Genomic DNA, 121,896 nt, shown 5'->3' on the forward strand with positions numbered 1-121,896 from the left:
CAGGATTGATTTCCTGAAACATACAGACAGCAAATTGATATGTGTGTCTCCTCAGTGCATGCCATGAGTCTAGATCAATTTCAGTGAGAGGAGTTATTGACAAAGGAAGTGGAGTCGCTCCACGTTCAGTGGTGTGGACTGCTGTGAATTCCCCGTCAAACCAGACCATAATGCTGTCATAAATGGTCAATACGTAAATATGCAATAGACTTACAATCTCGTTTTCCCTAATTCTGGGTAAAGAAATATATATATATATTAATTGAATATAATTTGCCATTCAGCAGATCCGTTTATGTATAATCTCATTCTGTTTATCTAAGATTCTCTTGTTGCGGTTACCCTATCCATCCACCTTTACCATCCCCTCACTCTGTTGCCCACCCCTCTAGCCCCAAAACGACTAGATTATCTATTGATCGGAGGCAGCCTCCATGTAACCTGTAGAATTGCTTCATCACTTTGCCATTATCAGCCCATGATGAGCTGATGAAAGCTGCAAAGGTGTCTCCCAAAGGAAATCTTATTCAACGGTGAGCCCTGGACAAATCTGCTTCTTCAAATGGCAAATTCCTCTGAGGTTGGAGAAGGTTGGAGGTTTGCTTATACTGTTAGCGACGCAGCAGACATTTTGAAACTGGGCATGTAAACTCAGCAAAAAAAGAAACATCCTCTCACTGTCAAATGCATTCATTTTCAGTAAACTTAACGTGTAAATATTTGTATGAACATAACAAAATTCAACAACTGAGATAAAAACTGAACAAGTTCAACAGACATGTGACTAACAAATGGAATAATCTGTCCCTGATCAAAACAAAGGGGGGGGGGGGGGTCAAAATCAAAAGTAACAGTCAGTATCTGGTGTGGCCACCAGCTGCATTAAGTACTGCAGTACATCTTCTCCTCATGGACTGCACCAGATTTGCCAGTTCTTGCTGTGAGATGTTACCCCACTCTTCCACCAAGGAACCTGCAAGTTCACGGACAATTCTGGGGGGGAATGGCCCTAGCCCTCACCCTCCGATCCAACAGGTCCCAGACGTGCACAATGGGATTGAGATCCGTGCTCTTCGCTTGCCATGGCAGAACACTGGCAGTACTGTCTTGCAGAAAATCACGCACAGAACGAGCAGTATGGCTGGTGGCATTGTCATGCTGGAGGGTCATGTCAGGATGAGCCTGCAGGAAGGGTACCACATGAGGGAGGAGGATGTCTTCCCTGTAACGCACAGCGTTGAGATTGCCTGCAATGACAACAGGCTCAGCCCGATGATGCTGTGACACACCACCCCAGACCATGACGGACCCTCCACCTCCAAATCGATCCCGATCCAGAGTACAGGCCTCAGTGTAAGGCTCATTCCTTCAATGGTAATGCAAATCCGACCATCAACCCTGGTGAGAAAAATCGTGACTCGTCAGTGAAGAGCACTTTTTGCCAGTCCTGTCTGGTCCAGTGACGGTGAGTTTGTGCCCATAGGTGACATTTTTGCCGGTGATGTCTGGTGAGGACCTGCATTAGAACAGGCCAACAAGCCCTCAGTCCAGCCTCTCTCAGCCTATTGCGGACAGTCTGAGCACTGATGGAAAGATTGTGCGTTCCTGGTGTAACTCGGGAAGTTGTTGTTGCCATCCTGTACCTGTCCCGCAGGTGTGATGTTCGGATGTACTGGTCCTGTGCAGGTGTTGTTACACGTGGTCTGCCACTGAGAAGACAATCAGCTGTCCGTCCTGTCTCCCTGTAGCACTGTCTTAGCCGTCCCACAGACCTCGCAATTTATTGCCCTGGCCACATCTGCAGTTCTCATGCCTCCTTGCAGCATGCCTAAGGCACGTTCACGCAGATGAGCAGGGACCCTGGGCATCTTTCTTTTGGTGTTTATCAGAGACAGTGGAAAGGCCTCTTTAGTGTCCTAAGTTTTAAATACTGTGACCTTAATTGCCTACTATCTGTAAACTATCTAAACTATCTGTTAGTGTCTTAACGACCGTTCCACAGGTGCATGTTCATTAATTGTTTATGGTTCATTGAACAAGCATGAGAAACACGGTTTAAAACTTCTTCAGGATCGGTGTCCCTTCCATGAGATGGTTGAGCTAACATAGGCTAATGTGATTAGCATGAGGTTGTAAGTAACAAGAACTTTTCCCAGGACGTAGACATATCTGATATTGGCAGGAAGCTTAAATTCTTAATAATCTAACTGCACTGTCCAATTTACAGTAGCTATTACAGTGAAAGAGTACCATGCTTTTGTTTGAGGAGAGTGCACAATTTTAAACATGAAAAGTTATTAATAAACAAATTAGGCACATTTGGACAGTCTTGATACAAAATGTTGAACAGAAATGCAATGGTTCATTGGATTAGTCTAAAACTTTGCACATACACTGCTGCCATCTAGTGCCATCCAAAATCTAAATTGCAACTGGGCTGGAATAATACATTATGAGCTCTCTTGCATTTCAAAGATGATGGTACAACAAAATACAAAAGAACAATTGTTTTTTCTTGGTATTATCTTTTACCAGATCTATTGTGTTATATTCTCCTACATTCCTTTCACATTTCCACAAAATTCAAAGTGTTTACTTTCAAATGGTACCAATAATATGCATGTCCCTGAGCTACAGGCAGTTAGATTTGGGTATGTCATTTTAGGTCCCATTTTTTTTTAAAGGGGTGGCTCCTTAAGATGTTTTAAACACTTTACAATGAAGATCTGTGAAGTTATTTGGATTTTTACTAATTATCTTTGAAAGACAGGGTCCTGAAAAAGTGCCACCAAGTAAACATAACAAGACCAAAACAATGAACAACACACAGTTTAAAAAATTCTAACAAATTAAAGATGATCATTGTACATTTTAATCATATTAATTAACACAATCCAGGCTATGCATTGAAGACAAAGGAAATAAAGAAGTGGTCAGATGACGCAGATGCTAAGCTACAGGACTGTTTTGTTAGCACAGACTGGAATATGTTCCGGGATTCTTCCGATCGCATTGAGGAGTACACCACATCAGTCACTGGCTTCATCAATAAGTGCATTGATGATGTCGTGCCCACAGTGACTGTACGTACATACCCCAACCAGAAGCCATGGATTACAGGTAACATTCGCACTGAGCTAAAGGGCAGAGCTGCCAATTTCAAGGAGCGGGACTCTAAGCCGGAAAATTATAACAAATCCCTCTTTGCCCTGGACGTGTACTCCGAGCATGTGCTGACCAACTGGCAAGTGTCTTCACTGACATTTTCAACCTGCCCCTGACTGAAGCTGTAAGACCACCATAGAACCCTATGCCCAATAACACTTAGGTAACCTGCCTAAATTACTACAGACCCTTAACACTCACGTCTGTAGCCATAAAGTGCTTTGAAAGAATGGTCATAGCTCACATCAACACCATTATCCCAGAAACCCTAGACCCACTCCAATTTGCCTACCGCCCCAACAGATCCAAAGATGATGCAATCTCTATTGCACTCCACAATGCCCTTTCCCACCTGGACAAAAGGAACACCTATGTGAGAATGCTTTTCATTGACTACAGATCAGCATTCGACACCATAGTCCCCTCAAAGCTCATCACTAAACTAAAGACCCTGGAACTGAACACCTCCCTCTGCAACCAAATCCTGGAATTCCTGACGGGCCGCCCTCAGGTGGTAAGGGTAGGTAACAACACATCTGCCACGCTGTTCCTCAACACATTACATTACATTTAAGTCATTTAGCAGACGCTCTTATCCAGAGCGACTTACAAATTGGTGCTTTCACCTTATGACATCCAGTGGAACAGCCACTTTACAATAGTGCATCTAGGTCTTTTAAGGGGGGGGGGGGGAGAAGGATTACTTTATCCTATCCTAGGTATTCCTTAAAGAGGTGGGGTTTCAGGTGTCTCCGGAAGGTGGTGATTGACTCCGCTGTCCTGGCGTCGTGAGGGAGTTTGTTCCACCATTGGGGGGCCAGAGCAGCGAACAGTTTTGACTGGGCTGAGCGGGAACTGTACTTCCTCAGTGGTAGGGAGGCGAGCAGGCCAGAGGTGGATGAACGCAGTGCCCTTGTTTGGGTGTAGGGCCTGATCAGAGCCTGGAGGTAGTGAGGTGCCGTTCCCCTCACAGCTCCGTAGGCAAGCACCATGGTCTTGTAGCGGATGCGAGCTTCAACTGGAAGCCAGTGGCGAGAGCGGAGGAGCGGGGTGACGTGAGAGAACTTGGGAAGGTTGAACACCAGACGGGCTGCGGCGTTCTGGATGAGTTGTAGGGGTTTAATGGCACAGGCAGGGAGCCCAGCCAACAGCGAGTTGCAGTAATCCAGACGGGAGATGACAAGTGCCTGGATTAGGACCTGCGCCGCTTCCTGTGTGAGGCAGGGTCGTACTCTGCGGATGTTGTAGAGCATGAACCTACAGGAACGGGCCACCGCCTTGATGTTATTTGAGAACGACAGGGTGCTGTCCAGGATCACGCCAAGGTTCTTAGCGCTCTGGGACGAGGACACAATGGAGTTGTCAACCGTGATGGCGAGATCATGGAACGGGCAGTCCTTCCCCGGGAGGAAGAGCAGCTCCGTCTTGCCGAGGTTCAGCTTGAGGTGATGATCCGTCATCCACACTGATATGTCTGCCAGACATGCAGAGATGCGATTCGCCACCTGGTCGTCAGAAGGGGGAAAGGAGAAGATTAATTGTGTGTCGTCTGCATAGCAATGATAGGAGAGACCATGTGAGGTTATGACAGAGCCAAGTGACTTGGTGTATAGCGAGAATAGGAGAGGGCCTAGAACAGAGCCCTGGGGACACCAGTGGTGAGAGCACGTGGTGAGGAGACGGATTCTCGCCACGCCACCTGGTAGGAGCGACCTGTCAGGTAGGACGCAATCCAAGCGTGGGCCGCGCCGAGAGATGCCCAACTCGGAGAGGGTGGAGAGGAGGATCTGATGGTTCACAGTATCGAAGGCAGCCGATAGGTCTAGAAGGATGAGAGCAGAGGAGAGATAGTTAGCTTTAGCAGTGCGGAGCGCCTCCGTGATACAGAGAAGAGCAGTCTCAGTTGAATGACTAGTCTTGAAACCTGACTGATTTGGATCAAGAAGGTCATTCTGAGAGAGATAGCGGGAGAGCTGGCCAAGGACGGCACGTTCAAGAGTTTTGGAGAGAAAAGAAAGAAGGGATACTGGTCTGTAGTTGTTGACATCGGAGGGATCGAGTGTAGGTTTTTTCAGGAGGGGTGCAACTCTCGCTCTCTTGAAGACGGGAGGGACGTAGCCAGCGGTCAGGGATGAGTTGATGAGCGAGGTGAGGTAAGGGAGAAGGTCACCGGAGATGGTCTGGAGAAGAGAGGAGGGGATAGGGTCAAGCGGGCAGGTTGTTGGGCGGCCGGCCGTCACAAGACGCGAGATGTCATCTGGAGAGAGAGGGGAGAAAGAGGTCAGAGCACAGGGTAGGGCAGTGTGAGCAGAACCAGCGGTGTCGTTTGACTTAGCAAACGAGGATCGGATGTCGTCGACCTTCTTTTCAAAATGGTTGACGAAGTCATCTGCAGAGAGGGAGGAGGGGGAGGGGGAGGAGGATTCAAGAGGGAGGAGAAGGTGGCAAAGAGCTTCCTAGGGTTAGAGGCAGATGCTTGGAATTTAGAGTGGTAGAAAGTGGCTTTAGCAGCAGAGACAGAGGAGGAAAATGTAGAGAGGAGGGAGTGAAAGGATGCCAGGTCTGCAGGGAGGCGAGTTTTCCTCCATTTCCGCTCGGCTGCCCGGAGCCCTGTTCTGTGAGCTCGCAATGAGTCGTCGAGCCACGGAGCGGGAGGGAGGACCGAGCCGGCCTGGAGGATAGGGGACATAGAGAGTCAAAGGATGCAGAAAGGGAGGAGAGGAGGGTTGAGGAGGCAGAATCAGGAGATAGGTTGGAGAAGGTTTGAGCAGAGGGAAGAGATGATAGGATGGAAGAGGAGAGAGTAGCGGGGAGAGAGAGCGAAGGTTGGGACGGCGCGATACCATCCGAGTAGGGGCAGTGTGGGAAGTGTTGGATGAGAGCGAGAGGGAAAAGGATACAAGGTAGTGGTCGGAGACTTGGAGGGGAGTTGCAATGAGGTTAGTGGAGGAACAGCATCTAGTAAAGATGAGGTTGAGCGTATTGCCTGCCTTGTGAGTAGGGGGGAAGGTGAGAGGGTGAGGTCAAAAGAGGAGAGGAGTGGAAAGAAGGAGGCAGAGAGGAATGAGTCAAAGGTAGACGTGGGGAGGTTAAAGTCGCCCAGAACTGTGAGAGGTGAGCCGTCCTCAGGAAAGGAGCTTATCAAGGCATCAAGCTCATTGATGAACTCTCCGAGGGAACCTGGAGGGCGATAAATGATAAGGATGTTAAGCTTGAAAGGGCTGGTAACTGTGACAGCATGGAATTCAAAGGAGGAGCGATAGACAGATGGGTAAGGGAGAAAGAGAGAATGACCACTTGGGAGAGATGAGGATCCCGGTGCCACCACCCCGCTGACCAGAAGCTCTCGGGGTGTGCGAGAGCACGTGGGCGGACGAAGAGAGAGCAGTAGGAGTAGCGGTGTTGTCTGTGGTGATCCATGTTTCCGTCAGAGCCAAGAAGTCGAGGGACTGGAGGGAGACATAGGCTGAGATGAACTCTGCCTTGTTGGCCGCAGATCGGCAGTTCCAGAGGCTACCGGAGACCTGGAACTCCACGTGGGTCGTGCGCGCTGGGACCACCAGATTAGGGTGGCTGCGGCCATGCGGTGTGGAGCGTTTGTATGGTCTGTGCAGAGAGGAGAGAACAGGGATAGACAGACACATAGTTGACAGGCTAGAGAAGAGGCTACGCTAATGCAGAGGAGAATGGAATGACAAGTGGACTACACGTCTCGAATGTTCAGAAAGTTAAGCTTACGTAGCAAGAATCTAATTGACTAAAATGATTAAAATGATAGAGTACTGCTGGGGTAGGCTAGCTGCGTTGTTGACACTACCCTAATCAAGTCAGTTTCTACAATGCTGCTTATCGGGAGCTAGCTGGCTAGCTAGCAGTGTTGGTTACGTTACGTTGCGTAGGAGAACGACAATAGCTGGCTAGCTAACCGGGCCACTCAGGGGTGCGTGCTCAGTCCCCTCCTGTACTCCCTGTTCACTCATGACTGCATGACCAGGCATGACTCCAACACTATCATTAAGTTTGCTGACGACACAACAGTGGTAGGCCTGATCACCTACAGCGATGCGAGCCTCTACGGAGGAGGTCAGAGAGGTGGCTGTGTGGTGCCAGGATAACAACTTCTCCCTCAACATGATCAAGACAAAGGAGATGATTGTGGACTACAGGAAAAGGAGGACCGAGCATGCTCCCATTCTCATCGACGGGACTGTAGTGGAGCAGGTTGAGAGCTTCAAGTTCCTTGGTGTCCACATCACCAACAAACTAACATGGTTCAAACACCCCAAGATAGTTGTGAAGAGGAGGTCACGACAAAGCCTATTCCCTCTCAGGAGACTGAAAATACTTGGCATGGGTCCTCAGATCCTCAAAAGGTTCTACAGTTGCACCATTGAGAGCATCCTGACTGGTTGCATCACTGCCTGGTAGGGCTCTGCACTTCCTCCAACCGCAAGGCACTACAGAGTGTAGTGCCATCCAGGACTACAGGATACCAGGCGGTGTCAGAGGAAGGCCCTAAAAATTGTCAAAGACTCTAGCCAGCCTAGTCATAGACTGTTATTTCTGCTATACAACCATGTCTGTAGGCATTTTCAACAAAGGTGGTGGTGGTCCTTGAAATGCAGAATTAGGATATACACTGAGTATACAAAACATGGATCGCAGTGTACTTCCGGGCAATCTCCACCAACTCCTTCCATGACATAGACTGACCAGGTGAAAACTATGATCCCTTATTCATGTCACTTGTTAAATCCACTATAACCAGTGTAGATGAAGTAGAGGAGACAGGTTAAAGAAGGATTTTTAAGCCTTGAGAAAATTGAGACATGGATTGTGTATGTGTGCCATTCAGAGGGTGAATGGGCAAGACACAAAATGTACGTGCCTTTAAACGGGGTATGGTAGTAGGGGCCAGGTGCACCATTTGTGTCAAAACCTGCAATGCTGCTGGGTCTTTCAAGCTCCACAGTTTCCTGTGTGTGCCAAGAATGATTTGCCACCCAAAGGACATCCAGACAACTTGACACGACTGTGGGAAGCATTGGAGTCAACATGGGCTAGCATCAATGTGGAACGCTTTCGACACCTTGAGAGTCCATTACATGATGATTTGAGGCTGTTCTGAGGGCAAAAGGGTTCAACTCAATATTAGGAAGGTGTCACACCCTGATCTGTTTCACCTGTCTTTGTGCTTGTTTCCACCCCCCTCCAGGTGTCGCCCATCTTTCTCATTATCCCCAGTGTATTTATACCTGTGTTCTCTGTTTGTCTGTTGCCAGTTTGTCTTGTCTTACCAGCGTGTTATCCTATCTCCCTGCCTTCTCAAGTTCTGTTTCTTAGTCCCCCGGTTCTGACCATTCTGCCTGTCCTGACCAACGAGCATGCCTGCTGTTCTGTACCTTATTGACTCTGCCATGGATTACGGACCACTGCCTGCCTTTGACCTGTTTTCTGCCTGCCCTCTGTTTGGGTCAATACACATCTGTGAGTCTAACTGTCTGCATCTGGGTCTTATCCTGAGTTCTGATAGGTGTTCCTAATGTTTGGTATACTTAGTGTACATAACTTATAAACAGTTCAGCAAGATACTAAAAGACAAAATGCTCAAAACAAATAGACATCAAAATATTAGGTCCAAAGATGTCCTTATGTCATTGAAACAAACTCACCTACACTGAAACTCAAGTTTCTGTAGCTTTACTGATTTGCATTTTGTCTTTTGACAAATTTGCAACAAAGGACACAAAATAGTAGCCTAGGTACCCGTCTGTTTCTTCTTAGCCAAGAATTTTGAAAACAGTTCAGTAGGCCTAAAACACACTTAATTACACAGTAACTTTTTGTGGTTGTGTGTAGAAAGAAAAATGTTCAGCATGATTAAGGCTAAGAAAAAAAACTATGACATTTATTGACATCATATACTGAGAATATAAAAAGGACAACTACAAATCCATCCTCCTACAGGAAACTGATTTGGGTGTCACACAAATCTGTAAGAACAAAAAAGAATCCCATATAGAAAGTAGAGAAACTTTCCTAATCCATTCTTGGTGGCCATGAATCATACATTGATAGCTTTCAGTGTCTACACTCCATAGAATAACCCTTTTTTGGGTTCCATGTAGAACCCTCTGTGGAATGAGCTCCACGTGGAACCCAAAATAGTTCTACAAAGGGTTCTTCTATGGGGACAGATGAAGAACCCTTTTAGGTTCTAGATAGAAACTTTAATTAGAGTACCTTTCTCATTGTTATTTAAACTAGCTTTGCCATAGTTCACATGATCTCACTGAGAAGAACAATGTGATCCAATCAAATACTAGCAAATCAGACTACATGATTCTCTCCCACCCTCTGGCATATGTGCTTGTGTGTATTATGCATTTCACTAGAAGAATCTCATACATGAACTCCATATGAAAACGAACCAAAGCAGTGGTTTCATTTGCAATGACAGTTCCTGCAAACTATTTTGCTATTACATTACATGCTCTCCTGAAAGCATTTAGTGTTAGAGCAGTTGACTCATTCAAAAAACATCAAGATGCTGACAGAGACTTTCCTTTGAATTTCAGAGTACACTTCTTTACCCAGACATGAGATTTTGTATGCGAGCCAAAAACATGCTACTCTTGTAAGGGAATAGTGCTAGACATAAATAAACAATGACTGTCTAAACATGGTGAATCACCACAGGAGGTTGGAAGCACATTAATTGTGGAAGACTGTCTTGTGGTAATGGCTGTATACAACCTCAGTCATCGGCTTCATCAATAAGTGCATCGACGACATCGTCGCCACAGTGACCGTATGTACATATCCCAACCAGAAGCCACGGATTACAAGTAACATCCGCATCAAGCTAAAGGCTAGAGCTGCCACTTTCAAGGAGCGGGATACTAATCTGGACGCATGTAAGAAATTCCGCTACACCCTCAGACGAACTATTAAACAGGCAAAGCGTCAATACGGGATTAAGATTGAATCCTACTATACTGGCTCTGATGCTCGTCGGATGTGGCAGGGCTTGAAAACTATTATGGACTACAAAAGGAAACCCAACCATGAGCTGCCCAGTGACGTGAGCCTACCAGACAAGCTAAATGCCTTTTATGCTCGCTTCAAGCCAAGCAACACTGAAGCATGCATGAGAGCACCCGCTGTTCCAGATGACTGTGTGATCACGCTCTCCACAGCCAATGTGAGCAAGACCTTTAAACAGGTTAACATTCACCAAGCTGCGAGGCAAGATGGATTACTAGGACATGTACGCAAAGCATGCACAACTCTCCCGGATTGAGTCTGTTTCAAGCTGTCCAAATATTAAACCATCTAGTGTTCAGCGAAATAACAACACAATTGTCAAATACAGGTAGCCTAGTCAAATAATTAACATCCAATCACATAACCGTTACTCTCTTGCGGGAATTCCACTAACGGTCGATATGCAGCCAAACGTAGCTGATGCTTATGTTGGTATCTGTACTGATGCTCAAAAGCCATGACAGGGAAGCATAGTGGATAGGTAACGCGTGTGCAAGCAGTTGCTCCCGGCGACACTTGGGTACACTGCAGCATCCATCTAGAAGCTCTTGCTGCCAAGGGAATGCCTGACAGCTTGAAAGACGTTTTGGACACTACAGTGAAAATGGTTAACTTTGTTAAAGCAAGGCCCCTGAACTCTCGTGTATTTTCTGCACTATGCAATGATATGGGCAGAGACTATGTAACGGTTTAACAAGGGGCAAAGTATTGACACGTTTTTTTAAATAGAGGAATGAGCTTAAAGTTTTTTTTACTGACCATCATTTTCACTTGTCTGACCGCTTGCATGATGATGCGTTTCTCACACGACTGGCTTATCCGGGTGATGTTTTTTCTTGCCTGAATGATCTGAATCATAGAATTACAGGGACTTTTCGCAACTATATTCAATGGGTGTGACAGAATTGAGGCTATGTTTAAGAAGTTGCAGCTCTTTTCTGCCTGCATTAACAAGGACAACATACAGGTCTTTCCATCATTGTTTGATTTTTTTGTGTGCAAATTAACTCAAGCTTACGGACAATGTCAAATGTGATATAGCGAAGCACCTGAGTGAGTTAGGTGCACAATTACGTGTAACTGGTGTGAAATGGCTAGCTAGTTAACGTTGTGCACGCTAATAGCTTTTCAATCAGTGACGTCACTCTTTCTGAGACTTTGAAGTAGTTGTTTCCCTTGCGCTCCCTTGTGGAGCGATGGGTAACTATGCTTCATGGGTGTCAGTTGTTGATGTGTGCAGAGGATCCCTGGTTTGAGCCCAGGTAGGGGACGAGGAGAGGCGGGAGCAATACTTTTTCATAGATGCTGTTGACCCGGATCACTGGTTGCTGCGGAAAAGGGGGAGGTCAAAAGGGTGAGTGTAACTGGTGTGAAATGGCTAGCTAGTTAGCGGGTGCGTGCTAATAGTGTTTCAATCGGTGATGTCACTCACTCTGAGACCTAGCGGGGAGAGGAGAGGGATGGAGGGAAAACTTACATACGAAGGTACTTTCCCGAAGCGAATGACACAAACAACTGGATTCGTTATCCCTTTCATGCCCTGCCTCCAGTCCACTTATCGATATCTGAACAAGAGAGCCTCATCTAAATTGCAACAAGAGGTTCTGTGAAATTTTTATTTAGTCAGATGCCACATTTCTGGATTGGGCTGCACTCAGAGTATCCGCCCTTTGCAAATCGCGCTGTTAAGACACTGATGCCCTTTGCAACCATGTACCTATGTGAGAGTGGATTCTCGGCCCTCACTAGCATAAAAAATAAATACAGGCACAGACTGTGTGGAAAATGATTTAAGACTGAGACTCTCTCCAATAGAACCCAACATTGCAGAGTTATGTGCATCCTTTGAAGCATACCCTTCTCATTAACCTGTGGTGAGTTATTCACATTTTTCGATTAACAAATCATGTTTAAAAAGTAAGATGGTTAAATAAAAAGCAAAATGATTGATTACTATTACATTATTATTTATGTCCCGGTCTTATAAGAGCTCTTTGTTTACAACCCGGCTCACGGGAAATGACAAACCAACACTCATTCTTATGTTTAATAAATGTATTGTACAATGTGTGTGTGTGTGGCAGAATTACAATGAGGCAAAAAACATTTGAGAATGCGCTGACGCTGGTGCTAGAGGGGGTACGTTGCTGGAGTTTGAATGTTTGAAGGGGTACGGGACTATAAAAAGTTTGGGAACCACTGCCCTAGAACCACTCCAATTTGCATACCGCCCCAACAGATCCACAGATGACACAATCTCAATCGCACTCCACACTGCCCTTTCCCACCTGGACAAAAGGAACACCTACAGTTGAAGTCGGAAATTTACATACACCTGAACCAAATACATTTAAACTCAGTTTTTCACAATTCCTGACATTTAATCATAGTTACAATTCCCTATCTTAGGTCAGTTAGGATCACCACTTTATTTTAAGAATGTGAAATGTCAGAATAATAGGAGAGAGAATTATTTATTTCAGGTTTATTTCTATCATCACATTCCCAGTGGGTCAGAAGTTTACATACACTCAATTAGTATTTGGTAGCATTGCCATTAAATTGTTTAACTTGAGTCAAATGTTTCGGGTAGCCTTCCACAAGCTTCCCACAATAAGTTGGGTGAATTTTGGCCCATTCCTCCTGACAGAGCTCGTGTAACTGAGTCAGGTTTGTAGGCCTCCTTGCTCCCACACGCTTTTTCAGTTCTGCCCACAAATCGTCTATAGGATTGAAGTCAGGGCTTTGTGATGGCCACTCCAATACCTTGACTTTGTTGTCCTTAAGCCATTTTGCCACAACTTTGGAAGGATGCTTCGGGTCATTGTCCATTTAGAAGACCCACTTGCGACCAAGCTTAACCTTCTTGACTGATGTCTTGAGATGTTGCTTCAATATATCCACATAAATTTCCTTCCTCATGAAGCCATCTATTTTGTGAAGTGCACCAGTCAATCCTGCAGCAAAGCACCCCCACAATATGATGCTGCCACCCCCATGCTTCACGGTTGGGATGGTGTTCTTCAGCTTGCAAGCGTCCCCTTTTTTCTTCCAAACATAACGATGGTCATTATGGCCAAACAGTTCTATTTTTGTTTCATCAGACCAGAGGACATTTCTCCAAAAGGTACGATCTTTGTCCAATTGTGCAGTTGCAAACCGTAGTCTGGCTTTTTTATGCGGTTTTGAAGAAGTGGCCTTTCAGGTTATGTCCATATAGAACTCGTTTTACTGTGGATATAGATACTTTTGTACCTGTTTCCTCCAGCATCTTCACAAGGTCCTTGGCTGTTGTTCTGGGATTGATTTGCACTTTTCGCACCAAAGTACATTAATCTCTAGGAGACAGAACGCGTCTCCTTCCTGAGCGGTATGACGGCTGCGTGTTCCCATGGTGTTTATACTTGCGTACTATTGTTTGTACAGATGAACATGGTACCTTCAGGCAGTTGGAAATTGTTCCCAAGGATGAACCAGACTTGTGGAGGTCTACAATTATTTTTCTGAAGGCCAATTTCTTTTGATTTTCCCATGATGTCAAGGAAAGAGGCACTGAGTTTGAAGGTAGGCCTTGAAATACATCCACAGGTACACCTCCAATTGACTCAAATTATGTCAATTAGCCTATCAGAAGCTTCTAAAGCCATGACATAATTTTCTGGAATTTTCCAAGCTGTTTAAAGGCACATTCAACTTAGTGTATGTAAACCTCTGACCCACTAGAATTGTGATACAGTGAATTACACTTGAAATAATCTGTCTGTAAACAATTGTTGGGAAAATGACTTGTGTCATGCACAAAGTAGATGTCCTGACCGACTTGCCAAATCTATAGTTTGTTAACAAGAAATGTGTGGAGTGTTTGAAAAACGAGTTTTAATGACTCCAACCTAAGTGTATGCAAAATTCTGACTTCAACTGTATGTGAGAAAGTTGTTCATTGACTACAGCTCAGCATTCAACAGCAGAGTGCCCACGAAGCTCATCACTAAGCTAAGAACCCTGGGACTGAACACCTCCCTCTGCAACTAGATCCTGGACTTCCTGACGGGCCTCCCTCAGGTGGTAAGGGTAGGCATCACTATGTTTGCTGATGACACAACATTGACAATGATGAGACAGCCTATAGGGAGGAGGTCAGAGACCTGACAGTGTGGTGCCAGGACAACAACCTCTCCCTCAACGTGAGCAAGACAAAGGAAAATATCATGGACTACAGGAAAAGGCGAGCCGAACAGGCCCCCATTAGCATTGACAGTGCTAGAGGCCCCCATTAGCATTGACCCGTAGAGCGGGTCGAGAGTTTCAAGTTCCTTGGTGACCACATCACCAACGAACTATCATGGTCCAAACACACCAAGACAGTCGTGAAGAGGGCAGGACAACACCTTTTCCCCCTCAGGAGACTGAAAAGATTTGGTATGGGTCCTCAGATCCTCAAAAAGTTCTACAGCTGCACCATCGAGAGAACACCGTCTGGTATGGCAACTCCTCGGCATCTGACCGCAAGGCGTTACTGCGTACGGCCCAGTACATCACTGTGGCCAAGCTTCCTGCTATCCAGGACCTATATACTAGGCGGTGTCAGACGAAAGCCCAAGAAATTGTAAAAGACTCCAGTCACCCAAGTCATAGACTGTTCTCTCTGCTACCGCAAGGCAAGCGGTACCGGAGCACCAAGTCTAGGACCAAAAGGCTCCTTAACAGCTTCCACCCCCAAGCAATAAGACTGCTGAACAATTCATCAAATGGCCACGGGACTTTTTTACATTGATCCCCTCCCCCATTTGTTTTTTACACTGCTGCTTCTCGTTGTTTACTATCTATGCATAGTCACTTCACCCCTAACTACATGTACAAATTACGTCGACTAACCTGTACCCCCTGTATATAGCCTCTTTATTGTTATTTTATTGTGTTGCTTTTTTATACTTTTTTACTTTAGTATTTTCTTAACCAACAGTGCAGTTCAAGGAATTGTTAAGGGCTTGTAAGTAAGCATTTCACGCTAAGGTGTATTTGGCGCATGTGACAAATAAAGTTAGATTTTAAATATCTGTCAGAAATGGTATGTTTTTCTCTAACACATGCTGAAAATGGTGTTGCTTATTAGGATAAAAACAAAACAAATGTGGCGGTATAGTATTTCTTAAATGGAATTTGGAACAGTCTGGAAGGATCTTTTGGCATATATTGTTACACACAGTGGTATGTCACAGTCAAGTTCACTCCATCTTCATAGCATCTTAAATTATGGATTATTTCATTATTTCCTGCACAAACATTAATTGAATACCTATTTTCTCAAGACCTTTCTAGGATGCCTGAAATATAAAGACATCATATTTAGTTATGGGTATGATATTACAAGAGAGACACGAAATTAAATGGATAGTTTGTTAATTGAAACTTAGTAATTAAGCTTCAAGCACTCAAAAATACATGTCTAATAACCTACTTCCATGTCAAGGGGTGCATCCCAAATGTCATCCATGATGTCATACTCCAGAGGATGTTGAGCAGGCCAATCAGACGTCTACTGTTTCCTATCAGTGGTGTGCTAACAGGTCAGTATCTCCCCCTCCTTAGATCATGAGTCTAAGTCCAGAGTGCCAGACCTGTCATTCAATATTTAAAGAAGAATGATCAATTACATACTGTATCACATTTCTTTGCATTCAAATCTCAGGCTATATTTATGTTAGAGCAGTTAACTAATGATTAGAGATTCTCTGGTACTTTGGAATACTTTTTAGCCAGTAGTTCCGGATGAGCTCATGAGCCAAAATTGCTCCCCCAAAAATTGCGTACTACGTCATATGTGCACCACTTCATTGCTCCCCCTCGCACTCTGCTGTGTGTACATGATATGCCTCTTGCTAACTCTCACTAAAATGGTGAGGGGCTGAAGCTCATTAGTTAAAACTCAGTTTGCTAGGAGGCTGGCCCACATGGGGGAAAATGTAGGGGAAATTACTTGATCAGGCAAATATTGTTTGCCTGATCAATAGACCCCGCCTGGTTGCGAATGATGTAGCCATCCTTGTTGAGGTCCAGAAGTTCTGTCTTGAGTAGTTCAGCCTTGCGCAGAGAACCAATGTAATAGCACCATGTGGTTACTGCAGAAATCTCCAGCACCAAGCCTAGGATGCTTACTACAACTAAGGGCCGAGCGTCCCTTTTCAGTTTCTGCTTGATGGGTTTAGCATTTGTAAATGTGCCCCCTGCACAGTATATATGTATATATATATATATAAGATGAGTAATGTAGGGTATGTAAACATTATATAAAGTGGAATTGTTCAAAGTGACTAGTGATACATTTATTACATCCAATTTTTTATGATTAAAGACCCACTCCAATTAGCTTACCGCCCCAATAGGTCCTGACTTGCCTAGTTAAATAAAGGTACAATTTAAAAATGTTAAATGATGACGGAAGTGAGAGCTACGGGGCGATAGTCGTTTAGCTCACTTACCTTAGTTTCTTTGGGAACAGAAACAATGGTGGCCCTCTTGAAGCATGTGGGAACATCAGACTGGGATAGGGATTGATTGTATATGGCCGTAAACAAACCAGCCAGCTGGTCTGCGCATGCTCTAAGGACGCGGCTAGGGATGCCGTCTGGGCCGGCAGCCTTGTGAGGGTTAACACATTTAAATGTTTTACTCACGTTGGCTGCGGTGAAGGAGAGCACGCAGGTTTTGGTAGCGGGCCGTCTCAGTGGCACTGTATTGTCCTTAAAGTGAGCAAATAAGTTGTTTAGTTTGTCTGGGAGCAAGACATCGGTGTCCGCGATGGGGCTAGTTTTCCTTTTGTAATCCGTGATTGACTGTAGACCCTGCCACATATGTCTCCTGTCTGAGCCGTTGAATTGCAACTCTACTTTGTCTCTATACTGACGCTTAGCTTCCTTGATTGCCTTGCAGAGGGAATAGCTACACTGTTTTGTATTCGGTAATGTTTCCGGTCGCCTTGCCAAGATTAAAAGCAGTGGTTCACGCTTTCAGTTTTGCGTGAATGCTGCCATCAATCCATGGTTTCTGGTTGGGGAAGGTTTTAATAGTCACGGTGGGTACAACATCACCGATGCACTTGCTAATTAACTCGCTCTCCGAATCAGCGTATACATCAATGTTGTTGTCTGAGGCTATCCAGAACATATCCCAGTTCACGTGATTGAAGCAATCTTGAAGTGTGGAATCAGATTGATTGGACCAGCGTTGAACAGACCTGAGCATGGGCGTTTCCTGTTTTAGTTTCTGTCCATAGGCTGGGAGCAACAAAATGGAGTCGTGGACAGATTTGCCGAAAGGAGGGCGAGGGAGGTCTTTGTATGCGTCGCAGAAGTTAGAGTAGCAATGATCCAGAATTTTGCCAGCCCGGGTCGTGCATTTGATATGCTGATAATATTTAGGGAGCCTAGTTTTCAGATTAGCCTTGTTAAAATCCCCAGCTACAATAAATGTAGCCTCAGGATATGTGGTTTCCAGTTTACATAGAGTCCAATGAAATTCTTTCAGGGCCGTCGAGGTGTCTGCAAGTGGGGAATATACACGGCTGTGATTATAATCGAAGAGAATTCTCTTGGTGGATAATACGGTCAGCATTTGATTGTAAGGAATTCTAGGTCAGGTGAACAAAAGGACTTGAGTTCCTGTATGCTGTTATGATCACACCACGACTCATACGATACACCCCCGCCCTTCTTCTTACCAGAGAGATGTTTGTTTCTGTCGGCGCGATGCGTGAAGAAACCAGGTGGCTGTACCGACTCTGATAACGTATCCCGAGTGAGCCATGTTTCCGTGAAACAGAGAATGTTACAACCTCTGATGTCTCTAAACCTCTGTCTACCTTGTTGTCAAGAGGCTGGACATTCGCGAGTAGTATACTCGGGAGCGGTGAGCGATGTGCCTGTCTACAGAGTGTGACCAGAAGGCCGCTCCATCTGCCCCATCTGCAGCGCCGAGGTTTTGGGTTGCCTACAGAGATCCCTTCCATTGTCCTACAAGCCAGCCTGTAACGTAACACCCTACACAAAGAACAATTCCACACACAGACATGGGTGAAACCGAGGGTAATATACATTTAGTCTGATGAGGGAATGTGAACCAAGTGCGCGGGAAAACAAGACAAAACAAATGGAAAATGAAAGATGGAGCGGCGATGGCTAGAAGACCGGTGAGGTCGACCGCCGAATGCCGCCGAACAAGGAGAGGGACCGACTTCGGCGGAAGTCGTGACACCTACAGCAATACCAACGTGTTTGTTTTGTTCATACATACCTGCTTTTTATGCAAGAAAGGAAATGGCTACACAGACTATTTGTATTGATCCCCCCTTTTTTTTACACTGCTGCTACGCGCTATTTATCGTCTATGTATAGTCACTTTACCCCTACCTACATGTACTGTACATATTACACAAATTGGCTCGGTACTGGTACTCCCTGTGTATAGCCTCGTTATTGTTCTTTTATTATGTTATTTTTCATTTAGTAAATACTTTCTTAACTCTTATTTTTCTTAACTGCATTGTTTGTTAAGGGCTTGTAAAGTAAGCATTTCATGGTAAGGTTGTATTCGGCACATGTGACAAATACATTTGATTTGAGGTAGATTTTGCATTAGAGCTGCAATATGAATTCAGGCCTACTCTGGGTGTTTTGTTTCAAAATTCAACAAAGCCAAAGAGTGGCACACATACAAAACTCTGTGTCCTTAAGTCCTTAAAGAGATGGGTGGGGCTAATGCTTAAGAGGGTGTGAATGATGCCGAATGTGTGTAGACAAAGAAGAGCACCCCATTAGGTTTGCCAAAACTATTCAAGGGCCATTTTCTCAAAAGTGGGGCTACAAGTTGATCAACTTTCAAAGCAGATTTATTTTCCCGTTGTTCCTCAACTGCAGTGTATGCTATACCGTTTTCTAGCTCTGAGTCTCTACTTTTATCCAAAGTAAAAAAAAACACAACTTCAAATTTTGCTGCATAAGACCAAATTGAGGCAGTCAGTCACATATAATGGCCATCATGGAACCTTTGCCCACATTAGTGCAACTTAAGGGAAAGGTGTAACCAAAGCAACAACTCCAATCAGCAATGGGGCTATGGTGGGAGGAATGATCAAACCAGGAGACTGGGAGCATGGCAATGTGCCAACTCATCTGTAAACACACAGAAGCTTCAAACAGACACACACCTATACACACTCACTTACACTAGAAACCGCAAGGGTCTACTGAGCTAGGCCAATACAAAGCAAGGTGGTTCTGGGTAATTACATGGCTGATGTTAGTTATCAGGGCAAATCAGGAGAGAAATTCAATTTAAGATGCACCAGGCCCAGGGATTTCTGTTCCCTGCCTCTCTCTGAAACCTCTTGCGTGCTGACTTTTATTCCTAACTGCTCTGGGCCTTCATAGCCTGCCTTGGCTGCTGTAGGGTCGATAATGAAGGATGCTTGTAGTTAATTAGCAATCTAATGGTCTAATTCTGTGTTCAACCAGCCTTGCTATAGATTTTTCCCTCAACGGCAACGCTAACCAATCTTGAAGGGTAAGTAGTGGATTTTACATCAACAGGCTGTGGCTCCCAGACACAACATAGCACAATTATTAGCATACAATTAGGCCTACATGTGATACCAAAGGTTATAACAAAAAAAAATGCATGAAGTCATGTTTTTTAGTCAATGGCCTGTGAAGGTTCTGCATATTAGTTATTTCAGCTGATTTACTATCAGCTAGGCTTGTGCAAATGTCTGCGTGAAATAAAGAAAAAAGTCCTGACACGAAACCTGAATGTTTCACTAGATATACAGTGCCTTCAGAAAGTATTCATACCCTTTGACTTTTTCAGAATTCTGTTGTGTTACAGCCTGAATTTAAAATGGATTAAATTTAGATTTTTTTTTGTCACTACATACAATATCCCATAATGTCAAAGTGGAATTATGTTTTTTATATAGTTTACTTATTGATGAAAAGTGAAAAGCTGAAATGTCTTGAGTCAATAAAGTATTCAACCTATTTGTTATGGCAAGCCTAAATAAGTTCAGGAGTAAAAATGTGCTTAACCAGGCATATAATTATACAGTGGGCTCCAAAATTACTGGCATCCCTGACTGGCAATGCACAAACAATACTTTAAAAATATAAACAATATAATTCTAGAAACTCAAACTACCAACGTGAGAAATACTGTACTTTAATGTTTCAATGGAACCCACCAAAATCATACAATTATTTAATACAAAATACATTTCACCAAAATCAAGGTTTAATAATTATTGGCACTCGTCATATAGTGCAACCACCTCTGGCAAGGATAACAGCGTGGAGTCTATTCCTGTAATGTTTTACAAGGTTAAGGAACACATTTGGAGGGATTTTCGACCATTCCTCTATGCAGATCCTTTCAAGATCCTTCACTTTCTTGGGTTTGTGCTTATCAGCTGCCCTTTTCAACTCAGCTAACAGGTTTTCGATTGGATTGAGGTCCGGCGACTGAGATGGCTATGGCAGAACATTGATTTTGTTGTCACAGAACCATTTCTGTGTGGAACTTGAGGAATGTTTTGGGGCATTGTCTTGTTGGAAAGTCCACCTATGGCCAAATCCCAGCCTTCTGGCAGAGGTAACCAGATTGTCAGCCAAAATTGCCTGATACGTGGGGGAATTCATTATGCCATCAATCTTAACCAGTGCCCCTGGACCTCTGGAATTAAAACAGCCCCAAAACATCACTGATCCACCAACATATTTCACTGTGGGTATGAGGTGCCTCTCCTTGAATGCATCTCTGTTGACGCCAAAGATGCCGAATCTGACCAAAACGTTCAATTTTGGTCTCATCTAACCAGAGCACCTTCTTACAGTCATAATTTAAATTACGTCTGGCAAACTCCAAGCGCTTGCGTCTGTGTCTTGGGGTCAGAAAGGGCTTTCTTCTGGCAACTCTTCCAAAAAGCCTGTGGTTGTGGAGGTGGCGTCTGATGATGCTTTTTGAAACCTGGTGACCCCAATACGCCACCAAGGACTGCAATAATTTCACAGTGATTCTTGGGGATTTTGTTGCTTCTCTCACAAACCTCCTCCCTATCCTGGGGGGCAAAAGGCATTTGCGTCCTCTCCCCGTGAGGTTTTCAACTGTTCCATATCTTTTGAATCTTTTTATAATTGCCCTGACAGTGCTCAGTGGTATATTCAATCATTTGTGGATCTTCTTGTAGCCATTACCAGTTTTATTAAGGTCTACAAGCATCTGTCTCTTTTGAGCTACCAGTTCTTTTGTTTTCATCATGGTGGATATTGCAAGCGTGTTACCTCATTTTTATACCCTAGTGAAACAGGAAGTGATGTAATGGCTCAATATAGTTCCTTAAGATTTATATAAACTTAAATAAGTGACATTTAATTCCTGGTTTAATTTTGGAAGATGTAATTTACAATAATCTTTAAGGGTGACATTAATTGTGAAACCTTGATTTGGAGGACATTTATTTGTTAATTAAATCAATAAATTATTTTGGTGGGTCCCATTGAAACATTAAAGTATATTTGATACCAAATATTAAGTTCTGCTTTTCTGATGTATCAAATATTTATGTCATGCAATAAAATGCTAATTAATTACTGTATGATTAAAAATCATACAATGTGATTTTCTAGATTTGTCACAACTTCTACCGAAGGTAACTCCTCTCCCTGTTCGGGAGGCGCTCGGCGCTCTGCGTCGCCGGTCTACTAGCCACTACCGATCCCTTTTTCTTTTTCTGGTTGTTTTGTCTGTGTTCCTTTTCACACCTGGTTTTCAATTGCTTTGATTTCTGTGGGTATATAGGGCACCTGTCACATGCCGTAATTCGTGCAGGATTAGACTTGTGTGTATTGCGCTCGATTGTGTTTGTTGTTTTTTCGCTATTACGCACGTGTACGTAAAGTGTCGGAATTGTGTTTGTTCGCAGGAGTTTCTGATTATTTCGAGAGGGTAGTTTCGGGATTTTTTTCTTTGCCGTTTTGTATTGGTGGACTATATTATTAAACACGCTTCTCAGACATCCCTGCTCTCCTGCGCCTGACTCCTACACCTCTCACCAAGACGCATGTTATCACAAGATTTTTGTTTTAGATTGCGTCTCTCACAGTTGAAGTGTACCTATGATAAAAATTACAGACCTCTATAAGCAGGGAAACCTGCAAAATTGGCAGTGTATCAAATACTTGTTCTCCCAACTGTGTATATATATATGTATTTTTTTAATTGAATCTTTATTTAACTAGGCAAGTCAGTTAATAAGAACAAATTCTTATTTACAATGACGGCCTACACCGGCCAAACCTGTACTACGTTGGGCCAATTGTGCGCTGCCCTATGGAACTCCCAATCACAGCCGGTTGTGATAGAGCCTGGATTCGAACAAGAGTGTCTGTAGTGACACCTCTAGCACTGAGATGCAGTGCCTTAGACCGTGTGTTTAACAAGATTTTTTAACAACTACCTCATCTCTGTACCCCACACATACAATTCTCTATAAGGTCCCCCAGTAGAGCAATGAATTTCAAACACAGACTCAACCAGGGAGGTTTTCCAATGACTCGCAAAGAGACCCTATTGTTAGATGGGTATAAAAAAGGCAGACACTGAATATCCCTTTGAGCATGATGAAGTTATTCATTAAACTTTGGATGGTGTATCAATACACCTAGTTACTACAAGATAGAGGCGTCTTTCCTAACTCAGTTGCCGGAGAAGAAGGAAACAGCTCAGTAATTTCACCATGAGGTCAATGGGGACTTTAAAACAGTTACAGAGTTTAATGGCTGTGATAGGAGCAAACTGAGGCTGGATCACCAACATTGACAGAGTGAAAAGAAGTCTGTACATAATACAAATATTCTAAAACATGCATCCTGTTTGCAACAAGGCACTAAAGTAATACTACAAAGAATGTGACAAAGCAATTGTCATTTTGTTCTGAATAGAAAGTGATATGTTTCAGGAAAATCCAATACAACACATTACTGAGTACCACTCTCCATATTTTCAAGCATAGTAATGGCTGCATCATTTTATGGATATGCTTGTAATCGTAAAGGACTGGGGAGTTTTTCCGGATTAAAAATGAATGGAATGGAGCTAAGCACAGTCAAAATCCTAGAAGAAAGCCTGCTTCAATTTGCTTTCCACTAGACTCTGGGAGATGAATTCACATTTCAGCAGGACAATAACCAAATACACAAGGCCAAATCTACACTGTAGTTGCTTACCAAGAAGACAATGAATGTTCCTGAGTGGAAGAGTTACCGTTTAGACATAAAACTACTTGAAAATCCTGACAATGGTTGTTTAGCAATGATCAAAACCAATTTGACAGAGCTTGAAGCATTTTGAAAAGAATAATGGGCAAATGATGCACAATCCAGGTGTGGAAAGCTTATAGAGACCAGAAAGAGTAACAGCTGTAATCGCTGCCAACGTTCCTTCTACAAAGTATTGACTCAAGGGTGAGAATACTTACACTATCGTTCAAAAGTTTGGGGTCGCTTAGAAATATCCTTGTTTTTTAAAGATAAGCTCATTGTTTTGTCCATTAAAATAACATAAAATTGATCAGAAATAAAGTGTAGACATTGTTAATGTTGTAATAGACTATTGTAGCTGGAAACTGCAGATTCTTTATGGAATATCTACATAGGCGTACAGAGGCCCATTATCAGCAACCATAGGAACACATTTTTCTGTTGTGTTATCGACTGTACTTTTGTTTATTCCATGTGTAACTCCGTGTTGTTGTTTTTTTGTCACACTGCTTTGCTTTATCTTGCCCAGGTAGCAGTTGTAAAGGAGAACTTGTTCTCAACTGGCCTACCTGGTTAAATAAAGGTGAAATACATGTTTTTTTTTTAAACATCACTCCTATGTTCCAATGGCCCATTGTGTTAGCTAATCCAAGTGAATCATTTTAAATGGCTAATTGATCATTGGAAAACCTGTTTGCAAGTATGTTAGCACAACTGAAAACTGGTGTGCTAATTAAAGAAGCAATACAACTGGCCTTCTTTAGACTAGTTGAGGATCTGGAGCATCAACATGTCACGTATACTCCCTCTTCGGCCTCTAGGTCATCAGGCTGCTGATTATCCCGCACACCTGTCACCATTTTCTCGCTCACCTGCACCTGATGACACTCACCTGGACTCCATCACCTCCTTTATTATTTTACCTATATCTGTCACTCCCCTTGGTTCTTTCCTCAGGTGTTATTGACTCTGTTTTCATGTCGGTGCATTGTTTGTGGTTCGTGTTTGTAAGTCGCTCTGGATAAGAGCGTCTGCTAAATGACTTAAATGTAAATGTAAATGTGTTTATTGTTTATTTTTTTTACTAAAACGATCACTCCCTGAACATGATTCCCGACTCAGCGCACTCATTACAAAATAACACCTCACCTAAGGGAAGCATCAGGGAGTGTTTTTTTATTTAAAAATAATTGTGTCAGAGTAATGACGTTGGGTCTGGGAACTGCTACAGGCTCTCATGCCTCAACCAGATCGCCAGGCTCCCCTGCTTCTTCCGATATGTCAGGTTCCCGCGTGACAGGTTCTCGTGCATCAGCAGGGGTGACCGGTCCGCTCCTGATCCCTGGGTTCGTCCCCTTCGACGGCTTCCTGTGGCTGGAGCCGTGCGTCAGGGAGCGGGTACTGTCACGTATACTCCCTCTCCGGCCTCTAGTTCATCAGGCTGCTGATTATCCAGTAACCAGTAACCATCGTCTCCCACACCTGTGCCTGATGACACTCACATGGACTCTATCACCTCCTTGATTTTCATCCCTATATCTGTCACTCCCCTTGGTTCTTTCCTCAGGTGTTATTGACTCTGTTTTCATGTCAGTGCATTGTTTGTGTTTCATGTTTATTGTTTCTTTTATTTATTAAAGCAATCACTCGCTGAACTTGCTTCCCGACTCTCAGCGCACTCGTTACACAGCATTTGTCGGTTCGATTAGAGGCTCAAAATGGCCTGAAACAAATACTTTCTTCTGAAACTCGTCAGTCTATTCTTGTTCTGAGAAATGAAGGCTATTCCATGCAAGAAATTGCCAAGAAACTGAAGATCTCGTACAACGCTGTGTACTACTCCCTTCACAGAACAGAGTGAACTGGCTCTAACCAGAAGAGAGGACAAGTACATTAGAGTGTCTAGTTTGACAAGTACATTAGAGTGGCTAGTTTGAGAAACAGATGCCTCAAGTCCTCAACTGGCAGCATCATTAAATAGTACCCACAAAACACCAGTCTCAATGTCAACAGTGAAGAGGCGACTCCGGGATGCTGGCCTTCTAGCAGAGTTGCAAAGATAAAGCCATATCTCAGACTGGCCAATATATGATTAAGATTGGCAAAAGAACACAGACACTGGACAAAGGAACTCTGCCTAGAAGGCCAACATCCCAGAGTCGCCTCTTCACTGTTGATGTTGATACTGGTGTTTTGCGGGTACTATTTAATGAACCTGCCCTGCAAGTGTATACTTGCAGGGCAGTATACTCATGTATACTCATGATTGTCCACTTAATTTGAGGACTGATGGGATAGGGTGTCTGTTTTAAGTGTTTGGAATGCAGCCCTGATCGTGTCTGGTGTTGGTGGACAAAATCAACATGCGCACGTGAGCGGTCTGGTCAGCATGTTAGGTAATTCATGCGTATGAAATGGTTGGATGGAAACCTGGTTACGATTATCCAAATAACTATCCTTCCTCTGTTACTAAAATCAGACAATACTGTAATTGCCCCCCACCACAAAGTATCTTGCCCCAGAGGGAACAAACAAAGTCTCTGAACTGACCCAGAGGTCTCCTTTGCCTGTGTGGCCATGATGTTTTCAGAGTTTCCAGATGTGAAACAGGGGACTTAGTATGTGGCAGGGGGCTGCCCATCTGGGGCCCAGGGGATGAAGGCAGGGACATGGGGGACAAGGATGAGGGAACAGGGAATACAATCTGTAACTCCGGGGAATCATGCAGTGACACAGGGAGGGAGACTGGTGGAGTGGGCTGTCTGGAGCCTTGTCTGCAGCATCTGGGGAATGTCATTGCCAGAGAGGGGAATTGTGGGAATCCCTAGGGTTTGGGGAGAAGAAACCCCTCTGTATAGGTCTAAACTGTCCCAGTGTCTCCCCCTGGGAGAAAGCTGTACCCGGTAAAAAACCTCCCTTCCCCTCTCCAGGATTCTGCAGGGCCCCACCCAGTGGCTGTCCAACTTGGGGCATCTGCCTTTCTTTCTCAGAGGGCTGTAGACCCAGACCAGCTCCCCAGTCACAAAGTACCTTCCCCGGGTGTACACGTCATAGTTCCTCTTCTGCCTCACACCTGCAATCACCAGCTGCTCTCTGGTGAAGGTGTGGGCTGTCTCCAGGCGCTCCTGAATCTCCGGGAATACTCCGACCCCAGGGGAACACGAGGGCTATCCAGGGGCCTACCAAACGCCATCGCTGCAGGGGTGCGGATCTCTCTCCCCAGCATGAGAAGGGCAGGCATGTAGGAGGTGGAGTCTTGGACAGAGGAGCTGCATGCCATGAGGACCATAGGCAGGTGCTTGTCCCAGTCATGCTGGTGTTTGGTAGAGATGATGGCCAGCTACTGTCCAAGCGTTTTGTTGAAGCGCTCCACAAGGCCATCACTTTGAGGATAGAGAGAAGTAGTACAGGTGCATACCCAGCCTCTCCAACATGGTGGCGAACACACGGGACTCAAAGTTTCTGCCTTTGTCTCTGTGGGTGGACTCCGCAGCTCCAAATCTGCTGAACGTCCCTGCTGCCAGGGCGTCGTCGGTGGTCTTTGCCTCCTGTAGCATGCAATCAGCCAGCCGCAGTCTCTCAAACTTTGACCACAACTCTTTGGTCGCGAGTGAGAGCGCTGACACCTCTTCCCACAGTGGCCTCAGCTGCGCCTCTAAGCACTGTAGCACTGGCTGTAGGTCTGTGTCCCGTCCCTGCTTCTGCCCTCATTCATCCACGTCGACAGTCTGCTCACAGCAGACAGGCCCGCTCACCCGACACCCCCTCCTCCTCACACAGCTCTCTCTCACAGCCTTCTCTCGTCTCGCAGTGGCGGCAGCCATCTGAAGTACAGGGCCGACGGGACATGGCGTCGATGTTGGAGTGGCGTGCCGCTGCCCTTTGCACCACTGTGAAGTTGCACGACTGAAGCTCCTGCAACCAGCGTGCAACCTGCCCATCTGGCTCTCTGAAAGACATGAGCCAATGAAGAGCAGAGAGGTCAGTCCTTACAGTAAAGGGCAGGCCATCTAGGTAATACTTGAAGTGTTTGTTGGAAGCCACAACAGCAAGGAGCTCCCGCCAGGTGACACAGTAGCGGCGCTCATGTTTGTTGAATGTTTTGCTGAAGTACACCACCACTCTCTCCCCCTCTGGCCCCACCTGGGCCAGCACCCTACCCATGCCCACATTGTTAGCGTCTGTGTCCAGGATAAAGGGAAAGGTGAGGTCAAGGGGGGGGGGGGGGGAACGGGGGCCTCGATCAGTGCATGTTTGAGGGTGTTGAAGGCCTCCTCACACGCCACTGTCCAAGTGAAGGACTTGTCCTTCGGCAGCAGGCGGTTCAGTGGAGCAGCGATGCTTGAGAAGCCCCGTACAAACCTCCTGTAATACAAGGCCAGTTTCAGGAAGCTCTTCATCTGATGCTGGTTGTGGGGGTGGGCCAGTCTCGGACAGCCCCCACCTTGTCCATGGTGCTGATACCCTCCTTTCCCACTCGGTGGCCCAAGAAGGACACCTCTCTCCTCATGAATTGGCACTTCTCGGGGTGGAGCTTCAGGCCTGCGGCAGACACCCTCTCCAGCACACGCCGTAGCGCTCCCAGGGCTAACTGGAAGGAGCTGCTATGGGCCAGGATGACGTCGAGGTATACCAGACACTGCTGTCGGGGGATGCCATCCAGCACCCTGTCCATCAAACACTCAAAAGTAGCTTGTGCGTTGCACAGGCCAAAGCACAGGACCTTGAACTGACAGTGTTCTCTGTTAGTGGAGAACACAGTTTTGGCTCTGGGGAGAGGGGCACCTGCCAGTAGCCAATGCGGAGGTCTAGTGAGGAGGACCACCTAACCAGGTCCAGCGACTCATCGATACGTGGTATGGGGTATGAGTCCTTCCTGGTTACCTCATTCAGCCGCCTGTAGTCAGAACCCCATCTCGCTGCCCAGGGGCTGTCTGAGGGCTCGATGAAGTCTGCCCGCTGCATCTCTAACACAGCCTTGTCTGCCGCCTCCTGGCGTGCCAGCGGGATACGGCGGGGACGCATCTTGATGGGCCGAGCATCACCTGTGTCGATCTCATGCTGCACCAGATGAGTCTGACCCACCTCTTCCTCACTCAGCGCAAAGCTGTCTCTGAATTCAAACAGCAACTGCAACAACCGTTCCTGCTGCTCAGGGTGAAGACCAACACAGTTCTTCCCCCATATCTCCCTCATTGCAGACAGTGTCCTCTCTTCTCCCATCTGGGGTAGCTGGGCTGGGGGGGGGGCGTGGCCCGGGCTCACGGAGGGATGTGTCATGGTGGTAGCTGGGGGAATGTAACACACAGGCTTAGGTGACAAGAGGCTGGGGAAAAGTCAGGGGCAGCCATGAGTCTCTGCTGCTTTAACTGTTGGAGTAAAGGGGTTGTTGGGTTGTGTGAATGTGACATTAGGGGTGGCCATGGTGACAGCCAGCCCTCCCTGGAAGCTCAGTGTGACCCCTTTAGGTCTAACTGGCAGCCTGTGCTCCTAAGAAAGTCCAACCCCAGGATACAAGGGTCCTGCACAGCCGCCACCCACACAGTGACATGACAAAAGTCCCCAACACAGGTCCGGCCCACCACAACAACAGGCTCCATCCACTTGCCCCCTAAAGATGGTGGTAGTTGGGAAATAGAGCCAGTGTTCCGCACTGCTCCGTCTATGCGGACCCCGAGCCGTTTACCTGAGCTCTGGGGGACATGGGGCAATCCCGGCGCAGATGGCCTGGCTGGCCACACCCCCAGCAGACCCTGGGACCAGGGGGTGTGTTTCCTGCAGCCTGTAACGACTCAGCACAAATGAGTTCAGTCATTTCAGCCACCCATGCAGGCATTTCCGGCTCTGGGCTGCTCTGCCCCCCAGCCTGCGCAGTGGGTCAGTCTCCCTGAAGCCCCAGCTGAAGCCTCAGCCCACACCAGCTCCCTCTCCAAAGCCATCTCCAGGGCTATCTGCAATGACTCAGGATGAGCCAGCTGGGTCTGTATGCGCAGCTCCGTAGGAGAGAGCGCCTGTATGAACTAGTCACGTGCTAGCTCACTCTGCACAGATGGGGGCATGTGAGCATATGCCCGCCGAGAGAGGCTCTCAATGTTATTAGCTAGCACCCGTAGTGGCTCTCCAGGCTGTCACTCGGTTCAGAGTGCAGCAGCCCGGGGTGTACACACTGTCCAAAGCACCACCTCAATGCTCCCACTAAAGCCCCATAATGACGTCTGTCCCCGGGGCTAATCAATATCAAACACGACAAAGCATCATCTGTGAGGCACAAAGCCAACTGCAGTGCCCTTTCTTCATTCTACCACCTTGCAAAATGAGCTAACAGTTCAAACTGAGCATGAAAAGCTTCCCAATCCGCCTTACCGGAGTACTTCAGAGTCTTAGAAGATATGGACACAATCTGGAACTGGGCGCCGCCATGTTTGCTTACATCCTGAGCCCCAGATTCCGCGTCTACGTCACCCCTTCGGTCCGTTCATCAGAATCCGCGCAAAGCACAGTCGACGAAGCACTCATGCCCGCTTCAGCCTCCATCATTCTAGCGGTCTCCCTCAAGCATTCTTACTTCTGACACCAATGTAATGACCTGGCTAGATCATAAAGGAGCAATTGTTCCGACAGAGGCTTGAGGTTACGAATTCACGGTTTATCCACGCAGCCGACTGTTTGGCCGGAGCCCACGCCAAATAAATGAAAGATATCCATATAAAACAACAGTGACCTTCTCTTGTGAACACCAGACACAAGAAAGAGAACAATAGCTAAAAACCCGTCTGTATTCTCTTGGTATGAACTCACTCATGCAATACTATCTGTTTACCACTTGGTGGTGGAACAGCACAGCGGAATCAGACTAAGCTGTAACAAAGTTACAAGCGGACAGAGTTGATATATGCTTCCTTTATTTACATTTGAATGACTTGAATTTCAGGTAATATTACTTTACATTGTTACTTTACATTATAAATGAGTTATGAATAATGCATCAAATTAATCAGCTGTCAAGATCAAAACACTGCAGAAGATCTCTGATAAATCCAGTACAGTTTATTGAACATGTGGTTAAACTTTCAGCGTAGGCACTCAGACACAAATTCTGGATGAATGATGTAGTATCCAGCCTGGTAAGGTTTCACCACGTTGAAACAGCTGTATCCACCACTGTAACGTAAAAACAAACTATACATTTGATATACTATGTGTCGACTGTAGCTGCAATAGCATGCAGTGGTGGAAAAAGCACCCAAATGTCATACTTGAGTGAAAGTAAAGGTACTTTAATAGAAAATTACTCAAGTCACCTAGTAAAATACTACTTGAGTAAAAGTCTAAAAGTATTAGGATTTAAATATACTTAAGTATCAAAAGTAAAAGTATAAACAATGACAAATTCCTTATATTAAGCAAGCCAGATGGCACCATTTTCTTGTTTTTTTTATTTATGGATAGCCAGGGACTCAAGTTAAGCATGTGTGTTTAGTGATTTCTCTAGATCAGAGGCAGTAGGGATGACCAGGGATGTTATTTTGATAAGAGCATGAATTTAACAATTTTCCTGTCCTGCTAAGCTTTCAAAATGTAACAAATACTTTTGGGTGTCAGGGAAAATGTATGGAGTGAAAAGTACATTATTTTCTTTAGGAATGTAGTAAAGTAAAAGTAAAAGTTGTCAAAAATATAAATAGTAAAGTAAAGTACAGATACCAAAAAAAAGTACTTAAGTAGTACTTTCAAGTATTTTTTACTTTACACCACTGATGGCATGGAACTACATTCACTATATACCCCGACTGTAAATTTGGCTACAGTATTGTGTGTTGCACTTCACACTTGAAACTGTGGATAGTTCAATATCTTTATATAGTCTGTAGTGGGCTATTCAAAACAATGTGTTACTGAGAACATGTACTGAGATGTAAGAGCATGTACTGTACCATGAATCCAGTGTAGTATTAGAGCGAGACCTCCGGTAGTGGGCCTGTGGTAGGAGGTGCCTAACACCTGGTTGGCTGCCATTTTGAAGTCCATTCCGATGTTCAATGCCTGAGTTTCTCCTGTCAGAAACAAAAACAATTAGAATTTCCCAACAAACTAATGCATATAAATTGGATATGCCCTTTCAAATGAATTAAGTGTTTACAGTATGGTATTCAAATGGGTAACAGCTAAACAGATATTTTGTATCCATCAAAAATGGATTGAGACTATGGTTTTTCTATGGGGCTCATACGTTGAAATTCAATATTTGTCCATCTTTTTTTACATGTGTAAACATTTAAATGAGCTTGAACTTGCCTCAGGAGGTCAGGGTTCAAAGATCACTCTCACCTCAGTCCCTGTGATGAGTGTGGATGGTCACCCCGGTAACACTGGACATCAGTCAGGTAGCAAGCTGGCCTCTGTTGTAATGACTTGGAGGAATCCATGTTGCTGTAATCAACATCAAGTCGTATTAATCGCAATAATTATAATAATCTCCATTGGAATAAATCCCAGAAAAGAACAGAGAGATCACAATCTTGATTTCAATTTCAATCAGAGCAACATATTTCAGGTCTGTGGCAGTATACACTGCATCATTATAATAATGCATGCACTGGATGACTGAGTTGGATCAAAAAAACTAAAAGACATAAGGAGTGAAGACCTCATACTTTACCTTTGTATGTTTTTTAGGAGTGGTTGGAGTTGCATGTCTCTGATGGAGGGGTCAGTCATGTGTGGTTTGTGTAGCCAGCCTGCAAGTGGCAGCATGTGCTGTGTTGTTCTGGATGGGCTGAGGGGTGGCATGCGTGGCGGCTCTGTGTCCACAGCACTGAGAGAGCGTGCACGTTTGCCATCTTGTGGAAGAAGAGCCACATAAGATCATGCAAAACAAATGTACCACTATGTACACACGTGCAGGCACGCACGCACACACACACACACACACACACAACGAGGGGGAGATGAGATGATGATAAGTCAATGATTGGTTGAACAGTTGGAATGGAGCACAGAGTGTCATACCTGAGTTATGCTGAAAAGACAAGTGCCGGACAGGAGGGAAAAGGGGACGGCCGTTGTTTACAGGAGCAGTAGCAACCTGGAACACTGACCGGGAGGCCCTGTGGCTAGTCTGCAGTTTCCTGGGCAACAGGAAGTCCTGTATGGGAAAGAGAGGAAATAAGACACCCGTCCCTCGAATCTGAGCACTGAAGATAGATGGATGGTTGGCTCAGGTGACGCATTCTGGATAATTATGGGGATAGTAGTGTAAGAAGAGGATTTGGTAACACTTTACTTGAAGCCTGCGGGTATAATGCATAATAATGTAGTTATAGGGCATTGTAAGACTTGTCGAAAGCATGTATGCCCTCCTTTTCTCTGTCATAACGATACTGGCTAAATAACAGCCATTTTTGGGTCAGTTGAAGATGTCCTACTACATAGACAGACCTAACATAACATATTATAATAAGACATTCTAAAGGCTCATACATACCTATAACAAGTTATAATGCATTACAGAAAATTGTTACATTTGCTTTTTGTGTGTGCTCTGTGTGTCTCTACTGTCCCGGGCCAAAAACACATCCGGTACTATATCTAGTATACACACAATCATTAAGCATTATGTCATGGGTAGGAAAGGTAATGCTTCCTCGTGATTCTGTTTACATGCCACCTCACGAGGGGAGAGAGGGAAGCATTGAATAATAGATGACATGCAGCTTTCACCCTGTAGAGATGTATGTAGACAACGGCTCTCCAATTAGCGTAAGAGGATTTAGGCCTCATGAAGAGGGAAAGTGTATAGGGGACAAAGGAGGCAAGAGGAAAAAGTAGCAAACGCACAGGGGGATTTTTTGTCATCTGAAACATCATCCAATCAATTGTTAAACTACTGATACAATTCAGACATCGAGCATGTGCCATTCTCAGAGTGTTGACCAGGCAGATGTGTGTAGAATGTAGACAGCTGCTATTAAATATGGGTATCAGAGTATTTGAAGGAAACCTGTACAAGGACTTCATAACACAACATTCATAATATAAACCGAATGCATTCATAAGTAGAAGACATTACACAAAATATTGTGAAATATACCGGTATATGACCTTTCAATGCTTATGTCAACACTGCAAGTTGATATTTCTGTTATGTCAGAGTAATATCACTAATACTGCAATTAGCATCCACTTCAACTACACTACATTACTCTTAACCTGTCTATGTGGTTTGTCCTGACTGTTAACAGTATATTACTATATGTCCTGGTTCTTACCGGTCTGGGGTGGGGGTTATTTCTGCGGTGGGCTGAAGACGGTCTTGGTCGAGTTGGTTTCCCTTGTCCAGGTGAGCTGAACTCCTCTGTGTATGTGCTGATTTGGAGCTGGAGAGACATCTCCCCAGGAGCCCCAGGAGCCCCAGTCGCTATACAGTACCTCTCCTACAAAGAGCTATGTGAATCTCAACCTTTCCAACCCAAGCTGAATCCTCCCTCTCTCTGTCATCTGCTCACTCCTCCCTTACATTATTTCTTTCCGTTACCTTTATCCCTCTACCTCCCTCTCTAGTTCGCCCTCTTTTCATTTATCTTCAAGACATACTGTTGTAGTCTGTCTCTGTCATTGACAATCCTTTTAACTGCACTCAATTCTGAGATCATTTGCAACAGGACAATAGTTGGAAAGGATCAATACAAATGTAGGATCTTAATTTGAGCCAGTTTGCTGCAGCATGAAAATAATCCTGCAGCAACAGGAAATGTGAATTATTATGTGGATTATAATTCATGGACATTTTTGTAGGGGTTGAAAATCAAGTATGAAATCTCAGTGGAAATTACCATTTTTTAAACCGCAAATACACTACAAGTTTAAAATGTCCTGCGTTGCAGGAAAGTTATCCTACAACATGGTAGGAAAAGTACCCAATAGAAAATTACTTTGTGTTTAGTGAGTCCGTCAGATCAGAGGCAGAAGGCATGACCAGGGATGTTCTCTTGAGAAGTGCGTGAATTGGACGATGTGCCTGTCCTGCTAAGCATTCTAAAAGTAATGACTACTTTTGGGTGTCAGGGAAAATGTATGGAGTAAAAAGTACATTATTATTTTCAGGTTTGTAAGTGAAGTAAAAGTAAAAGCTGTCCAAAATCAAATAGTAAAGTAAAGACAGATACCCCCAAAAAACTACTTAAGTATTACTTGAAAGTAGTTTTACTTAAGTACTTCACACCACTGATGACATTAAGATCCTGCCTCTGTAGGCTAATGTGTTGGGTTAGCTATTCAGTTTTTAAAAAATCTAACACGCGGTCATGTGTTGAATCCTTTGAATCCTTTCAACTTTCTACTGCAAGCACATTGTAGAGTTGGTGCCTCAACCTCCCTTATACTGTATGTGGCAGTTGTGAGATGAGCAGCACCCAAGCCAGGAGGAACCAAAGCACTGCTCTCTCTCTCTTTCTCTCTCTCTGAAATCTGAGCAGCCTTCCTTCAACGGGTTCTAAGCTCTCACAGCTCACTGGCCTTGTCTGTCACCCAATGGTCTCTCACCCAATGGCCTGTCACTCAGTGGCCCCTGCTTAGATCTCAACCAAGGTTCACCTCTCTACAGTCACCGCTCTTCACATTCATCTATTATTCAGCCAGCGGCTGCAGGGTGTCTTTGTGTCCCACTGCACCCCCCTGACATGGTCTTTCCAGGTCATTTTCCCCAGAGTGACAGGATCGGGTTAGCCAATTACAATCCAGTCAAAGCAGACAGGTGCACAATGGTGCCAGAACCCGGAAGGCAGTCATGATGAATCTGTTGGACCCTTACAACCTAATTTCAGCTCAATGTACCCTAAAAGCATGAGGATCCACTCAGGTTATATCTAAAAATGTAGTGACCCAAGATTTTTCAGAGATATACGGCGACTTCAGAAATTATTCATACCCCTTTACTTATTGCACATTTTGCTGTATTCAAAATGGATAAATATACAGTACCAGTCAAACGTTTGGACACACCTATTCATTCAAGGATTTTTCTTAATTTTTACAATTTTATACATTGTAGAATAATAGAGAAGACATCAAAACTATGAAATAACAAAATACTTTATTTTATATTTGAGATTCTTCAAGGTTGCCATTGCCTTGATGACAGCTCTGCACATTCTTGGCATTCTCTCAACCAGCTTCACCTGGAATGCTTCTCCAACAGTCTTGAAGGAGTTCCCACATATGCTGAGCACTTGTTGGCTGCTTTTCCTTCACTCTGCAGTCTCCCATAGTACAAAAGTTTATGCTATTATATTCTGTGAGAGAAATAAATATTCCAAACATAGTCTGGGACAGTTGTGGGATGCGATAGACACCAAATGAATACAACCACTAGCATTAAAAAAAACTTTTTTACGCAATATGGCTGACACAACAGATCAGAATATTTAGCTTAAAATGTTGATAAACTATTAGGCTACATGAGGTGTGCGACAATGACTTGCAAAAGTTGCCAAAAAAAGGCATTGTTTCTTGTGCTGGGTATCATTCATGGGTAGCATGGGCAGCAGGTAACCTAGTGGTTAGAGCGTTGGACAAGCGATTGCAAGATCAAATCCCCGAGCTAACCAGGTGAAAATCTGTCGTTCTGCCGCTAAACAAGGCAGTTAACCCACTGTTCCTAGGCTGTCATTGAAAATAAGAATTTGCTCTTAACGGACTTGCCTAGTTTTAAAAAAGGTTAAAAAAAATACAAATTGGAGTCATTACAACTTGTTTTTCAACCACTCCACAAATTTCTTGTTAACAATTTATAGTTTTGGCAAGTCGGTTCGGACATCTACTTTGTGCATGACGCAAGTAATTTTTCCAACAATTATTTACAGACAGATGATTTCACTTATAATTCACTGTATCACAATTCCAGTTGGTCAGAAATGTACATACACTAAGTTGACTGTGCCTTTAAACAGCTTGGAAAATTCCAGAAAATTATGTCATGGCTTTAGAAGCTTCTGATAGGCTAATTGGCATAATTTGAGTCTATTGGAGGTGTACCTGTGGATGTATTTCAAGGCCTACCTTCAAACTCAGTGCCTCTTTGCTTGACATCATGGGAAAATCAAAAGAAATCAGCCAAGACCTCAGAAAAACAATTGTATACCTCCGCAAGTCTGGTTCGTCCTTGGGAGGAATTTCCAAACGCCTGAAGGTACCACGTTCATCTGTACAAACAATAGTATGCAAGTATAAACACCATGGGACCACGGAGCCGTCATACTGCTCAGGAAGGAGACGCGTTCTGTCTCCTAGAAATTAACGTACTTTGATGCTGTGTGTTTCGGGTCGTTGTCATGCTGGAAGATCCAGCCACGACCCATCTTCAATGCTCTTACTGAGGGAAGGAGGTTGTTGGCCAAGATCTCGCAATACATGGCCCCATCCATCCTCCCCTCAATACGGTTGTCCTGTCCCCTTTGCAGAAAAGCATCCCCAAAGAATTATGTTTTAAGGGCTTCTTAAAGAAAAACTAAGGTGATCAAATATTTGTCATGCAATAAAATGCAAATGAATTACTTAAATCATACAATGTGATGGATTTTTGTTATAGATTCTGTCTCTCACAGTTGAAGTGTACCTATGATAAAAATTACAGACCTCTACATGCTTTGTAAGTAGGAAAACCTGTAAAATCGGCAGTGTAAAAAAATACTATATATTATTGATTTTAACGGATCGGTTTCAACCTTTACCATTCCTGGTGGTGAAAATATTAAATCATCTTTGTCACGTTTTAGTTTGGAAATCGGTTTTCATAATATTTGTCGATACATTTCTCTCATCTTCAAATTTGTTTTGTGTTATTATCCAGATTGAAGGTTATCACCCACCAGATTGTGTAGTGCTAAAATTTTGTCTAACGTGCCGATATTGAATACTACGTTTTTATCTTGAGGTGCTCTACATAACTACGTTCAGCCCACCATTACCAGCACACAATTTTAGAGAAATAAGGTTTTTGTGCCTATGGAAAATATCAGGGATTTGTTTTTCTTCATGAAATATGGGACCGACACTTTACATGTTGCATTTATATTTTTTCTCAGTGTACTTTGCATTCCTCATTTACTCAAGTGTTTCCTTTATTTTGTCAGTTACCTGTACATTTTTGCAAAATAGATTTTAATATTATTCCAAAATTTCTGGCTCAGTTGACAGGCCCATTTATATATATTTCAGTAGTACTATTATTGGCCTTTTAAAACACTGCGAATGACCTAGGTCCTAGAGTAGACACACGTTAGCATATCAAAACAAAAAGATTGTGTGTGTGTGTGTGTGTGTCTGTTCCTATGTTTGTGTTGCTTCACAGTCCCCGCTGTTCCATAAGTTTTTTTTTTTTATCTGTTTAAAAAAAATCTAATTTCACTGCTTGCATCAGTTACTTGATGTGGAATAGAGTTCCATGGAGTCATTGCTCTATGTAGTACTGTGCGACTCCCATAGTCTGTTCTGGATTTGAGGACTGTGAAAAGACCTCTTGTGGCTTGTCTTGTGGGGTATGCATGGGTGTTCGAGCTGTGTGCCAGTAGTTTAGAAAGAGCTCGGTGCATTCAACATGTCAATACCTCTCATAAATACAAGTGGTGAAGTCAATCTCTGTTCCACATTGAGTCAGGAGAGATTGACATGCTCTCTATTAGCTCTCTATTAGCTCTCTGTGTACATCCAAGGGCCAGCCGTGCTGCCCTGTTCTGAGCCAATTGCAATTTACCTAAGTCCTTTTTTGTGGCACCTGACCACACGACTGAATAGCAGTCAAGGTGCGACAAAATTAGGGTCTGTAGGACCTGCCTTGTTAATAGTGCTGTTAAGAAGGCAGAGTGGCGCTTTATTATGGACATAATTCTCCTCCTCTTAGCTACTATTGTATCAATATGTTTTGACCATGACAGTTTATAATCCAGGGTTACTCCAAGCAGTTTAGCCATCTCAACTTTCTCAATTTCCACATTATTTATTACAAGATTTAGTTAAGGTTTAGGGTTTAGTGAATGTTTTGTCCCAAATACAATGCTTTTAGTTTTAGAAATAATTAGGGCTAAATTATTCCTTGCCACCCACTCTGAAACTAACTGCAACTCTTTAAGTGTTGCAGTCATTTCAGTCGCTGTAGTAGCTGACGTGTATATTGTTGAGTCATCTGCATAGATAGACACTCTGGCTTTACTCAAAGTCAGTGGCATGTCATTAGTACAAATTGAAAAAAGCAAGAGGCCTAAACAGCTACCCTGGGGAATTCCTGATTCTACCTGGATTATGTTTGAGAGGCTTCCATTAAAGAACACGCTCTGTGTTTTGTTAGACAAGTAACTATTTGTCCACATTATAGCAGGGGGGTGTAAAGCCAAAACACATATGTTTTTCCAGCATCAGATTATGATCGATAATGTCAAAAGCTGCACTTAAGTTACATCCCCAACAATCATTTTATCATAAATTTCTCTCTGGCCAATCATCAATAATTTGTGTAAGTGCTGTGCTTGTTGAGTGTCCTTCCCTATAAGCGTGCTGAAAGTCTGTTGTCAATTTGTTTACTGTGAAATAGCATTGTATCTGGTCAAACACCATTTTTTCCCCAGAAGTTTACTAAGGGTTGGTAACAGGCTGATTGGTCAGCTATTTGAGCCAGTAAAGGGGGCTTTACTATTCTTGGGTAGCGGAATGACTTTCGCTTCCCTCCAGGCCTCAGGAAACACACTTTCTAGTAGGCTTAAATTGAAGATGTGGAAATATTGTCTGCTATTATTATCTATCACTCCAATGTTAATGCGAAATTGTAATTATTTCACCTCCATAGCCTACTTATTGCCATACCTCCCTACTCTTCTACATTTGCACACACTGTACATAGATTTTTCCACTGTGTTATTTACTGTACATTTGTTTATGTGTAAATCTGTGTTTTTATCACACTGCTTTGCTTTATCTTGGCCAGGTCACAGTTGAAAATGAGAACTTGTTCTCAACTGGCCTACCTGGTTAAATAAAGGTGAAATAAAAAAAATTAAAAAATTGCTACCACTGTATCATCAAATGTATTACCTAAGTGAGTTTCAGAGATAGTCAGAATTATGAATGTCATCTGTTACAAGCAAGTTATTGACTTCATGGACCTTGTTTCTCGGGCTGCAAATGTTAATATGGGCTATTTTTAGCACTTTTCTGGGTTGCTTGATTGTTTTTCATGGGAAGCGTATCAGAAGTAGACTTACTCATGTTATTTATATTGGAGCTGATAGTGCAGGGTTGCACAAAGTGGTCTTCCTTCTAGGGAACACCACCTCAGTGCTAACAGTGTAACTCTGGTTCATAGGCTCATGATTACTGCATACAATAGTGTTTGCCAGAGTTACACTGTTAGCAGTCAGGAAGTGTGCCCTAGTAGGAATATCACTTTGTGCAGCTCACCCTGCACTATCAGCAGAAGTATTCAGTGCAATTAGGGGAACATAAATTAAGTTACTTACATTATGTTTGCCAATGCCCCTAGGATCATGTACATTTGATGCAGCATCATGACGACTCATTGTTACAATGGTAGGGATTAACTTCGTTGGTCTTTGATCATTGAACAGTCATTGTTTCAACTCAGCCTTGAAATACGTGGACAGAGTCCAAGAGCCAAGATGATTTGGATTGACCCTGTCATTCCTGTAGAGTATCTTCTGTTTCCAGGAGGTGTCAACGTCATCTATAAAAGTGTGTAGCTGGGTGAGAGAGAAACATTTTATTTAATCAATTTTGACTGTAACACAACAAAATGTGGAATAAATCAAGGGGTATGAATACTGTCTGAATGCACTGTGCTGTACATAGAGAGATAGTTACACACCCGGGTTAATTTGACCTCTTGTGTGGATAATTTGTCCTTGCATGCACAATCGTTCTCACAAACTCCCGATCTCTTGCACTCTAGCACCCATCTCATGCTGGAGCCTACAAGTCTGAAGTCATAACCTATGATATCTTGATCATCATCTCACCTAGGCGTTATTACCCTTAATTAGTTGCCAGCTGCCCAATTACAATGGTACAGGGCTCAGCTCAATAGTAGGTCCTTAGCCCAAGGTTTCACATTAAACAATCACCAAAACACACCTATCTGACTTTTCCAAAGAACACTGACACATTTCCCAAAAACTAGCCAGAGGCAGGAATGACAGTCAATAATTAAGTCAGTATCTTTCCACCTCTCCCTCACTCTCCCTCTCTCTGTATATATTTGCATCTGACAAACAAAGCACAAACCACAATGATGGTTTCTAATATCTTATCTGCATACTTTGCTATGTTTTGACAAACAGGGCAGACTGAACAGAGAGAGGCGGGTCGGTAAGTTGGTACTCAGCCCAGTAGTTTGGTTCCATGGAAGTCAAGCAAAAACAAAGAATCACTTGAAGTGTGCATGAACAGTGCACAAACTATTTAGACCCAAACTTACACAACCGCCAACGTGTCCAGTGAGAGGAGAGGAAAGAGAATTTTAATGGTGACATCATTTCTACTAGTGGACTCCGAAGACTCCAAACGTGTGCAGTGAGAGGAAAGGAAGGGACTTCTAACATTAATCTACAAGTACTGTAAGATCTGAAAACACAGCAAAGATCAACATAACTTTTTTCTGATGTCCCGCGGAGGGTGTACAGCAGAATCCAGCAGCGTGCGATACTGACAGAATGACAGGTGAGTGAGTGAAACTCTTTCACACAGAACTATTTAAAAACAGTAGCCACAGGGAATCAGGGGCTAGAGTGCAGACCTGACCTGACAAGCCCATACCTGCTTTTGCATCAATGGAAGCTGGGTGCATTTTTATCCAATTATGGATCAGTTAGGGAATTTTGACTGATTGTGAAATGTTCAATGTGCTTCCCGGCAAGAGCTGTGTCAGTCAAATCAAAGTTTATTTGTCACGTGCGCCAAATACAACAGGTGTAGAACTTACAGTGAAATGTGTACTTACAGGCTCTAACCAATAGGTCAAAAAAGGTATTAGGTGAACAATAGGTAGGTAAAGAAATAAAACAACAGTAAAAATACAGGCTATATACAGTAGCGAGGCTATAAAAGTAGCGAGGCTACAAACAGACACCGGTTAGTCAGGCTGATTGAGGTAGTATGTACATGTAGATATGGTTAAAGTGCATATATCATGAACAGAGAGTAGCAGTAGCGTAAAAGAAGTGTTGGCTGGTGGCGGGTGACGGGAGACAATGCAGATAGCCCAATGCAGATAGTGTGGGAGCACTGGTTGGTCGGCCCAATTGAGGGAGTATGTACATGAATGTATAGTTAAAGTGACTATGCATGTATGATAAACAGAGAGTAGCAGCAACGTAAAAAAGAGGGGTTGGAGGAGCACATAATGCAAATAGTCCGGGTAGCCATTTGATTACCTGTTCAGGAGTCTTATGGCTTGGGGGAAAAGTTCAACCCTATGCAACCTGGCCTCAGGACGATTTGTACGTTTTGGAACGTAAATGTGAGTCCCTTCAATTCGTATGATGTATTATGTTACCAGACGGAGGTACACAAATTTACACTCCAAAGTTGACTTCTGTTTAAAACTTGTCAGGTTCGGTGTCCCGTCCACGGGACGGTTGAGCTAACGTAGGCTAATGCGATCAGCATGAGGTGGTAAGTAAACAAGAACATTTCCCAGGACATAGACATATCTCATATTCGCAGAAAGCTTAAATTATTGTTAATCTAACTGCACTTTCCAATTTACAGTAGCAGTGAAATGACACCATGCTATTGTTTGAGGAGAGTGGACAGTTTTGAGCTTGAAAAGTTATTAAAAATGAATTCGTTAGGCACATTAGGGCAGTCTTGACACAACATTTTGAACACAAATGCAATGGTTAATTGGATCAGTCTAAGATTTTGCACATTCGTTGCTGCTATCTAGTTGCAACTGGCCTGGAATAATACATTATGGCCTATCTCTTGCATGTCATTTTAGGCGAAAATTGGAAAAACGGGGTTAATCCTTAATGTGGCCAGGTTGGCCTATGGCAAGGGTCCCAACCTACAGTACATCCAGCCACAGGACAATTTTTTTCTGGTGCGTATGGTCGGTGCCGGAACATAATAAATCATATGTGCACTGAAATTGATCGCAAAAAGTCCAAACAGTCAAAAACATTGAAACATAATTTCAAACCTTGATTAAATTACATCTCTTTTTAGGAGTGGGAATACTGGGATCACTTTAAGCTGATTTCCTGGAGAAGTATTTATTTTTGCTCACATTTTTTTTGTTAACCTTTATTTAACTAGGCAAGTCAGTTAAGAACAAATTCTTATTTACAATGACAGCCTAGGAACAATGGGTTAACTGCCTTGTTCAGGGGCAGAAATACAGATTTTTACCTTGTCAGCTCGGAATTCGATCTAGCAAACTTTCGGTTACTGACCAAACACTCTAACCACTAGGCTACCTACCTCCCCGACTTGGGGGACCATATCAAATCTCCCACGGTCCGCCTGTTGAAAACCCCTGCCCTATGAGCTGGTACTACAATGAATTCACCCTTGTGAAATTTAGGGACAGTTTCCATGACACAGATTAAAGGGGAGTGTCACGCCCTGATCTGTTTCACGTCTTGTGCTCGTCTCCAACCCCCACCAGGTGTCTCCCATTTGTCCCCTGTGTATTTATACCGGTGTTTTCTGTTTGTCTGTTGCCAGTTCGTCTTGTCCCATCAAGTCCTACCAGAGTGTTCCCGTGTTTCCTCTGCTCTAGTCTTTGCTTTTTCTAGTCTTCCCAGTTCTGTAGCAGTTTGGGTCTAGAGTGTCACCCCCTTTGAAGATGGGGATGACCGCGGCAGCTTTCCAATATTTGGGAATCTCAGATGATACGAAAGAGAGGTTGAACAGGCTAGTAATAGGGGTTGCAACAATTTCGGCATAGAATTTTAGAAAGAGAGGGTCCAGATTGTCTAGCCCGGCTGATTTGTAGGGGTCCAGATTTTGCAGCTCTTTCAGAACATCGGCTATCTGGATTTGGGTAAAGGAGAATTGGCGGGGGCTTTGGCAGGTTGCTGTGGAGGGTGCCGGGCAGTTGACCGGGGTAGGGGTATGACTGGCATCATGACTGGTTGCATCACTGCCTGGTATGGCAACTGCTCGGCCTCCGACCGCAAGGCACTACAGTACCGGTGCGCCAAGTCTAGGTTCAAAATGGCTTCTTAACAGCTTCAAATGGCTACCCAGAACATTTGCATTGCCCTCTTACCCCCTCTTTTGCTGCTGCTACTCTCTGTTTATTATCTATGCATAGTCACTTTAACAACTCTACCTACCTATAACTCTATGCACATATTACCTCGACTAACCGGTGCCTCCGCACATTTACTCTGTACCGGTACTCCTGTATATAGCCTCTACTGTTATTTTACTGCTGCTCATTAATTATTTGCAACTTTTTCACTTATCTATTTTTAACTTAACACTTATTTTTCTTAAAACTGCATTGTTGTTTAAGGGCTTGTAAGTAAGCATTTCACTGTCAGCTCTACTACACCTGTTGTATTCGACACGTGATAAATACAATTTGATTTGAAAAGATGTAATGAGTCATGTTACACTACTTTGAATTACAGGAAATTCTCTTCAAAACAAAGAATTTCTACATATTTCTACAATAATTAAAGTAGGCCCAAATACAGGCTCCGGTCAGCATTCTTGCCTCCAACCTTGACCATGCAACAGCATTCTTGCGCCCACCCTCGACTTCACACACATCTTTATCTTATTTGGTCTTTCACGCTATCTAGTGTAAGTCAGTGGAACAATTCATATTCCATACAATGGGCTAAATATAGAGTAATTAGTGTGTTTGTGTACTGGAAGAACACTACTGTTATTTTCCATACTTCTTTTATTCCACTTCTTCCCAGTTTTGCCGGTGCAACTAGGCCTACTTATTTGAAGTCTGATATTGTAACGGATTTCCTCCTCTTGTCTGAGGAGGAATAAGAATTGGACCAAAGCGCAGCGTGGTTAGTGTTCATCTTATTTAATAATAATCAAAACTGAACAACAACACAAAAAAACAACCGAAACAGTTCTGTCTGGTGCAGACACACAAAGACTGAAAATAACCACCCACAAAACACAAAGGAAAACAGGCTACCTAAATATGGGTCTCAATCAGGGACAACGATAGACAGCTGCCTCTGATTGAGAACTATATCAGGCCAAACACAGAAAAAGAAAATCTAGAAAAAATAACATAGACTGCCCACCCCAACTCACGCCCTGACCATACTAAAACAAATAATAAAATAACAGAACTATGGTCAGAACGTGACAGATATGGTTATAGTTCTCTTTGAAAAAACATTTAATTGACGGCATGCATTTTTGTAGGCATTTCATATCAGCTGTGTCCTGGACATTGTCATAAAACATTTGAAAATAACATATTGAAATGCCCCTTGCCTCAAGTATCTTGTTTAGTCCTTTTAGTACTTCAAACCAATTTGTCAAGTTTTAAATGTTCATTCAACGTTCAAAGCATCCTGAATACACCGGACTTGTGATTGTATTTTCATTCCATTCTGGTCAACATCGTATATGTTCGCTTTGCTATTTTCTAATACTGAACATAGCATAGCCCTTCTTAACATTTAACAAGTTGACCCCTGGTTATGATAGTGATAATAATGTGTCTGTGTCTCTCCCCAGCTCCGTGGCTTGAAACTTCCCACTGGCTTGACTCCACCCTTCCACCAGTGACCCTTCCCCTTAGCAACCACACGGTGAAGACATTGACTAGCAACCAGTCCTGTAGCGGTGAGGATGAGGTCTTTAAATACAGAGCCTACACCGTCACCTATCTACTTGTGTTCCCTATAGCATTGCTTTTCAACAGCGGAGCACTGTTCGTGTTCCTGCGACTGAAGTCCAAACGCTCTCCCTCTTCCATTCTCATGACCAACCTTGCCCTATCAGACGCATGCTTCTCCCTTACCCTGCCGTTTCGATTGGCCTACTACTTCAGGGGCGCTCACTGGGACCTCCCTGATTGGCTGTGCCGACTCTGTGTGTTCTGCTTCTACCTCAACCTCTACACCAGGTACGCATGTGCACACACACTGCAAAACAGCTGTTCACTAAAAAACACACATACACACACACAGTTATTATAATGTAAGGTGACCCTGCTTGCCCAGAAAGGCACCTAACTAATAAGCTATATTATTATTCCCTTTCCCTATAGCATTCTCTTCCTGACTGGACTGAGCGTGCTCCGTTGGCTGGCCGTGCTGAAGCCTCTTCATCATCGAGCCTTGGCCACGCCCCACCGAGCTTCATTGGCCTGTTTGGGCATCTGGTTGTTTGTGGGTGGAACTTCGGTACCCTTCCTATTTTCGGGGACCAGGGTGAGGGCGGGACTAACACGCTGCTTCGAGCCCCGTAACTCCGCCTCCTGGAAGAGGATCTTCATTCTCAACTACGTGGGCGTGACATTCGGCTTCCTGATCCCATTCGTCACCATCCTTGGTTGCTACGGCAGCATCATCCGCCGACTGACAGCTACAGCCATAAGCCAGAAGCTACAGACAGGAAGCCTGAAGAGTAGCCATGGGAGACGTCATCGCCAGTCTCTGTGTCTAGTCGCCATGGTGATCTGCACATTTCTACTGTGCTTCCTGCCCTATCACGTGGCTCGCTCGATGCACCTGCACGCGGTGGTGGGCGGGTGGGGCTGCGTTGTTACTGCAACACAGCAGCGGGTGTTGGTGGTGACGCTATGTCTGGCGGCGGCCAACAGCGTGCTGAACCCTCTGTTGTATTACTGTGCCGGGGAGTCCTTCAGAACGACCATACGCAATGCCTCGTCACGACGACGGTCCCTCTCCTCCCTCACTCAGGGCAGCTTGCTGTACTCTCACAGGAAGAGGAGTATTCCAACAAAACCCACAATGCTAGACACACCCCTCGCTCAACCCCTATCCCTTCCTGAGTCCATACCAGACACACTCAGCCCTGTGACCAACAGTCCATAAAGGATTCAAAACCTCTCCAGAATCAGAGACACTTTTCTGCATGTGTAAAATGGAGCCCTGAGGCCTGAACCAGAAACACACACACACACACCGAGGCCTGAACCCTAACATCCTCTGGGAACATAAGACACTAAATCAAATCAAATCAAAACAAATTTATTTATATAGCCCTTCGTACATCAGCTGATATCTCAAAGTGCTGTACAGAAACCCAGCCTAAAACCCCAAACAGCAAGCAATGCAGGTGTAGAAGCACGGTGGCTAGGAAAAACTCCCTAGAAAGGCCAAAACCTAGGAAGAAACCTAGAGAGGAACCAGGCTATGTGGGGTGGCCAGTCCTCTTCTGGCTGTGCCGGGTGGAGATTATAACAGAACATGGTTACTACTGTACAAGCTCCACTCTGTTGATCTACGTGCGTGCATGCAGGTGGGTGGAGTTGGATTCTTGGAGTGACAGAAACATTTTGGTAACAAGATATCCCAATTCCATTCACAAGGGGACGATAGAAATGTTTTTTTATTTGTGTATTTTAATTTGGTAAACAACAAGGAAGAGTCACTTTCCCTTGCTAATAGTAGCCAGCCATTACCTAGCTGGCAGCCTGGCTAGCTGGCTTTAGCCTGGCTAAAAACATAGCAAGCTAGCCTTTTTAGCTTTCTCATCTTCATGTGATATAAATCAGAAAAAGTCACATGGCTAGCTAGTTGGCTACTGTCATGACTGTCCTGTGAGGATCTCAAAGGGTCAGATCAGCTTGGCAATGGTTGACAATAACCAGACCTTATCTCACCCACAGAAGAGGTGAGGAGGGAACTGGGCCGGTTTGACAGTTCACACCCTGTTGTAAATTGTAAGGAAGTGCTATTTCTTATGCAGGTGACCAGCCTACTGCTATTACATTGCTATAACTGAGACCACGTATTTTCACAGTAAAACATGTTAGGTCCCATACAGGATAGCTCCCACACCCACACACACAGCACACACACATTACACACACTAACTGCCGAGGACACACAGATAAGACATACACCCACACATTGGGAGGAAGAGACAGCCTTGACTTGCAGAAACCAGCGCACACACCTAATCTCCTTTCTAGCCGAACATTGTGTGACTGAGGACGAGACCCGTAGGAACGACGGACGGCTCAACAGGACCAATCCAAGAAGACAACACCTCAACTGTGGCCAATCAAAAGCCAGAGACTTTCAGACTCAACCCACTTTTTGTACTGTACTTAACATGCTTACAATCTGTTATCGGCGCTCTTTCTGATGGTTTTCCAAATTAATGAGCCCGTATACGTTGTACCAGATATCTTTACTCTGAATAAACTGTCGCTTGTCATATAATTGACCACCTTGTCCGAATCGATCCTTGACCGACTCGCCCTATCTACATATCCCATCATCAACAAAATTACAAGAGGGGGGGGGGGGCTCGTTCTCCCCTCCAGTAAAATCCACGAGAGGAATGTCTTTGTTAACAGGCTTTTCCTGACGAAACTCTAACAGGGTCATAAGTGGACACTTGAAAAATAATTCTAACATAAGAATGTGGGGAATGGTCAGTGGGGAGCTAATGAAAACTAATGTCATAATGGTTTTGATTTTGTGATGTCGTTAAAAATCATATGGACGAAATACTGTAACTTGGAAAGTATATCCCCTTTATCTGTCAAGTTTCCATCCAATACCTTGTGCATATAATATGAAAATATGAAAATATTTTTTGTTAAGATAGGGACATGATTTTAAGAGCCATAATAGAAAATAGTTTTACATAACTTTGTGCATAGTAAGTAGCCACGCCCCAAGTGAGGTCAGAGAGCATGTCAGACTGACAGAACTGTCCCCTTTGGCCAGAGGGCATAAAAGCACTGCTAACAGAGATTAACATAAGACCAGGAAAGACAGGGAGTTGCAGCCCACATCTAAAGTGGTTTAAACGCTGAATCTCAGAGACCAGGAAATGTGAGGCGGGAGCTACATGTTTGAAATGGTTGCAACATTGAACCTGAATACGGGGTGAAGAAATAAACTCACCTTCCTTTAGACCAGAGAGAAGGCGAGCTGCAGGTCATTTCCATTGTGGTGCGAATCCTGAATAACAACATGAGGGGGAAAACAAACTCCCCTCTCAGACAATCACTGAGACAGCTGATTAGCTATCTTGAGTCAAATATCTAGAAAAACAAAGTGAGACTATCCTACTACACTCATCACCAATGGGAACTGTCGACATGTCTGGCTAGCTATCTTCCAGAGTGAACAACAGTAGAAGAGGGGGAAAGGGAAGATCCCTTTCGGACAATCAGAGCCATACAGCTTGCCAATGAAAAGCCAACAATCTTCCCAAGGAGGGATGGTTCCGACCGATGAAAGGCTCTCACATGTAAATACATTCATGATTTCTTGTTCAAAATGGGCAGCGGTTCGTGTGCAAACTATATGATTACTGTGAGAATAGTTCTGAAATGTATTGATGATATGTGTCTTTTTCTCTCCCTCTCTCTCCCTCTCCATGTCGTTGTGTAAAAAGCCACCATATTGTAAAAGTCCGCTAGGGACCTTTGTCTCATGTATTAAGTGTGTATGTTAGCCTGTTATTTAGTTAGCTAGTAAATAAATAATTAAACCAATTTGTGTAGTACTGAATCATGAGTGCGGCTGGGTTTTTTGCAGATGCATGAGCTTCCGAATTAGGATATGATAAGATGCCCTGATCTGTTTCACCTGTCTTTGTGATTGTCTCCCCCCCTCCAGGTGTTGGCCATCTTCCCCATTATCCCCTGTGTTCGTCTTGTTTATTCAAGCCTACCAGCGTTTTGTGTCTCAGCTCCTGCTTTTTCCAGTTTCTCTTTTTCTCGTCCTCCTGGTTTTTGCCCTTGCTTGTCCTGACCCTGTACCCGCCCGTCTGACCACTCTGCCTGCCCCTGAGCCTGCCTGCCATCCTGTACCTTGGCCTCTACTCTGGATTATCAAACCCCTGCCTGCCTTGACCTGTCGTTTGCCTGCCCGTTACAATAAACATTGTTACTTCACACAGTCTGCACTTGGGTCTTACCTCGGTACCTGATATATACCTTAGAGTTTAATTTTTGAGATGGTAACTGTTTAAACAACCTCTTCCGTGGTGCCCCAAATCCTAATGAGTTAATTGTTACATGATTCATTTCATTGGGTAACAATTAAACATAGTTAGTGGATTAAATAAATAAGTCATCAGATTAATGAACATAAAGTTCACGACACTACAGCAGGTTCTACCATTTCACAATAGCCTGTAATCACCAGTTATTACATTTATTATTATTATTAAACAAAATACATTTTGGGGTGTATTCTTGTTATCTTCTCATTTGTGGTGAAAGCAAAAGAATGGTCTCTTGTACTCCATTGCTTACAAGTTTGCTAAACACTGCAAGCTAGCTAACCTTTTAGCTTCCCATATCGCCATGTGAAATAAACAGATTTATAATGAAACATACAGTATGCCCTGGCAAATATTCTTATACAATGAGTGTACAAAATACCTGCTCTTTCCATGACATAGACTGACCCGGGGAATCCAGGTGAAACTATGATCCCTTATTAATGTCACTTGTTAAATCCACTTCAATCAGTGTAGATGAAGGGGAGGAGACAAGGATTTTTAGGCCTTGAAACAATTGAGACATGGATTGTGTATGTGTGCCATTCAGGGGATGAATGTGCAAGACCAAATATTTAAGTGCCTTTGAACGGGGTATGGTAGCAGGTGCCAGGTGCACCGGTTTGTGTCAAGAAATGCAATGCAGGGGCCTCTCGAGTGGCACAGTTGTCTAAGGTACTGCATCGCAGTGCTAGAGGTGTCACTACAGACCCGGGTTCAATCCCAGGCTGTGTCACAACCGGACGTGATCGGGAGTCCCATAGGGCGACACACAATTGGCCGAGTGTCGTCCTGGTTAGGGGAGGGTTTGGCCAGGGGGGGCCTTACCTGGCTCATCACGCTCTAGCGACTCCTTGTGGCGTGATTTCGGTTATTAGTTGAATGGTATTTCCTCCGACATATTGGTGCGTCTGGCTTCTGGGTTAAGCAGGCGGTTGTTTAGAAGCGCAGTTTGGCGGGTCATGTTTCATGGGACTAATGACTCAACCTTTGCCTCCCGAGCCTGTTGGGGAGTTGCAGAGATGAGACAAGATCGAAAAAAGGGCAAAAAAAAATGTTTGTATTCACGCTCAACAGTTTCCTGTGTGTATCAAGAATAGATATTCTTAAATCTGCTTAAAACAATATGAGCATTTTCCCACCTGAGACGTGTTTCCATCAAACTGACTTTTTGTGGATAAAAGGCTGTGTGTGCGTGATGGTAGTGCAGATAAAAATAACTTTTGCTGTTAAATTCCCATGTACAGAATGAAAAATACACGTTAAATGGGTTTCCATTGCATTTTCAACTATAATGATGGTAACAAAAACTGTTGCGTTATATTGCGAATGTCTTGAATGTCTTTGGTCTTGGAACATGCGCTTTACAACCAACAGCTCGCAGATACAGTGTAGGTAGACTACCTACATGCTGAGGTTATTATGGATTAGAGCGATATTATTTTCATTTGTCAAACTTCAGCCAAGCATCAATCATCATGACACCAGAATAGGAGCATCAAGCTCATCACCTTGCACATTCACTACCCTCTGAAGTTCATCACAACTTATTTAATCTGTAACCTAATAAACTGCATAGTTTCCAGAGTCGTAGAGGGAGGACAACATAACATATCATCACGTGACTCCAAGTTTACTTTCGATATGAAGGTAATTAGATCAATATTTGCGCGTAAAGGTGTTTCCACCACAATTTCTCACATAATTAATTTTACCAACACAAATAGAGAATAGATCCTTGCGACATGGGGCCGTGCATTATCATGCTGAAACATGAGGTGATGAAGGCGGATGAATGGTACAACAATGGGCCTCAGGATCTCGTCACGGTATCCCTGTGCATTCAAATAGCCATCGATCAGCAAACTGCTCGCCCACACAAACATTGGCACAGACACATGCATACACACACACACACACACACACACACACACGATAACATACGCACTGTACATACACATGGATTTAGTACTGTAGATACAGTGCCTTGCGAAAGTATTCGGCCCCCTTGAACTTTGCGACCTTTTGCCACATTTCAGGCTTCAAACATAAAGATATAAAACTGTCTTTTTTATGAAGAATCAACAACAAGTGGGACACAATCATGAAGTGGAACGACATTTATTGGATATTTCAAACTTTTTTAACAAATCAAAAACTGAAAAATTGGCAGCGCAAAATTATTCAGCCCCCAAAGTTAATACTTTGTCGCTTGGGGTATGTCTCTATCAGTTTTGCACATCGAGAGACTGAAATTTTTTCACATTCCTCCTTGCAAAACAGCTCGAGCTCAGTGAGGTTGGATGGAAAGCATTTGTGAACAGCAGTTTTCAGTTCTTTCCACAGATTCTCGATTGGATTCAGGTCTGGACTTTGACTTGGCCATTCTAACACCTGGATATGTTTATTTTTTAACCATTCCAGTGTAGATTTTGCTTTATGTTTTGGATCATTGTCTTGTTGGAAGACAAATCTCCGTCCCAGTCTCAGGTCTTTTGCAGACTCCATCAGGTTTTCTTCCAGAATGGTCCTGTATTTGGCTCCATCCATCTTCCCATCAATTTGAACCATCTTCCCTGTCCCTGCTGAAGAAAAGCAGGACCAAACCATGATGCTGCCACCACCATGTTTGACAGTGGGGATGGTGTGTTCAGGGTGATGAGCTGTGTTGCTTTTACGCCAAACATAACGTTTTGCATTGTTGCCAAAAAGTTCAATTTTGGTTTCATCTGACCAGAGCACCTTCTTCCACATGTTTGGTGTGTCTCCCAGGTGGCTTGTGGCAAACTTTAAACTACACTTTTTATGGATATCTTTAAGAAATGGCTTTCTTCTTGCCATTCTTCCATAAAGGCCAGATTTGTGCAATATACGACTGATTGTTGTCCTATGGACAGAGTCTCCCACCTCAGCTGTAGATCTCTGCAGTTCATCCAGAGTGATCATGGGCCTCTTGGCTGCATCTCTGATCAGTCTTCTCCTTGTATGAGCTGAAAGTTTAGAGGGACGGCCAGGTCTTGGTAGATTTGCAGTGGTCTGATACTCCTTCCATTTCAATATTATCGCTTGCACAGTGCTCCTTGGGATGTTTAAAGCTTGGGAAATCTTTTTGTATCCAAATCCGGCTTTAAACTTCTTCACAACAGTATCTCGGACCTGCCTGGTGTGTTCCTTGTTCTTCATGATGCTCTCTGCGCTTTTAACGGAACTCTGAGACTATCACAGTGCAGGTGCATTTATACGGAGACTTGATTACACACAGGTGGATTGTATTTATCATCATTAGTCATTTAGGTCAACATTGGATCATTCAGAGATCCTCACTGAACTTCTGGAGAGATTTTGCTGCACTGAAAGTAAAGGGGCTGAATAATTTTGCACGCCCAATTTTTCAGTTTTTGATTTGTTAAAAAAGTTTGAAATATCCAATAAATGTCAACTCATGAAACATGGAACCAACACTTTACATGGTGCGTTTATATTTTGGTTAGTATTTTTTACAATGGTGGGGGAGTGCCAAAAAAATGGAGTCATTTTTACAATTTGTATTTCAAATGTAACCTTTATTTAACGAGGCAAGTCAGAAAAACCCGGACGACGCTGGGCCAATTGTGTGCCGCCCTATGGGACTCCCAATCACAGCCGGTTGTGAGATGCAGTGCCCAAAAGCCATGGTGGTGACACGCGGCTCCCGCAGCGTGTCGACGCCAGCCTCGAGGCGCAGGTCGATCCGGATGGAGGCTGTGGAACTCACTCAGCAGAAATTAGTCCAAGATGTCCCCCACCGGCACCCAGCACCTCTCCTCCGGACCCCTCCCAATCCACGAGGTACTGCAGGGCCCCCACCCGACGCCTAGAGTCCAGGATGGAACGCACCGTGTACGCCGGGGCCTCCTCGATGTCCAGGAGGGGAGGAGGGACCTCCCGCACCTCAACGTCCTGCACTGGACCAGCTACCACCGGCCTGAGGAGAGACACATGAAACGAGGGGTTAATATGATAGTAAGGGGGAGCTGTAACCTATAACACACCTCGTTTATTCCCCTCTGGACTTTAAATGGCCCCACAAACCGCGGGCCCAGCTTCCGGCAGGGCAGGCGGAGGGGCAGGTTTCGGGTCGAGAGCCAGACCCGGGCCCCCAGTGCGAACACGGGGGCCTCACTGCGGTGGCAGTCAGCTCTCTCCTTCTGCCGCCCATCAGCCTGTTTCAGGGATTCCTCCACCGCAGTAGCCTCGGTCTGACTGATGCCACGGTACCAGGACCGGCAGATAGCCCAAGTGAATTTTGGGCCATCTCGGCCCATGGGACGAACCTCGCCCACTCTCCTGGCCGGTCCTGGCAAAACGACCGCAGAAACCTACCCACATCCTGGTTAACTCTCTCCACCTGCCAATTACTCTCGGGGTGAAATCCCGAGGTCAGGCTGATCGAGACCCCCAGACGCTCCATGAACGCCCTCCAAACCCGGGACGTGAACTGGGGACCCCGATCAGAAACTATGTCCTCAGGCACCCAGTAGTGCCGGAAGACGTGTGTAAACAGGGCCTCCGCAGTCTGTAGGGCCGTAGGGAGATCGGGCAAAGGGAGGAGATGGCAGGACATAGAAAACCGATCCACAATGACCAGGATCGTGGTGTTCCCCTGTGACGGAGGAAGATTGGTGAGGAAGTCAACCGACAGGTGTGACCAAGGCCGCTGTGGAACGGGGAGGGGCTGCAACTTCCCTCTAGGCAGGTGTCTAGGAGCCTTACACTCGGCGCACACCGAACAGGAGGAGACATAAAACCCTCAAGTCCTTGGGCAAGGTGGGCCACCATTACTTCCCCCTAAGATCCCGCACCGTCCTTTGTGGGCCCACCTGATCAATCTGTCGCGAACACCAAGCGGGACGTACCTCCGACCAGCTGGACACTGTGGTGGAGTAGGTTCTAACCGTGACTCCCGCTCAATGTCCGCGTCCACCTCCCATGCCACGAAACAAGAGGCCGGAAGTATGGGGGTGGGCTCGATGGACCAGTCGTCGGTATCATAGAGACAGGACAGTGCGTCGGCCTTAGCATTACGGGAACCTGGTCTATATGAGATGGTGAAACAAAATCTTGTGAAAAACATCACCCACCTTGCCTGGTGAGGATTCAGTCTCCTCGCCGCCCGGATGTACTCCAGATTACGGTGGTCAGTCCAGATGAGAAAAGAGTGTTGCGCCCCCTCAAGCCAATGTCTCCACACCTTCAGAGCCTTTACCATAGCCAGCAACTCCCGGTCCCCACATCATAGCTTCGCTCCGCCGGACTGAGCTTCCTAGAAAAGAAAGCGCAGTGTCGAAGCTTCAGTGGCGTGCCCAAGCGCTGTGATAGCACGGCTCCAACACCAGCCTCGGACACGTCCACCTCCACTCTGAATGCCAAAGAGGGGTCCGGATGAGCCAATACGGGAGCATCGGTAAACAAAGCCTTCAGACAACCAAAAGCTCTGCCCGCCTCCGCCGACCACCGCAAACACACCGGCTCCCCCTTCAGCAGTGAGGTAATGGGAGCAGACACCTGCCCAAAACCCCGGATAAACGTCTGGTAGTAATTGGCAAACCCTAAAAACCACTGCACCTCCTTTACTGTACCGCAATGCTGTCACACTCCATCACCACCCCAGATGTGGAAATGCGATACCACAGGAAAGAGACGGCTTGTTTGGAGAACACACATTTCTCGGCCTTGACATACAGGTCATGCTCCAACAGTTGCCCAAGTACCCTGCACACCAGAGACACATGTGTGGCGTGTGTGGCGGAATAGATCAGAATTTCATCTATATAAACTATCACACCGTGCCCGTGCAGGTCCCGGAGAATATCGTCTACAAAGGATTGGAAGACGGCTGGAGCATTTGTCAACCCATATGGCATGACTAGGTACTCATAAGGTCTGCGTCCGTGCAAATGATTTATTAAAAATAACTCGAGGAGGCGGTTGACATGGAGGGCCGAATGTACCCATGTCACAGAGATTCGGTGATATATGTCTCCATAGTCGCCGTCTCCTCCTGTGACAGGGGATACACATGACTCCTGGGAAGTGCGGCGTTTACCTAGAGGTTTATTGCACAATCCCCTCGTCGATGAGGTGGTAATTGGGTCACCCTCTTTTTACAGAAAGCGATACCCAATGCTGGATGATTCTCTTCTCGTCAATCCGTCATTAATAACACAATGAAAATTTCGAATGATTTATTAAATTGGTAAAAATGTAAGGCCATGTGGCAAACAATAATGCAGGCACTAGGGATGAGGGTGTGAGCATGTGGGTCTGGGCAGATGAGATGTAATAGTTGTTTCTGTGCGTCTGTAAATTCAATTGTTGTTCGTATGTGTGTGTAATGTTTGTATCTGGTGTGGGGGCAATTAAAAAAAAAATGAAGACAAAAAATGAATGACAACACCTTGTCTTGAATGCAACCATCTAATCCAGGCCTACAAAAAGGGGAGACACGAATTGTAAAATATGATGTCCATCTAGTCTGAAGGAGGAAATTATTGTCCCCCAAAAAACCTTCCAGTGGATCTGGTTTCAAATGTACTTAAGTAGGCTACTGTGGGAAAAATACTACATTTTCATACTTAATTAAAAGTAAATGCTATACATCAAATTCCAGTTAAAGGAAACCAGACGGCATGATTTTCTTTACAGAAAGAGAGGAGAATACTAGTCTTTCGAACACCAGCCACTGTGTAGTCAAGTGTGTCGCGCGTCAGCCAAGTATGGAGGGCGGGACTAGACGTCCTTGATCCAATGAACGAGCACTGTGAGAGCGCGATGCGATGACGTAATGAGGCGAACAGAGAACGCGCAAAATTCGAAAGTGGACCGGAAGTAAAATCAACCGCAGGTCCGCAGACAGCAGGAGGATCCTAATGTTTTCTTCTTTTTTTTAAAAGTATATTGTCCGTTGGCAAAATTTTTAGATAGGCTACATTACGTTTTTATTATATGTACGTACTAGGTTGGAAAGTTCATTCGTATTCTATCTCTGTTGGTTTGCTTACAATGAATGTGTTGAATTATCCAGGGCAAGATAGCTAGTTGGCTAGCTGTTATTGCTGTTCATAGCTAACGTACCAGCTGGTTTTGTGATTCTAAAACTGATCCTGCTGTGTCAATCTCAGTTGGATTAGGAAAGAGTCAAGGCGTCGGTATGTTTAAATTCAAATATCAAGGGAGCGTGAAAGATCTGGCGTCTCTCGATCCAATGACCAGTCGCTGCTCCCGCCTCAACCACCTACTGCAGGTGAATATTACTGTCTGGTGTAGCTACTTGATGTACTGCCTTTATATATGGGCTAGTAAGAGAGAATAATCAAAACAACAGTAGAAATACATACTCCTAATCATTTGGTTATAAACTTGCTAGCGACTAATATAGCTAATTAGCTCAACAGTTCAATGCAGATAAAGGTTCAGCAAGGTCTGAGATGGTCGTTGGCAAGCCTCGTTTAATTGACAAGAATGATTAAAGTATGCCCCTGTTGCTTTAACACTCCAGGGAAAGATATCCAACCATGGCCTACAGGGTGGGGTGAATGTGACGAGGGAGGAGCTGTTGGACGCTCTGCTCCTTCTCTACCAGGAGTGCTCTTCCCCAGACCTGATGAAGATAGAATATGTGGCCAACTTTGTCAACAAGTGTAAGCATTTGATTTGCATCTCATTTACTACTGAAGTGTTTTAGTAGTAAAGGATATCAACTTATTATACTCCTATGTTTAATAGGGATGGGTATTTTACATGTTTTGACTGTTGGAGTACTTGCATGTAAAACAAATATGTGTGCATTTGTCTATAGGCCTATGCCAACAGTGTTTTTTTATTTGACCTTTTATTTAACTAGGCAAGTCAGTTAAGAACAAATTCTTATTTTCAATGACGGCCTAGGAACTGTGGGTTAACTGCCTGTTCAAGGGCAGAACGACAGATTTGTACCTTGTCAGCTCGTGGTTTGAACTTGCAACCTTCCAGTTACTAGTCCAACGCTCTAACCACTAGGCTGCCCCAACAATGCCTAATTTTTCAGAACCATCATTTATTCATTCATTTATTGAAACCGTAATATCAACTGGTTATATCATATTGTGGAACACAATCTACAGAACCTCAGCAGTGGCGCTTGCTTGTCGAAGCCTATTGCTGTGTAATAGCATAGCCTTGCTTTGTTAATTTAGCAGACAAAAGACTCTTATTTCCTTTAGCCCTTTATCACAGTCAATTTTATAGAAGCAGAAAAATATTGTGTAATATAACAGAATAAAATAGAACCTCATATTTTTCCCAAGTGAAACAATTAGACAGAACAGTTAGACCGTGCAAAGGGATGTGCATCTCACGTCTGGAACAGTTATTCTCAAAGAGTGATCATTTGAAACAGGGCTCAATTTGGCAAGTTGAAATACTTTTTTTCAGGGTTACAAACCAAGATCTGTTTTTTTCGAAATACAGGCATTCAATTTAGTTTGTCCTACCTGTTCTTTGGAATTTTCTAAATTGGATTAACAATTCCACATTGAGCTCTGCATGGTGGTGAATTATGGCCATGACATCAGTTTGGTGAGTTGGCCTATGCTTAATGATTGTGATGAAAATGTAGTTTTTGTTTTAATCAAACAAATGTTTTTGCGTATTTTCAGTTTCGAACTTGTCTATGTTTAGGGTGGTTATAGGCTAAGCTAACCAATTCTTAATGGCACTAGCCGTTCGCAAAGGAGCCTAAGCGGATAATAGATAGGAAGCAATTAGTCCAAAACTGCAGCTCGTGGTTGGAACACATATTTTCCTACTTCATTCAACAAGTCCATTTTGAATTTGTGAACTGTCATCATTTGGCAAGGAATGTAGCTTGTGTATCCCATTAGTTAGATAATGTTTTTATAGGCATTGATTTCTGGAGGCCTAATGGGAGCTTGTATGCTCACTCGGCACATGGGCGGTCAGAACGCAGTTGAGTGAATGAGACACTGAGAGGAAAGGGAATTTAGGGAGAAGAACTTGCGATGCTTGGCTTGGTTTCTTTTTAGTTGTGCCCCCGCAAATGTACATGTACAAATGGAACACTAGAGTCAAAGCAAGTTTATGTTGTCTTCTAGGTGAAATTACACTTGCCTGTTTGGGAAACCACAAAGCGCATTGCACAAAATAGTTTGACAGTATTTGTTGAAAAAAATTATCTGGTTAAAGATTGAGCTTTGACGTCTGTTCGAATACTCAATTACTAATGTTTAACTGTGTATGTGTGTGTGACTCTCAGACTCTGAGGTGGTGTCAGAGTTACATGAGTTGCAGCCTGGGTTGCGGGACTTTGAGAAGTGCGGGGTGGTTGGACGAGGCCGCTTTGCTGAAGTACAGGTGGTCCGAGAGAGATCCACAGGAGATGTGTGTGCCTTGAAGGTCATGGAGAAGGCAGGCCTGCGCTCCAAAGAAAATGTAAGCTACACAATTTTTTTCATTCTGCTCCAAAAATAGTTATTTGTTGTGGGGGCGGGTCCTCACTTCCATGTAAATCATAGAATTTTCACTTAGTCGTGCGTCAATGTCGAAGAGAGACTTTGAAAGTCAACTTAAATGGAAGTAAGTATTCACCTTTGACTGAGGAGTCAATCTGTGAAAACTGTACCATGTTTGGAAAATATCCGTTGTTTGTGGTTTCCTGAAATGTAGTTGACAGGCAGGTGCATTCCCTTCCTCTGTAACTCACGTTCTGTTCCTCCCTCAGGTGTTCTATGAGGAGGAGAGGAAGATACTGGCACTGAGCTGCAGCCCCTGGATCCCACAGCTCCTGTATGCCTTCCAGGACCAAGACAATGTCTACCTGGTAACAGTATTGAAATACATAGGTTATGGCCTATGAATTATTTGAGGTGTGATTGACACCACAATGCAATATCAATATTCAACACAATTTGTCAAAATCTATAGATATTACTAGCGAGAATGCCCCTAAGACAACGCTGAAAATGATGGCCATGGCCACTCGTCTGTCTCGCTCGAAAACATTCCGTCGACCTTGCTTTCACAGAAATGTCTCGTTAAAAACAAGGCAATTTGGCTGGGAACAAATCATATTCCAAATTGGTTAGGGGTCAGTACAGCGGTGGGCAATCTATGGCCCTAGGGCTGAACGTGGCCTGTTTTGTACTTCAATATGGCCTGGGGCCCTATATTTACATCCGTAGTTAAATGAATTGATCATGGCATTGCGCTCTGTCAATCCAAATGGAACCCAGGTTGCTTTTCAATTTTCTTACATAGTCTTATACCTCTCCACTGCTATCCATCAGATGTCCAATAGATGGCGTCATGTACCATATTTTGTATTGGGCTGATAAACAGTACTATAGATTTTCAAAACATGTTATCGATGCATAGTGTTTGCGGGGTATGGATACTGCCATGTCTTCCTTTTCATAACAACAACAAGAATATAAACCGAATGCATGCATAAATAGCATCTATAGGCCTATAGTAAATAAGAATTTGTTCTTAACTGACTTGCGTAGCTAAATAAAAATCAATAATCAAATTGGTTTCGTTCCTTTGCAGCCTTCTTTGAGCCGCTATTACAATTTTGTGGCCTGTAATTCAATTTCGAAATCCCAAATGTGTCCCTTCAGCCAAAAAGTTGGCATTTTAGATGTTTTTCCCACTTTACCTAATCAGTACAATTGTGTGTTTCCCTCACTGTACTCCGTTTGCTGTTGGAACGCTCTGTCCAATTCTTCCTGTGAATTTAGTGGGATTAGAATATCCAAAACAAATGCCAAGTGAGCAATGCATTGCTGCCCGGAAAGCGAACTGAGTGGCTTAAATTAGAAATGAGTTATTTTCCCATGTCTGCTTCAGCTCAGTCAGCCCCCACTCCCAGCTCTGATCTCTGCCCACACTTCCATACTGAGCCCAGAGAAAATACAAAGAATCCATCTCTACCCAAGTGTTAGACTGCTCCAAAGTGTCTCTCCGTACCCTGTTGCTAGGTAACCTCTTTAGAATGCTGCTGTTCATTCAGACTCCCCGACCATTCATGCTCTGCGGTATGCTCCTCGTTGCTGAACTTTTAACACCCCTACTGATAGCTGCTGCCTTTATTGCTTCCTGTTTATATTTAGAATGCATGGAACAACGGCAGCACTGGTAGAATTAATTAGAAACGGTTGCTTTGTTATTTTCTACTCCCTATGTATAGCCATGTTATTTTTACTTATTATTTATAGTTGTTATTCACAGTGTATTTATTCCTCACTATTTATATTTTTTATAAAAATGTTATCTTATCTTTAACTCTGTGTTGTTGGAAATGGACCTGTAAGTAAGCACTTTCACTTTTAGTCTACAGCTGTTGTCTACAAAGCATGTGACAAGTATTTCAATTTCATTTACACACACATTTTGGAGCTCTTGGTGGTTTATTAATATGGGACCAGTGACCATAGAAACTGTGTTGTCTGCAATATGGCGTGGTGATACTGGTCTTTTTTCGCAGGGTTTCAAATAAACACAAAATGAATGAAGCTGTTTGGCCAGGCTGTTGCAAGACAGTTTCCTGTTTGTCTGAAAACATGATTGTCACGTTACTGTGCACATGTCCGTGTTTGTGTTTAATTTCCGTGTGTGTGTGTTGATAGGCGATGGATTACCTCCCGGGTGGGGATCTGATGGCCCTGATGAACAGATATGAGGAGCAATTTGATGAGGCCATGGCCCAGTTTTACCTGGCCGAACTAGTCGAGGCCATCCACGCTGTGCATCAGATGGGTTTTGTCCACAGGTGACTTCCAAATTCCACATTTATAATACACTCAAATGGGCTGCACACCTCTACCGCTAATGTGAATCCCCAGAATAACAACGTGACTACTAGTGTCAATGTTCATATAGGGTTAATACACCACAGGTATAAGAGAGAAATCCTTCTCGCTCTTTGTAAGATCTCTCACCTGCATTTAGGTCAAATTGTTTTGTCTGGTCTCGCTCCTCCTTGTCCTTCTGTTCCCATTCGCTTTCTCCTGCATTCTCTCACATCCTCCTCGCATCTTTCCTGTTGCAGAGATGTCAAACCAGAGAATGTGCTCATTGACCGCACTGGGCACATCAAGCTGGCAGACTTTGGTTCAGCTGCCAAGCTCACTGCTAATAAAAAGGTAAAAGCTCACACATCAGAATGAATATACTGAAGAGGATTTCTTATTTTTCCTGTTGAATGTGTGAGAAGGTTGTGCCGCAAAAACAAAACCAAAAAGCTCATGTAACTACCAAGTTGCTGGCTCCATTGAAACAACATGTGAAACCTGTGCAAGGGATGGATTACTACTCAAACATTGGGTTATAACATAATGCAATAGCAGTTACAACTTCCACATAATAACATTAATTTAGAGGTTATTCATGAGGTGAGAGTAACTGAGATGGCTGTTTTGCAGGTGTTTACCCCCAGGGCACCTGTCGGGACGCAGGACTACCTGTCCCCTGAGGTGTTGGGGGCTATGAACGGGGGGTCCCAGTGTAGCTACGGCCTGGAGTGTGACTGGTGGTCACTAGGGATCATCGCCTACGAGATGATCTACATGAAGTCTCCGTTCACCGATGGCACCGCCACCAAGACCGCCCACAATATCATGAACTTCCAGGTAGGGTCCCATTATTATATCTAATACGTACTGTCTGATACTTCTTGCACTGGTCTGGAAGTCTGTAAAAAGGTATGGAATGATACTGGTATCCTGGAAAAGTAGGTAATTTTTATTTTGAATCTGTAAAATGGATGGCTATGAAAAAAGTGATTGGGGGGGGTTACCTGACAAATGATGTATGAGGCTGTCCGCTATCTCTTCAGGCAGTCTAAAGGGAAAATAGGCGTAGCAATTTTACACCAACTACAGTAGTCATATCAAAACATTTTGTGATTCTTGACAACCTTAGCTGCCACAGAGTTATCTGAATTCTATGTTTAAGAACGTTGTGACTGCATTCTGTCCCTATCGTTTTCCTCCCAGCGTTTTTTGAGGTACCCCCAGGATCCAAAGGCCAGTAAGCACTTTGTAGACCTGGTTCAGAGTCTACTTTGTGGAGCGCAGGAGCGGCTAGGCTTTGAGGAGCTCCGTTGTCACCCCTTCTTCTCCACTGTGGACTGGAACAAGCTGAGACAAGGTGAGCCCTGGTCCCCTCCTAACCGACCAGGGTCGTATTCATTAGCCACCAAATGGAAAACAAGTGAACTTGTCCAATAAGAAACAATTATTTTCATTTTCCGTTTGCGAAACGTTTTCAAACTTATCCGTTGAGTGCCCTGATGACCCTGGTTATAAGCTGATCATGGTGCTCTCACCTCAGCCTTGTTTATGAATGTGTCTTACATCTGTTAAGTGTTGCAAGGTAGAGAAGAACCATTTGAAGATAAACTAGGGTTTGATTCGGTTTAAAGGGATAGTTCACTCAAACTTAAAGCTGGCATGGTTTTCCACTTATCTTGGTTGTTGATTCACTAAGACAGTTTTTGGATATACAGTATATTTAGCTTACTTCAGTAAATGGTTTGTAGAGCTCTTTCTTATTGATCGATGGAATGCACACACTTGAAATACAGCACTCAAGCGCTTTCCATGCTTCACTATACTACTAAAGGAAACAAATATTGTACACAGTACACTACGTACAGCGTAATGTGTACACACACACACACAGCTGCTGATCTCTCTTCAACATCCCCCCTCTGGACTAAGCTGGCCTCCTGCCAGACCGTAGCGAATCTCATTATCTCACAACTACTGATGCCACTACTACTGTGTGTGTGTGTGTCTGTGTGTATGATCCCCAGGAGAGCAGGGAAAAGGCTGGACATAAAGCCTGACACTACGATGAGGGAATATATTAATGACATAAACGCTTGTGTGTTACAGCTCAGAATCACTCAGCATTGACACGTGGTGAGAATGTCATGAGAAGAATGCCAGAGCCTTTGATTGACCAGATATGTGAAATTGCCTCATTGATGCTCACAATATCATATTGTTGTCAGGGTAAATAGATGAAAGTCTGGAATTAGAATTACTGTGGACTATTCTATTTCTGGAAGAGGATTTACTGGAATATCTTTCCTTTCATGGAAGAGCTGTGATTTGTGGACCCTGATTGAAAGAAAATTGTTGCTGAATTCAGTAAGAAATGGAGTCCCGTGTCCAAGTACTTGATCATAGAGCTCCTTTGTTTCATTGACATTAAAACACAGCATCAGGATGTTTTGGCGCAGCGGTCTAAGGCACTGCATCTCAGTGCTAGAGGCGTCACTACAGACACCCTGGTTCGAAACCCAGTCTGTATCACAACCGGCCCGTAATTGGGAGTCCCATAGGGCTGCGCACAATTGGCCCAGCGTCGTTCGGGTTTGGCCGGTGTAGGTCGTCATTGTAAATAAGAATTTGTTCATATGTGTGCCTAGTTAAATAAAGGTACAATAAATAAATAAAAAAGTGCCCTGGGTGGCTATTCACCCACCTAGCTTAATGAGCTATTTGTCAAATATGTTGATCAAAGGAACATTCGTGAATCCAAATACTGCCTCTGCTTTAAAATGTTCTTAAAGACTACCATAAGATGGTGTGATTGGTGTGCGTCTTAAATGTGTGTGTGTGTTGTGCAAATGTATGAGGCTGGGCTTGTTAATGGTTGAGTGAGTGCAGATAGAGCGCTAGACTTATAGGGCTGTGCTTTGGCGGCTATGGCTCCAGCTGATTAGACCGAGCTGCTGCAGTGAGAGAGAGGGAGACGCTACAACGTATGTATGGGAGGGGGGGAGAGCAATTTATGAGTGTGTGTGTGAGAGTGCGCGAATTGCTGCGCTACAGCCACATCGCATGTTTCTTCTCCTCACTTCCCCCGTTTTTTGTATCTGTTGACTCTTTCCCGGCGTATCTCTCTCGCTCATTCACTCTCTCCCTCGTTCGTTCTTTTCTCCCTCCTCCCGCAGCCCTCCCTCCCTTCGTGCCGACACTCCGCGCCGAAGATGATACCTCCAATTTTGAGGAGCCTCCGGAGAAGCCTCGGCCCCGGCGAGCGGATGCCCAGCGAGACCCCCTGCGGCCGGGCTTCCAGGGCCAGGACCTGCCCTTTCTAGGCTGGTTCTTCAGCAGGGCGTTGACAGCGCTGGCCAAGTCTGAGTAAGTACTGTACCTTGACCTGCGTCTGTCAGCCGAACCCCTCTGCTTGATAGGCGCCATTCACAGGTGGTGGCAGGTCTGATCTGCCTTGAGTAACGCCACGGCAACGCTCTCCAGGTATCATCCAACCATGTCTTTCTATAGGCTGTTTTTTTCCTGCAGTGGCAGTGCTTGGCTGGTGGCTCTATTATGGGCTTGGTGGCTATGTGCTGTGTCAGACAGAATGAGGGGAACTCCTCTCTCTCCTTTCTCGTTGGAGACAAGCCCCTCTTTCATGCGTTCATCCAGTCATAAACACAGACCGGATTCTGACTGTTTTCACCATTTGAAAACAGAGCTCTCTGATTGAGAAAGGTTGGGATAAAGAATGAGACTAGAGGTTTGTCGTCTACCTCTGACTGCTGTGGAGATCAGACACACCAGAGCTGAATGGTAGGAGAACGTAGCTTGCTGATGTTATTGGACTATCAGAGCTGGTTGGTATTCCGGTGAGTGTGTCGATGGCGTGCGCTGCTGTGAGGTGGAGGAGACCCTCCCCTCTCTCCCCTCAGTTGTGTGCATGTTATGGTGCTCTGCCTTTGTTATTGCCGCGCAGTGTATAATGGCTTTGCCAAATTAACAGCGGTGGGGTTTGGTTGGTAATTGACTCAACTAGTCAGTGGCTTGCTGATTCCCTAATAATGTTGCCCCTGGTTGATTTCTAGCACTGACTGTTCCCTGTGGCAGGTTAATTGCAGAATCTGTGGGTGATGATGCAGAAAGGGAACAGAAAGAAGAAAAGGAGCACAAAAAATATGAAACAAAGGGAAGATTAGATTAGTCAGAGAAAGGAGGGATGCAGATTGGTGGAGAGAATGTATTTCTATGGAAACGAGGATGTTTTTTTGACCCCTCTGTATGTCTCTCTTTTTCTCTCTTTCTCGCGCTCTCCTTCTCTCTCTCCTCCCTATTTTACATTCATATATTTTATTTTCTCTCCCACGATGCTGCATCTCCCTAAGACACGGTGATCTGTTTTTGGTTTCATTTTTTGCACTGCTTTTAATGGTACCAAACAAGCAGCGCAAACAAGACACAGAAGCTGATTGTGTTAACATATGAGGGCTTGTTGTATATTAAACTGCTCATTAAGCCCAATTAGGGAAAAATGCAGAACAATCCAGGCAAATGGTCATTTGTTTAGCATAGTGGAAGCAGATGGGAGCTCCTGTAGCTGACAAGTGCTAACATGTAACCACACACAGCCTGCCCAGCCATCCATCCTGGCTATCTATGAAAATGCAGCCAGCGCTGGCTGTTGATCTATGATCTCTGCACAGTGTGATGGAGGCAGTGATGCCCATCCTGTGTGTTTTGCTGTTCGCCAGCCACCGTCTCTCCCAGGGGCATTGTGATGATGAGGGAAGTATGTTGCTCAGTACGCATTCAAGGAAAACTGGTGCTGATTTTTGTGGATGCGTGTTATGTCATGTACCTGTGTTTTTGGCATTTCAATGTATCCGTCCGTTTCAATCTGTACTCATGTAATGGTGGTCCTGAGTGCTCTAGGAAATGTGCTGTTGTGTTTACATTGCAATTTTTCTCATGGTTTGTTTGTCGGACTATATGTCGTTATGTAAACAAGATTCTGTGATTGCTAGACATTGACTTGTTGCGGATAAAAGGCTGTGCGTGATGATGTAGTGGACATGAAAATAACTTTTGCGGCAAAATTCCTATGTACCGACTACAAGTTAAATGGGTTTCCATCGGATTTTCAATTCAGATGGTTTTGTCACGCAGAAAGTGTTCAGACCCCTTGACTTTTCACAAAACAATTACGTTATAGCCTTATTTTAAAATGGATTACATAGTTTTTCCCCTCATCAATCTACACACAATACCCCATAATGACAAAGCAAAAAAACATATTTTTGCAAATTATTTAATTTTTAAAAAAGTTGTAAAAAAATGAAATATGACATTTACATAAGTATTCAGACTTTTTACTCAGTACTTTGTTGAAGCACCTTTGGCAGTGGTTACATCCTTGAGAGTTCTTGGGTATGATGCTACAAGCTTGACATCTATATTTGGCGAGTTTCTCCCATTCTTCTCTGCAGATCCTCTCAAGCTCTGTCAGGTTGGATGGGCAGGGTCGCTGCACAGCTATTTTCAGGTCTCTCCAGAGACGGGTTCAAGTCTGGGCTCTGGTTGGGCCACTTAAGGACATTCAAAGACTTGTCCCAAAACCACTCCTGCGTTGTCCTGGCTGTATGCTTAGGGTTGTTGTCCTGTTGGAAGGTGAACCTTCGCCCCAGTCTGTGGTCCTGAGCGCTCTGGAGCAGGTTTTCATCAAGGATCTCTCTGTGCTTTGCTTTGTTCATCTTTCCCTCGCTCCGGACTAGTCTCCCCGTTCCTTCCGTTGAAGAACATCCCCACAGCACAATACTGTAACCATCATGCTTCACCGTAGGGATCGTGCCAGGTTTCCTCCAGACGTGACGCTTGGCATTCAAGCCAAAGAGTTCAATCTTGGTTTCTTCAGAACAGAGAATCTTGTTTCTTATGGTCTGAGAGTCCTCCAAGCGGTCTGTCATGTGCTTTTTACTGATGAGTGGCTTTAGTCTGGCCGGTCTACAATAAAGGTCTGATTGGTGGAGTGCTGCAGAGATGGTTGTCCTTCTGGAAGGTTCTCCCATCTCGACAGGAACTCTGGAGCCCTGTCAGAGTGACCATCGGGTCAACTCCCTGACCAAGGCTCTTTTCCCCCCCATTGCTCAGTTTTGCCGGGCGGCCAGCTCTAGGAACAGTTCTGGTGGCTCCAAACTTCTTCCATTTAAGAATGATGGAGGCCACTGTGTTCTTTGGGACCTTTTTTTTGGTACCCATATCTGTGCCTGTACACATTTCTATCTCGGGACGATACGGACAATTCCTTCTACTTGGTCTTGGCACGTGTGCTCTAGCCAACAGCTTGCAGATACAGTGCAGGTAGCCTATAGCCTACATGATGATATTTTTATGAACACAAAGGTTTGACAAACTGCAGCCAAGGATCTGTCATCAGAATAAGACCCTCGATTTTTATTGGAAAGGAGAATCAAGTTCATCACCTTGTACTTTCACCACTCTGAAAAGTGTAGCCTCATAAACTGCATGGACCACACAACATCCAGTGGTTTCAGAAAGTATTCACACAACTTTTTCCACATTTTGTTCTTACAAAGTGGGGTTAACATTTTTATTCTGTACAGGCTTCCTTTGTTTCACTTAGGTTTAGGTTAGTGTTGTGGAGTAACTACAATGTTGTTGATCCATCCTCAGTTTTCTTGTATCACAGCCATTAACTGTTTTTAAAGTCACCATTGGCCTCATGGTAAAATCTATGAGCGATGTCCTTCCTCTCCGGCAACTAAGTTAAGGACGCCTGTATTTGTAGTGACTGGGTGATTTGATACACCATCCAAAGTGTATTTAATAACTTCACCAATAGGTGCCCTTCTTTGAGGCATTGGAAAACCTCCTTTGTCTTTGTGGTGTAATCTCTGTTTGAAATACACTGCTCAACTGAGAGACCGTACAGATATTTGTGTGTGGGGAGGGGTACAGAGATGAGGTATTCATTCAAAAATCATGTTAAACACTGTTCTTGCACAGAGTCCATGCAAATTGTTAATTAAAAAAACTCCTACATTTATTTAGGCTTGCCATAACAAAGGGGTTGAATACTTTTTGACTGAAGACATTTTAGCTTTTCCTCATTCTTTTTTAAATTACAATAAATAAATAAAACAATTCCACTTTGACATTATGGGGTATTGTGTGTAGGCCAGTGACAAAGTCTCAAGTAATGTTTAATTCAGGCTGGAACACAGCAAATTGTGGAAAAGGTCACACAGTACCAGTCAAAGTTTTTAGAACACCTCTCATTTAAGGATTTTTCTTTATTTTTCTTATTTTCTACATTGTATAATAATAGTTAAAACGTCAACACTATGAAATCACACACATGGAATCATGAGGTAACCAAAAAAGTGTTAAACAAATCAAAATATATTTTATATTTGAGTTTCTTCAAATAGTCACCTTTTGCCTTGATGACAGCTTAGCACACTCTTGGCATTCTCTCAACCAGCTTCATGAGGTAGTCACCAGGAATGCATTTCAATTAACAGATGTGCCTTCTTAGAAGTTAATTTGTGGAATTTCTTTCCTTCTTCATTCGTTTGAGCCAATCAGTTGTTGTGATAAGGTAGGAGGGTATACAGAAGATGGCCCTAATTGGTAAAAGACCAAATCCAGATTATGGCAAGAACAGCTCAAATAAGCAAAGATAAATGACAGTCCATCATTACTTTAAGACATGAAGCTCAGTCAATACGGAAAAAGTGCAGTTGCAAAAACCATCAAGTACTATGATTTAAATTGGCTCTCATGAGGACCGCCACAGGAATGGAAGACCCAGAGTTACCTCTGCTGCAGAGGATAAGTTCGTTAGAGTTACCAGCCTCAGAAATTGCAGCCCATATAAATGCTTCACAGAGTTCAAGTAACATACACATCTTAACCTCATCTGTTCAGAGGAGACTGTGTGAATCAGGCCTTCATGTTCGAATTGCTGCAAAGAAACCACTACTAAAGGACACCATTAAGAAGAGGAGACTTGCTTGGGCCAAGAAACACGAGCATTGGACATTAGACCGGTGGAAATTTGTCCTTTGGTCTCGAGTCCAAATTAGTTTTTTGGTTCCAACCACCGTGTCATTTGTGAGGCGCGGTGTGGGTGAACGGATGATCTCCTTATGTGTTTTTCCCACCATAAAGCATGGAGGAAGGGTTTTGGTGTGGGGGTGCTTTTCTGGTAACACTGTCTATGATTTATTTAGAATTCAAGGCGCACTTAACCAGCATGGCTACCACAGCATTCTGCAGCGATATGCCATCCCATCTGGTTTCGGCTTAGTGGGACTATCATTTGTTTTTCAACAGGACAATGACCCAACACAACTCCAGGCTGTGTACGGGCTATTTTTTACCAAATCAAATTTTATTTGTCACATACACATGGTTAGCAGATGTTAATGCGAGTGTAGCGAAATGCTTGTGCTTCTAGTTCCGACAATGCACTAATAACCAACAAGTAATCTAGCTAACAATTCCAAAACTACTGTCTTATACACAGTGTAAGGGGATAAAGAATATGTACATAAAGATATATGAATGAGTGATGGTACAGAGCAGCATAGGCAAGATACAGTAGATGGTATCGAGTACAGTATATACATATGAGATGAGTATGTAAACAAAGTGGCATAGTTAAAGTGGCTAGTGATACATGTATTACATAAGGATGCAGTAGATGATATAGAGTACAGTATATACGTATGCATATGAGATGAATAATGTAGGGTATGTAACATTATATAAGGTAGCATTGTTTAAAGTGGCTAGTGATATACTTTACATCATTTCCCATCAATTCCCATTATTAAAGTGGCTGGAGTTGAGTCAGTGTGTTGGCAGCAGCCACTCAATGTTAGTGGTGGCTGTTTAACAGTCTGATGGCCTTGAGATAGAAGCTGTTTTTCAGTCTCTCGGTCCCAGCTTTGATGCACCTGTACTGACCTCGCCTTCTGGATGATAGCGGGGTGAACAGGCAGTGGTTCGGGTGGTTGATGTCCTTGATGATCTTTATGGCCTTCCTGTAACATCGGGTGGTGTAGGTGTCCTGGAGGGCAGGTAGTTTGCCCCCGGTGATGCATTGTGCAGACCTCACTACCCTCTGGAGAGCCTTACGGTTGAGGGCGGAGCAGTTGCCGTACCAGGCGGTGATACAGCTTGTTGGTAATCAAGCCTACCACTCTTGTGTCGTCCGCAAACTTGATGATTGAGTTGGAGGCGTGCGTGGCCACGCAGTCGTGGGTGAACAGGGAGTACAGGAGAGGGCTCAGAACGCACCCTTGTGGGGCCCCCGTGTTGAGGATCAGCGGGGAGGAGATGTTGTTGCCTACCCTCACCACCTGGGGGCGGCCCGTCAGGAAGTCCAGTACCCAGTTGCACAGGGCGGGGTCGAGACCCAGGGTCTCGAGCTTGATGACGAGCTTGGAGGGTACTATGGTGTTGAATGCCAAGCTGTAGTCGATGAACAGCATTCTCACATAGGTATTCCTCTTGTCCAGGTGGGTTAGGGCAGTGTGCAGTGTGGTTGAGATTGCATCGTCTGTGGACCTATTTGGGCGGTAAGCAAATTGGAGTGGGTCTAGGGTGTCAGGTAGGGTGGAGGTGATATGGTCCTTGACTAGTCTCTCAAAGCACTTCATGATGACGGAAGTGAGTGCTACGGGCGGTAGTCGTTTAGCTCAGTTACCTTAGCTTTCTTGGGAACAGGAACAATGGTGGCCCTCTTGAAGCATGTGGGAACAGCAGACTGGTATAGGGATTGATTGAATATGTCCGTAAACACACCGGCCAGCTGGTCTGCGCATGCTCTGAGGGCGCGGCTGGGGATGCCGTCTGGGCCTGCAGCCTTGCGAGGGTTAACACGTTTAAATGTCTTACACACCTCGGCTGCAGTGAAGGAGAGTCCGCATGTTTTCGTTGCAGGCCGTGTCAGTGGCACTGTATTGTCCTCAAAGCGGGCAAAAAAGTTATTTAGTCTGCCTGGGAGCAAGACATCCTGGTCCGTGACTGGGCTGGTTTTCTTCTTGTAGTCCGTGATTGACTGTAGACCCTGCCACATGCCTCTTGTGTCTGAGCCGTTGAATTGAGATTCTACTTTGTCTCTGTACTGACGCTTAGCTTGTTTGATAGCCTTGCGGAGGGAATAGCTGCACTGTTTGTATTCGGTCATGTTACCAGTCACCTTGCCCTGATTAAAAGCAGTGGTTCGCACTTTCAATTTCACGCGAATGCTGCCGTCAATCCACGGTTTCTGGTTAGGGAATGTTTTAATCGTTGCTATGGGAACGACATCTTCAACGCACGTTCTAATGAACTCGCACACCGAATCAGCGTATTCGTCAATATTGTTATCTGACGCAATACGAAACATATCCCAGTCCACGTGATGAAAGCAGTCTTGGAGTGTGGAGTCAGCTTGGTCGGACCAGCGTTGGACAGACCTCAGCGTGGGAGCTTCTTTTTTTAGTTTCTGTCTGTAGGCAGGGATCAACAAAATGGAGTCGTGGTCAGCTTTTCCGAAAGGGGGGCGGGGCAGGGCCTTATATGCGTCGCGGAAGTTAGAGTAACAATGAGCCAAGGTTTTTCCACCCCTGGTTGCGCAATCGATATGCTGATAAAATTGAGGGAGTCTTGTTTTCAGATTAGCCTTGTTAAAATCCCCAGCTACAATGAATGCAGCCTCCGGATAAATGGATTCCAGTTTGCAAAGAGTCAAATAAAGTTTGTTCAGAGCCATCGATGTGTCTGCTCGGGGGGGGTATATACGGCTGTGATTATAATCGAAGAGAATTCTCTTGGTAGATAATGTGGTCGACATTTGATTGTGAGGAATTCTAAATCAGGTGAACAGAAGGATTTGAGTTTCTGTATGTTTCTTTCATCACACCATGTCTCGTTAGCCATAAGGCATACGCCCCCCTTCTTACCAGAAAGATGTTTGTTTCTGTCGCCGCGATGCGTGGAGAAACCCGCTGGCTGCACCGCCTCCGATAGCGTCTCTCCAGTGAGCCATGTTTCCGTGAAGCAAAGAACGTTACAGTCTCTGATGTCCCTCTGGAATGCTACCCTTGCTCGGATTTCATCAACCTTGTTGTCAAGAGACTGGACATTGGCGAGAAGAATGCTAGGGAGTGGTGCACGATGTGCCCGTCTCCGGAGTCTGACCAGAAGACCGCCTCGTTTCCCTCTTTTTCGGAGTCGTTTTTTTGGGTCGCTGCATGGGATCCATTCCGTTGTCCTGTTTGAAAGGCAGAACACAGGATCCGCGTCGCGAAAATCATATTCTTGGTCGTACTGATGGTGCGTTGACGCTGATCTTATATTCAGTAGTTCTTCTCGACTGTATGTAATGAAACCTAAGATGACCTGGGGTACTAATGTAAGAAATAACACGTAAAAAAAACAAAAAACTGCATAGTTTCCTAGGAACGCGAAGCGAGGCGGCCATCTCTGTCGGCGCCGGAAGGAGGGTGATGGTGTGCTGCATCAGATGACCTGGCCTCCACAATCCCCCGACCTCCTACAAATTGAGATGGTTTGGGATGAGTCGGACCGCGGAGTGAAGACTGTTGAAAAAGCATTCCAGTTGAAGCTGGCTGAGAGAATGCCAAGAGTGTGCAATGCGGTCATCAAGGCAAAGGGTGGCTATTTGAAGAAACTCAAATGTAAAATATTTTGGTTACTGCATAATTCCATATGTGTTCATAGTTTTGAGGTCTTCACTATTTCTACAATATAGTAAAAATAAAGAAAAACCCTTGAATGAGTAGGTGTTCTAAAACTTTTGACCGGTAGTGTAGTTCTTAACTTGTCTACATTTGGCAAGTTTACCAACAAATTTGTGCTTTCCATCAGGCCCGTCGTGGCATTTTGTTACCTGACATGTACTTTACTTGCATAAAACGGTTGGATGGAAACCTGTTTACTCACAGCTTTTATATAGTAATCAGGGAAATACATTCTGAAACAGGAAATACAAAGGGTTCAAACATAATCCTTTTTGATGAAAGTTATAAAAACACGTTTTCCATCAGAGCTGGCCAGAAAAGTGACATGTGAACAAATGGATCAATATCCCTGTGCATTTCATGAGATTTATACATAGCATTTCATTTCTCTGATATAGCCTACTGTATCTGTAGTGGTGAAGGTATGACACTTTGGAGCAAGATTAGCCTTCAATTTTAAAATATAGCTTGAAGAGGTAGGCCTAAACATCATGTGTTTAGTCATTTGCCAACAAAAACGTAGGCTTCATTGTTTTGGGGGTTATGATAATAACGTCACTTGTTTTTCTAAAGAGAATTGTTCCGTCCTACAAATTCAAGCGGTTGATTTATTGTAACTTCCCTTTATCTTAATTAATATCTTGATTACTATGTTAATCATCCCTCATCTTATTACCACAAACTAAGCCTCTAAGCACGAGGATTGACTTCAAAGTCATTGTCTGACAAATCCAATTGAACTTTTCAGTTTGACTCAATGTAGTCAAGAGGGACAGTCATTGTACCAAATTATATTGAGAAGAGAAATGGGCCTAGTTGCTTTGAATTAAATGGGATTAAAAACGTGTTATTTATTGAGCTTGAATTGCAGTCATGTAATAGCCTAGTCAATGGCCTATAGTCTGGATTGAAGAAACTATTGAATGCCAGTTAGAATCTGACATATTTGTCAAACTCATGGAGCACAACCCTTTGCATTTTCAATTCAAAATGAGATGTGAATGTTTTGTCAAAGAATGGTGCAATGAATGTGTTCTCCCATATGCCTTGTCCCAGGTCAGTGGCTTCAGGCCTCAACTCTCCTGCCAAAACCAACTCCATGGAGAAAAAGCTTCATATTAAAAGCAAAGAACTTCAAGAAACTCAAGACAAATGTCACAAGGTACTGTACTGCTTATTTTATTTATTTATTTATTTATTTTTCCTGGAAATGGGCCACATGTAAATGATTGTGAATGGTGGTCTATATCTAAAGTCTCCAGGCACTATTTAACCTGAATGTAAACTAATCTTGACACTCCAACAGTATTCACCTTCTCCGATGAGTTGTTTTTACACACTGATTTTTAAATGATCTTATTGAAATATCTCATTGGAATCCGAGAGAATTAGGAGGTTGTCGTGGAGTTATAATGTCCATACGTCAGCGTAGCATATGCATGGCATACTCTCTAGATGGATATTGATTTGAGTGCTATAATAACCAATATAGTAAAAAATCTGCTTTTTAACCAAATTCATTACTGTTAATTAATTATGTATTGATTAACAGATGGGGCAGGAGATCTCTCGTGGCATTTACTGTGACATGGGGCAAACGTTGAACTCCTTTTGAGTGACTATCTCGTCTCATTTGACAAAATGTGTACAACTCTGAGAAATAAACATTTCTATATACAGTGGGAGAACAAGTATTTGATACACTGACGATTTTGCAGCTTTTCCTACTTACAAAGCATGTAGAGGTCTGTAATTTCTTTATCATAGGTACACTTCAACTGTGAGAGACGGAATCTAAAACAAAAATCCAGAAAATCACATTGTATGATTTTTAAGTAATTCATTTGCATTTTATTGCATTACATAAGTATTTGATAAAGCAGAACCTAATATTTGGTACAGAAACCTTTGATTGCAATTACAGAGATCATACATTTCCTGTAGTTCTTGACCAGGTTTGCACACACTGCAGCAGGGATTTTGGCCCACTCCTCCGTTCAGACCTTCTCCAGATCCTTCAGGTTTCGGGGCTGTCGCTGGGCAATACGGACTTTCAGCTCCCTCCAAAGATTTTCTAATGGGTTCATGTCTGGAGACTGGCTAAGCCACTCCAGGACCTTGAGATGCTTCTTACGGAGCCACTCCTTAGTTGCCCTGGCTGTGGGTTTCGGGGTCGTTGTCATGCTGGAAGACCCAGCCATGACCCATCTTCCATGCTCTTACTGAGGGAAGGAGGTTGTTGGCCAAGATCTCGCAATACATGGCCCCATCCATCCTCCCCTCAATACGGTGCAGTCGTCCTGTCCCCTTTTCAGAAAAGCTTCCTCAAAGAATGATGTTTCCACTTCCATGCTTCACGGTTGGGATGGTGTTCTTGGGTTTGTACTCATCCTTCTTCTTCCTCTAAACACAGCGAGTGGAGTTTAGACCAAAAAGCTCTATTTTTGTCTCATCAGACCACATGACCTTCTCCCATTCCTCCTCTGGATCATCCAGATGGTCATTGGCAAACTTCAGACGGGCCTGGACATGCGCTGGCTTGAGCAGGGGGACCTTGCGTGCGCTGCAGGATTTTAATCCATGACTGCGTAGTGTGTTACGAATGGTTTTCTTTGAGACTGTGGTCCCAGCTCTCTTCAGGTCATTGACCAGGTCCTGCTGTATAGTTCTGGGCTGATCCCTCACCTTCCTCATGATCATTGATGCCCCACGAGGTGAGATCTTGCATGGAGCCCCAGACCGAGGGTGATTCACCGTCATCTTGAACTTCTTCCATTTTATTATAATTGCGCCAACAGTGGTTGCCTTCTCACCAAGCTGCTTGCCTATTGTCCTGTAGCCCATCCCAGCCTTGTGTAGGTCTACAATTTTATCCCTGATGTCCTTACACAGCTCTCTGGTCTTGGCCATTGTGGAGAGGTTGGAGTCTGTTTGATTGAGTGTGTGGACAGGTGTCTTTTATACAGGTAACGAGTTCAAACAGGTGCAGTTAATACAGGTAATGAGTGGAGAACAGGAGGGATTTCTTAAAGAAAAACTAACAGGTCTGTGAGAGCCGGAATTCTTACTGGTTGGTAGGTGATCAAATACCTATGTCATGCAATAAAATGCAAATTAATTACTTAAAAATCATACAATGTGATTTTCTGGATTTTTGTTTTAGATTCCGTCTCTCACAGTTGAAGTGTACCTATGATAAAAATTACAGACCTCTACATGCTTTGTAAGTAGGAAAACCTGCAAAATCGGCAGTGTATCAAATACTTGTTCTACCCACTGTACAACTCTGAAAAATAAACCTTTGAGTCACGGTATAATAGCTAGCTTCGGTGTCCCTTGTGGCTTCCTTCCTAGATGGAGCAGGAGATCTCTAGGTTTCAGCGCAAGATGACTGACCTGGAGTCAGTTCTGCACCAAAAGGATGTGGAGCTCAAAGCCTCTGAGAACCAGAGGACCATCCTGGAGCAGGACCTGGCCACCTACATCACTGAGTGCAGTGTGAGTACCTAATGCTATGTGTCCATCTGAAACTATCCTTACGGTTACAGCCATTTTGCTAGAAAAGTAATGTGTTAACTCTGTGTTCAAATATCTAGTTGCATATCAACACAGTTGAGTGCATATTGGACAGTGGAGTGTCTCTTACATTCTTTTTCTTCATTACAACCTTGTTAATGCGTCCCATATAGTTTAGTATATGCATGACTGATGATAATGCGGTGTCGTCATGCATTTCTCCATTTGATTAGAGTAGACCTACCGCATTATAGGGTGATATATTTGAATGCGTTGTGATTTATTTACTGTGTGTGCGTGTGTTAATTGTGCGTGTGTTTCCACAGAGCTTAAAGCGCAGCCTGGAGGCAGCCCGTGTGGAGGTGTCTCAGGAGGATGACAAGGCTCTGCAGCTGCTGCATGACATCAGAGAGCAAAGCAGCAAGCTGCAGGAGATCAAGGAGCAGGTAGAATCACACTTCAACTTTGTCTTCACTTCATCAACCCCTTCCTTACCAGTGAACAGCATGCTTACTGAGTTTTCACCCAGAGGGCCGTATGCATCAAGCATGCGAGAGCAGGGCTCTACAGTGCAACCATTTTACTTGCAAATGCGCCGAAATACTTTGCTGTGCGGAATGGAATTGTATTTTAGAAGCTATGTCTAATATCACAAATATTTTTCAGTGTGCGCCTACATCTTTCAACGTAGCTGCACACGTGTTCCTTGTAAAAACAAGTCAGCATAGAGCCCTGCAGAGTATGAGTTGGATCAGGTCATGATGTGAAAGGCCAAAACTGATCTTTGATACATACAGCACCAAACCTACTAACTAACCCTCTGCCTTTCTGAGTTGTATGCGTCACACAACTAAAATTGTGTCCCAAACTCAAGACATGTCCTCTAGAGGTTCTAGTAAGGGAAACGCCATTTTGTAGACTTTCCCAAAATCTAGAACACAGACAATTCACTCCTATGTCTATGATCAGGACTCTTGCATTTCAGGGAAGTTAGGAACCAATATACACAGGCAGTTAGGAAAGCAAAGGCTAGCTTTTTCAAACAGAAATTTGCTTCCTGTAGCACAAACTCCAAAACGTTCTGGGACACTGTAAAGTCCATGGAGAATAAGAGCACCTCCTCCCAGCTGCCCACTGCACTGAGGCTAGGAAACACTGTCACCACCGATAAATCCACGATAATTGAGAATTTCAATAAGCATTTTTCTACGGGTGGCCATGCTTTCCGCCTGGCTACCCCTACCCCGGTCAACAGCCCTGCACCCCCCATAGCAACTTGCCCAAGCCCAAATTCAGATGGCTGATGTTCTGAAAGATCTGCAAAATCTGGACCCCTGCAAATCAGCTGGGCTAGACAATCTGGACCCTCTCTTTCTAAAATTATCCGCCGCAATTGTTGCAACCCCTATTACTAGCCTGTTCAACCTCTCTTTCGTATCGTCTGAGATCCCCAAAGATTGGAAAGCTGCAGCGGTCATCCCCCTCTTCAAAGGGTGAGACACTCTAGACCCAAACTGTTACAGACCTATGTATGCCCTACCCTGCCTTTCCAAGGTCTTCGAAAGCCAAGTTAACAAACAGATCATTTCGAATCTCACCGTACCTTCTCCGCTATACAATCTGGTTCCCGAGCTGGTCATGGGTGCACCTCAGCCACGCTGAAGGTCCTAAACAATATCATAACCGCCATCGATAAAAGACAATACTGTGCAGCCGTATTCATTGACCTGGCCAAGGCTTTCGACTCTGTCAATCACCACATTCTTATCGTTGGACTCAATAGCCTTGGCTTCTCAAATGACTGCCTCGCCTGGTTCACCACCTACTTCTCAGACAAAAGTTCAGTGTGTCAACTTGGAGGGGCTGTTGTCCAGACCTCTGGGAGTCTCTATGGGGGTGCCACAGGATTCAATTCTCGGGCTGACTCTTTTCTCTGTATACATTATTGATGTCACTCTTGCTGCTGGTGATTCTCTGATCCACCTCTACTCAGACGACACCATTCTGTATACTTCTGGTCCTTCTTTGGACACTGTGTTAACAAACCTCCAGACGAGCTTCAATGCAATACAACTCTCCTTCCGTGGCCTCCATATGCTCTTAAATGCAAGTAAAACTAAATGCATGCTCTTCAACCGATCGCTACCCTCACCTGCCCGCCTGTCCTGCATCACTACTCTGGACGGTTCTGACTTAGAATATGTGGACAACTACAAACTCACACTAAGCATCTCCAATCCAAAATTAAATCTAGAATCGGCTTCCTATTTCGCAAACAAAGCATCCTTCACTCATGCTGCCAAACATACCCTCGTAAAACTGACTATCCTACCGATCCTTGACTTCGGCGATGTCATTTACAAAATAGCCTCCCAACACTCTACTCAGCAAATTGGATGCAGTCTATCACAGTGCCATCAGTTTTGTCACCAAAGCCCCATATACTACCCACGACCTGTATGCTCTCGTTTGGCTCGCCCTCGCTTCACATTCCTCACCAAACCCACTGGCTCCTGGTCATCTATAAGTCTTTGCTTGGTAAAGCCCCGCCTTATCTCAGCTCACTGGTCACCATAGCAGCACCCCCCCGTAGCACGCGCTCCAGAAGGTATATTTCACTGGTCACCCCCAAAGCCAATTCTTCCTTTGGCCGCCTTTCCCTCCAGTTCTTTGAAGCTGGAGACTCATATCTCCCTCACTAACTTTAAGCATCAGCTGTCAGAGCAGCTCACAGATCATTGCACCTGTACATAGCCCATCTGTAAATAGCCCATCCAACTATCTCATCCCCATATTGTTATTTATTTTTTGTCTCCTTTGCACCCCAGTATCTGTACTTGCACATTCATCTTCTGCACATCTATCACTCCAGTGTTTAATTGCTATATTGTAATTAGTTTGCCACTACGGCCTATTTATTGCCGTAGTGACCTAACCTTGCCTCATTTGCACACACTGTATATAGATTTTTTCTATTTTGTTATTGACTGTACGTTTGTTTATTCCATGTGTAACTCTGTGTTGTTGATTGTGTTGCACTGCTTTACTTTCTTGGCCAGGTCGCAGTTGTAAATGAGAACTTGTTCTCAACTTGCCTACCTGGTTAAATAAAGGTGAAAAAATAAATAATAATAATGTAACATCCTGCAAGCACTGAATGGTCATTGAGCACCTTAGTTCATTTTGTAGCCTGGGCCTAGCCAGTCCAGTGTTACTTTTCCACTCTCTCATATCTACATTGTAAGATCATACAGAATGCCTTTTCATATTTGCAATGCATAATGCATATTTTTTTATTTAACCTTTCATTTAACTAGGCAAATCATTTAAGAGCAAATTCTTACTTTACAATGACGGCCTACACCGGCCAAACCCTCCCCTAACCCGGACGACGCTGGGCCAATTGTGTGCTGCCTTATGGGACTCCCGTTCACAGCCGGATGGGATATAGCCCGGGATCAAACCAGGGTCTGTAGTCACTCCTCTAGCACTGAAATGCAGTGCCTTAGACTGCTGCGCCACTCGGGAGCTGGATGTGCTCTTTAATACAGTATATGTGCTCTTTAATACAGTATATCTGCTCTTTAATACAGTATTATTGCACTCATCACTAACTGTACAGTATCATTGTCTTTATTACCTTATTCTGTGACCCTTCGCGTAAATACTGGTCGACAAATGAGGCTCATACCCACACACTTTGTCATAGAGGGTATGGCTTTATTATGCGGTCCTTTGTAGTAGACCTGGGAATTGCCATGGACCTCGCAATATTATCATGATACTTGGTGCCGATACAGTATGCACTGTGACTCTCACGATTTGATATGTTTTGGGATTCGATACTGTGATTTTTATTGCGATTCGATGTTCTGAACATTTTGCTAACCATACGTCTGCTGCAGAGGGATGAGAGAACACGTTTTGATCAGTCATGGAAATGAAATCTCTGAAAACAAATTAACTCCGAGTTTTGGTAAAGGTACAGCCAACTAGCAAAAATAATATTGTGACATTGTCAAAACGATACGATATATCGTTAAAAAAAAATAATATCCAGATATGCAACTGTATTTCTGTATTCCCCCCCCATCACTACTTCGTAGCTCAGTTGGTAGAGCATGGCGCTTGTAATGCCAGGGTAGTGGGTCCGATTCCCGGGACACCCATATGTAAAATGTTGCACGCATGACTGTAAGTCGCTATGGATAAATGTGTCTGCTAAATGGCATGTATTATATTTAGAACTCTGTGTCCCTTTAAACAAAGATACAAGGAGCTACACACACACACACACACACACAAAATCCTTTGTAGAAACTAGCCTAGCGTACCTCTGCAGTCTCTAACTCTCTGGTCTGGTGTGAATCTCTGGGTGATTGTCTGTAGTCTAGGAGCCAGTGATTGGTCTAGGAACCAGTGATTGGTCTAGGAGCCAGTGATTGGTCTAGGAGCCAGTGATTGATGCCCTCTGAGGCAGGCAGCAGTGTGAGAGAGTGTTCCACACCCAGAGTAGGGATCAGCAGGCTTAGCAAGCCTCTCTTTGTCTGTGATTCATCCTCTCCACATGCTCATGTACTATAGAGCGGCAGGTAAGAGGCTTTTAACCCCACCGTCTCAATGAGAGGCTCATTCTACTGCTGTTAGTATAACAAGCCAGCTCTTGTCGGATATTATCAACAATATTATTAGAAGCGGGTATGTGTAAATCATGAAGGGAAAAGACTAACGAGGATTTTTATTTTGACAGTGTGATGATTATAAGGATGATGTTTTCCGTCCTGAAGAGTGGATGTCATTATAGTAATTATAAAACCTTTTAAAATCCTCCACGACAACTCCGCAGAAACGATGAGCCAGTCTCTCTCACACACACACACACACACACATTCATGAGACTTTAATTCCCTGGGGCCCAGAATATGTTCATCTTGGCCTGCATACAGTATAATGCTCTTGAACTACTCCTGACATTTTATTTTCCCTGTGCTCCAGGAGTATAATGCCTAGTTAGAGGAGACAGACACACACACACACCCTGAACCCTTGTCTTTCTCTGTGCGCCCGGCCGTAGGAGTACCATGCCCAGCTGGAGGAGATGCAGGTCACCATCCGGCAGCTGGAGGAGGACTTGTCTGCCGCCAGGCGCCGTAGTGACCTGTACGAGTCAGAGCTCCGAGACTCCCGGAACACCAGCGAGGAGCTCAAGAGGAAGGCTGTGGACTACCAGCAGAGGATCCAGAAGGTGTGTGAATACTGAGTAGGACCTCCATGGAGGTGAATGCAGGTGCAGTCGGAATGCTAACATGTCGGATTTCTGTCCCCAAGGCGAAGGAGCAGGGTAAAGCTGAGGTGGAGGAGCTCCTTTCCAAACTGGAGAAGGTATGCCGTCCTGTCCATGGGTGAACTGTATTGTGGATTACTCTTCAAAAATCTTTGGGTGTCGAATCGTCGTTTTGTATAGTCCCGTAGAGAATGAAATGGATAATATCAATAATTGATGTATTGCCTTGCACTGATGCGTTTTGGCCTCAGCCTTCTGCAGAGATTAGGTCCCATTATTAATAGATACATTTCACACATTGACATTACAGTCAGCTAATCTTTCATACTGTTTTTCAGACCAATGCGGAACAGCAAGTGAAAGTCCTGGAACTCCAAGACAAACTCTCCAAGGTATATTTTCTAAAGTACATAGCGCACACACACACACACACACACACACACACACAGGGGTCCTGGATGTCACCGTAGAATAGCTTCGTGAGCCCAAATGAATGGTTAGTCATCAGCTGTCACCACTGTGGTCCAATAGGCACATACAGTTGAAGTCGGAAGTTTACATACACTTAGGTTGGAGTCATTAAAACTCGTTTTTCAACCACTCCACAAATTTCTTGTTAACAAACTATAGTTTTGGCAAGTCGGTTAGGACATCTACTTTGTAAACTTCTGTCCCACTGGGAATGTGATGAAAGAAATAAAAGCTGAAATAAATCATTCTCTCTACTATTATTCTGACATTTCACATTCTTAAAATAAAGTGGTGATCCTAACTGACTGATTTGTGAAAATGTAATTGGCTCAGGTGTGTGTAAACTTCCGACTTCAACTGTAGCTTTGATTAGCTTCTGATGTAATCAGTCATTGACATTCACAGTTCACTGAAGTTGTGGGTACAAACGTTTCTTGGCTAAATGGCAGTGCCATTTATTTATATTGTGTCATGCCCTTGCTGCCTGTGTTCTTGGGAATAAAAAGGCATGAATCCTAATGGGCTTTGTTGTCTCCACACAATGTCTAATTTGACTCTTGACCCCCAGGCGGTGAAAGCCAGTACAGAAGCCACAGAGCTGCTGCAGAACATCCGGCAGGCTAAAGAACGTCTGGAGCAGGAGCTTGAGCGGCTGCGCGGCAAGGCCGACCCCAGCGACTCCCTCCGACGACGTCTCAGAGAGACCGAGGTACGGTTGCTCATCCGTAGTTGTGTTTATGTAAAAAGAAAATGTATTTGTTTTTGAATTGTAATGATTTATTGTGTTACATCCATGTACTGTGTTTCAGTCACAGGAGGTTGGTGGCACCTTAATTGGGGAGGATGGGCTCGTGTTTATGGCTGGAACGGGATTAGTGGAATGGTATCAAACACATGGTTTCTATGCCCTTGATGCCATTCCATTCACTGCGTTCCAGGCGTTATTATGAGTCGTCCTCCCCTTAGCAGCCTCCACTGATTTCAGTGTTGTTGACAGTCATGTGGGTATTATTAAGAACTTGTTGTGTGTCCTGCAGGAGGGCAGGAAGTCCCTGGAGAACCAGGTGAAGCGTCTGGAGATGGTGGAGCGACGAGAGAACAAGCTGAAGGATGACATCCAGACTAAATCCCAGCAGATCCAGCAGATGGCTGATAAGATCTTGGTGAGAGCCAAGGGATAAGTCCCCTCTTAATACCCTGACCCCCCCCTCCACTCCTCTATCCCTCTCTATACTACCTTTATCCTAGAGCATAGATTAAAGCATGCACACACACACATAGGGAATGTCCTGCTTGCTGCCCCATGGCATGCACACACCCATTTCTCTCACTTTGGATGTCCCGCCTGCTGTCACGAGCCACGAAGAAACCACGGCTCACACAGGCGACGTCTTTCTTGACGCGCACCGGCCCGGGCTGCATGCCAACATGAACGGCCACCGCTACCACCGTGTCATGGATAAACAGCTCTTCCAAGCAAGTGTCTCTGTCATGGACTGAGTGACAGTGTGGATAGTGCTTTCATCCATATTTTGTTGTTTCATTTTGTAGGTCTTTGTTGTTACCTTGCATGATATATGGTGTGTGTGTGTTTGTTTGTACAGGAGCTGGAGGAGAACTTGAGGGAGACCCAGTCAACAGCCCAGCGGATGGAGGCTCACCTAGTCCAGAAGAGAGGCTCTATGAGGACAAAATTAAGGTAGAGAGGACGTTTTAAGTCAGCCTGCAAATCATGGTCTCAAGGGTATCTTTATGTATTGAAAAGTGTGGCCAAGTGAGCCTACTAGTGACTTGGCTTTCTCTGTCCCCCTGAACTAGGTGTACTGTTCGATTGGGCACACCATAGCAAAACAGTTTGCAACAGAAATAAATACATCTGTGTTCTTATTGGACAAGGTCAGGTAGTACCTTCGCATTGCACTACTCAGTTTCAAAACATTTTGAACACTGCCCAGGTTCTGGAGGCCCAGATGAAGGTGGACCTGGCAGACAAGGAGAGCCTGGAGTCCAAACGGGCCCAGCACGAGGAAGAGGCCCGGGAGAAGTGTAAACTCCTCAGTGAACAGAAAGCGGTAAGGCCAATTTTCACAAGGAGTAATATAACTAATACAATGTGTTTGACTTCTTTCTCTCTGCCAGGCTTATCAGTTCTGCTCAAGCAGGGAAACTGTGCTGAAAGACAAAAAAAAAATTAAACAAGGTGCAGCTGGAGAAGTTAACTAGCATACTTGCTTTGTACTTTTTAATTGGCTGCGCTCTTTGATTGTAGCCTGTTCCTTACTATATTGCTGCGCAAAGCTGTGTAGATTCTCCATAGAGTACTTGCAGGGCAGTACAGTCCAACACTGTTTGCTTTTTGTGAGGGGGGGAAATCTCTGCGAATATCAATGTGGTGACTGCAGCTAATAGAGGAGATGGGAAAATTGTATGACTCACATAGGCTACATGTTATAGAACAGCAGCGAGCCAATTAGACTCCCAATTATGGGGCCGTGTGGGCGAAAGAGCCTCCGAGACTTCTGCCACAGCTTCTGTTTGTTTGAGGACAGATTCTCTGACATGTTTATGGGCTAAGTTTTTGTTTGTTTGTTTGTTTTGTTTGGCGCTCCACTCAATTTGTCGAAGGGAATGCTGTCAAGACTGCGATTTTAATTCGGAGTATTCCATTACATGGGGTCACTCTGCAAAGTCCAAGCTTAAGTCTATAATCTAGTTAACGTGATGGACTTGAGTTATCTACCGCTAATAGGCTTTACGATCAGAGCCAGACAACATTTGACATTGACAGAAAGGGTTTTTGGTCTGAATGTAACATTAGCCTATGTATTAGTTTAGCATTTCAGTACTGGGCAAGTTCATGGTAACAGAGCAACACTGAGACTCAGATTTTTCACTTTAAAATGTACGTCAAAACAAAAACCAATGATTGCCAAGTTAAACGAACCATACAACTCTATACACAATCACACCGTTACCTCATCACACCGTTACCGTCGAATTGCTCTACAGCAGCTACATTTAGAGCCAAATATTTAATGATATGACTTTTATATTTACTCCCTGTCTGAATATATGGCTCTGGCTACAAATTTCAACCACCAAAAAAAGTTTTTTTTTCTCCAGATGTCTATTTTCATGGAAATGATAAACAATCAACACATATTTTTGTGTGCGATGTACAAATGCGGTCAAATATATTGTCACCCTTGCATTTTACATTAGAGTGCAATGGAGCAGAATGTTCTGTATTTTTCTTTTCAAAACTGGTTGGATGCCTATTTTTTTATCTATAGGCACCTGCAACTTATCACAGGTGTGAGAGATTACACAGTAAACGAGAATCATTGCCTGTGCAAACATATACTCGTGTAAACACCCACAGTTTTCAATGTCAACTTATTTTAGAAGAAAGACTGCAAGGGTGCTGATGCATTTGACCACATCTGTAAGCTGTAATCGTGCTTATTCGTAAATAGATAGAATCACATTGCATCCATGTCTCAATTATTCACACTCTGGCACAATTTTCACATTATGTTCCCTTAAATTGAAATGGAGGTGGGGAAAAAGGCCTTAATTTGATTTCATGGATCTAAGTGTGTTGTTTGTGTTGCAATTCCCTTTTTCCAGACCATCAACGCCATGGACTCCAAGATGAAGAATCTGGAGCAGCGGATCACCGAGCTCTCTGAGGCCAACAAGTTAGCCGCTAACAGTAGCATCTACACTCAGAAAAACATGTGAGTACCAACAGTAGCATCTATACCCAGAACACGTCTCTCACGTCACCCCGCTCCTCCGCTCTCTCCACTGGCTTCCAGTTGAAGCTCGCATCCGCTACAAGACCATGGTGCTTGCCTACGGAGCTGTGAGGGGAACGGCACCTCAGTACCTCCAGGCTCTGATCAGGCCCTACACCCAAACAAGGGCACTGCGTTCATCCACCTCTGGCCTGCTCGCCTCCCTACCACTGAGGAAGTGCAGTTCCCGCTCAGCCCAGTCAAAACTGTTCGCTGCTCTGGCCCCCCAATGGTGGAACAAACTCCCTCACGACGCCAGGACAGCGGAGTCAATCACCACCTTCCGGAGACACCTGAAACCCCACCTCTTTCAGGAATACCTAGGATAGGATAAAGTAATCCTTCTCACCCCCCCCCTTAAAAGATTTAGATGCACTATTGTAAAGTGGCTGTTCCACTGGATGTCATAAGGTGAAAGCACCAATTTGTAAGTCGCTCTGGATAAGAGCGTCTGCTAAATGACTTAAATGTAAAACAAAAACATGTGAGTACTAACCGTAGCATCTATACCCAGAACAAAAACATGTGAGTACTAACCGTGGCATCTATACCCAGAACAAAAACATGTCAGTGTGGCGGTCTTTAGAATAGCTTTATTTTCCCATGAGGGAACTTCTTATTTGGAGTGGTTCAAAAGACAATAAACATAGCAGGCCATGCAGTACACCTACTAGGCACAAATCGTAGTCTCACCAGACAGACATAAACGCCTGAGGACAAAGTTACACAAATAATAAACAGCTAGGACAGGGCTGATAAGAAACCCAATATCTCATTATACAAATAAACATATTTATCATACCAATGATCCCAAACTCTGAGTGATGTTTCACATTTTTACTCAGTGAAGATGTACCATCTGAATACATAGATTCAATACAGTGCAGTGTCCATTAATACCCTTAGCTCTCACCCCCTCCCTTCCACAAAGATGTACTTCAGTACTTTTCCATCACCCAGGATTTCTCTGTGCTCCTCCGTGCATATCACAGGCTTATCATTCAGGAGAGGCCTTGAGTTATCGGGAGAACACATTCCTGCAGTCAACTACATAATTACACTTCTCATACACAGAGATTTAACCTAACTCTCATTTCTATCTCTAAGGATATATCAAAATGGTATATTCATACTAAGAGAATATAATGATCTAAAACAGTAACTTACAATCTATCAGGACAATACAACATTTTAAACCTTCATGTGCAATAGTGTAGGACCTCCCTTGGTTAGCAATCTCAGGCTAGCAAAACCAAAGAGTTGGTGATCTTGTAGCAGTCTGATGTAGCATTGCATTATGTTCACAGCAACATTTATGGAGATGAGCAGCGGCTATGGACAATCCATGCCCCTCAATCCACTACTGTCTCCTCCCCCGCCGACTTGTTGCCCCAGCTAGCCCCTCTCGACAGAGTAGCTAGCTAGGCTCTCTCTGCTAGTGGCAATTGCATCCTGCATGGATATCTGGAGATCAGACAAAATGCTAAACGGTCCTTTGGTTGGCACCTTTTTATGTTGTTCATTAGTTGGTACTACCACTTCTATGCACTGCACATGCATTTTTACATATATTGTATGCATAAAGTCAAAGTCAACAAAACAGCCAGGAGACGGAACTGACACCAGCCATCGCCATTACAGCACCAGAAAACCAAATTAAAAAAAGACTCCACACCTAACTAAACTCCATCTCCCTCAGTTCTCTTTAAATCATATCATTCCCACCCTATCCCTTCAGAGAACCAAAGTTGCATACGTAACCAGACAAGTTTACTGTTGTTACCCAAAGAATGCATTTTTTGGTTGAAACCTCAATGGTCTCCCTCTCTCTGTCTGACTGTGGTTGTGGCAGGAAAGCCCAGGAGGAGATGATCTCGGAGCTGAGGCAGCAGAAGTTCTACCTAGAGTCCCAAGCGGGGAAGCTGGAGGCCCAGAACGCCAAGCTGGAGGAGCACCTTGAGAAGATGAGTCAGCAGGAGCAAAGCAAGAGGAGCCGTCTGCTGGAGCTGGAGACCAGACTCCGAGAGGTCAGAGTTGAATAAAATGTATTGATCCCCAGAGGGGAATTTGGATAAATAGGGGAGAAGGGCCCCCTGTATTGTACACAGTAAGACTGGGCTGGCTTCCCAGACATTGATTAAGCTGAGACAATGAAGCATATTTGTGCTTTTAAAATTGCTTTTGTTGTCCAGGGCAAAGCTTAATCAGTGTCTGGGAAACCAGCCCAAAAAGTGTTGACTTTGGCTGGCATTTACACAAAGCTACTTGCATGCAACTTCAGTTTCAAGTAATACAGTGCCTTCGGAAAATATTCAAACCCCTTTCCACATTTTGTTACGTTACAGCCTCATTCTAAAATTGATTAAATATATTATTTTTTTTCATCAATCTGCACACAATACCCCATTTTTAAATGTATATTATTTTGCCCCTTTTTCTCCCCAATTTCGTGTATCCAATTGGTAGTTACAGTCCTGTTCCATCGCTGCAACTCCCTACGGACTTGGGAGAGGTGAAGGTCGAGAGACGTGCGTCCTCCGAAACACAACCCAGTCAAGCCGCACTGCTTCTTGACACATTGCCCGCTTAACCCGGAAGCCAGCCGCACCAATGTGTCAGAGGAAGCACTGTACACCTGGCGATCGTGTCAGTGTGCATTGCGCCCGGCCTGCCACAGGAGTCGCTAGTGCGCAATGGGACAGGAACATCCCAGCCGCCCCATGGGTCTCCCAGTCGCTGCCGGCTGCGACAGAGCCTGGACTCAAACCAGGTTCTCTAGTGTCACAGCTAGCACTGCAATGCAGTGCTTTAGACCACTGTGCAGAAAACAGGTTTTTAGACATTTTTGCTAATTTTTTCAAAATTAAACACTGAAATAAGACATTTACATAAGTATTCAGACCCTTTACTCGGTACTTTGTTAAGCACCTTTGGCAGTAATTACAGCCTTGAGTCTTCTTGGGTATAACGCTACAAGCTTGGTACATCTGCAGATCCTCTCAAGCTCTGTCAAGTTAGCTGGGGAGCGTTGCTGTACAGCTATTTTCAGGTCTCTCCAGAGATGTTAGATCGGGTTCAAGCCCGGGCTCTAGCTGAGCCACTCAAGGACATTCAAAGATTTGTCCTGTTGGAAGGTGAACCTTCGACCCAGTCTGAGGTCCGGAGTGCTCTGGAGCAGGTTTTCATCTCTCTGTACTTTGCTCCGTTCATCTTTCCCTCAATCCTGACTAGTCTCCCAGTCCCTGCCGCTGAAAAACATCCCCACAGCATGATGCTGCCACCACCATGCTTGGGATGGTGCCAGGTTTCCTCTAGACGTGACACTTGACATTCAGGCCAAATATCTTGGTTTCATCAGACAAGATAATCTTGTTTCTCATGGTCTGAGAGTCCTTTAGGTGCCTTTTTGTAAACTCCAAGCGATATGGCATTTGTGTATTTTACTGAGGAGTGGCTTCCGTCTGGCCACTCTACCATAAAGGCCTGATTGGTGGAGTGCTACAGAGATGGTTGTCCTTCTGGAAGGTTCTCCCATCTCCACAGAAGCACTCTTGAGCCCTGTCAGAGTGACCATCACTTCTCCCCTGATTTCTCAGTTTGGTCGGGCGGCCAGTTCTAGGAAGAGTCTTGGTGGTTCCAAACTTCTTCCATTTAAGAATGATGGAGGCCACTGTGTTCTTGGGGACCTTCAATGCTGCAGAAAGTTTTGGTATCCTTCCCGTTATCTGTGCCTCGACTCAATCCTGTCTCGGAGCTCTATGGACAATTCCTTCAACCTCATGGCTTGGTTTTTGCTCTGACATGCACTGTCAACTGTGGGACCTTTTTATATAGACAGGTGTGTGTCTTTCCAAATCATGTCCAATCAATAGAATTTAACACAGGTGGACTCCAATCAAGTTGTAGAAACATCTCAGTGATGATCAATGAAAACAGTATGCACCTGAGCTCAATTTTGAGTCTCCTAGCAAACGGGCTGAATACCTATTTAAATAAGGTATTTCTGTTTTTTATTTTTAATAAATCAGCAAAAATATCTAAACCTGTTTTTGATTTGTCATTATGGGGTATTGTGTGTAGATTGCTGAGGATTTTTTATATATTTTTTAACCATTTTAAACTAAGTCTAACTTAACAAAATGTGGAAAAAGTCTGAATTTTTCCGAAGGTACAATATTTCACCTCGAGCACTGTTCTAAAGAAACAATTCATGAAACAATGTGCAGTTAATTTACCCACACCCTTGTATTATCCGAACAAATCCAAAGCAATGCCATGACCCTTTAACCTCTGACCCGTCAACCTTTGGTGTTTTAGATGGGCCTGGAGCACGAAGAGCAGAAGCTGGAGATCAAGCGCCAGGTGACGGAGTTGACGTTGTCGCTGCAGGAGCGGGAGTCCCAGATTAGCGGGCTGCAGGCAGCACGCCACGCCCTGGAGAACCAGCTGCAGCAGGCCAAGACCGAGCTGGAGGACACCACCGCCGAGGCCGAGGAGGAGATCACTGCCCTCAGGGTGAGAGGAAAGGACGTTGGCAGGTCAAGGGACAAGTCAACCTGCACCGCTGTACACACACACACAACCTGTCATGTAAATCACACCAGGGGTCAAGACTTTTGTTAATTTTTTTTCAGGCCCACAGAGATGAAATCCAACGCAAGTTTGACGCCCTGAGAGACAGTTGCTCAGTAAGTAACATTTATTGGAATTCCAATTGCAGTAAATGTCAATATAGATTAGAATGTGCGTTCAAGCAATGATTGAACTCCGTTCAGTCGTTGCTTTTGTTCCTCACCCCCACCACCACCAGGTGATCACAGATCTGGAGGAGCAGCTGACCCAGCTGAGCCAGGAGAACGCCGAGCTGAACAGACAGAACTTCTACCTGTCCAAGCAGCTGGACGAGGCCACGGACGAGACGGACGACCGCCTGCAGCTGGGACAGGACGTGGACCGCCTCCGCCGCGAGGTGGCCGACCGAGAGATGCACCTCAACAACCAGAAACAGGTGACGGACGTCTGCTCATCATTTGTTTCCTGTACCTTCCAGAATGTTTAAACGTTTGATTACGTTCCATGACTGCTTGGTCACTTAGAAATGTCCTTGTTTTTGAAAGAAAGGCACGTTTTTTTTGTCCATTAAAATAATATCAAATTGATCAGAAATACAGTGTAGACATTGTTAATGTTGTAAATGATTATTGTCGCTGGAAACGACTGATTTATAATGGAATATCTACATAGGCATACAGAGACCCATTATCAGCAACCATCACTCCTGTGTCCCAATGGCACGTTGTGTTAGCTAATCCAAGTTCCTGTGAAGGGGTGACTCCGGGATGCTGGCCTTCTAGGCAGGTTTGCGAAGAAAAAGCCTTATCTCAGGCTGGCCAATAAAAAGAAAAGATTAAGATGGGCAAAAGAACACAGACACTGGACAGAGGAACTCTGCCTATAAGGCCAGCATCGCGGAGTCACCTCTTCACTGTTGACGTTGAATCTGGTGTTTTGCAGTTAACTAATTTTATGAAGCTGCCAGTTGAGGACTTGTGAGGCATCTGTTTCTCAAACTAGGCACTCTAATGTACTTGTCCTCTTGCTCAGTTGTGCACTGGGGCTTCCCACTCCTCTTTCTATTCTGTTTAGAGCCAGTTTGCGCTATTCTGTGAAGGGAGTAGTACACAGCGTTGTACGAGATCTTCAGTTTCTTGGCAATTTCTCACATGGAATAGCCTTAATTTCTCAGAACAAGAGTAGACTGACGAGTTTCAGAAGAAAGTTATTTGTTTCTGGCCATCAATTAGCTTTTAAAATGATAAACTTGGATTAGTTAACACAATATGCCGTTGGCACACAGGAGTGATGGTTGCTGATAATGGGCCTCTGTGCGCCTATATAGATATTCCATTAAAAATCTGCCGTTTCCAGCTTCAATAGTCATTTACAACATTAACAATGTCTACACTGTATTTCTGATCAATTTGATGTTATTTTAATGGACAAAAAATGAGCTTTTCTTCAAAAACAAGAACATTTTTAAGTGACCCCAAACTTTTGAACGGTAGTGTATATACACAGACTCTGCATAGGAAGTGACTAGTGTATCACCTCGTTATTGCAAACGAAAATGAGTTCTCAACTTCTCAATGACTTACCTGGTTACATAAAGGCAAAATCAAACGAGTGACTGGTGTGCCTGTAGAACATTGAGACTCTGAAGACGACGTGCAGCATGCTGGAGGAGCAGGTTGTGGAGCTGGAGAGTCTGAATGATGAGCTGCTGGAGAAGGAGAGACAGTGGGAGGCCTGGAGGGGAGCCCTGGAGGACGAGAAGAACCAGGCCGAGAGGAGGACTCGAGACATGCAGCGCCTGATGGACAACGAGAAACAGAATAGGTAGACACACACACGCACGGCAGATTATCATACACACGTCAAGCAGGCGTCATGCATGCATGCGCACAAGCCTCATATATGCACACGTGTCTTACACGCTTCATACATACACACATACATACATGCATGACACACACACAATACAGTACATACAAAGGTGCTCATGTCACATTTACATATGCAAATGCCTTCACACACACACACTACAAACCTACTGCTACCCACACACAGCTGTGCGCACACAGGGAGTGTTAATTTTCCATGTGTGTGTAGGTTGCGTGCAGACCAGCGCAGTACCGAGTCCCGCCAGGCGGTGGAGCTAGCGGTCAGGGAGCACACGGCGGAGATCGTGGCTCTGCAGCAAGCCCTGAAAGAACAGAGACTGAAGGCCGAGAGTCTCTCTGATACGGTGAGTCTTGTCTATAGCATGACACTAGCGACGGCAGGTCCATGGGTTTGATTCTCGCTGGGGTCGCATATGTAGAAAATCATCATGTACACACTGTACCGAATCCCTTTGGATAAAAGTGTCTGCCAAATGGCATATATTATATTTTTCTACACAGTCTTTGAACTTGTGGTTGTGTGTGTTGTCAGCTGAATGACCTGGAGAAGAAGCACGCCATGCTGGAGATGAACGCCCGCACCCTGCAGCAAAAACTGGAGACGGAGAGGGAGCTGAAGCAGAGGCTGATGGACGAGGTAGAGAGCACTCCGCAAACATTCACACAAACATCAATAAGTACGCAATATTGTATTTCATTTACCCAAAGTAAGTAAGCCTTGTCCGAGCCAGGACAGCCCATAGGGCAGGAGCCTGTCTCCTATTTGTAGTGTGAGGCAGCTTAATGTACAGGTTCACCCCTGGTCAGGACGCTAGTCCAATTTACACAAAAAGTTACAGAAAATAGCTTTTCGATTGTCTTGGAATGATGTGTGTTGGTGTGGTGACCTCCTCACCACAGCAAGGCAAGCTACAGCAGCAGATGGACCTACAGAAGAGCCACATATTTCGTCTGACACAAGGCCTGCAGGAGGCTCTGGACCAGACTGACCTGCTGAAGACTGAGAGGACCGACCTGGAGTACCAGCTGGAGAACATCCAGGTAACATTACACTCAGTCCCACTCAGACCGTTTTTAACACCGCTGAGCCCAGCTGTTCTCAGCTGGCCTGGGTCATATTCATTCGGCACCAAACAGACTGAAAAGGGGAGGTACTATGTGGTCTTGTCCAATAAGAAACGCTTTTTTACGTTTTTTTGAAACGTCCGCCGTAGTTGCTGGAATGGCTCAGCTCTTACAGCTAATTCCATGTGAGACGTTAGCTGGTAGCCTGATGCATTTATATTGACATTGATTCTTTCTCACGCCACAGGCTGTTTATTCTCATGAGAAAGTCAAGATGGAGGGCACCATTTCTCAGCAGACCAAGCTGATTGACTTCCTCCAGGCCAAAATGGATCAGCCCACCAAGAAAAAGAAGGTGAGAGAACGCCGCGATGACGGCGAATGGCGCAGTCGGCATAGGGAGCAGATGGTTGTTGTCCCTGGACGGGGACACACAGGCTCAAACACACACACAACACACACACAATACATCTTAATGTTACTGCATGTGAAATGAATGCCACACAAGTCTGTGGCTCCTTCTGAAACTCTGGGTAACTCGAACTCGAGCTCCCTCTCTCTCCTGCCAGGGTATCTTCGGGCGGCGGCGGGATGAGCTGGCGCCCAATGGGAACGGGGCTGGGGGTTCCGGGGCCCAGGCCCAGCCAGCACTGCCCATGCAGTACAGTGACATGAAGGTGGCCCTGGAGAAGGAAAGGACACGCTGCTCAGACCTGGAGGACGCCCTGCAGAAGATGAGGATAGAGCTGAGATCACTAAGAGAAGAAGGTGGGTGGTGTCGCCAACAATCTTATTACAGGACATACGCCCATATTCATAAAGCCTCTGAAAGCAGGAGTGCTTATCTAGGATCAGGTCCTCCCTGTTCATGCAATAAGGGACGGGCCAATATACCACAGCTAAGGGCTGTTCTTATGCACGTGTAACCAATGTGAAATGGCTAGCTAGTTAGCAGGGTGCGCACTAATAGCGTATAAATCGGTGACGTCACTCGCTCTGAGACCTTGAAGTAGTTGTTCCCCTTGCTCTACATGGATCGCGGCTTTTGTGGCGCGATGGGTAACGATGCTTCGAGGGTGGCTGTTGGCTGTTGTTGTGCAGAGGGTCCCTGGTTCGAGCCCAGGTATGGGCGAGGAGAGGGACGGAAGCTATACTGTTACACACGACGCAGCGGGGGAGTGCCTGGATATAGTCCTTAGCTGTGGTATATTGGCCGTACACCACAAACACCGGAGGTTCCTTATTCCTATTATAAACTGGTTACCAATGTAATTAGAGCAGTAAAAATAAATGTTTTGTCATACCCGTGGTGTACAGTCTGATATACCACGGCTGCCAGCCAGTCAGCATTCAGGGCTCGAACCACCCTGTTTATAATATTAATTATTATCGAACAGGCTAAACTGATCCTAGGTCAGCACTCCTGTGAGTTGTTTGTGAATCCATGCCCTGATGATTGTCATAGTGTTGGGTTCAAATCCTTGTATCCCTTCCTTGAACTCCTCACTGATCTGACATATTAGGGAGAGCAGTCCAGTGGAATGCTTACTTTATTTACCCTGTCTTCTTCAGGGAAGTGAGGACACCTTTTTGGAAGTATTTCAACAGGGTGATTGTATATTAATGATGGAGACGATGTACAGGAAGCAATGTTTCTGGTGTGTCGAAGTGTGCCAGGTGTTGCCAAAAGCTTAACGGTTCCTCCCTCCCTTCCAGCGGCCCATTTTAAAGCCTCAGAGCACGCCCCGGCCACGCCAGCCTCCGCCCGCCAGCAGATCCTCATGTCGGCCATCGTCAAGTCCCCCGAGCGCCAGCCCAACCCCAGCAGCCTCCTGGCACCCTCTAGCTCTGCGCGATGCAAGGAGAGCTCCACGCCCGAAGGTAAGTCCCACAGCCCCTGCTCTCGGTGTGTGTGTGTCTCCTCTCTCTCGCTCTCTCTATCTCTATATATAGAGAACTCTTAATTTTCTTTCTCTCTCATTCTGCTCACAGAGAAGCGAAGGGTAACTTTTGAAAGTAAGTGTATTCTCAGTTTGAAACTGTTGTGAAGAGGTAACCATCTTCCATCTCATTGTGCTTGTTGTATTCATCAAGTAAGATGTTAGTTGTCACATGCACCAAATACAACAAGGCTTCCTTTTGAGCTCTTTCCCAGCAATGCAGTTAAAAAGCAAGAACATTTACAAATAGATAACAATAAAATAGTAACACAATAAAATAACATTAACGAGGCTATATATAGCCTATACACAAGGCGTACCGGTACCGAGTGTACTGGTGTACGAGGTAGTTGTGGTGATTGATTGATTGAGGTAATACTGAATGTACAGTTGAAGTCAGAATTTTACATACACTTAGTCATTAAAACTCGTTATTCAACCACTCTACACATTTCTTGTTAATAAACTATAGTTTTGGCAAGTCGGTTAGGACATCTACTTTGTGCATGACACAAGTAATTTTTCCAACAATTGTTTACAGACAGATTATTTCACTTTAAATTCACTGTATCACAATTCCAGTGGGTCAGAATGGATTTACATAACTACGTTGACTGTGCCTTTAAACAGCTTGGAAATTCCAGAAAATGATGTCATGGCTTTAGAAAATTCTGATAGGCTAATTGACATAATTTGAGTCAATTGGAGGTGTACCCGTGGATGTATTTCTAGGCCTACCTTCAAACTCAGTGCCTCTTTTCCTGACATCATGGGAAAATCAAAAGAATTCAGCCAAGACCTCAAAAAAAATGTGTAGACCTCCACAAGTCTGGTTCATCCTTGGGACCAATTTCCAAATGCCTGAAGGTACCACGTTCATCTGTACAAACAATAGTACGCAAGTATAAACACCATGGGACCACGCAGCCGTCATACCGCTCAGGAAGGAGACGCTTTCTGTCTCCTAGAGATGAACGTACTTTGGTGTGAAAAGTGCAAATCAATCCCAGAAAAACAGCAAAGGACCTTGTGAAGATGCTGGAGGAAACCAGTACAAAATTATCTATATCCACAGTAAATAGAGTCCTATATTGACATAACCTGAAAGGCCGCTCAGCAAGGAAGGAGCTACTCCTCCAAAACCGCCATAAAAAAGCCAGACTACGGTTTGCAACTGCACATGGGGACACATGTCTGATCACATGGTCTGATGAAACAAAAATAAAAATGTTTGGCCATAATGACCATCGTTGTGTTTGGAGGAAAAAGGAGGAAGCTTGCAAGCCGAAGAACACCATCCCAACCGTGAAGCACGGGTTTGGCAGCATCATGTTGTGGGGGTGCTTTGCTGCAGTAGGGGCTGGTGCACTTCACAAAATAGATGTCATCATGAGGAAAGAAAATTATGTGGATATATTGAAGCAACATCTCAAGACATCAGTCAGGAAGTTAAAGCCTGGTCGCAAATGGGTCTTCCAAATGGACAATGACCCCAAGCATACTTCCAAAGTTGTGGAAAAATGACTTAAGGACAACAAAGTCAAGATATTGGAGTGGCCATCACAAAGCCCTGACCTCAATCCAATAGAACATTTATGGGCAGAACTGAAAAGGCGTGTGTGAGCAAGGAGGCCTACAAACCTGACTCAGTTACACCAGCTCTGTCAGGAGGAATGGGCCAAAATTCACCCAATTTATTGTGGTAAGCTTGTGGAAGGCTACCCGGAACGTTTGTGTTAAACATGTTAAATCATTTAGGCAAGACACTCAATTAGTATTTGGTAGCATGACCCACTGGGAATGTGATGAAGGAAATAAAAGCTGAAATTAATCATTCTCTCTCCTATTATTCTGACATTTCACATTCTTAACATGAAGTGGTGATCCTAACTGACCTAAGACAATTTTTACTTGGATTAAATGTCAGGCATTGTGAGAAACTGAGTAAATGTATTTGGTTAAGGTGTATGTAAACTTCTGACTTCAACTGTACATTTTGGTTTGGTGATTGATTGAAGTACTATGTACGTGTAGAAAGGGGGTAAAAAGCGTCTGGGTAGCTGTCTAATTAACTGTTCAACGGTCTTATGGCTTTGGGGTAGAAGCGGTTCAGGAGCCTTTTGCTCCCAGACTTGGTACTCCGGTACCGCTGAACAGACTTCAACTTGGGTGGCAGGAGTCTTTGACCATTTTTAGGGCCTTCCTCTGACGCCGCCTGGTATAGAGGTCACGGATGGCAGGGAGCTCAGCCCAAGTAATGTACTGGGACTGTGACGGCCCTGATTTTCCAATAGGGCGCTTTCCCTTTAATTCCCAATTAAATAGCCAGCATCGGCTGCACGAAAGTGGGGTTGTGATGGAGACGTGAATGAGGATGTGTTCATCCCTCAGTTCCCGAAGCTTCTCTATTCCGTTTGTTTTGTAGCCTAATAGAGTTTACCCAGGATCGGATCCACTCTTTGCGTCCGTGGACTACACCTCTCTGTTCTTCGTGGCCTTTCTGCGCTGGAGATCTATTGGCAGATTGGATTGTCTGACTGACCGACTGACTAACACCTTTTTGTATACGGTATTTCATTTGTTTTGATGTGATGTATACTGTGATGATTTATGTAGTTAGTTGTAGTTGAGGACTTAGTAAGAGTTGATACGCTTTAAAGTTCTGTGGTAAAATATTGTTATATTGATTGTATGATTAATACTGGGTTTACGCTACACTTGAATGAACGGACAAACATTGCGTGACTAAGGTCACGGGAGTTCGCTGAACTCCTTTACCGGGCTGGACTCTTTTTATGCCCGAGGTACAGGACATTTCTGGAGGAACCAGAACTCATTGTGATATTATTATGTGTGTAATCATTGATGTTATTAATACAACCCACGCAAAATAATATAGTTGTTTTTGAAGTTATTTTCAATGTTTTAAGGGTTTATGAAAAGTTTATTTCCATCCTGACTTTTGCATAAGTCCTTTGTATTGGTGTAGACTTGACGGACCAGATGGGACTCATTCCCTCCCAAACCAAAAGGAGAAACTAATGTTTTCTCTGGTAGGCACAACCTACCTGGCACCCCTATAAATAATAACCTCAAGTCAAAACAGTTACAGGACGTGTGCACTACCTTCTGTAGCGCCTTGCGGTCGGATGCTGAGCAGCAGCCAGTCAAAATGCTCTATGTCGTGCAGCTGTATAACTTTTTGAGGATGTAAGGGCCCATCTTTTCAGCCTCCTGAGGTGGAAGAGGCTTTGTTGTGCCCTCTTCACGACTGTGTTGGTGTGTTTGGACCCTGAGTCATTAATCTTCTTTTGTCTTGCTAATGTCGAGGGAAAGGTTTTTGTCCTGGCACTACATTGCCAGGTCTCTAACCTCCTCCCTGTAGGCTGTCTCAAAATCGTTGGTGATCAGGCCTGCCGTCGTTGTTAGGTACCAGTGTGCGGCAACACAGTCGTGGGTGAACGTCAAGTACAGGAGAGGGCTAAGCACGCACCCCTGGGGGCCCCCGTGTTGAGGGTCAGTGTGGCGGATGTGTTGTTGCCTACCCTCACCACCTGGGGACAGCCCGTCAAAGTCCAGTATCCAATTGCAGAGGGAGGTGTTTAATCCCAGGGTCCTTAGTTTAGTGATGAGCTTGTAGGGCACTATGGTGTTGAATGCTGAGCTGTAGTCAATGAACAGCATTCTCACGTACAGTACGTGTTCCTTTTGTCCAGGTGGGAAAGTGCATTAGAGATTGTGTCATCTGTGGATCTATTGGGGCGGTATGAGAATTGGAATGGGTCCAGGGAGTCTGGGATGATGGTGTTGATGTGAGCCATGACCAGCCTTTTTTGATAGCATTTCATGGTGTCGGATGTGAGTGCTACGGGGGTGATCGTCATTTAGACAGGATACCTTGGCGTTCTTGGGCACAGGGACTATGGTGGTCTGCTTGAAACGTGGGTATTACACACTGGGTCAGGGAGAGGTTGAAAATATCAGTGAAGACACTTGCCAACTGGTCAGAGCATGCTCTAAGTACGTGTCTTGGCAATCCGTCTGGCCCTGCGGCCTTGTGAACGTTGATCTGTTTAAAGGTCTTACTCGCATTGGCTACGGAGAGCGGGATCATCCCCCTCCCTTCAACTGGTTAATGGCGCACATTTACAACGCTAGTCTGCATCTGAGATGCACGTGATGCTGGGCCGGTTATTGACTGAAGGAACAAGTATTAGTATTTAGTAGGCAACAATATGGAGGCAAAAATAGAGAGTGCTTCATTCAGAAGGTTCTCAGGAAAGACTCCATGCCAGTTGGTAAACAATGTGGGGTTGGCTCTTTGCAAATGTAACCTCCATTAAGTTCTATTGAACTCTGTGCCAAACGCCTTCAAAAAGCAAAGACGGGGTTGCGGTTCAGGACTTCTGGTTTACGGTTGTCAAGACCCAACCCCTGCTGGATTAGGGCCCCAGCAACACTTTAGACTGGAAAATAAAGTGTGTCCTTTGACCAGCCTTTCTTTCTGCAAAGCGAAGTAGATCTGAAACCATCTCTTTTACAAATACTATAGTTAAAGTACATAAACCCATTGTCATTTGCATGAATCGACTCATAACCATGGTTATGCCGCTAGAACTGAAAATATGCACGTGCAGAAAATGAATTGCTATGCCTCATATCAGTACTCTCTTTGTCTTGCTGTCAAAACATTTTTTGCTTTCTCTTGTCAGGGGCTTTTAAGTGACAAAAACAATACGCAAACTATGTGCATGACCGCTGCAAAACTCACTCATTCTAGTTTTCACTCATTGTCACTCTGTTGTTGTAGAGTACGGGCGTCGCGTGAAGGAGAGGATGCACCACAACATCCCCCATCGCTTCACCGTGGGACTCAACATGAGGGCCAGCAAGTGTTCTGTCTGCCTGGACACCGTGCACTTTGGACGCCAGGCCGCCACCTGCCTAGGTTAGTAGTCCTAATGGGCTTTACTGCCTTTCTTTCTCATTACTGCTACCATAGCACTGCTGTTGCGCTCATGAGCAATGTCCCAGACCACTGCATTATGTTCATTAACTGTGTTTCAACTATTTCTTTCAACCAAACTTCCCTTTCTTGTGGCCATTACGTTGAATACATAAAATAAATAAAAAAATAATAATAATATTATTCCCGACACTCGTGTACAGGTATGAAGATGCAATGCAACAGAGTACTTGTTTTCAGCCAACATAACTGAAGAAAATCACTCCTCCACAATACATGTATTTCCTTCTCTCTCTTCCTTGTCTTCTGTAGAGTGCAACACCCTCTGCCACCCCAAGTGCTCGCCCTGCCTCCCTGCCACGTGCGGCCTGCCGGCGGAGTACGCCACCCACTTCTCAGAGGCGTTGTGTCGGGAGAAGGCCAGCTCCCCTGCCCTGCAGCTCAAAGAGGCCGCTGGCCACGTTCGCCTGGAGGGATGGATGAAACAACCCAGGTCTGTGTTCTCACAGTAGCATCTTTATTATGGACATTCTTCTGTTTCTACCTACCGTACCTTGCTTTATGTAGAGCACTTTGAGAATTTGTTGGAAAGTGGTTTGAAAATCAAAAGTCTTCCTCCTCCTTTTCATCTTTCTTGGGCATGAGCTCTGGGTAGGGCCCTTGACAGGGAAAATATAACACCTCTGAATTGTGTGTGTGTATGTCTCTGCAGGAACTCCAAGCGTGGCCAGCAGGGCTGGGAGAGGAAGTACGTGGTGCTGGATGGGACCAAGGTGTCCATCTACGACACTGAACCCAGAGAAGGTACTGCTCCTTGACTTAACTCGCCTTTCTCTTTCAGCAGACTGTTTTGGCAGCGTCTTCATGACCCTTGCCCTCCTGGATCATATTCATTAGGCAACAGTCTAAAACAGAGAGGGTTCTACCTGGACTTGTAGCTGGCCTGGTAGCGTTGCAAAACGTTTTGCTACCGTGTGCCCTAGTAAATGTACTTCTGGTGTGTTTCCAGACTCTCTGAAGCCAGAGGAGGAGTTTGAGCTGTGTCTTCCTGATGGAGAGGTGACCATCCATGGAGCAGTGGGAGCCTCGGAGCTCATCAACACGGCCAAGTCGGGTACAATGCACTTATAGATACTGTACACATGTAGATTAGAGTCCACCGGTGTTTGTCTTGGGCAGAAATAAGTGCTGGTACTCGTTTTGTGCCGGTACTGTTTATATTTAGGTGCAGGAGCCTCACAATACTTGTGAGCTAATATTCTATAAGAGGAACAGGAGCTCAAGCAGTAGAACATTTGAGGTGACGGTACTCTGCTCCGGTGAGCTCCTGCCCAAGTCGAGCACTGGGATCCACCTGCCTAATGCACTTGGAGATCAGAGTAGAACTTCTGTTTCCCAGAAAACTCCATTTGGAACACACTAAGTTAATGAACACCTGACCTCTCCCTACATCCTAACTTGTGCAAAACTACCTAAACTGATCCTATCTGATTACTCTTTGCAGGAGTAGTTGCACAGTCGTCAAGTAGCTAAACTGCTGAGCCTGCCTCTGTTGTTTTTGTATTTGAATGTGATCTGTAGTCTCTGTCCCTTCACTCTCGTATCTTGCTTCTGTCTGTGTTTCTGTCTGTGTTTCTGTCTGTGTTTCTGTCTGTGCTTCTGTCTGTGCTTCTGTCTGTGCTTCTGTCTGTGTGCAGACACCCCGTACATCCTGAAGCTGGAGTCTCACCCACACACCACCTGTTGGCCAGGCCAGTCCCTGTACTTCATGGCTCCCAGCTTCCCAGACAAGCAGCGCTGGGTGGCTGTCCTGGAGTCAGTCGTAGCCAGCAGCAGGGGCTCCAAGGACAAGGTGGAGGCTGACGCGGTGAGTGGACGTGCTTGTGTGCATATCTCGAAAGCCGTCTTCAACCTCTATAGTCAGGTTGATATTTGAAGTGTTGTTACTTTCGACGTCTGCGCCGGAGTTCTCCTACTAGTTTACAGATGGAACCCACACTCAAACATGAGAGAGCAAGACTTTCTTGGTGTTTGCCGAGAGAATAGGGTGTACTCCCACTCAATAGTATCTCTTTCTCTCCCCTCCCCACCCCTTTCCCTCTCTCTTTGTCTGCATGTTGTCCCTCTACCGTCTGTGTCTGTGGATGTTGTCAATGATTTTATGCGTGAATACATATTTTACACACGCTGTATGTGTAAAATACACTGGGGTGTTGTTGACCACACTGTAGACAGCTGTTCCTAAAAGACAGAAGAACCTCTCCCCACTGGTCCAGGTAAAAAGCTGCACGAGCCTCTGCCTTATGCTTGGGCCCAAGCGTATGCTTTGATTGACAGAGCATGCAGTAAACACACTTACTGTATACATACCCATGCACACACGCCACACATTCAACGTGTCAGTCACACATATAGTGCACGCACCCGCTCTCTTGACCCTGAAGAGCAGCCACATACCCACACAATGCAGCACCCATGCAGCGCATGTATGTGAGACAACACTGCTGTGCAGCTTTGTCCGCCGGCGCCTTGCGTGCACGTCCAGAGTCTCAATCGCCACACCCGCCCATGCAGCCCTGCGATACAATTGATCGATGGATTGGTCGATCAATTGGTTTGTCTGGTGTACCATTTTCATTTTGATATCTTCCTGTTTTTCTTTTCTTGCGTGAAATGTTGTATGGAAATCGGAACGTGCTACATAAGTAAAATCGTTGTATTTATTGCAAACCCACCCCCCCCAATTGCCCATATCCATCCCCGTGTCGTCACCTGCTTCACCCCTGCAAACCACTTGCCTCTGTCACGTCCACTGTGTCCTGCAGGCTATATGACCCTCACAACGTCCTGCGTTGACATTAGTAGATACTGGGGGCTTTGTCTTGGTAGAATGCTAGGTTAGGTTTACACGTCACGATTCCCTGACCTGGCCTGTGTTCCTCTCCGACGACAGAAACTGTTGGGTAACTCTCTGCTGAAGCTGGAAGGAGACGACCGACTGGACATTAACTGTACCCTGCCCCTCACCGACCAGGTACGTGTGCGAGTTTTATGCAGGATTGTGCTTCACTATGCATACAGAACCAGGAAACGTACCCAGGGAACTGGGTAAGCGATAGGGAATTGATTTAAATGTTACCTGAAGTTTCACATTGGCTTTCTCTCTCCCCCGCCATAGATAGTTTTGGTTGGCTCTGAGGAGGGTCTGTATGCCCTGAACGTCATTAAGAACAGCCTGACTCACATCCCTGGCCTGGCCTCCGTCTTCCAGATCCAGATTATCAAGGAGCACGACAAGCTGCTCATAATTACTGGTCAGTATTGTACTATTATAGGCTTTTAGCTTCGTGAGCTACTGGAAACATGGTCTTGAAAAAATGGACCCCATTTCCTATACCAGGTATATGCGAGTATCAAACCCGGCTTGCCTGCGGGCCTACAGACTTGTGTTAGCTCCCCGAGCTAAAACCTGATAGAAGGCATGGACTCTGGGAGTTCAAATCTGTCTTCAGGTCTCAGAATTTGTCCTTAGCTGGCTCGCCTGCTTAAATAAAGCTTAGATAAACAGGCAAGTTACTCAGCATGTGAGTGTAGTTCACTAAACCATCTCCGCTACAGTACTTGCAGTTTAGCAGTACTGCGATTCTGAATTGTGTTAGTATAGTGCAATAACTGTTGAAACTGATCACAAATGTGTTATATTGGATGGAGGATGCAGTTGGTACTGTATGTGTTTGTTGCTGATATCTGTACCATGTCCCGTCCAGGAGAGGAGCGGGCCCTGTGTCTGGTGGAGATCAAGAAGGTGAAGCAGTCTCTGTCTCAGTCCCATCTCCCAGCCCAGCCAGATCTCAGCCCATACATCTTTGAGACCGTCAAGGGATGCCACCTCTTCTCCTCTGGCAAGGTGAGCCCACAGATTTGCGATTCTTAACTTTTCTTCGTGGATTTTTCACCTTATCGAAATAGGACGAAACAATGTTTTCTGGTGTAAAACTTGTTTCAATCATAGCAAATTATTCCAGCACCTTTTCATGTTGTCTGTGCCTTCCTCGAAACTGTGGACACAACTGATTACACCGTATTTCTGGAGTGATCGTTCTCCCGACTGTGTTGTTATTGGCCCTTGTGCAGATTGAGAATGGCACGTGTATCTGTGCCGCCATGCCCAACAAGATCACCATCCTGCGCTACAACGACAGCCTCAATAAGTTCTGCATCAGGAAAGAGATTGAGACGTCAGAGCCCTGCAGCTGTATCCATTTCACAGGCTACAGCATCATCATCGGCACCAACAAGTTCTACGAGATGGAGATGAAGCAGTACGTGCTGGAAGGTAGGTCAGCAACTCATCACACAGGATACAACATGTTCAAGGTACACTGTTATCTCGGGATAACTAGGGTGTTGTTCATTAGGCACCAAACACACTGAAACAGGGAGAGATTACCTGGTTATTTTTTGTATAATTGGTTGATTGATTGGTGTGGGGACCTCTCTTGCAGAGTTCCTGGATAAGAACGATGTGACGTTGGCCTCGGCCATCTTTGCGGCCTCCTCCCACAGTTTCCCCATCTCCATCATCCAGGTCACCCAGGCACCGCAGAAAGACGAGTACCTGCTCTGCTTCCACGGTCAGACATGTTTCATACACACTTCTATAGGCCACGCGTGTGCGTGCGCCTTTGTCTTTCCGTTAGGAAAATGTGGTGCCGGATATTTGAGAAATTCACCGGACCCATATGCATTGGCTGCATAACCTGATTAGGTGCTCAGAATGACCGAAATCACATTTAGATTATGGTATTTCATCTTAACAGAACATGCAACTCGAGGATTCAATGGCGTGTGTCCTTCCTACCTAATTCTGATGCGCATTTTGAAGATGTTAGAATAACTGTCCACTTTTCCTTTTCCTCAGACAACAAGACGAGTAACGAACAGCAGTTGGCCTAGACTATATAAAACAAATATTAAAAACCAATTAGGCTGATCCAACCGATCAGAATGTTTAGCTTGACATGTTGATTAACTATTATTTTTTCACGTTATAAGCGTAGCAATGCACACAAGGCAGTAGACTATGCGACTGACAAAAGCTCACTGCACTGTGATAGAAATGAAAATATCCGTTAGCAATTTAGAGTGGAGATCTAAAGATGCAAACACTCGTATTCGTTGCTAAAATTACTAGGATTGTGCCTTTGGCTACTGGACAATGAAAGTATGTTGATTTGAAAAGCAATACAACATGAGAGAAATATGTTACTGGTTTCAATGGAATATGGAAGTCTCAATAAAATAATTGCCTCCAAGTTTTATGGTCGGATTTTGGCTAGGCTACTTTGAAGCAAGGTAAAAACATGCCTCATAATATGAGGTAAAAAGTTTACATTTTCAACCAATTAAGTATGTTTTCAATTGCACATCAATTGCAAAGTGATGTGTGATGTGAGGAAGCCTGCTTACTGTTTCCAATGCACTAGAATGGCGATAGGAAGCGCGCTTCAGTTACCAGTAGAGAAATAAAAGAGTAGCTTTTTTTAATCATGGTCATCAAAGCTGTTTTTAAACACGCGATTGCCTTTTATAATCGTTGCGCAATGATTGGTGCTTACATTTATAAAAGCACGTTTCACTCCCGAAACAAATGAACTAGCTGTTTGAGGAGCTGTAGCAACAGCTCATCCGCTGACAGATTATCCGCTCAAGCTAGGCTCTGTATCTGTAGGCTGTGTGCGTGTGATAATATAAATAATGACTATGCGGCTCATTTAATTCCACTAAATTATGCAAATGAACTTATAGGCCGATACACATGTCCGGTCAAATGTATTTCCATCGACTGGTTTTTCCATCAATGAATATACTAAAAAGCATTTATTTCTTTTTTGTATTGGCTTTTAATTTTTGTTACCGGGTCAAAAGCTGTTTTTTTTTACCGTTTTAAAGGAAACCCTGGTGCGTGTGTGAGGGAGGGAGAGTGCCCATGATGTCTTTATGATTATGTAGTGACTAAGTAGTGTAGCCATGCTCTGATGACTGCTAAAAAATGTCCGTTATATTCATTTCCACATAGTTTGCAATGCATACCAGCAGTATCACTTATTTCTATTGTGATGATTCCTTATCCAGAATTCGGGGTGTTTGTGGACGCATACGGCCGCAGGAGTCGAAGTGAGGACATCAAATGGAGCCGTCTGCCTCTCTCGTTTGGTAAGTCAAAATCATTTTACATCGGAAACCATCATCTCGGGAGTGATCCTAACCAAAGCATTGAAGGATTGCCATCTAGAGAAGTGTTATAATAAGACATTATAGGGGCTTGTAAACACAGTGCTCCTCTCTATATCAGCCTACAGAGAACCCTACCTGTTTGTGACCTACTTCAACTCGTTGGATGTGATCGAGGTCCAGGGCCACTCTGCTCTAGGGTAAGATCACCTCACTGATCCTTTACTTAACTGCAACCCTGAGCTAGTTAGCATAACATTGTAAGAAATAAATGGGGGGTATTGTGTCTTGGTCAGGGCCCACTCGTACGCTCACCTGGACATCCCCAACCCGCGCTACCTGGGCCCAGCCATCTCCTCCGGAGCCATTTACCTGGCGTCGTCCTACCAGAACAAGCTCCGGGTCATCTGCTGTAAGGGCAACCTGGGACAGGAGGGGGAGCTGCAGAGGAATGGCTCTGGACGCAGGTACGTTAATATGGCTCTTTCTTCCGGGATTTGGAGCAACAATGGGGATCCTTCATTCTATCACTGCACCTTCTGTTGGCTGAGCTGGTTAGTGGAGGCAGGATTGGGGCAGTCATGGTTACAGTGTGACTTCAGAATGACTTCCCTTCTCTCTAATTTCGCCCATTGTTTAAATTCCACCAGGAATCACTGAAGTGCACGGTGATGGTGTGGAGCTTCTCACAGGTGGCACACTTGCTGCATGGGTTGGCATACAAATGACATACAGTAGGTTGGCGTACAGGTGGCATAGGTTGGCGTACAGGTGGCATAGGTTGGCGTACAGGTGGCATAGGTTGGCGTACAGGTGGCATAGGTTGGCGTACAGGTGGCATAGGTTGGCGTACAGGTGGCATAGGTTGGCGTACAGGTGGCATAGGTTGGCGTACAGGTGGCATAGGTTGGCGTACTGGTGGCATAGGTTGGCGTACAGATGGCATAGGTTGGCATACAGTTGACAGGTTGTCATACAGTTGATATAGTCTGGCAAACAGGTGGCATAGGTTAGCGTACATAACTGGTGAACTATCTGGTGATGGTGTTCCATCTGCTACACCATCTCAGACCTGGATTAATACTAGCCTCTGTTCTTTGCAGGAGGAAGATGTCATGTTTTATTTGTAACAAAGCCTAAGTAAGGCAATTTTTATTCAAAATGGCCCCTGTGTGATGTTATAATAAAATATTTAAAATAAAGTATGGACACTTCTTGTATTTTCTGAGACTTCCTATATCAACCAATCAAGCACCTGCATTAATGTACATAATATTGCAGTGATTGTGTGTTTAGAGTTAGCTGATTTGACCACCGTACCATATAGTGCTTTATGATGTTTAAAGAACAGTAGAGAGGGTTCATTGCTATTTTTCCTCATCAAAAATAAAGTACAAAGACCGAATTCAAAAAAGCCATCCCAAATGTAATTTGTCAACCCTCATTCAGCCTTTATCCATACATGGAAAAGTGTTGTACTCTCTCTGTGCAATTTAGGGCTGAAAATGAGTGTTGATTATAACGCTAAATGAAGTGTAGGTGTGCCACCTCTGCAGGTCACGGATGGAAAAAGACCAGCTACAATTTTCATATCATTGATTCCATAATCCTCTGTGGACTATAGAATTGGAGATGTGACTTCTGGAGCTAACATGGTGATGATATGACTCAATCTCTTTAGCTCGCTATTCATTGGTGGAACCAAATGTGCAGTCAGCCATGTCTCATTTTTCTCCGTTGCACTTGCTCATTCTAGTCTCCTACTGTGACAGAGTGTGGCTAACAAATTACCTGTCTGCATTATCTCCAAGGATTTCAATGAGAATTGCTTTCTCCACATCCAAAGCCGTTGCTCGCTGCAGTCATTATTTCATTTTACAGAGCTATTGAGAGTATTACACTAGCCATAGTTTTGATTGACATAAGCTTAATATGCATTTACACTGACGTTAAGAACACCTGCTTTTTCCATGACATAGACTGACTAGGTGAATCCAGGTGAAAGCTACGATCCCTTATTGATGTCACTTGTTAAATCCACTTCAATCAGTATAGATGAAGGGGAGGAGATAAGTTAAAGCTTTTTAAGCCTTGAGACAATTGAGACATGGATTGGGTGTGTGTGTGTGCCATTCAGAGGGTGAATGGGCAAGACAAAAGATTTAAGTGCCTTTGAACCGGGGTATGGTAGCAGGTGCCAGGTGCACTGGTTTGTGTCAAGAACTGCAATGCTGCTGGGGTTTTTCCACGCTCAACAGTTTCCCGTGTGTATCGAGAATGGTCCACCACCCAACGGACATCCAGCCAACTTGACACAACTGTGGGATGCATTGGAGTCAACATGGGCCAGCATCCCTGTGGACAGCTTTCGACACCTTGTAGTCCATTCGCCGATGAATTAAGGCTGTTATGAGAGCAAGTGGGGGGGGTAGTGCCCCTCCCACGGTTCGTGTTCATACAGATAGTGCCCCTCTCACGGTTCTTGTTCATACAGATAGTTCCCCTCTCACGGTTCTTGTTCATACAGATGGTTCTTGTTCATACAGATAGGTCCCCTCCCACGGTTCTTGTTCATACAGATAGTTCCCCTTCCATGGTTCTTGTTCATACAGATAGTTCCCCTTCCACGGTTCTTGTTCATACAGATAGTTCCCCTCCCACGGTTCTTGTTCATACAGATAGTGCCCCTCCCACGGTTCTTGTTCATACAGATAGTTCCCGTTCCATGGTTCTTGTTCATACAGATAGTTCCCCTCCCACAACCCCAGCAGTACACTATGCAATGCTTTCTTGACACCATCTCTGATGGTCTAACAAAATGTTGACCCTGTGATCTTTGTCATGTGGTCCCCGGCCCTCTCCATCTCCACAATGGGTCTCTCCACCCCCTTTCTGTCCGCAGCCCCAACAAGCGTGGGCCGCCTTCCTACAATGAGCACATCACCAAGCGCCTGGCAGCCAGCCCCGCGTTGCACAGTGACCCAGGCACGCCGCGCCGCTACCGCGAGGCCCGCACCGAGTTCCGCCGCGATAAGTCGCCCGGCCGCCCGCCGCACTCAGTGGAGAGGGAGAAGTCTCCCAGTGGCAGGATGATGATGGACCCCCGTCTGGCCAGGTCTCCGGGAAGGGCCATGGGGGGGGACCTACGCCTCGACCGCTCCCCAGGGAAGTTGATGGACCGGGACGTGAGGAGGGAGAGGTCACCCGGCCGGGGGTTCGAGGAGCAGCAGCCTGGAGTTCGCCAGAGACTCCACACCAGCTCCGGTCGCACTCCCCTCACCACGGTCAACAAGGTGAGACAGTAGACTATGTACAGAATACTTCCCAGAGTCCTATGTACTTCCCTTGCCCACATTACAGGACATAACTTGAGTGGTATTGGGTGCATTACTTTTGATCAAAGGCCTATGGTCCCATGCTCTGTCTTTTTTTTAATAGTTCCTATGGATATGCTGACTCATGTGTTTTTCAATACGACGTTCCTATTCCAGTGATATTGTTACGGAACCAATAACTAGCCTATGGATATTGTTACACTCGTTAAGGGTCTTAGGCCTAGTTAACCGGTCTGTAACCTGAATGAATGTGTGCATTTATGTGAGAAATCAGTGTATGCGCCTAGGTGTTGAATGTACAGCTCTGTCTCTCTCAACCTCTTGGTCGGCCAGTCTAAGCGGATTATTATTTGTTTTCGATGGTGACGAAAAAGGAAAGTGCAAACAGGCATGCCCAAACAAGATTCAAAACCATACGAAAGGCCTCATTGCCACCAAACCAACCAGCAGCCTCCCGGCTCTCCAAGCTGGCACTCTGACTGATCACCTCAATTGGCAGCACCTGATGTGCTTATCAACCAGTCTCAGCGCCTGGACGAGATTGCTGCAGCCCCCTGGGGGAATAGTGTGGAAGTGTATACTGGATAGTGGGTTTGCCTATCTCCTAACACTAACCTTTACACTAACCTTATCATCTGACCCTATTTGTCTCTGATCTTTCTGTACAGGTGTGGGATCAGTCATCTGTTTGAGTGACAGCAGCGCTACATCAGTTAGAAGAGTGACATCCCCAGCACAGCACATCACTCAGTACTTACCAGGGTTTGGGAAGAGGAGCGGGGTCCGAATACTGCATCACCTAGAGAGCCCAATAGGAAAAGCAGCTAAAGTGTTGATGACCTACTGTCGAAGCTGAATGTCATGTGTATGGGTTTTTACTAGAATAAATAATAAAAAATAATAATAATGTTGATATACATTAACAAATAAAAAAAAGTATCCATCATTTAAAGTCAGCAAGGACCAAAACATAACATTTGTCACAAACACTGACAAAAACGCTTGGAATATCTGCAAAATTACATCCTGGAAATAGCACTTACAGATGAGGCTTCAGAGTTTAGAAACACAACGAAATGTTCTCCTGGATTTGCTCTCACCCTGTGCATATCAGCTAGATCAGTGGTGAGCATCTCCTAGGGATGCAGTGTGTGCAGGCTTTTGTTACAGCCCAGCACTAACACACCTCATTCAAATAATCAACTAATCCTAGTCTTTGATTTACATCAAGTGTAATTAGGTGTGTGTGTTAGAGATGATATGGAATAAACTCTACACACACACAGCGGCCCTCTAGTATTGGTCCATCCCTGAGCTAGATGACTACAGCTGACACACTAAAACTACGCTACCCACAATCCCCAGCACCAGCTGGCTCTCGGGCCTTTATAAATCATCACGTTGCTATTTGACACTGTAAATAGGCAGACTTAGGTTTAGTCCGAAATTGCACCCTACTCCATATATAGTGCACTGCTTTTGTCAAAAGTAGTACACTTTAAAGATTAGGGTGCCATTTCAGACTGAGCCTGACTTTTTATAGATACTGAAAGGGAACCTCAAGGCTGGAAAAGCCACGTCTATTTTTGTTAAAGAGAAAAGTGATTGTTGTGTGTCCTCTTGAATGTCAAATGAATATTATTCTTTTAAAAACGTCCTTTATCGAGTGAGCATTTTGCCCTGGTCCCATCTTGTGTAATGCACTTCCACACGCAAAAGCAAACTTACATGCGGCTTGAGAAATCATTAAGCTTACAACCCACTACTTGAATATTTCTTTTTTTATACCCTAATCTCCCCTTATCTTGTGTATACATACCCTCGAAAGTGTTGTTTATGATCGATCGGTGCATAAAATAATGTTCTTTGATTAACTGATTCTTAAGGCATGGATGTACTTAAATGAGAATGGAAAATACATATCCTATGATCTTCATTTCAGTGAACTACATGCGATTCGACACTGGAGCATGAGCAATTAAAGAAAGAAATCTACATGTTTTAGTTAGCCTTCAATTTCCATTTTCTTTCAAATCCTCCTGAGCTATTATGAGCGACATTTTCCTACTGCTAAACACCTCTCATGCAGCAAGAACAAATATGGTATTTTCAGTCACATAAGCCTACTCTTTATACTTTAATATATCTACTTACTTTTGATTGACTTATTCTCGATATTAAAAAAAAGAAAGAAATCTGTCATTTTTTTAAAATTTATTTATATTCAACCAAATTCAGTGTAGCACTTGAAAGGTCACGTAGCAAATGCTTTTGGAACAGATTTTGGCCTACATGTGCAATAAGAAAGCTTTTGCTCACATCCTCTACACACAGAAGCAGACATTTTTTGTTTTACTCAGCATCAGGGTGGGAGTGAACAGGGTTGTAAATCGATTTTAATTTCAGGCTTACTTATCAATTTACCATCTGCTACGTAAGTCCAGCCTTCTACTGTTTCAGATTTCAGAAACTTTGCTGGAGCAAAATACCAGTGATGCACAGATATGAGCTAAACTTTAGATATGTGCATTCTGAGGATTCCATTTAGACGAGGAACATGTCGCCCTGTGCTCGATATGAAGATATTGATGTCTTACAAATGCTAACAAAATATGTACTAGCTTTCCCTGTAGAGTTTTGTCACAGAATATTAAACATAACCACTGTCTTTAATTGCTGGCGTATATCCTGTGTGGCCTATGTGGAATCGTGCGAGAGAGAAAGAGCGATTGTGTAAGAAAGAGTGTGTGTTTATGTCCAGTGTGTCAGGGTAACAATGCACATTTGGTATTCACTAGCTGCCCCAGCCCTACTGTGACAATGCCTTCCCATTCTGGAGCCACTGGCATGCAGAGCAGCAGCGGCTATTTGTGTCTTAAACTGGGAATAACTCTGAGGAGAAAGACAGCTGCCTGTGCCCAGGAACAATTGTTCATCTGAGGGGTGTGGGTGAGTGAATGGCAGTCAAACTTTAAATGTAATCTTCATACACGTTGCTTTAAAGTTTAGATGTAGACAGCTGTAATTGTCTAAATTAGGGGAAGCTTATACAGTCCTGTTTCACAATATGTACATTTGAGTAACCTGTACAGGTGTGAAATGGAAATGTGTTTTTTGCATATTCCACTCCCTCTGAGACGCCCTCAGAGAATGAGGTCACAGCCAGGTGATCAGCCATTATCAACGGTGACCCCGGAGAAGTTAGGTTTAAATGCCTTGTCGGCTCAGGCATTCGACCCACCAACCTTTTGCTTATTGGCCCAATACCTCTAACCGCCAGTCTACCTATCTGATTTTACGACCTCAAATAAACAAGTTACTAGAGACTCCTTCCATGCTGTGAAGGGACAGAGATTATGGCATAAGTGACATATGCTATTTAGACATTGACTCGTTGTTAAACAGCTTGCTGAAAGAGAAGATTGACAATGACGAGGTGAAGAAGGCTTTCAGCACATCAGGACCTTTTATATAGACAAGCCCCCCACCCAGACATTGTTGGGAGATTCTGACCCTAACACCCTATTCACTGATTGGCACTTTCCCTTGCCAGCATGACCGGACCTGACCGGAGTGGTACTGGGTGACTTGTGAACTCTAATTGACACATTGTAAGGCGCTGTTCTCCGTCTCAACAGGGTCACACTTAAGTATTGGAACCCAGCTAATGTTGCGCTGCAGAGTTTGGAACGTGAAACTGGGTGCAAATGATTTTGAACATTCTTCCTTTCCTAGTCTCTCGTTCATAGAAAATACAAATTGACATGGTTTTCCAGCTACCTTGGCTGCTGTTTTTAAACATGTGAAATAGACTCGCTTATGATACAAAGTTGCATGCGCTAAAACAGTTAGAAAGATTTATGTGAAGAGAGAGTTAACTAGCTATGACCGCTTGAGTGAAGCGTGGGCTCTGTAAATGAATGATATGTATAGAAGCATGTGAGAGATGTGACTGGACTTGCTCCACTGTTAACCCAGCGTGCCAGTCACACTCCCCTGACAGCGGCAGGGCTATAAATAATGGCTTAATAAGCTAATATTTGTCCACACTGACTTTCATCTTTAAAATGTATTGTTATATTGGCCTTAGACAAACAAATTAACATGTAATGACGGCATAAACACACATCTAACAAATTGAAGAGCATAGAGGTAGTGGTAGTAGCCTAGTAGAGGTAGATGGGCTACTAGCTGTCAAAAATATTTTTCGCTGAGCTGTACGGCGCTGGCCTGATTACAGAACCAGCACAGTACAATTTGGGTCAGCATGATGGTGTGAAAAGGGTGTAACCTACTAGGTAATCGGGGCTATGCTTCCGCTAAAACCACAACGACTCAACAGCTGGTTCTTAGTTCCTCTAGTTTTGTCTAGAGTGCAAAGAACCTTGTCGTGACTCTGGACAACACCCTGTTGGTCTCTGCGAATGTCAAAGCAGTGACTCACTCCTGCAGGTTGGTGCTCTACAACAGGGTTCCCCAACGGGCGGCCCGCGGGTGCTTTTATTTGGCCACCCAAGTTTTCTGAGCAAAACCATTTATTTAAATGTTTTATTATTTTCATTGTTGGACTTATAAGACTATAAACACCAGGAAATTAGCTCCAAGGGATTTTAATGTAAGAAGTCCAGTTCCCAAGTATTCCCATGCATAATAGATACATGACCGTATACAAATGTAAGCAAGGTTTGAATTAATGATGTTTTAGTCAAACATTATATATGTTTGGGCTTCTTGCAGTCAATTTGCAGTCGACAAATGATTTGTAATTATATACTTGGTGATTCAAGCCCTGAATGCTGATTGTCTGACAGGTGTGGTATATCAGACCGCATACCACGGGTATGACAAAACATTTATATTTAATATGGTAATTACGTTGGTAACCAGTTTATAATAGCAATAAGGCACCTCAGGGGTTTGTGGTATATGGCCAATATACAACAGCTAAGGACAGTATCCAGGCACTCCACGTTGCATCGTGCATTAGAACAGCCCTTAGCCATGGTATATTGGCCATATACCCCACCCCCTCGGCCATCTGCTCAAGAAAAAAAATCGTAGAGTACAACCCTACCTCACACAGGAAGCGGCACAGGTCCTAATCCAGGGCACTTATCATCTCCCATCTGGACTACTGCAACAGTCTCCTGGCTGGGCTCCCTTTTTGTGCCATCAAACCCCTGAAACTTATCCAGAACGCTGCAGCCGGCCTGGTGTTCAACCTCTCCCATGTCACCCCGCTCCTCTGCACACTCCACTGGCTTCCAGTCGAAGCTCGCATCCACTACAAGATCATGGTACTTGCCTATGGAGCAGCAAGAGTAACTGCCCCTCCCTACCTTCAGGCTATGGCCAAATCCTACACCTCAACCCGAGTTTTCAGTTCTGCCACCTCTGGTGTCTTGGCACTCCCACCCCTAAGGGAGGGCAGCTCCCACTCTGCCCAGTCAAAGCTCTTCTCTGTCCTGGCACCACAATGGTGGAACCAGCTTCCCCCTGAAACTAGGACAGCAAAGTCCCTGCCCATCTTCCGAAATCATCTGAAACCCTACCTATTCAAAGAGTATGTTAAATAATCCCACAGCACACCCTCCTCACCCCCCCCCCCCAAAAAAAATATTTTTGTTAACTAACATATTTTCTCCCCTTACTAGTTCTGCATTTGCTGATAGCTACTTTATTGAAGAAAAATGTACTTATTATGACTGAGATATGTGGTTGTACCACCTAGCTATTTTAAGATGAATGCACTAACTAAGTCACTCTGGATAAGAGTGTCTGTTAAATGACTAAAATATCTGCACACACACACACACAATATGGGCTGTGGATTGAATGGGCATCACCTCTGCTTTGAGGTTGTGAGGCATCACTCACTCATTCATTCAGCAGCACTTTTAAAGCAGGGTAGGGGAGAGAGGGGTATATTCCATGTTCTCTCGGGGTAGGAAAGAGAGATTAGAGTTTTGGGTTCCTTTAACCCCCCCCCCCCTACAGACTGTCAGTTTAAGATAGAGATATCTGTTTGGATGCGTCTCAATCCACTGCATCCGCCTATATCGCACTTCCACATCTGCAGTGAAGGGTGGCAGAGCTAGAGCAGTGTTTGTCAGACCATGAGACATCCTGAAAATTGGTCTTCTCATGAAAATGTATTTTACCTAAAGGACAAATTCCATATTTTATCAAATTATTTTATTTTTATACCTAAAGGGGTCCTAAAATTCAAAATCAAATAGCTAAAAGATCCATAGTATGACCTTCCAACAAGTCCATATGTCAGCTTAACCTTCAGCATGCAAGGTCCTGTTATTCTAAACCACTGTTATTCCACTCTGAGAGCTGACAATGAACTTTGGGGCAGAGGGCAATCGGGATTATTCTCTCGTGTGTGTGTGCGTGCCCCCCTGTGTGTGTGTTGTCATTTACCTGTCACTTCCTAAAGAAGGCATGGTTTATTTATATCGTCCAGTAGAATGGCGTGCATGTAGGCTACATAAGGCCAGACAAAGCACTCTCCATTGTTCAGTTGCATTTTGGGAGTCCCATTGTTCTGTTCATCACCCATCTCCTCCAGCTCCAGCTATGGTAAGTGCCTGTCCTGTTCTATGCCACTGTAGGATTTCACACTGTCAGCTACGTATGTCAAGGGGGTGGTTGTAGGGGAAAGGGAATTATTAATGTAAAACTCCGCTAAGTCCTTAGAGGAAGCAGCTATACAGGTAGATAGATGTGTAGTTAGATCGGTTGACGATGGTAGCTTGGATGATGATGACAATTAGGAATCTGTTAAATGTCATATTTTCTTTCATAGTGTTCTAGAAAATTTACATTTTCTATCTGTTCAGTATTTCCAGTATTTTAAGTTGGGCATGATCACTCCTTAAATCATAATATCTAGTTTAGTTAGTTCAAGGCATGGTCCTGTCAAAGACCGTTCTATCCCAAACATAACAGTTCTATTGTGTCGATACACTGCCGCTAGTATAAATCTGGGTAGATCTGCTCCTGGAAGTCCACAGTGTGCAGGCTTTTGCTCCAGCCCACTATGTTTTATGGATATACCTCTCCTTTCCACCTCTCTCCAAAGGCACCCAAGAAGGCAAAGAAGAAGTCAGCGGACTCTAACTCCAATGTGTTTTCGATTTTTGAGCAGTCTCAGATCCAGGAGTTCAAGGAGGTAATAATCTGTCTCTTCCCTTATTACCATGACGACAGCCCATCGATCACACTGCACCCTTTTCTGTCTGGTTTGTTTGTCATCGTCCTAGTGCCCAACCCATTCCGCCTCTACTGTTCAGATTGAATCACACTATCGGGTCAACCCGAACTACTATGCTAGCTCAGACATTTTCTTTTCACATTGTCCTTTCAAGCACAGTTCCAGCAACTATGGTGAATGTTTAACCAGGCCGCCTAATACATCTCGGTTTGGCCCTATAGTGTGAATCCGGCATCTCTGTAAGCCTGTATGTTTACCTGTCCCTCTGTCCATCACCTTTCATGAGTTGTCCATTTTCCACCTGTCTCTCTGCCCTTATCATGAATTCCAGGCGTGTGGTATGAGCGGTGTCGCTCTTTAAATCATGGCCAGGCATTCAGGCCCTGTCATCGGTGATTAGGGAGGGCTGGGGATAGAATGGGAAATATGCCCTGGCCTGAATGCCACTCTTAAACCCCAGGGAGTAACATAGTATGAATACAGTAACTAAGAATAAAGGCTTAGAAAAAAGGAATGTCCAGAGATCCATGTTCCAGAGAGCATCGATGGGATCGTTTTGACAAAGATTTCTGGCATGGAGATAATGTGTGGTCCACTTGACCAAACACCGGCACATTGAATGATTTGATATGCAGAGTGGCTCCAACTGTAGGCCATGGGATTTACTGTCACTCTCCTCCCAACACATACACACACACACACACACACACACAGACAAACTCTAGTCCCTGGAGTCGTTTTCATGTCTCCCTTTAAGTGTTAACCTCCATATTGACAGGCCTTCACCATCATGGACCAGAACAGAGATGGATTCATTGACAAAAATGACCTGAGGGACACCTTTGCTGCACTGGGTGGGTTGAAGATGTATTCTACTATGTATCTATTTGTTCAGTTACGTCAGTAGGAATGTATTCCCGTTTACAATAACAACCTGGCCATAATGAAAGCAATGGTACTGACCCATGTCTCTGTAACAGGGCGGCTCAACGTGAAGCAGGAGGAGATAGATGAGATGCTGAAAGAGGCATCCGGCCCCGTCAACTTCACCATCTTCCTCACCATGTTCGGGGAGAAGCTGAAAGGTGAGGTGTGCAAACAAGGGATGCATTCAGTTGGTTAAACGTCGTGCTACATTTTGCAACAGTGCTGAATGTCACTTCCTCCCAAACGTTTAACAGATGAGTTGCCTGAATCCTAATTTGAATGACATTTTCCCTCTGAATTTTTGTATGTTGTACTCTTATATTGTCCACGTCTTATATTGTCCACGTCTTATATTGTCCACGTCTGCCTCCCATCGACTTAGTTCTAATTAGACGTTTTCTCTGTGTAGGCGCTGATCCAGAGGAGACTATCCTCAATGCTTTTAAAGTATTTGACCCCGAAGGAAAAGGGGTCCTGAGGAAGGACTTGTGAGTAGTCGCGTGTGCGTTTGTGTAAATGGGCCTATAGGGTCAAAGCTTTGTGGAGATGGTTAATGTCATCCTTGTTCTTGCTCGTCTTCAGTGTGACAGAGATGCTGACGACACAAGCGGACAGATTTTCTCCTGAAGAGGTTGGAGCACAAGCAATTTACACTAAACGCAATATAATCTATATACTGTCCACACACACATTTGCACACATTGACCCATTGCACATACAACTATTGAAATACAGCAGACAAACCATTTTAAATAAACAACTCATCGCCACTCATAATCAGTAACATAACATAGTTCATGCATAAACATGTTGCGTGTTGCTTCCAAAATGGTGTGAAGCGCGTGATGTGTACGCCAGTGATTGAGTCACTAAATCTTCTGGCTGGTTTTCTCAGATGGAGCAGATGTTTGCAGCCTTCCCACCAGACGTGGCAGGAAATCTAGACTACAAAAACCTTGTGCACGTCATCACACACGGAGAAGAGAAGGACCAGGAGTAACGGAACTCCCTGCTCCTTCAGCGTGTCTGTCAGTCATAGAAATACAAGCTCTTAGACAAGAGATAATCTAGCGCTTCTATTTCTCTGGTCGAAACACCTATCGGCAGTCATCTATCATCTCCAGGCTCCATCCACGGTCCTGTGCGCTTGCCCCGCCCACTTACATAATCAGATCAGGTGAAGCTCCACAGTGGAAGGGGAGGAAAAGGAACAGAGGGAAACTCACTGGCCTCTGCCTCCTACAAACGGCTCAAGACACTTTTCAACTGGCCTCCTTTTGTGATGCATTACGTTTGCCGCTCATCAGCACTGGTTAAGTCAGTGTTTTCCAAACTGTCCTCGGGATCCTAAGGGGTGCACGTTTTGGTTTTTGCCTGTAACATTACACAGCGAATTCAAATGTCCAGAGCATGATGACTAGTTGATTATTTGAATCAGTTGTGTGGTGCTAGGGCAACAAAAAAAAACATACACCACTTGGGGTCCCGAGGACCGAGTTTGGGAAACGCTGCGTTAAGCCAACTGTCAAGCCAATTGTGTGTAAATGGTTGAATTCAGGCTACAGCTATTATACAATCTGATCACTGTCCAATAAATCACTTTAACTCATGTCTTTGTCCATTTGTTATTTCTTCCACCTTATGATAATACATTTTGATTTTGAAGCAGCTCCTTTGAGAGCACAACAGCTATTAGATGCTCTTTTTTTTTACTTGATTGACTAATGACACATTAGAACGAATGTCATATGTTATAAGTGACAATGTTTCAACTCAACAAATCTAGTATATGTATCAATGGGCGTATGCTTCCTTAAATGATTCAATTAACCTCTTAACAATTTGTCCAAGTTTATCACATAACTGCTGCTGCCACCCTGTGTTGTAAATAGGTCAAACAAAAAATATAGTTTACATCAGGGGTTAATGACAATCAGTGTGGGTTGTAAATAGTGCATAAGCAGACTTTTCCTAATACTAACAGCCCACTAGGCGAGTTTGAGGTTCAATGGATCTCTTCAGTGAGGAAGAGCTTTTCAACTGGTTTATAAACTGATTCAGGGTTTCAGCTTGGTTTTGGCAAAAGTCCTGCCCAGCAGCTGAGGGTATGATGGATCCCCTAAGACTAAGAGCATGTAGCCTTCTGTATTTAGAGAGGAGCAAGTGAGGTAGTAGAGATGGCTGTCTTCTGACATCAGACTGGGCTTCAAGGTACAGAGGGGCCTGACACTGCCCAAACATGGGGTTTGATTTGGAAAGACAAAGCCCCTGTGTTTATTTTAGTTCTTGTGATGACGTGACGGGGTAACGTTACACCGCATGATGTATCAAACAGGCAGACAATAAGCTGCCAGCAAGTGATCCCCCTAACGCCTGTTGTTGCTCCAATGAGCTGATGCCTGGCCATGCTGGGAGACTTTGACACAGGTGCAAAGCCCTGAGTCACCCACTGTTTGTTATTTCATTGTCCATAATTAAGCATTGTTCCTAGGGTGGGGGGGGGGGGACAATGGATAAGGGCCTAGATGAGCTGTGGTATTTCCAACGATAATGGGAACAAACCTGTTCAAAAGTGTGTGTGTGTTTGTGTAGAGCTGTTGTGGTGACCATATTACTGCAACACTGGTAGTCATGAGTCATGACCGCAGTAAAATTCCACATAACGATTGAGTCACTGTAATCTCCTTTTATGCACTCTGGACATGCTTGGGTAGTGCCCAACTTGCTAATGACCATCAGGCAAACTCCGCTTTGTCTTATGGTCAGTTAGGATCACCACTTTATTTAATGAATGTGAAATGTCAGAATAATAGATAATGATTCATTTCAGATTTGATTTATTTCATCACATTTCCAGTGGGTCAGAAGTTTACATACACTGAATTAGTATTTGGTAGCATTGCCTTTAAATTGTTTAACATAGGTCAAACGTTTTAAGTAGCCTTCCACAAGCTTCCCACAATAAGTTGGGTAAATTGTGGCCCATTCCTCCTGACAGAGCTGGTGAAACTGAGTCAGGTTTGTATGCCTTTGTACACCCAAATCACACCCTGACCAAACCAAAATAGAGACATAAAAAGCTCTAAGGTCAGGGCGTGACAACTCCAATACCTTGACTTTGTTGTCCTTAAGCCATTTTGACAACTTTGGAAGTATGCCTGGGGTCATTGTCCATTTGGAAGACCCATTTGTGACCAAGCATTAACTGATGTCTTGAGATGTTGCTTCAATATATCCACATCATTTTTCCTCCCTCATGATGCCATCTATTTTGTGAAGTGCACCAGTCCCTCCTGCAGCAAAGCACGACCACAACATGATGCTGCTACCCCCGTGCTTCACGGTTGGGGTGGTGTTCTTCAGC

At 44.4% G+C, this 121,896-nt stretch overlaps 4 protein-coding genes across 4 annotated transcripts; 3 read left to right on the plus strand and 1 right to left on the minus strand.

Annotated features, from left to right (window-relative positions):
- Positions 1–30,401: 30,401 nt before the first annotated feature.
- On the minus strand, positions 30,402–34,116 carry LOC115143674 (uncharacterized). The gene is made up of 6 exons (XM_029684149.2): positions 33,785–34,116; positions 32,526–32,661; positions 32,176–32,356; positions 31,845–31,946; positions 31,451–31,570; positions 30,402–30,677 (listed from the first exon to the last, which is right to left on the minus strand). The coding sequence occupies exons 1-6, from the start codon at positions 33,902–33,904 to the stop codon at positions 30,587–30,589; spliced, it is 750 nt and encodes a 249-aa protein (XP_029540009.1). The 5' UTR covers positions 33,905–34,116; the 3' UTR covers positions 30,402–30,586.
- Positions 34,117–41,230: 7,114 nt separating this feature from the next.
- LOC115143806 (cysteinyl leukotriene receptor 2-like) lies at positions 41,231–46,742 on the plus strand. The gene is made up of 3 exons (XM_029684274.2): positions 41,231–41,237; positions 45,249–45,639; positions 45,784–46,742. The coding sequence occupies exons 1-3, from the start codon at positions 41,231–41,233 to the stop codon at positions 46,571–46,573; spliced, it is 1,188 nt and encodes a 395-aa protein (XP_029540134.1). The 3' UTR covers positions 46,574–46,742.
- Positions 46,743–56,592: 9,850 nt separating this feature from the next.
- LOC115143003 (citron rho-interacting kinase-like) lies at positions 56,593–113,056 on the plus strand. Its single transcript, XM_029682958.2, is given in 47 exon segments — positions 56,593–57,012; positions 57,268–57,409; positions 59,023–59,198; positions 59,488–59,586; positions 61,394–61,536; positions 61,816–61,909; positions 62,189–62,395; positions 62,762–62,915; positions 64,732–64,921; positions 74,368–74,473; positions 76,666–76,809; positions 77,154–77,273; positions 81,902–82,072; positions 82,156–82,209; positions 82,450–82,503; positions 83,151–83,291; positions 83,620–83,745; positions 84,187–84,250; positions 84,253–84,281; positions 84,538–84,654; positions 86,213–86,322; positions 88,235–88,409; positions 90,700–90,897; positions 91,017–91,070; positions 91,193–91,390; positions 92,585–92,778; positions 93,052–93,187; positions 93,376–93,480; positions 93,744–93,884; positions 94,156–94,263; positions 94,478–94,676; positions 95,625–95,789; positions 100,659–100,796; positions 101,127–101,307; positions 101,527–101,618; positions 101,824–101,928; positions 102,512–102,681; positions 103,768–103,848; positions 103,993–104,128; positions 104,582–104,721; positions 104,949–105,150; positions 105,320–105,448; positions 106,950–107,030; positions 107,170–107,248; positions 107,345–107,515; positions 109,951–110,341; positions 111,052–113,056. Coding segments are annotated over 47 exon segments (6,327 nt in total). The 5' UTR covers positions 56,593–56,919; the 3' UTR covers positions 111,076–113,056.
- A 3,809-nt stretch (positions 113,057–116,865) lies between these two features.
- LOC115143004 (myosin regulatory light chain 2, ventricular/cardiac muscle isoform) lies at positions 116,866–120,141 on the plus strand. Its single transcript, XM_029682959.2, has 7 exons — positions 116,866–116,971; positions 117,474–117,563; positions 118,384–118,459; positions 118,586–118,690; positions 118,942–119,020; positions 119,115–119,163; positions 119,428–120,141. Exons 1-7 carry the CDS (start codon positions 116,969–116,971, stop codon positions 119,530–119,532), a joined length of 507 nt encoding a protein of 168 aa, XP_029538819.1. The 5' UTR covers positions 116,866–116,968; the 3' UTR covers positions 119,533–120,141.
- The last annotated feature ends 1,755 nt before the right edge of the window (positions 120,142–121,896 follow it).

The sequence above is a fragment of the Oncorhynchus nerka genome, linkage group LG15 (genome assembly GCF_034236695.1).
Source record: "Oncorhynchus nerka isolate Pitt River linkage group LG15, Oner_Uvic_2.0, whole genome shotgun sequence".
Taxonomy (NCBI): domain Eukaryota; kingdom Metazoa; phylum Chordata; class Actinopteri; order Salmoniformes; family Salmonidae; genus Oncorhynchus; species Oncorhynchus nerka.

Bases quoted from the DNA above. Each gene is read 5' to 3' on its own strand.
- LOC115143674 (XM_029684149.2), bottom strand. From the start codon at position 33,904: ATGTCTCTCCAGCTCCAAATCAGCACATACACAGAGGAGTTCAGCTCA. The intron at 32,662-33,784 runs GTAAGAACCAGG...TTTCCCATACAG, and splicing joins ATAACCCCCACCCCAGACCG to GACTTCCTGTTGCCCAGGAA. The intron at 32,357-32,525 runs GTATGACACTCT...TTCTTCCACAAG, and splicing joins GTCTTTTCAGCATAACTCAG to ATGGCAAACGTGCACGCTCT.
- LOC115143806 (XM_029684274.2), top strand. The intron at 45,640-45,783 runs GTACGCATGTGC...CTTTCCCTATAG, and splicing joins TACCTCAACCTCTACACCAG to CATTCTCTTCCTGACTGGAC.
- LOC115143004 (XM_029682959.2), top strand. The intron at 118,460-118,585 runs GTGGGTTGAAGA...TCTCTGTAACAG, and splicing joins GGACACCTTTGCTGCACTGG to GGCGGCTCAACGTGAAGCAG. The intron at 118,691-118,941 runs GTGAGGTGTGCA...TTCTCTGTGTAG, and splicing joins GTTCGGGGAGAAGCTGAAAG to GCGCTGATCCAGAGGAGACT.